Raw genomic sequence first — 107,812 nt, 5'->3', positions numbered from 1 at the left:
CGGAGCTAACGGGGGATGAGAGCCAGGCTTGGAGCTCACCTGGGGACCCCAGTGGCCATGGCCACAGACACCCCCGAACCCTGCGCACGGTGAGGTCCGTGCGAGGCTGCCCCCCGTTAGCCCAAGTCCTGGAATCCGTTACTGCTTCCCCAAAATCCTTGCAACAGGTTCTTTGTGCCGCTTCACGTGTGCGAGGGTCTGCGGGGAGGGGGCAGCGCGTTCACTCTTGTCCGTAATGGTCCCACATGGGCATGGGCAGCTCCCGGGCACCCCCTCAGCAGCTCCGTGTGAGCCTCCAGGGCTCATCCACCTCCCTCCATCCCTCCTCCCCGGCTCCTTCCTCGCAGCACGGAGGTTTGGCCACGTTTGGGGAGATCTGGCTTTTTACTGGGTTTTGAGGGGTTTTGAGTGGATCTGGCTTATTCTTGGGGCCTCTCCACCTCCTCCACCGAGGGAAGCACCAGCAGCTTTCCAGGCATCCATAATCAGGGGTGGCAAGGGGAGAGCGGACACCCAGGGCCCATTTTCTCAAAAAAGTGAAGCTGCTCCAGTCACTACTCCTGATCCAGCAAATGCTGAAGGTTGGGAAATTAAAATAATAGCTAGATCTGCTTTCAGGAGAGCGACTCCTCTGTGCAATTATAACATGTATTATCCTCCCTGTGAAAATACATTATATTGAATAAATTCCCTCTCAGAGCAGGGCTATTCATACTGCTCATTTGTTTCAGTTCAAACATTTTTAGCTCATCTCTCTGGCAGGTTCTGGTGCAGTTTTATACCTTCTCTGCAGCTTATTTATCTGCTTCCCCGTGTTGCAATAGAGGCCGGCGATAAGAATAAAACCATTACAGATTTGCGAACAGCACTTAGATTTTTCAGAGATAATTTAATCAAAGCTATTAGGAAGGCAGGAAGAAAGATTGCTCTTTATTCGGGGGGGGGGGGGGGGAGGGAAGATATAAAAAGGAGCCTTCATTCTTCTCAGAAAATGTTTTAGCCACCTGAAGTCACTCACAAGGACTTGAAAGGGTGACGGCGTCTTTGCCAGGGAAGAGATCCGTCCTGGAGTAGCAAACTTCAAAAGGTGGGTGTTTTGGCACTGCCTTGAAGGAGATACTATTAAGCAGTTTTGACCTCCCCATTTCCATCCTTTTTCTTCTTCTTCTTTTTTTTTTTTTTTTTTTTTTTTTTTTGAAGACTTTACAGAGGAGAAACACTTTTGTGATTCAGGGAACCCGCGTGAATACTTTGCCGGAACATAAATTTCCCCCAGCGATGTTGGGAACACAAGGAGAGCCTTAATCTGCTAATGAATGAGCTCTGCAAAGTGAGACCGGCTCTGCTGCCACTTCCAGAGGGATTGAATTGCAGGGAGGAAGCTGGAGGAGAGAGATTTTTAAAAGTCCTTCTGCTTTAGCACAAATAAATAATGCATCAGCACGTCTGGGGTGGCGGAGGTTGAGTCCCTCCCCTGAGGCACTGGGGAGCCCACCCGAAGTTTTCTATGCTCCCAAAACAGGAATAACATGGGATTGTAGTGACAGGACAATGGGAATGGCCTCACACTGCCAGAGAGTAGGTTTAGATTAAATGTGAGGAAGAAATTCTTCCCTGTGAGGGAGGCGAGGCTCTGGCAGAGGCTGCCCAGAGAAGCTGTGGCTGCCCCATCCCTGGAAGTGTCCAGGGACAGGTTGGACAGGGCTTGGAGCAACCTGGAATAGTGGAAGGTGTCCCTGCCCATGGCCAGGGGTGGAACAGGATGAGCTTTAATGTCCCTCCCAATTCCAACCATTCATTGATTCTGTGCTCTTTCAGATAACAATATCCCTTCAATTTAATATCATTATTTTTGACCGGCACTGGCAATTTGGAGCACAGAGTGTCTCCATCTCTCATCCTGACAAATGCATGCTGTAATTCTTTGCCCAAAATGTCACTCTGCCCTGGCAATGCCTGGCCCTCGGAACGAGAAAGATTTCCAGGGGATTAAAACCGGGCCATTACTCTCTGCTTTAAATGCATTCAAGGTTCTGAAAGCTGTATCTGCTCTCGTTCTTTTTGTACGAAAAGTTATTGACTTATCAAGGTTAAAATCCATTCCGTATGGCCCAATAAAACAGGGATATCTCCGCATCCGTGCTGTCATTTGCAGGTCCGTTTTCATGGCAACAGGGCTCTTTTCTGCACATTAAACGGTTCAGTTGTGCAAAGTTCAGACATTACATAAACACAGAGGTAACAACAACAAAAAAAAAAAATCAATGAGCTCATAGGCATGGAAAGAGGAGATAGCATTGATCGGGGCCACTGTCGATATTTGGGATCGCTGGCTCCTGCCCCGCACGCAGCCCTCCCGTGCTGGCAGCAGGGACACAAAGGGATGATGAAGGACACGGAGGGGGAAATGGCACCTTCAGCTCCCTGCCAGCCCCTGCCTGCATTTAATGTCACCAGGGCACAGCAAGGGACGCAGGGATGCCCACCCACCCCGCTGAGCTTTATCGGTGCCACTGGTGCTGTCGTCACTCCAGTGGGTCCTTCTCGTGGCTGGTTTTGGCTCACAACCCCGCTTCCCATTCCCACCAGATCCTTGGAGGTTTCCCCCAGCTCCCAGTTGTTTCCAAATGCAGCACTCCAGGGGATGGGGGTCTGAGAGGTGGCTTCAGGCAAGGACAGGACACATGGGGGACACAAACACTGCCCTGGCAGCACCACACTGAGGACACGGAGCACTGGTGGGGCACAGGGTGTTGGGGTGAGGGACTTTGATGCTGATGGGAGATGTCAAGCTTTTTGCTTCCCAGTCAGAGGGGAGAGAGAGATTCCGGCGTTAAAATGCTTGTTAGAGGAGAGACACCAACATCTGTTGGGAAAGCAAATGGAGAGTGGAGTGAGACAGCCAGGGGCAGCCAGGCGTGAAAAGGAGGAGGAGAAGGAGGAGGAAGGAAGGCAGGAGTGGGGGGCTCTCTCCAAGCTGCTGCTGTGACACAGAGGATCTGCTGCCCCTCGCCCTGTGTCCTGTGCCCTGCGTGTGGGCGCATTCCTGGATCCCAGATCTCACCAGAGTGAGAGCAGAATTTGCCCACAAAGAAAAACTGGTCTTTACAGCTCCTTGCTGGGGTCCTCGGGGCCAGAAACTCCCTGAGTGCTGGGGCCAGACTGGGACAGCTGGATCCAGGGAGCACGGAGGGCACGGAGGGCAGGTGGCTGATCCAGGCTCAGAAAGCTCCTGTTTGGGCAAGGAGCCGTGTCCAGCAGCATCCTCCCTGCTGTCCCCCGCAGGTGCCACTGCTGTGGGTGGGCACAGGGGTGGAGCTGGGCAGCATTTGGGGGCAGCTGCCTGGGGTGCTGCAGGGTCAGCAAGGTAGAAGCTCCCGTGCTCTGCGCTTGCTTCCCCCTGGTTTATTTATAGATTCAGCAAGTTATTCAGCTGAAACAAATCCCCATTCCAGCCGGGTCCCGGGGCCAGCGGTGCCTGCGTCCTCTCCCAGTGCATCAGGCAGCATTTTCTGGGGGCACTCGCAGCACCACAACACTACCCTGGCATCTGCAGGGCCAGGGGGTGGCCTGGGCAGGGTGACAGTCCCCAGGTGGCAGGTGGTGGCACAAAAGCCACCCGGAGAGCGAGCCAGGATGGACCATCCATGGTGGGGGGATCAGGGTGTGGGGAGAGGGGCTCCCTCCCAGCCCCCAACCTCCTTGACAGTGATGCCGGGAGCGAGTGCTCGCTGCCAGCCTGAGTCTATTTTTATTCCCTGCTTAAAAATATCCCAGTCCGGGTCACTGGCACATGATGGATCATCGTTCCTGTGACTCCCCTCAGGGTCTTCCCAGCTCCAACACAAGGAGCAGAGTCCAGCTTCCTGCAAGAGCCCCCCTCACCTTTCCCATCCTGTAAAAGCACCGAGGGGACACCACAGAAATATCTGCGTGCTCCTGGGGCTGGAGTGATGAACAGCAGCCCCAGCCCTGCCCCAGCATGGCCCTGTGCCAGCTCTGCATCCCGGCACTGACCGGGAGCATCCTGAGGTCACTGTGTCCTCACTCTCCACCGTCACTGCCCGAGCAGATCCTCTGCCTTTTTCTTCCCTCCTGATGGTATTTTGTGAAAAATTCAACCTATTTCACCAAAATCTTGGGTGAAAGCCCTTGTGAGTGAGGGGGGAGGGGAGCGGGAGCATAAGAAGGAGCCAATTCCAGCCTGTGGAGCATTTTCTATCCCTGTTAGTCCTGAGGCTCCGATGCCACCTGAGATAAGGTGCTGACTGACAGGTGATTTGGTTTTATCTCACTGGGGATGTTTCACATCCGGCACTGGGCCATCCCACAGCCTCTTTGTGCTGGAGTGCTCAAAACCATCACTGGGTGGAGGCAAGGCCAAGAGGTTTCAGGGAGGTCCCCAGGCTCCAGCTGCAGAGGGGACCCTCTGTGGGCACAGCAAAAGTGCCACTCCCAGGGAGGGCTCAGTGGGCACAGCTGGGTGTTGTCCTGTGGCCATCACCTCCTCCCTGCTGGTCCCCAGGGTGCCAGGGCCTCAGAGCATTCACCAGCTCCTTGAAAAAGCCTTTTGGCTCTGTGAGTGACCATTTCCTGGAAGAGGACACGATCAGGGCCAGGCCTGATGGTGCTGCTGGGCTTGTTCCTGCCCCATTCCTTGCACAAAGTGTTCCCTCCCCTACCCCGCTCCCCCAGATATTTTATTTCCCTCCCATTGCTCTCTAACCAGTTTCCTTCTGTCCCAAGATTCTTGACTGTGGTGTTTAACTGCATTTATGGAGCAGTGCTGGGATGTGCTGCCACCCTGGATCACAGGGTGGTCCCTGCCAAGGGGGGCAGCCCCAGGAAGATGAGCTAAGGGATAGAAGGCAGAGCGAGCTGGAGATTCCCAGGAGATCTCCACCTTTAACTTATTTGCTTCTTTCCCCTCCAAATCTGCTGACATTTGGAAAAGGGGAATCGTTGCAATTTGCTTGTTTCAGCAGGTTCCCCCTCTCCCCTGTGCTGCTCCCAGCTCTGCTGGGCTGTCAGCAGCCCCAGCACCATGAAGGCACCGACTGTGGTGGGAGAAGGAAGGTGAATGATCCCTGAACCATCCACAGTGGGACAGAGCAGTGCTCAGGGCACCAAGCAACGCCCAGCGGCTCCAAGCAGTGCCACATGGTGGGACCAGAACCCCTGTGCCCCCCATCAGGGCTGCCAGAAGGGCTGGCACAGCCCCTCAGCCTTTCAGCCAGGGAAGCACCCGATTCAATCCTCCTGACAGTCAGGAATTTCAAATGATTTATTAAAAATGTATAGAGCTGGGTTGTCGGTGTCTCTGCTCTGATAAGAGCGTCGTCTCCCGTGGCAGCCGCCGGGTTTGTGTTCCCCTCCCTCAGCCCGCTCCAGGGGGAAGGATCCTTCCACCTGCATATTAATTTTTGGCACATTGCTGCAGGCAAGCCCATCCAGGTTCCACGAGGTGCTACAGCTGAGCCATGACCTCTGGGAAGGCATCACTGAGTCCCCTGCCCACACCTCTGCCTGTCCCCTGGCCAGCCTGGCTGTGGCACTGTGGCCAGGACAGCACCAGGCTCAGCTCCTCCTGCACCCTCTGCCCCTTTTGGCTCCTCAGGATCTGGGGGTCCTTTCCTGATGACTCACAGCACCCAGGGAAGGTTAATGGAGACAGAGAGAGCACAAGAAACTCCATTCCCACGTGGTGTGTTCCAGAGAAGGAGAAATGGGACATCTTGGCAGCTCTGCCATCCATCCATGCCATCCCTGTCCCTGTCACCTGGCACTGGGACCTGCCCATGTCCTCAGCAGGGTGTGCCCAAGCCCATTGCCTCCACAGCAGATGATCAATTCAAATCAGGATTTTCTCCTGTTTTTTCAAAAAGTTCTTTCTCTGCAGTTCCCTGGCTTTCCCTGGAAGCCCAGCTGGCAGCATTGGGCATCCCCAGCCCTGCTTGGGCTGTGATTGTTCCATGGGACCATCCTCATCATCCTCACCATCCTCAGCTTGGGGCTGGGGTTGAGGCAGCCGGGTCTCGGTGACCGAGCCAGCACATCCGTCACCATCAGCACGGCTCTGCCTTTGTGTGACACCAGGACCGTGCAAATCAGGCTCTGTGTGCCCCCGAGCCAGGCTCTGCATGGAGCCAGCCCCAAAATCCCTCCTGGAAAAGGCACAGCACTCTTGGGCAAGAGCCTTGTTGTTTCAGGATAACGGGAGCCTGGCAGGGCTCCCGCATGAGAGCTGCCAAGCCCAGTGGATTGGCAGGACCACCCCACCTCCTGTGGCATCCTGCTCCCAGATCCCACTCCCAGAACCCTGCTCCCCATATCCATCTTCTGGAAGTCAGCTCCCAGCACCCAGCTCGCAGCACCATGTCCCCAGGAATGTGCTCCCAACATCCCACTCCCAGCATCCCTCCTCTCACAGCCCAGTCACGGCACCCCCTCTCCCAATTTTGAGGCCAGTTACGGCTCAGAAACTAGCACGGTGCCCAGGTGTACAATCCCAATTAGGCTTTGCTTAAAACCAATTAACCACCATGATAAGTTTTCCATTTTGGAGCAGGTTTCCGTGGGATGGCCGCTGTCCTGCTGGGCCGCTCAGAGCTGGGTGCCAGCAGAGCTGCCAAAGCCTGGGGCTGCCCTTGTGTGGGGGGGACACTCCTGACCCCAGCTCATCACCCCAGGGTGGCTTCCCAGCCCTGAGTCCCCGTGGATGGTGCTGAGCACCGCGATGGTCCCTGTGCCACCCCTGGGGACACGTGGGGACACCCACATTGGGCTGACGGCCGTGACGGGGTGCTGGAGGCCTTGGCTCCTGCTGCATCCCACGGCAGTGGGGATCCCATGGGAACAGGGAGGAGGTGGCAGCTCTGGATGGTGCCGGGCATCTGCGGGCTCTGGGGCCGGGGGGCCCCGCGCATGGCTGAGCTTTCCGTGTGCTGCCGGTGCCCTCCTGCCGCGGGCTTTGATCCGCACGGCCAAAGAGCAAAGGCAGCGCCTTTGTGCGCCGGGAGGCTTTGAAGTCTCCCAAAATGGGACACAGGGGGGTGACTGGCCCCTCTCTGCCCAGCCCCACTTTCACTCCCGTTTTATTTCCTTCTTCCCAATTAGGAGCCACCTCCGGCAATAAAACCTGTAAACTTTCCCTGGCTGGGGCTGGGGGCTGTGACACCTCACAGAACCCCCTGGGGGTCCCAAAATGCTCCCTCCCACCCTCTGTGGCCAAACTGACATGTTCCCCCAGCACAGTGACTTTCCCCACTCTGAGTGACAACAGGCAGGTCCTGCCCAGCGGGTGACACTAATTATCTCTGTCCTTAATTCTCATCCCATTTTTAATTTCCCATTCCAAAAGCAGGCGCAAAGAGCAGCTCTTTTCCAACCCCCTCTTTCCCTTTCGGTGGCTCCGCTGAGCCCCGGGAGGTTGAGCGGAGCCCAGTGGGGACGTGTGAGCCTGGGTTTTTTTGTGAGAAAAATGCGCATTGATCATTTCTGGGAATCAGGCTGTGTTTTTTACTCTGAAGCATCCATTATACACAGCTGCTTAATTGACGAGCGCTGCCGAGTCACCTCGGCTGCCGGAGTAAAACAGCCTAAAAGCTCCAGCGCAGAGGAAGTCCACGCTTTATAAATTGATTCAGTGGGAGAGAGAGAGAGCGAGTGAAAAAAAACATTAATTACAGATGCTTCTGTGGGCACTGTTTTATGGCAGCGAGACCAGGATGTGGGCAATTCTCCTAAATGTGCTGATTAGACAGCACTTCATGTCTGGGAGCACATTAAATGGGCTCTGTAAAGCTATTAAAGATGCAGCGCCATAAAGAATTGACAAGAGCGAGAGGCAGCGGCGCAGCCCCGGGCTCTTGCTGGGCTCCAGCTCAGCTCCTGCCTCATTCCTGCCCCGGGCTCCTTCCCAGCTCTTGCCCCGCTCCTGCCCTGGGTTCCTGCCCAGCTTCTGGAAACTCCCGCTGTCCAGAGGACAGACCCCCTGAGACCAAACAGGATGAAAGTCAGGGGGCTTTGGGTGCTGCTCTAGCTTCACCCCCAATCTTTGCCCACCCCAGGGCAGGCAGGAGCCGGGGAGGAAGGAGCCATCCTTGCCGTGGCTCCGGGATCCGATCCCGGCAGGCCGGAGTGACCCCGGCGCGGTGGGCGCGGGGCTGGCCGGGCGTGCGATGTTAACACAGCGCTAATCAATTTGTCAGGACACAGCTCACCAATTAGTGCTGCTGGGATTATTACTCATTTGCGCACTGCAGGTTTCAGGGAATTAATCAAGGGCTCACGGGTAGCCGGGACAGCCGGGGAGGGAAGGGTGATGCCAGCACCCGGCACAGCCGATGGTGCCTGGAGCTGTGCTGGAGGCATCCGGCATTTCCCTGGCACCAGGGGGATTTGGGCCTTGGAGGACACCCCAAAATAACAACCATCCCCTTCCCTGGAGCCCCACATCCCCACCCACACCCCAGTGGCGCCAGATCCTGGCTGTGGTGGGACTTGGAGCAGAAAGAACTGAGCCCAAGGCAAAATGACACTTCCCACATGATCCCAGGGAGATGACACTGAACAGTGTCACCCATCCTCGCCTGGCTTGGGCAGCAAGCGGGGGCCTGGTCCTGGCATGGCAGTGGAGGCACTGAGGGAAGTGGGTACCAGTGCCAGAGGTTTTTGGCATCAAATGGATCACCCAGGTGGGACTGTGAGCAGGAAAGGAGTCACAACGTGTGAGCAAACAGCACAGGAATTCACAACCCGGGCTGTCAAATAAAAGAGTGTGGGCTGGGCTGTTCACTGCCGGATCCCACCCTCCAGCACAGGGACATCCACCTTCTCGGGGACCCTGTCCCTGCCCTGCTCAGGGGGACACTGGATCCAGGTGCCCTGGGGGTTCCCCCGGCCCTCCCCAGCTGGGGGTGTCTGGGCTGCCCGGCTGTGGATGCTGACGGGAGCTGGGAGCTGGGAGTTGTGTGCAGTGCCAGCTCCAGCCCGCCGTCCCTCTGATGGATAATCGATCCCTGCGAGCCGGGGAGAGACACCCTGTCCAAACGCATCAGCCTTGAAATGCCAACCTCCCTAATGCGATTTTACAATCTCCTATAATCGAGTGGCAGTGAAACTTCCCTTTCCCCAGGCTCCCCTCCCATCACAGGGGACGTGGATTGTGGCTGCATCCCTCCCAAAGCTGTGCTCTCCACGGGGGTCAACTCCTCTCTGGGATGAGATGTGGCCTCAGGGTGCCCTGGGGTGCCAGGGGCAACCTTCTGGCAGCCCCCAGGGCTGACGAACCTCTGCCCCAAAATATGGCCTGCTCATGTACAGCCATCCCAAAACCACAGCTATCCCAAATCCACAGCTATCCCAAATCCACAGCCATCCTAAATCCACCTCCCTGGGGTCCCTGCAGCTGTGTGAGCACCCCTTGCCTTCCCAGCCCCCCAAAATTGCAAACAAAGCCCTGAGCAGTGCCATGGGTATTTGGGAGTCTTGTACCGCACCACAGGCTCCACAACCTCTCCCAGGGCCCAGGGGAAGGTGCAGAGCTGTCAGCGCTGAGATCCCAACACCTTTTTTTTGTGGGAACAAAGCCACAGCAGCCCCATGTAAACCCCAAAGTCAGGCTGGGGGCTGCAGGAGGGTCTGGCAGGACCATGAGGCTGAGCCTGCTGGGAACTCAAGGTTAGTGCTGGTAATTAAGGGCTGGGATTTGCATGCAGCAAATGACTCCAGCTAATTGCAGGTTTAAAAGGAAAATGATCAGAGAGAGGATTGTTTGTAAAAATTGGGGCACGCCAGAGGAAGGGAGGCGGAGGAAGGGATGCTCTGCTCGGCTCTGGAGGTCACCAGGCTGGCCGAGCCATCACCCTGCACTGCTGGGGACAGCACACCTGGGTGGCCGTGGTAGGAGCTGGCAGTGCCTCGATGGCCACAGGGTTGGACTACCAGGTCAATGAGCCCTGAGGGATGCAGAGTGACCCCCCAGCTCTAGAGCTGCTCCTGCCCCAGGCCAGGCTCCCAGACCCCCCACACGTGGGCAGAGTGTGGCATGTGGCTGCTGGGCCTCCGCCAACTTACACCCCACGCCCCAAAAAAAAAATAGTTACAAATGCCAAGGTGCTGAATTGATTCATTTAATTTTCCCTTCTCATTTGATCAAGAGCAGGGTGACATTTGGCAAAAGTTGCTGATGAGGGATTGAATGATTAATTGTCATGACAACCATTCCTGGTTAATGACAGGGATGAGATTGTGCCGGCATAAAAGCCGGAGAGTGGCCTTGAGTGCCGCGGTGCTAAATTACCAGGCATGTCACTGTTTGTGCTTTTGGTAAAACGTGGCCATGCGTTTCTAATGAGAGGTTAACTGTGTCCCCAAAGTAATTACAACTGATTGAAGAGGTAGTTAGTAATTAGAGGATTAACTGTAATGAGTCTCACCTGCAGCTGTTGCCATAGTTACAGTATTTTAGATGATCGGAGTTAAAATAGGACGAGGTGCTGGCAGAGGTGGTTCTGCCCTGTGGGGCACCCTGGGGGCTTGGGTGGGCTGGTGCCCCCCTGCACCCACCACCCCACGGGCTATCCCATGGGCTGGGCATGGAACTGCCAGGGAATCCCATCCCAAAGCCCTGGATGCTGGAGCAGAGCATCCCCCATGGCTCTGCCAGCCCTGGGCACCGGGGTGGAGCAGCAGGTGGGAGCCCCAGGGCTGGTTCTGCCAGCCAGAGATTTCCAAGGGCAGGAAAGTCACAAAAAAACCTTAAATCCTCAAATTCTGACAGCCAGGGCTGCCTCTCTCTGGGAGCTGGGAAGGGAGGAGCACAAGCAGGGACGGGGATGTCCCCAGAGCGTCGGTGGCATCCTCCAGGGTCCCTGAGCCCTGACTGCACCAAAATGCCACCTCCACTGCCCAGCCTGAGCTTGTTCCAACTCTCCTGATCCTCTGCTTTCACGGCTGACAATTTACAGGCCCATGTAAAACCTCCAAGTACAGTATCTTTAATTATTCCATCCATAAATGATAAGAGCCATTCATTTCAGGGCTCTCATTACGAATTTATACCCCTGTTTAATGTGCTCACTAGCAGCAGACATCCCACAGCTCGCAGAGAAATATTGAACAATCCTTTCTGGAAGAGCCAAGCGGATACCGCCGGAGCTATTTTGGACTCGGGAAGAGAGATGGGCAAAGCAGGGGGGATTGGGCTTTAAAATCAAGAGTGAGCCCCTCACCCCAGGAAGGTCTGGGGGCTCCAAGGGCAGGTGGCTCAAAGCTTTTCATCCAGGTGCTTCCCAAGTGGAATTCTGCTGCTGGTTTTTTTTTTTTTTTTTTTTCTTGGATATGCTGATGGTTGAAAGTGAGCTTCATTTTGATAGAAGTATAAAAATAGAGCTTCATATTTATATATATGACTGTAACTGCAGGGAGGCTTTTGCAAAGGTTTAACTTGAAATAATAATAATAAAAAAAAAAAGTGAAGTCCCAAATATTCACATTTCCAAGCAAATACCCTGAGTTGGTTTGACCTTTCAAGATTTTTTTCCTGGATTATTTTCCAATACAAAACCTGTGTGCTCCCAGGTTGGAATCAACCCCTCCCACGTCGTTTGCCTTTGGGAGCTGCCACCTCTGTTGTTTCTTTTCCACAGAGACAGGGTGGTCCAAGTGCACTTGCCTGGTTTTCAGTTTCCCAGGATTTCAAGGCATTTCCCCTGTCCTGTTGGTGATGTCCTGAGTCCCACAGGTGGGACCACGGTGATGGGGAAAAGGAGTGGGCATCATCCAGCCCCCAACACCACATCCATCAGCCACGCTGGTGTTTTCCAGCCATCAGTGGAGGAATCATGGAATCCCAGACTGGTTTGGCTGGGAAGGGACCTTAAAGCTCATCCAGTTCCACCCCCTGCCATGGGCTGGGACACCTTGCACTAGACCAGGTTGCTCCAAGCTTGTCCCCAAACTTTGGGCCAGGACATGTCTTTATGGAGACTTTCAAACCACTTCTGCAGAGCCAGGAGGGAAAACACACCATGTCTGCTGTAAATTGGCAAAAAAACCTGCAAATGTAACGTAATTAATGGGAATATTGGCCCTCAAGTCTTGGGTTTTTTTCAACAAATCTTAAATTTAGAAGCTGCCAGGGCTCCTTTAAAGAGGCATTAATTGGAGGTGCTGTAATTGCCCAGGAGGAGTAGCCTCTGTGAGAGAGAAGCTCATAATGAGCTGTCACTGCTGGGTGGCTTTGGAGTATGAACACCCAAATTAATAAACAGGGATAATTGGAAGGAATCAGGAAGCCTTGCTGGTCCCTGCAATCCCTGCTGGAGCTGGAGGTCACTGGGTACGATGATGGATGGAGGGATGGATGGATGGATGGATGGATGGGGAATGGATGGATGGAGGATGGATGGATGGATGGGGAATGGATGGATGGATGGATGGATGGATGGATGGATGGATGGATGGAGGGATGGATGGGGAAGGGATGGATGGAGGGATGGAGGGATGGAGAATGGATGGAGGGACGGATGGATGGATGGGGAATGGATGGATGGAGGATGGATGGATGGATGGGGAATGGATGGATGGATGATGGATGGATGGATGGATGGATGGATGGATGGATGGATGGATGGATGGATGGGGGATGGATGGATGGATGATGGATGAATGGATGGGTGGATGGATGGATGGGGAGCTCTCCAGGTGGGATGTTCCCTGGAGTGGATGGTGCCTGGCTGTGATCCTTGGCGGGTAGGACACAGCCCAGATGCAAAACTTGATGTTTGTGATGCTCAGTGGCTGGGATGCACAACAGGTGGGATATCCATGGGACTGGGTGCTCATTGAATGGGATGCTCATTGAATGGGATGCTCACCAGGTAGGATGGGACAGCCGGTGGGTGGGATGCCCCTGGATGAGCTTCTCTGGGTGTCATTCTCCCACATGACACATGGAATGCTCACAAGGCAGGATAGGATTCTCCCTGGACACGATGGAATGCAGCGTGCCCTGCTCACCTCCCCTTCCACCCCAGCTGCCACCCCTGCCCTTGGCTGAGCACCCAGCACCCAGAGCATCCCAGCCACGCCAGCTCCGCTTTCCTCTGAAATTAAAAATATAATTCATGGAAGCCCTTGCACTTGTGTTGGGCTTGGAAAACACCAGGCTGCCTCCCCCTCCTTTTTAATAACATCCAAACTGTGGAGCTAAACTACTTGACAGAGGCCTTTAAATATGTGCAAATATATATTTGGACTCGGTGGTTTTTTTTTGTTTTTTTTTTTTTTTTTTTCCTTTTTCCCAGAGGCTCTTCCATTAGGTAATATTTGTTGCCAACATTAATTTCATTAGATTTTCATGGCATTTTAATAGGAGCCCCGGTGGTTTTTTGCATATATTAGCATGCGGGAGGAAGGAGAGTCACCAAATTAGAGTAAAAAATCTGATGTAGAGGCAGCAAAGGGAAATTCCTGGGAGTGGGGGAGAAGGGGAGCCGTGGCATTCCAGGTCTGGCATTCCAGGTCTGGCGCTTTCCTGTCGGCTCCGGAACCTGCCAGCCTTTAATGAAGATATTTCCACCCTGATTGTCAGCGGCGCGCGGAGCCTGATTAGAGCCCGAACCCGCGTGGAAGAGCTCGCAAATTAAATACGTGTTGATTATGCAAACTCGATCCCGGGTTTATCCCTCATAAATAAGGCATGAGCCGGGCTCGGCTCTCCGAGGGCGATATTTATTGTATGCAAATCGGGCACGAGGCTGGGAGGAGAAGTAATCAACTGTTTATCAGGCGGGGACTGCCAGAAGCTTGGGAATAATCACCCGGGAAGAGCTGGGAATGGGTGGAGGAGGAGGTTGGATGGGGGCGGACAGGCGTGGCACCGGCAGGTGACCGAAATGCCCGCGGGCACCTGCCTGGCACCGAGCCCGGGGGCTGCAGGGGGAGGATTGTAAGGTGGACATGAGTATTTTGATGTCTAAAGGGATATTTTGGGGTGTATAGGGGTATTTTGGGGAGTATAGGGGTATTTTGGGGTATATAAACCGGCACCAAGCCGGGAGTCTGCAGGGAGGGATTTTAGGGTGGACGTGAATATTTTGGTGTCTAAAGGGATCTTTTTAGGGTGTACAAGAGTATTTTACTCTGCACGGGGATATTTTAATGCGTATAGGGATATTTTGGGGTGCACGGGAGTATTTCAGGGTGTACAGGAATATTTGGGGGGGTGTAGGTGTATTTTAGGGGGCATAGGGATCTTTTGGGGTGCATAGGAATATTTTGGTGTGTGTAGGAGTACTTTACTCTGCACAGGAGTATTTTGGTGGGTATAGGTGTATTTTAGGATACAAACAGGTATTTTAGAGAGCACAGGACACTTTTGGTGTGCACAGGGATATTTCGGTGTGCTATAGGTGCATTTTAGGGTGTGTAGGGGTATTTTACTCTGCACAGGGGCATTTCATCACCCACAGGTGCCTGTTCCTGTGCACAGCTGTGCCCCATTCGATGCCATGCAATTCCCAGGAGCTGGGCTCCGGGATGTCCAGCACCTCCAGAGCTCCCATGGGCTTCCAGCAGAATGAAAAATGGCATTTAAAGTTTTTAGAAAAACCAGCCCTGGCAGCCTGTGTGGTCCTGCCTGGCGGTGCCCCTTTAGGGAGCTCTGGCAAGGAACATGTGATGATGATAAATGCATCCAGGGCGGATTTTTCTTTTTTCTTTTTTCTTTTTTTTTTTTTTTTCCTTTTTTTTTCCCTTTCCCCCCACATCATTTTATAGGAAATACATGTTGGAAATGAAATTGAAATGAAAATGAATAAATATTTCATAGAATACAATTACCGTGGCTCAGGACCAAGACAACTGCGGCAGCTCCTGCTGCACACAGCGCGTTTGCAATTCAGCGGCAAAGAATTGCTCTCTGGGCTTTTAATCTGCTTTTTTGCCAACACGAATAATCCCCCAGCCCCCAGCAGGGAGGTGCCCATGGCCTGTATCCAGGCATTCCCCATCACCCCAGGGGCACCTTGGGTGCACGCTGGATTTGCCACCCCATTAAAAAAAGTCAAGTGAAATTCAGTTCTTTGCCATAAAAGTGAAAAAAAAGAGTGAAAACCCAGCAGGGGACAGCCTGGAAGGGCTCAGCCTCAATAAAAGGTGACTTGGTGACTGCCCTCTCCCTGCTGCTGCAGCTCCCGTGGAGCCAGGGACAAACATCCCGAGCACTGGGACACGGCGTGGTTTCCAGCCACCACCAGTCAATGGAGAAGAAAAAGAGCTTTTTTCCGGAGCGCAGCGGGAAGCGGAGGATTTATGGGAAACAATTTGGTGGCGAGAGTCGGGTTTGTTTGTTTGCTTTGGCGGCCGGGGCGACGTGAGAGCGACCCTGGGCTGTGACAGCAGCCGGGGCTCATCCCGAGGGATCCTGTTGGGATATCCCAACTTCTCTGGCTCCGCGGGCGCATTGGGCCAGTGCGTGCCCAAGCCAGGGCTGGCTGGCACTTCCCAGATCGCCAGGAGCATCCTCCTCCCTGACACCCAGGGGACACTCGGTGCTTCACCCGGAGGGGACGCGTTGCTCGGGAATCCTCCCCATCCTCCTCATCCCCGGCCTTCAAACCCAAGGAGAAGCGCTCAGCCCCGCACCCATTCCCCAATCCAGGCCCCCCCCGTGCTCCCGGTGGGGCTTTGATGCCGGCGGCGGCGGGAGCGCGGGGCCGCGGCGCCGCTTTGAACAGGAATTACAGGGAAAACTCAACAAAATGGCACAGCCGCGGCGGCGGCGTCGTGTTCTCCCAAAGCAGGAATAAAACAGACGCGCAGACGGTGCTTTGCAAACAATTTAATTTGCCTGATGCTTTGATATAGATGAGGATGCGGCGAGGCGGGCGCGGGGAGAGATGAAACGCGCTGTCGGAGGAGGGGGGGGCTGCGCCGTGTGAGATGTGCCGAGCACCGTGAGAGATGTGAGATGTGAAATGTGCCCGTGAGAGCTGTGAGCTGTGCCCGTGTGAGCTGTGCCCGTGTGAGATGTGCCCGTGTGAGATGTGCCCGTGTGAGATGTGCCCATGAGAGCTGTGCCCGTGAGAGCTGTGAGCTGTGAGCTGTGCCCGTGTGAGATGTGCCCGTGTGAGATGTGAAATGTGCCCGTGAGAGCTGTGCCCGTGTGAGATGTGCCCATGAGAGCTGTGCCCGTGAGAGCTGTGAGCTGTGAGCTGTGCCCGTGTGAGCTGTGCCCGTGTGAGCTGTGCCCGTGTGAGATGTGAAATGTGCCTGTGTGAGATGTGAGCTGTGCCCGTGAGAGCTGTGCCCGTGCGAGATGTGCCCATGAGAGCTGTACCCATGAGAGATGTGCCCATGAGAGCTGTGCCCGTGTGAGCTGTGCCCGTGTGAGATGTGAAATGCGCCTGTGTGAGCTGTGAGCTGTGCCCGTGAGAGCTGTGCCCGTGTGAGCTGTGCCCATGAGAGACGTGCCCGTGAGAGCTGTGAGCTGTGAGAGCTGTGCCCGTGAGAGCTGTGCCCGTGAGAGCTGTGAGATGTGCCCGTGTGAGATGTGCCCATGAGAGACGTGCCCGTGAGAGCTGTGAGCTGTGAGAGCTGTGCCCGTGAGAGCTGTGCCCTGCACGGTGTGAGAGGTGCCAGTGGTGGCCAAAAGTGCCTCTGCCATCTGTGACCTGCTGAAGTGACCACAAGCTCCCGCAGGACTGGGACTGCATCAGGAGCATCACGTGCTGCAGGGACACCACTCCAGTGCCACTCGGGGACATCCAGTGCCACTCGGGGACACCCTCTGTGGCCGGGGCGATGTGAGACTCCAGGCTGTCACAGCAGCCAGGGCTGGGGCAGGTGCAAAGACCTCATGTCCTGTTGGGATATCCAAATATCCCCAGCTCCGAGGGGACATGAGGCAGTGTCACCCAGCGCTGCCCAGTGCCCACACCGGGCTGGGTCTGTGAGAAACCTTCACTTCCCACCTCCGACCCGACCCTGCCATTGGTGCCAGGGTGACTCCAAGCTCTTGCAGGACCAGGACTGCACCGTGAGCATCTCGTGCGGGGACACAGGTGCCACCCAGGGACACCCTCGGTGCCACCCAGCCCTGTCCGACGCCCACGCCGGGCCGGGGCTGTGGGAAACCTCCACCCCCAGCAGCTAAAGAGGCGGGGCTGGGAGCGTGTGAGGAGCACGGCTGTCAGATATGGGGCACGCTGAAATATTAATGGAACTAACATTTCAATTACCTTTTATCTGTACAGGCTCAGGCTGCGGCGAGGGGGTTGGGGCGGCCCCCCCCCCGCGTGCTGTCACCCAGACATTCATGCTGTGCTGGTTCTTTTTATTGGTTTTCATCACTTTTGACATTGCCAACAATGAACCTTGAAGTAAATTTTCAGTAGTGACTGTGTCAGTGGAAAACCGTCTCCCTGTCATTTTTCTAAATTAGGCAATGATTCCAGTCCTTGGGGCTGGGGTGGGAGGGGGAGTGATGGGGCTGAGCAGCAGGGAGGGGTGGCCATGGGGAGCCTCCTCCGAGCCCCCCCAGCCCAAGCAGGACCTCAGCAGGACAGGGGACCGTCACCTCCTGCAGACACCCCTTGCCCCCCTCCTGACACTGCAAAACCTGCCCTGAGCTGCTTCCAGATGTGCCCCAGTGCCAGATGTGCCCTGAGCAGCACCCAGATGGGCCCTGAGCTCCTGATGCTGCAAAACCTGCCCTGAGCTGCTTCCAGAAGTGCCCCAGCCCCAGATGTGCCCCAGTGGCAGGGCCAGCAGTGGGGCCACGGTCCAACCACCCACCCTGGCCCTCCCAGGGCACCTGTGACCCCCTCCCCACTGTGCCAGCAGGCTCCAGCCACGGGTCACCCCCAAACCTGGCACTGCCACCCCTGTGTGACAGCCCTCAGGGGTGTAGCTGCTCCTCAATCCCGGGCTGGCTCCCTGCTCCCGGCATTTCCTTGCCTTTGCTGGTCCTGGGAGCACTCAGGGCCGCAATGCCTCCTCTCCACCCCCATCCCACACCCCTCGGTGGTGCCAGGATCATCCTTCCAGCCTGGCAGAGCTGCCTGGCACGTGGGCACACCTCACCTCTGCTCCGCCGCGGCCGCTCCTCGCCCCGGGCGGGGGGGGACTGAGCAGAACTTTAATTTTAATGTTCATTGAGCATGTAAAGGGAAAAAAAAAATCAATTTAATAACCTCTCTTCACAAACAGTGCCTGGAGGCTGCTCGGCACACGCGGCTCCGGGAACTTCACGAAGTCTTTTGTGCCGCTTTTTATCGCGGGGATTAAACGGAGCCGGGAGGGGGAGCAGCTCCGGTGTTCCCCCGTGGAGCTGGGACGGCTCCAGCCCCACATTGTCAGCCCGAGATCCTGGAGATGAAGCCAAGAGGGCGCAGAGGGGTGTGAGGGCTCATTTATGTCACCGGGAAAAACTCCTCCCTTGGCTTTTCCAAAAGGAATGCTGCCCCTCCATCACCCACTCCCCAAAAGCAGCTTCAGGGGACCCTGAGGATGGGGCAGGAGTGGGGGGCTCTGGCTGGACAGCCAGGGAAGGATTTATTGTCGAGCTCAATGTGATTCCTGGAGAAGTCATTCAGCAAATGCAGCTCGATGCAGGGCAGGAGCCCCGGTGCTGTGGTGGGAGCAGTTTGCTTCCCAAAATCCAGCCCCGGAGCCGTGATGGGGTGATGGGCACCATCCCCATCCCTGCAGCACCGTCCCCACCTGCGCAGAAACAAGTGTTTGCCATCAGCGTTTGATTACAACCTCCTTGTCTGCAAGTTTCAGCAGGGTTACAAATCCCAGTGTTATTCGAATTGCATCAATTATTCAATTCCTGCTGCTGGGAGGGTGATGGGAAGGTGGCTGGCGCTGAGCAGCACCCACCCGGCCTCCGTGGAGCGATTTCTGATTCCCATGGGGTCCCTTTGATCCTGTTAACCCGTGCCTTTGGCTCCTGTGGAATCAGCGAATTGCTGCAGAGCCGTTACAAGTTCGTATCCAAGAGGCAATTTGCAGTGGGAATGATTTGAATAAACTTTCTGTTGGCTTTAAGAGCAATTTTCCCAGCCCAGCACCTGGCATCCACCTCGGATGGTGGGGCGAGCAGGGGCGAGCGATGCCAGGGTCCTGTCCCCCCTCATCCCATCCCCATTCCAGCCCCAGGGCAGGGCGATGCTCCAGAGCTTCCCCATCACTTCCAGGGGGAAAATCCACTGCCAGCACCAGCACCGCGAGGGTCTTGGCCCCAGGGTGCCACCAGCAAAGGGACTGCCGTGGATGCCACCATCAGCTCCGCCCTGGGGAGGGGCGAAAGGTCGCTGTCATCGCCCCCGTCCTGCCCGAGGAGGTGTCACCGTGATTTATGGCACTGCCCCAGGCCCCGCCGCCACCCCTTGTCCCCGGGGTCGGCTCTGGGGACACCGGGCCTGTCCCCATGGGGGCTCTGGGGACTGCGGGTGCTGCCAGCTCTTCCCGCGGGGTGCTGGGGGCGAATGTGGGGGGAGATAAATCACATTTCTGCTGGCGCTAAAAAGGGTGCTCAGGGCTCCTCTGGGGGCTGCTGTGGGGTGAGCCCTGCAGCATTCCCGGGAGAGGAACAATCCCAGATTCCGTGCATCCCCCCTGCCTCGCTGCCTCCTCCATTCTCTAGGCTGAGATTTCCCCTAGGACTGAGGAGGAATAGGAGGGAATGCTCCGGGGAGCTGCGAGCTCCAGCGTTCACCCAAAGGACCCACCGAGGCTGAAATATCCCCTTGATGCTCCAGATTCTGCTCTGCATACCCCCCACTTCATTTTATTCTTCTGGAGGAAACCAGAGGCAGGTTTTGCCCGAGATCTCCAATATTGGTTCTTTCCCACTGGGAAATTGTATAAAATTCCAGAGAAACGACGCAGCCGGCGCCGGCAGCCACAGACTCAGAGCTGCTCAGAAATTGCCTCAGTTAAATGAAATCGAAATAAAATCAGGGACGTGGATGACATGCAAAGGTGGGTGATGGCACACGGGTCCCCCTCCACTCCCTCCCTGCTCCATTCCCATCCCACCCCGGCGTCCCGACCCTGCTCCTGCCATCCCTGGGTCGCTGCCTCCCCTCAAATGGGGGCCCAGATTTCTTTGCTTTCGGTGACTTTTTCCAGGCACGAGGATGATTAACACATCAAAAGGCTGTTTTGCTTTGCTTAACAATATTATCTGCTTAACTGCCCCGTTAATTGAATCAGGCAGCGTTTGTTTGTGCAGGGGGAGTCACCCCAACAAGTCTATTTTATTTTGATGACTTTTGTGTCCTATTAGTGGTTTTTAATGCTGGCTCTGCCTCGCAGCAGATCTGGGCAAGGAAAGCAGGATGAACGTGGAGCGGTCCCAGTGTTTTATCCATGAAATCCTGGCTCCTGGATTCTCCCCAGCACCTAAGGGCGAGGCTGGCACGAGGGGCAGGGATGGGACCCTCAGGGAGGACAGAGCCATCCCTGCTGCCCTGCAAGTGCCAGGTGAGCGCCTCAGGTGCCTCGAGTGTCCCCAGCCCCTCAGATTCAGCCCCCGTGCCAGGTGCCAACATCCTTCCTGCCTCCACAGCTGGCAGATCCCCCTCCAGGGCTGGGAGCAGGGACAGGAACAGTGTCACCCCCCGGGGATGTGGTGGTTGGGGTCCCTCAGTGGGACCACAGGGAGGGTTGGGGGTGGGGTGGGTGCCTTGCAAGCCCAGTTGGTGTTCCAGTTTCCCAGTCCTTCTGCAACCCCTCCATCTCAGGGTGGAAACCAGGAAACTCCGCCAGATTGGAAGAACGGCCCCGGGGGTCCCCCCCAAAGCACCCGCTGAGGTTCCCCCCCCCCCCCCCCGGGCGCTGCAGCGGGGCCTCTGAGACCCCCCTCGGGCCCCCCGGCTCGCTCTCCCCCTCCCCTCCCAAGGCTCCTACGCCTGAACTGCACGAAATCAGATTAAGGGCAGCAGACAAAGCCCCGCGCAGGAATAAACACCGCGGAGCGGGAAGGGCCCGGGAATGGGGTGGCTGGGCCGGGAACGGAGGCGGCTGAGCCCCCTGTCCCCCACAGGGTCCCTGTCCCACGCCGGGGACACAAGGACATCGCCCAGATGGACCGGCTGTGCCTGGAGGGTTTCCAGGCCCTCCTGGCAACAGGAGGAGATGCGGGGATGTCTCAGGGGCGATGGGGACACGGGAGGGCAGCTGGGGACGCTGTGTGGGGACAGTGACCCCGGGGCAGGGCCCAGCCAGCACGTTCAGGTGCTCACGGCTCGGCCCGGGCGCTGCAGAGCCGGGGCTTCATCCTTCCACTGCAACCGGGGCCGCCACATCCCCGCTCCCGTTTTCCTCCGGTTCCAGGACAGGCTGGGGACAGGCTGGGTAATGCTGGGAGCGGAGGAGACGGGATCGCTGGAGAATCCAGACAGCAAATAATCTGGCTCTGAAAAGAGCTGCTGATGCCTCATTAGCAACTTTGAAAAGCATCCGGTGAAAAAGCCTCTGCCCTTGTGCTGGGGGGTTTCTGCTCATTCCTCCTCTTGTCCTTGATTAATAAGGACATTTGCATGTAAATTGGCTCCTGGATCCTTCCCAGCGGTGCCGGCTCGGGTCTGGCCCCACCTGAGGCTCTCCCAGCCTGCACCCTCTGCCCTGGGAAGGTCTGTGTGCCCCCGGCACGGCCTGGCACGGCACGGCTTTGACCAGGAGGGCACATGGAGCTGGGACACGAATCTCTCCTTTGCTCTGCAGTAACCGGCTCGAGTCACCAACGCCTGCAGGGCTGGGACACGGGGCAGGGACACGGGAGGGGACAAGGGACAGGGACGCAGGGCAGGAACATGCAGCTGGGGCACAGGGCTGGGACATGGAGCTGGGACACAGGACAAGGACACAGAGCTGGGACGTGGAATGGGGACAGAACAGCGAGAGGGAGCAGGGACAGGGAGTGGGGACAGGGAGTGGGGACACAGGGTCCCCTGGGGGAGCCGCCAGCCCAGCAGTGCCCCGATTCCTGCTGCTGCTGCCCAGCCGTGTGAGCAGATCTGCTGTGGATCCTACAAAGGCTTTTCCAGTTGTTGGAACTCGCTCCTGCCCGCACTGCCCTGGGATGGCATTTTCCATGCATTTGCTGGATGCATGTGGGGAAGTGCCTCTCTGCCTGTTTGATGTCCGTTCCCACATCGTGTCCTTTTAAAAGGCAACTTTTTGTTCGTGGAAAACACAGCCAGGCTCTTCCCTCTCCTCCCTCCCAGCCTCATCAGATGCAGGACAGGACAGAGGGGACAGGCCATGTGCCACCAGCGCTGCCCATGTGCCACTGCGGCTGCCACCTTCAGAGCAGAGGTGTGAGGAGGAGGAGGAACAACCCTGACTGTGGGAAGGTAGCACAGGGAGCAAAGCTCACCCCCACTGCCATGGCAGGGAAAGGGGACAGTGGGGGCAGCCGGGGGACAGGGGTGTCACCTGCACCCTCCCATTGGGTACACCCAGACCACCATGGCAGGGAGCTGCTCCTCCAGGCTCCTGCAGAGCTGGAGGTGCCCCACACCCCCAGAAGGCACAGCCAGGCTCCATCTGCACCCCGACCCAGCCTTGGGGACCTCAACACCCACCAGGGCAAAGCCAAGCCCGCGAGGGGCCGTGGAGCCGCCAACCGTGTGACAGCAGTGCCAACAGGGACTGGAGGGAAATCAACAGGAGAAGGGCACTATTTCTAGCTGGGCACAGAGTGCCACCGCCACTGCCGTCACTGTCACCGCCTGCCAGCCCCTCGGCGATGGATGGAGGGCGCCGGCTCCAGGCGCGGCGCCGCGGGGATGGCCGGGAGCCAGCGCTGCCATCGCTGGGGTGACGCTGATTTCCCAAACACGGAGCGTAGCGAAGGACGACGCTCCCCCCGGCACGGCGAATTCCCCAGCCCCCGCTAATCAGCAGCCGGTGCTTAATTGGCACATTTCTGCCTGGCTGGGGTCTCTGCCAAGGAGGGAACCTCGGCGCTGCCGGCAGCCGTGGCCTCCCGTGCCCTCGGTGGGGACAGGGCGGGGACGGGCCGGGACGACCGGGGCCACCCACGGCGTCTTGGCTCGACCACGTCGCTCAGCCTTGGATGTTCCCGTGCCGGCGGCAGCACCGTGTGCCCCAGAGCAGCCGTCCTGTCCTGCGGCGGGGGTGCCGCCGGTGCCGCCGGCGGTGGCGCGCGCGGGGGTGACGCCGCTGGCGCGAGCCCCCGGTTGTGTCGCTCCCAAGCTGCCAGCGCGAATCAAAGGATCTGCCACGCACGCCGCAGCCCTTTCTTCTCATATCACTCACACCACTGCCACGCTGCATTGTGACAATGGGGTGTAATTAAGGTGTCAGCATATCATTTAGCCTTTTCAATATGAAACCGGGAGACAGGCTGGGAAATCTGTGGTGTTCTCTTTAATGAGGAATGTAGGGGGGAAAGAGGAGAAGTGGAGGTAGTGGCTTGGCAAGGGCGGGACAAAAGGCACCTCTGTGGTGTGGGGTTCTGGATGCAGGGCACTGGGCTGGCACGCTGCTGTGGGCAGTTGTGCTCTGCTGGGACCATCCTGTCCTGGAGGGAGAGGGGACCCTGCTAGGGCCAGGCACTGCCAAGGCCCTGGGAGCATCCCTGGGGGGCTGCAGGAGCCACCAGCACCCGGAGAAAGGGACTGGCAGTGCCATGCAGGGCATTCCAGGTGTGTCCCACCTGGAAGTCGTGCTCAGATGCCGCTCCCACCCCGTGAGGGCCTTACAGAGCTCTGTGGGACACACAACGAGCTCATGGCACGGCCGGTGACAGGGGATGGAGCCACGTGTGCCATGAGCTCACTCCGGTGCCACAGCAGCACCAGGTTTGATCAGTGATGCGCCCACCACGTTGCTGTTGGGGCCATCCCGGCCCTGTTAATATTTTTCCCAATTCCCAGCAGTTCATACACAGGGAGACCCCGGCTGCATCCCCCCAAAAGTGGCACATCCCTGTTCCTCCCGCCATCCCATGGGCACCGCAGCGCTCCGGGGCCGGCTGCAATCCAGAGGGCAGCAAGCGAGTTCAACACCATCAATAATCCCTGATGGCTACAGAAAGCGCTTTCCCGAGGAATAAATTCTTGCTGCATCAAAAGGAAGCTGCAAATCAATGCGGGAATCGCTCATTCTGAACGATGGGAACTCGTCTCGCTACAGTGGGAAGCATTATCTGGGAACGGGAGGTTGGGGGGGACACAGGGCCGGGAGCACCAGACCCCTCCAGAAAATAGGAACCGAAATTAATGATGGGCTGAAACGGCAGTGGGACGATCCATCCCGGTGTCCCTGCTCACCCTGCCGCTGTGCCAGCCCTCAGAGCATGGCTGCAAACTCCTGACCCTGCTGCCTACGGAGCAAATTCCATTCGGATTTTTTTTTTTTTTTTTTTTGCCTTGTATGATCCCTGACAACTTTTCCGTGCGGCGCATCCCACTCGGGCCGGGCTGTTCAAAGCCGCAGCGGTGGTCCCGGAGCAGCCTCCGCCTCCATCCCCGCCTTTGTCTGCGCCGGCTCCGGCTCTCAGGGCACTTTGGGAGAGATGGATGTGCGGCCCCGCCGAGGCAGACATGTTCCAGGCGAGATCCTGGGAAGAGGTTTCCTTAGCAACAATAATGAAGTGTGAGCGAGAAAAAAAAGCTCTCCCGGCTCTGCTCCCTTCTCTGGGGACTCCCAGCAGGTTTGGGGACCCCAAGAGGAGGCGTTCCAAGTGTCCGGGATGAGGCTGGAGCGGGAGTGGAGCTGCTGCAGATGCTGGCATCGGGAGAGGGGGATGTGGGTGCCAGTGCTGCCTGTGTGGAGAAGCCAAACCAGGGCACCGGTGCTGACCCTGGCACTGCCCGAGCATCCCATGGAGCAGCCACGCCTCCCAAACCTCTGAGCTGCCTCTGCTCAAGAGGATGGAGATGTGCCATGGAAGCAGCCCCTGGATCCCAGCTCCGGTGGGAAACCCTGGAATGGATGACCCCATCCCTGGCAGCACCAGGAGACACGACCTGCCCGGCAGCTCCTGCTGGGATGCTTGGGAAGCGGGATGTGCTGTCCATACTCCAGGAAACATCTGCTGGAGCAAGGGACAGGGGCAGCTATGCCAGGACAGCCCCTGCTCCATGCCCCAGGTCCAGCGGGGCCCTCCAGACCCTTCAGGGAGCTCCGGCTCCTCTGCTGCTCCAGCCTGATCCGTGCTCCAGCCTCAGCTCCACGCCCCCTCCTCCCGGCCGGCGGGGCCGGGGATGGCACTGTGCCTCGAATCACAATTACAGTAAATAAATCCTATTAGAAGGACTTTTACTACCGCATGCTCCTCATTACAATCTGCCCAAACCCCCGGCTCCTGGGATCGCCCTGGTAATGAGGCCGGGATGGATGGATGCGGGAAAATTAACGCTGCTACAAGTTAATTTGTTTTTATTAGCACGCGGCGGCTGGCAGGGGGTGGGGGGTGGGTGCCATCCCGCTGGAGCAGCGCAGGGATGAGGATCCCTCGTGGCACCTGGATCACTGTGTGTCATCGTCCCCCCAGCCACCGCCTGGCAGCTCCTGGCCTTGGGGACAGCACTGTGCCACCCCAGGGCGGGACAGGCAGATGGCAGCGAGGAACCAGCTCGCTGGATGAGGTCACATCTCATTAATAAAGGCTAATTAAGAGTAAATCATCAAAAAGAGGGGTTGGAGTTGTCTGAATAACCCACGCAGGTGCTGCTGATAATTAACTTAGGGCTGTGACAGCTCCTGTGGCACCAGGGGGGTTACCAGGAGCATCCCTGTCCCCATCCTCTGCCCCGTGGCCACCAAGTGTCCCCTCGTGCCCCCCATGGCACCGAAAGCCATTCCTGCGGGAACAGCTGGGCCTTCCTTGGGCTTGGAAAATATAGATCCCACCGTTAATAATACATACATTTATTAAAATTAAACCACCGGCAGATATTACATCCAGCGGCACTGAATTATGGATAGACCTCAGCCCAACCTTTGTTTTTAATTAAAAAGCCCCTTTCAGTAATTCCATTAAAGCAGCAGCTTATGTTTTCCTCCTCTTCCCCCCTTTCAAGCGCAATCCAGAAGCGTTCGGGTTGCGCCGATGAAACGGCTTTGAAGTTTCATGAATTGCTGATGTAATTGAATAAAAATAATATTAAGGGGAGAGAAGGGGGCGGGGGCAGAGAGACAGAGAGAGAGACTTTTCTCTAAACCTAAATCCTAATGAAATCACCTTAGCACGCCGAGCGGAGTGACAGCGAGCCGCTGGATTTGTGCATATTCCCGTAATCCTAAACCCATTAGCCAGGAGGCTCCGTGTGAACCACATGTTGCGGATTACAGCCGGGAAAAAAGCTCCCACAAAACCCCAAACCTCCCTTTAATTGCCAGGGGGAGATGCAGAGACCCCCCCCACCGAGGGTGGGAGGTGCAGCTCAGACCCCCCCCTTGCCAGCAGCTCATTAATGCTTTTTTTAGGGAATTAAGGTGGGGAGATTTCCAATTATTTAGCTGTGTACAGTCATTAAAAATAGGAATTTTTGCCCTCCCTCACCTGCTTTTGGGAGAGTGGCTGCCCCCGGGACGCTCGGCTGGAGGGGATGTTTGGGATGAGCTCTGGTGGCTGCTGATGCTTCCAGAGCCCAGGTGGGAAGGGGACCACGATCTCTGGGATTGGGAAGAGAAAGAAGCCCTCCTGTACATGGGAGAGGAACCTGCTCTAGTGGAAGGTGTCCCTGTCCATGGCACGGGGTTGGAAGGAGATGATCCTCAAGGTCCCTTCCAACCCAAACCATTCCAGGATTCCATGATCCTGTGGCAAACTCGCCTTTCCTTTCTTCTCTCTCTCCTAATTCCTTCCTTCCCAATTTAAGCTCCTCTCCAGGATAATGCAATAAAGACATGAAGCACCTAATTTTCGGTGGGGGACAACAGACACGACGGTGTATTTACCCAGTCAAACCATTATGAAATCCTACAATTAAGGCTTCAATCAGATAAATGCAATTACATAATACGATCTTATACGATATAATTAAAAACATCTGCAATCAAACCAAAGCTGATGGTACAGTAATCCTTAATCAGAAATTACCCAGCTCCAGCGGAGAGGTTCCATCCCGGAATCCGGCGGGACACGGTGGTGACAGTGCCATCCCCCACTGAGGGAGGATGATGGTGGCCGTGGGGAGCTGGAGGGACCTCTGGGCTAGCTCGTCTGGTCCCTGCCTTGCTGTGCCCCCAAATCCATGCCCACCTCCCCTGGGACACCGGCTCAGCAGGCACGGTGGCACACAGAGGTCGTGCCACAAACAAGGAAGGTGTCCCAAGCCCTGCCGGGGTCTCAGGCTGGCAGTCCCTGCCTACAAAGCGACCAGGGAGTCCCGCTGGGAATGGGAACGGACATCAACATCCACTTTTGGTTGTGCTGGCCGTGCCAGTCGCCCATCCTGCTGCCAGGCCAGGCTGCGGCTCCAGGGCGTTGTGCCCAGCCCTGGCGCGTCCCCGCAGCCGCCGGCTGGCACCAAATGAAGACAAATGGGCTGGGTGACACATCAGCATCCATTAACTGATGGCAGCGCCGTGTGGGGAACGCTGGGGATGTGCCAGCACCGGCAGGAGGGGTGGCAGCACTGGGGCCAGCACCTCACCCGGGGGTCGCAGGGGGTCAGCAGGGTCAGCCTTGGGCTTCCACACCCCCAGCTCGGCTCTGCCCAGATCTCACCCAGAGCTGTTGGCAAGAGAAGGAGCTGGGTGGGATCCAGCCCTGGCAGCACGGCCCCGCCACATCCCCATGGCTCTGAGCCCCTCACCCCTGCAGCCCCGGCTCCTGCCCTCCCTCACACCTGCCTCTCACAGGGAGTTTTTGGGGGTGCACACAAGAACCCTCCTTGCTGGTGCTGACTCATCTCTCAGGTGGCTCAGGCATCCCAAAACAGCACGTGGCATTCCCAGCACTGGAAGGGATATCCCAGCACTGGGAGGGATATCCTGCCCATGCGGTGCCTGTGCTGCAGTTGTCCAGGGGGGTCAGGAGCAGCCTCGGGATGAGGCTGGAGCACCGACCCTGCCAACCTTTTCCACCCCCTGACCTTTCCCCAGCCCCTCTCGGAAATGCCACGGAGCTCCTCGCCCGGCCAGACGAAATGTCAGGGAAGGTGGATGGAATATTTCCAGCCGCTGCGCCGGGCGCTGCGGGGGGTTTTCCCCAGCGCTGCGAGTGGCTCCAGAGGGAGCACGGGCCGTGCTCCAGCCTGTCCCCATCCTTGTCCCCATCCTCATCCCTGTGCCACCCCGGCGCGGGGCCGAGCCGCGCTCGGCTGGCTGCGAGCGTTTAAGCAGAATTGAGTGTGTGTTCAGGCACTTTCAAACACAAGTAATCTTCATCTGGGAGACGGGAAGTGAAATATGTTATTGCCGAGCACAGTAAATTACCCGTGCCAGCCCCGGCGGATAAAACATCGCCGTCGCCGGCCGGCGCAGTCACTCACCCGCGCTGGGCCGCCACCGCCCCATCAATTACACAACAAATGGCTGCTGGTCAGCCTGGACACGGGACCGGGACTTCTGTGGCCACCGTGGCACCGGGACCCGCCCCAGCACCAGGCGGGCACCCGGTGCCGGCGGATGGATTCCTCCTGGAAAGCACCAGAAGGTCAGCGGGAGCTGGGGATGGACTGGCACTTCCAGCAGCTCCTCCAAGCAGCTTGTGCCAACCGGTTCAGCTCCTGCTCCCCGGAGTGGCCCCAGCGGGGTGTCCTTGTCATCGTGGTGATGCTGCTTCGTCAGGGCTAACGAGCTGCTGTGGCAGCGGAAGCACCCGGGGAAGGCGGGAGGCGAGCGTGCAGCTCCCCCTCCTTTATTTTCCTGGGAAAGACCTTCGGAAAGCCAACCCCGAGCCCATAAAATAAATAAAATAAATTCCTGCAACTTTAACAATCATTGTGTTGGATTTGGGAGATGTTATTCCTCGTGACAGACAAGGGCAATTATCTGCTATCCGCCAGCAGTTTTAGCCTAATTTCATTACTGCTGTGCAATTCTTCCCGAGCCGCCAGTCTATCACTGTCTCCCAGAAAGGATTAGCCGGCACTTTCTTCATCTTCAAATGAATTTTAGCTGTCATGCCCTTGATGAATAGAAGAGGGAGGACGGTGAACCCACGCCGGTGAGCAGCAGCCTGGCTGTGCCACGGCGCCAGCACCGGGACCGAGCCAGAGCATCACCAGAGCTGCCTGGCTGTGCCCTGGGATTTCCTGCCATGCAGGATGAATCGGCCACGGGGTTTTCTTGGAGAGCACCCTGGAAGTAGGCAGGGTTTGAAGGTGATGCCCAGCATCCAGGAGGGATTAAAATGACAGGATCTGTAATACAAGGAAATAATGAACACACCATCCTTCCCCCTCGCCAGGAGATGCTTATCTGTCAGCTCGGGCCACTGAGGGATAGAGAAAAGCAATTTCAACTTCAGAGCTGAAACTGCAGAGGATGTTGCAGGGAGAATGTCCAGGAGATGCTGTCCCAGGAGGTTCCACCACAGTCCTGGAGCTGATGGGAGAATTGAGGCTTCATTTTCCTGGACAAGCTGGAATAAGGCACACGGATCCCGGCTCAATGTGTGCCGGGATGCCTCGTCCCCGTGGCCTCAAGCTGTGCCAGGGGAGGGTCAGGAGGACATCAGGAGGAATTTCCTCATGGAAAAGGTGGTCAGGCCTTAGCAGGGGCTGCCCAGCGAGGTTTGGAGTCCCCATCCCCGGGGAAGTGTCCAAGGAAAGCCTGGATGTGGCACTCAATGCTCTGGGCTGGTGACAAAGTGGGGATCGGGCACAGCTTGGACTCGATGCTCTTGGAGGTCTTTCCCAAGCTGAATGATCCTGGGATCCTGTGAAATAACAGAGCCCACCAGCAAGGAGAGCCCAGCTGCCCTCAGGACACCCAGAGGGGTGCAGAGCCCACCCTGGGTCCCCCCAGGACGTCACCTTGCGTAAATGGAAGCTCCGGAGCCGAGGGGCTGGCACTGCCCCAGGGCTCCGTTATTTTTGTAAACGTTCATTCCCACCCGGCACAGCATCCTGGCAGAATATTTTAGCACCTTTAATGCAATTTCCTTCTCCCTCTGAAATATCATTTTAATAGAACCCAGCCACACCGTGTACCTGCTCCCTAATAAACCTCTGCGACTTTAATGAACTAAATAGCAAATTACTTTTTTATTCAAGAATGAAATTTCATCATATTCATAATTCATATTTTATTTCAGACATCTGCTGCTGATTACATTACATTTAACTAAAATTAGATGATGCTCAGAATGTAATTAAGCCCCTGCCAAATTCTCTGGCCCACCAATACCAGCCTCGCTCAGCGGGGGCCGCTTGGAACCTAATATGTAATTAGGAGCTATTTTCTAGCTGTTTTTAAAGTCTGAAAATTAGCTGCCTTTATTAATCACACAGACAAATATAAAGCAGAGCCAACGCTTGCTGAAATTTCTAAAAAGGATTTTTTTTTAATTATACACCACATAGCGCTGAGACTCATTTTGAATGTTGATTTGTTGTGCACTGACATTTTGACAACTAGTTCTCAATTTGTCTGTCGTAGTTAGGCAACAACAAAGCAGACGGTAATACTTAACTTTCAAAACCTTCAGCGCGCTGGGAGGGGAGAGGGATGGGGGGGGACAGGGGGGACGGGCTCCCCATGAGCCCAGGGAATGGGGGAGCCCCAGAATCCCTGGGGATGGGAAGCAGAGGAGACAAGGGAGGTGCCAGATGCACAAATCGCCCTTAAAATGGCTCGGGGGATGTCCCTGCTCGCCCCGGGGGACCCCCACACCTCCCAAACCCTCCAAGTGTGTCCGAGGACATGGCACTGGCCCTGCAGGGGGTCCCAGTGTCACCTCCTGTCCCCAGGAGGGACCCCTGGAGCAGCGGGAGCCCCGGGGGTGTGAGCGGCCCCCCAGCCCCGCGGGACTGCGCGCTGACATTTCCTCTCTCTCGCTGACCCTGTTCCTGCTCTCTCCGCGATCTCCAATAATGTCACTGCCTCCTCAGCATCTACTCAGCGGAGCAGAAAGAAGGCACTGCTGACACCGAGTGCAAACAAACAATAATACCATCTGTGCCTGCCAGGGCCGGGCGGGGAGCGCCGGGGTCCGGCTCAGGGGAGGATGTGCCGGGGGAGGGAGGGCAGGAGCCCTCCGGGGCACCGAGACATTCCCCAGGGATGGGGGGAGACACCCCGGCAGCGATGCTGCCCCGGGCACTGGCTGTGAAGGACAAGGAAGATTTAAAAGGTATTTTTATTCAAAGTGTTTCCCTTTTTGTTGTCACTAAACACCGGTGCCCCCCCAGCTCTCACAGCACCCCCATGCTCTGCAATTCCTCAATCCCTCCTTCAGGCTGGAGCACAGCCTCCGCTCCCCGTCCCTGTGCTGGCTATTAGAGGCAAAGCCAGGCTCGTTAGTCTTGCTGCAGAGCTCGTAATGTGAAAAATGAAGCTCAAGAAAAATTAGCCAAATTACCAGGCTAATCCTTCAGCAGCAATCGCTGCCCTGCTGCACATCCGTCCCGCGGGGTGCCTGGGAGAGGAGGGGCTGATCCCTGGGGAGAACATGCTCCACAGGCTTCAGTTTTGCTTCCAAAGCAGCAAAACACAAGAGAGACAGAGCTGTGCCTCCTTCTGCCCCGCTCCGTGTCCCGTGGGGCAGCAGTCCCACGGCAGCAGCTGCTCCTGCGGCCCCGGGCCGAGGAGGGGCAGGGATGGTTTCCGTGTGCCCCAGGGCTCAGGAGTCACGGTGAACTCGGTGTGAGTACAGGGGTGATTCCCGTGTGGAAGGTGGGGTCAGGAACATTCCAGCCACCCCTCGGGCTATCCCGCTGGGTGTAGCAATGCCCCTGCGGAGTGTTTGATGGAGCTGGTGAAGGAGGAGTTTGGAAAGGACGGAATGGGCACTCCCCTGCTCACAGATGGATGTGAAATCTGTGCTCACTCCAGACTGGGACTGGCTCCAGCTGCTGACTTCGGCAGATCTGGTCCCTGTGGCACAGGGAAGGCAGATCCCAGCAGTGCCTGTGTCACCCTGGACCCCTCCCACAGACCCCAGTACGGGTCACCCTCCTGCCACGACACTGCCACCACCCTCCCTGCCCCGGAATGTCACCACTTCCACTCTGCCACAGAGCAGAGCACGATGAGCACTCAGGCTGGACATCAGGAGGAATTTCCTCATGGAAAGCCTGGTCAGGCCTTGGCAGGGGCTGCCCAGGGATGTTTGGAGTCCCCATCCCTGTAGGTGTCCAAGGAACGCCTGGATGTGACACTCAGTGCTCTGGGCTGGGTGGGAAAGTGGGGATTGGTCATAGGTTGGACTTGATGACCTCAGAAAGCTTTCCCAAGCTGAATGATCCTGGGATTCTGTGAATTTCCCCTCAGTTCTAGTCCCCAGCCCTCAGAGCCAACAAGGCTCAGCCCCAGACATGCTGTTTTGAAGGAAAGTTCCCTGTGCTGGATCTGGCATCTCTTTGTGCCAACATCACAAAGTCGACACATGTAAGTGGTTAAAGTCAACACGCTCCCAGATCCTCACATTGATTACACTGTATTAGAAAATGGTAAATTATTTATCAGCCTTTCTGACTTGTGATTAGTGTAAAGCAGCTCTCAGATGCAAATTGGAATTGTAATTAGACATGTAGAAAGGCAGCATCTGAGACCTGCTTTCCTGAAGCAGTGTAAAGTGCTTTTTTCCTTTTGTATCCAGAATAATTATCAAAGAACACTTTGCACATAAAAAACCCATGGATTTATTAAAACCAGAGACAGTTTTACATGGGATCAGGGAACTAAAGCTGGTCACCATGATGCTGGGAGTTTAGAGCTAGAACATCTCAGCTTCTCACACTTGATTTTTTTTATCCCTGGGCTGGAAGGGGAAGGCAAATTCCCCACCTCTGCCAATTCATTACTCAGCTTTGAGTGAAGTGATTCTTGAACACAGCTACACTTAAAAACCCACTTAAAAACCCACCCCAGACAAACAGAGTGATGATAAAACCCCCTTGGCAGGTACAGCAGAGACCACAGTCCCTCAGAGTCAGCTCATGACTCCCAGAGATTCTGGCCTCAGCCACTTCCCCTTCATTCTGTGGCACAGCTCATTAAAATTTCAGGAGTAAAAAATGCATTTACATTTCTGTAATAAGTCTAAATGCATTTAGGTTTTAGAGTTTGTCAACTGCAACTTATGGTGAGCTTTTGAGGACGTGGTTTGGGTTTCTTTCCCCTACTTAATTACACCAAAGTAAACCCAACACCAGGCAGGGTCAGGGCCATGCTGATTCAAGACTGAAGTGTGAGAGAAAAGCTTTTACAAGGAGGAATTTTAAGCCTGCCCTTGGCCTGGAGCTGCCCTCCATGAAGGTGCTGTTTGAATCAGACCTTGAACATGTGAATAAAAACCAGAGCCTGACTACAGGACTCCGCTTATCAGCCCAGGCAGAGATTATGGAAAGGAGTGAAAATCTGTAATTTCACTAAAATTGCGATTTATCTTGCATCTTAATTACCCAACACTTAATTAATAGCAGGGAAGAGTTCTATTAAAGGTTTGCTCTTCACTAGGAATGTAGTCCAGAAGAAACAGAGACCTGAGCATCAAGCCCTGAGCTGCCAAAGATGCTCTTCACCCAAAAACATCAAAGCACCGTGCACATCCACCTTGCCAGCTCCCACAGGACAGCAGGGATGAGGGAAGAGACACCACATGCATCTGAAGCAGCAAAGTGTCGTTATCCACCCTGGAATCCAGCCAAGCCCCTCTTCTCCTGCCCCTTGGGATCAGCACAGCAGTTGAGGAAGGAAATTCAAACCAGGATTTTCGAGAGCCTTGGTCAAACACCACCGGGTGGGTGCTCCCAGGTCCCCATTGCAGCCCCAAATCCCAGTGACACCAGGCCCCAAACTGGCTCCATGCCCACGTCTGGAGACCCTCAGCCACACAGGAGAGGGGAAAGAAGTTTCCAGGCATCTGGGCACACAAAGCTCCGAGGACGTGGTGCCAAGAGCTCAGGCCTGCCAGAGGCAGCAGCTCAGCTCTGGGCGAGCGCGTGCAGCACTTGGGCACTCAGAGAGGAGCAGGAGTGCAGGGTCACCCCCGGGGCCCCAATCTTGGTCTCCCAGCATTCAAATCCACAGGCACACAAGTCTTGCTTGGCTGCTTCCACGGCCAGCGGGGAGGTGTCTGCCAAGAGCAAGGCAAGAGCAGCCAGAGAGTCAGTTCAGCCACTGCAGGGAGAGGGAAAGGGCCATGGCTCCTCCAAACACAGCCCCTGGCACAGGGCCAGCACCCTCAGGGGCTGACACACATAAATGAACACTCTGAATCAGCCCTGGATCACACACTGCAACCCACAGTGCCAGGCAGTGCTGGGACACATCCCACCCATCCCTCCAGAGGCAGACCAGGGCTGGCAGTGATTCCTCTGCTCCCAGACCTGCCCCCCTCCCCAGAGCTGTGAGGAAGAGGGAGATGCCCAAGGGGCTGTACTGACCTGGTGGCAGCAGGGTGATGCCACAGCCACCCCCACCAGCCCCGGTCAGTTTGCTGTGCAGGCTGTGGGATGCTGTCACCTGGCACAGCCTGTCCAGGGAGGGGTGGCCCACTCCAAGCACATTTAAGTGGTGCTGGTTTATGTCAAAGAATTCCTAAAAGCAACCACAAAGAGAGGAGATGAGCACACAAGGAGACAGAGGCTCTTTACAGCAGTGGCAGCTCCGCCTTCCAAGCCACCCCTTCACAACCACCTCATTTCTGCAGAAATTTGGCCACCAGCACCAAGGAGCAAGGTCAGGCCAGAGTCTGAGCTCTGAGCTGCTCATGTGACCCTGACCCCATCACAACTTGCACAGTGACAGGAGTACAGCAGCTCCTGCACCTTTCAAGAAAATCCTGATCACTGCAAGCTGCCATCAGGAATTTTTTCCAGAGCTCTCCAATGCCTCCTGACTGCTTCTCCTCTGCCCTGTCACTCGAGTGCTGAGCAGGAGGCTGTGCAAGGCCCCTCGCCGGCCGTGGGAAGGGCACCGAGCCAGCAGCTCTCATTCCTGGCTGTCACCCTGCCCTGCTCTGCAATCCATCCAGCAAAGCCAAATCCAGGGACTTCTGACACGGCTGAGGCATCACTGGAGAGGTGACACACAGGGACGTCCCTTTGTTTGCTCTGTGCTGCACTTCTCCCTCCTCACGGGCAGGGCCCGGGCTGGGAGCCAAGGAGCCTCTCGGCAGCACCACGCTGGGAATCTGACACCCAGCTCAAGTGGGGTCGAGAGGGTCCTTCCCTCTGGGAGCAGCACAGCCCACCCTCCTGGCAGAGCTGTAGGAACATCCCTGCCATGCCTCCCACCCAGCCAGACCTGCTACTCCTGGAGAAAGCTGCCCCAGCAGCAAGGTCCCAACAGCCCAAGGGATGGACAACACCACACAGAAGTGGAAGTTACAGCTTCTCCCTTCCCAGCAGGGCAGGTGAGGAATTCAGAAGCAGAGGGAAGGGCTTGGCCTGTGCTTGGAGCGAGTCTGGAGCAGGGCCAGGAGCAGACACCGGCTCCCTGAGCACCACAGGACCCTCCCAGCCCTGTGCTCCCTCCCCCAGCAAGCAGCACTGAGCTCTTCCCTGCCTGCAGCTCCCGGTGAGCCAGGAGGGGCTCTGTGCACAGGGAGCAGCAGGGCAGGTGTCAGCCACATCCCCCTCCCTCAGCTCCCCCCAGGAATCCTGCCAACACCACACAGGAGGGGACACTGCAGAAAGAATCCCTCACCCCTCTCCAGAGCATTTCTGCCCAGTGTTTAAGGAACTGTGGGAAGAGCAAGGAGTGGGTGGCAGGCAGAGCTCAGCCACCACCCACTCCAGGCTGGGGAGGACACACGTCCATCCAGAGGCTCTTTATATGCCTGAGTGAGGGCACAGCACTGCCTGTGATGATCCAAGACACCTGTCATCTCCTGATCCAAAATCTGCCAGGAATCCAATGACAGCTTATGACACACTAGACTAGTTCCATGGTTCAAATACAGCGCTGGCCAGAGCTGCACATTTCAGAAACAGCCCAAAAGATGTATTTATGTATCTATGTGCTGCATCTAATCAGCTGGGCCTCTGTGGGCTCTTCAAGCACAAGACAAAACAACAAGATTCAAGACAGGAACCTGCTCACTGCAGTGCTGCTTCCCGGGTGTGGGACACAAGGATGCTTTGGCATTTTCCATGTGAGGATCTCAAAGCACAACTCAAATTATCCCCTCTCTTCCCTGTCCCCTGACACTTCTGACAGCCTGAGGATGTGGAATGAAGATGAGGAGCTGTGTGAAGCTGTGCTGTGAACAGACTGCAGACCTCCCTCAGCTGATGACCACCCCCCTGGTGCCAAGGGAGCAGGACTGTGCTATGAATCCCATGGGAGCAACCCAGAGCAAGAGCAAGGACAAGCAGAGGTCCTCATGAGAGCCAAGGGGAAGCATCCAGATGCCAACAAGGACTGGTACCAAATGGTTCCTGAGTGTCCAAGCTGGCTCCCAGGGCCAGGCCAGGTTTGCCTCAGCTGGGACACGGCCACACATCCCTCCCCCACGGTGCTGTGGAGCAGCATTACAGCACTCTCAGCACTTCTTCCACTCGGAAGCCTGTTCCTCCCCCCTCCCCAGCCTCTGCTCTTTGAGCAAAGCCAAGACAAACAGATCTTTGTGTGCACCTCGTGCATCAATGTCAGGTCAGCTCTGGGCACAGCTCTGTCTGTGGCTCTCCGGAGCCAGGATGAGCGTGGAGCACCAGGAGCTGGCTGGGAACCAGTCAGTCCATCACAAACCAGTGGCTCTGGGCTCTCCTCAATCCAGCCCTGGCAGTGACAGAGCAGTTGCTTCACAGGCAGCGACTGCCAGAGCCGTGGCACTCAATGCAAGAGAAACAAACCCTCCAGAGCCACAGGTCCCCAGAGCCCCAGGCCTGCCCCTCCCTCCCTGCACACAGCTGGGAAGAGGCACCAGCAGCAGCTTCTGTCTCCAGGCTCCAGGAAGGGCATTAAAAGCAGCACACCGGGTCCACGGTTTCACTTGAAGCTGAACATTTCCTGCTATCATTTTTTTTTCCTCAGATCTAATGTTCTTTAAATGACATTTTGATGTTCAACAGTAACAGTGGCTAAAAATACTGGTGAGCAAGCCCCTTACCTCCAGCACAGGGTAATGCTCTGGTGATGGATTTGCAGGCATCGCTTCCAGAACACTTTGGCACTCCTGAGAAATGGCATCGATGGAGTCCAGCACCGGGTTCATTATGGCAGGGAACTGGAAAGGGGGAAGGAGGGATGTCAGGTGTCTGCTTGCTACTCTTCCAATGCTACTGGGAGGAAACTGGTCCCAGTCTCTTTGAGCTGGGCAATTCCTCACTCATTCCCAGAGCAGGGCAACAGTAACCTGCTCCTGGCTGCAGAAAAGGGAGGAAGAGAAGGAAACAGGCCAGAGGAAGGAACTGCTCTTTTCATGATTGCAAATTGGTGATTTTAACTCCTGTTAAACTGGAGGAAGGGAGGAGATGAGCTGAAACCCCATTCCCAAGCAGTTGGGAGATAGGAATACAGTGGCTACAGGAGAGATGTCCCAAAAGATCCCTGTGGGACCTGCAGTCCCACATGAGGGGAGTCCCTGCATGAGGGTTTCCTCACAGAGGTTATCCCCCACATCTCCATCCCACAACCACCTGCACCTTCAGGATCTTCTCCTTTACACCAGCCACCAGGATCTTGGTGCTCCGAGGGACTTTTGTGTTGGTCAGCAAGATCCTCAGTGTGGGCACCCTGAAAGCAACAGGAGACAGAGAATCCCAGAGCGCTTTGGATGGGAAGGGACCTTAAAGCTCATCTCATTCCAACTCTGCCACGGGCAGGGAACATCTCCTGGCCTCTTTCCTTCACACTCCCCAAGGCTACAGCTTATTCTGCCTCAAAAGGCCTCTTTGAGCAGGATAAGGAGTCCCATTCATTTTACAGGACTTCAGCAGGTGTTTCAGTGCTGGCTGGGTTCAGGCTTGTTCCTCCTGCATACAAGGAACAACTGTACCAGAGCTATAAATAGGACTGTAATGTATTTACTAAAATCCATGTTTTTCAAGCAAAATTTTTCCTTTGAAATACTCTCTACAAGAGTAGCCAGTAGTGGCCATTAACTGCTAATAGAGCAATTTCATGCACTGTGAAAGATTTTAATGGAGTCAGATTATACTTCTCTGGCAGGAGGCAGAGGGAACACACAGGACCCAGATTTCTCTCTGCCAATGGGTTTTCCCACCACCAGGTAAGCACAAAGTTCCCCCTCCCCACAATGTCATTTGCTGCCAGGAGCAGATCCATTCCTGCTGCCCATAATGCCATGAAATTAATATTGATCCTTTGTGCTGTGTTCATCTAATGTCAGATAATGACCAAATGTTTTATTGTACCCATCCACCCCAACAACTGAGGCTGCCCACACCCAAAATGGGGCTGCAGAACCCTTCCCACACTCCAGCCATCTCCCATCATCCTCATACCCTCCAACACCCACCCAGAGCCTCTCTGACATGTTCCACCCACCGTGTGTGAGGGTTATTTTTAAACTCCAATATTACCTCTTTAATGGTGTGATTTTTCCTGCTTGGTATCTCAGGGCTCCACCTAAAGTAGAATACATGTATTGTCTCAGTACAGAGCGAGCTGAGATAACACAGAAGGTCTTTCATCTTCAGAACCTCACCCAGAGCCTGTGACAGTAATTGCAAGAAACACCAGCTAAATGAACCATGTTCTCCAGCAGCACGGCCCTGCCTCACCCTGCTGCCTTAATGAGAGGGTCTGGCTGGATGTGCTCAACCCAAGGCCTTTCCCTTTGCTCTCCTCTCCTCCAGGATCACATCAAATAATTTTTGAAAAGGTAAAGAGTTTGGCCAGTGTGAAACCTCTCCTGAGAAAACAGAATCCAGCAGTGATTCCCTGTGGCAGAGCCAAGCACATGGGATTCCATGGACTGAACGTGTGCACTGGTGTCAGCAGCCATCCTGCAGCACGGAATTTCATTGTCCAGAAGGAATGTCTCACTTGGCTCCTACCCTCACAGAGGCACTGTGATTAGGTCTCATTAGAAAGATTATTAACAGTCTCCAAGGACACTTTCAAAACACTGGGAAGTCTCTGCTAATTGAAACTAAATGACAGCTGTCCAACTGCATTTTCCCCTGCATTATCCCTGGGACAGGATTAGGTTGCTTTGTTCACTGCAGAATGTTTAAATATCAGTTATTTGCAGCGAGGTCTCTGCCCCGTGGCACCTGCCTGGGAGGACAGAGCTCTGGTGTTCCTGCAGCCCGTTCCCAACATTCCAGCTGGCTCCAGGCCCAGCTCACAGATGGGGCAAACTGAGACAGGGGAAGGATTCCCTGTGCTCAGGCCAAAACAGGGAGCTGAATTTGGGAGTTTCTGCCCAAGAAGCAGCAAACACACCTACCCCAGGTGCCAACAGCATTGTCCACACCCGATGGATTGCCATGGATCACCCGCTCCCCTTGGAAGGCCCAGCTGTTAATCAGTGTCAGCTCTTCTTCTGTCCACCTGGAAGGCAAGGAAGTAACTCCAACACAAACCACTCCAAACCAGTGGATAGGGAGGGTTCAGGGGCAAGATCCCAGCCCTGGCCTGGTGTAGATCAGATTTAATGGAATTCAAGTCCAGACTCATCCCCACCTCACCAAACAAGGTGTGTTACCACACACTGGAAAGGCTGAGGGAGTTGGGATTGTTCAGCCTGGAGAGGAGAAGCTTTGGGGCCACCTAATTCCAGCACCTGAAGGGACTACAAGAAAGATGGAGAGAGGCTCTTTACAAGGGCCTGGAATGACAGGACAATGGGGAATGGCTTTAAGTTGACAGAGATCAACAGGTTTAGATTGGATACTAGGGAAAAATTCTTCCCTGTGAGGGTGGTGGGGCCCTGGTTGGGCAGGGACATCTTCCACTATCCCAGGTTGCTCCAAGCCACGTCCAACCTGGCCTTGGACACTTCCAGGGATGGGGCAGCCCCAGTTTCTCTAGGCAGCCTGTGCCAGAGCCTCACCACTCTCACAGGGAGGAATTCCCAGTATCCCATCTAAGCCTGCTCTCAGTCTGAGCACAGAAACGCACCTCTGACCCTCCCTGCACACCACAAGTCCATTCAACAGGTATTCCATGCTGAGGCAGCGGCACAAATCCACATTTTGGGAAAGCCTCGCAGCATCTTGCAAGGCAAGGCAGAAATTCCAAGAGCCACCTGCTATCCAGAAACCGTTCCCCTTCACTCCTGCTTCCCTGGGCCTTGGCTGAATGTCCTTATCCATGTCCACACACATTGCATTCCACCTGCCAGGATTTAATCTGGGAGCACTCAGCAAACAGCTCACACCAGCAGCCTCAGGAACAGGAGTAAACCACTTGTTTTTAATCCTCTTTGAGAGGCTGCGATTCCTCCCGACACAGGAGCCTTTCTATCCTGCTGTTCTTTTCTTGCACAAAAAAAAAGCAAAACCCTTCTGAAGTCTGACACCCCCAGCTCTCTGCATGCCAGCTGGAAGGCAGGAATTAAGCTGGATCCATGCTGAAGCCACAGAGGGTGAGCAGGGAATGAAGACATCCTCGCTGCACCACTCAGAGCTGCCCTTTTATTTCCCAATTTGGGAGATTTGCACAAGCACAGGGGACAAAGTGCTCCCAACAAGAACCTGTTTCTGGGTCAGGCTGCAAATTCTGGTTCAGAAGCAGAACACAGAACCACCCCCCTTGCTCTCTCACTCTCAGCCCCACACAAAATCCCACACAATAGAGGTTCTGCCCCTCCAGCTTTGATTTTTAACAGCTTCAAACAGAGCTCCCTCTCACAGGGGCACAGCACTCCAGGCTTCCAAAGGGGAGCTCCAAGGGCAGAAGGAAAGAAACTCTCTTTCATCAGGTACTGATAAAAGGGAAAGACAGGCAGGAGATCAGGAGGAAATGTAGCACATGCAGAAAAGAATTCATGGGAAATGCAAAAAAAACCAAAAAAAAAAAAAAACCCAGAAAGGATCCTCGAGGACTCAAAGCAAAACCTGGAAGATGCTCAGAGCCAGAGGAAACTGCGTTTGAAAAATTTCAGTGTGTTTTATTTGGTTGAAAAAATAAAGCCTTTCCCCCCCTTTTTAGGTATGTTTATCTGACCCTAAACAAGGGAAACAGGGGGAGTTTTAAAAAGCCTGGGACAGGGCTGGGAACACTGGGTACAGACAGGAGATGGGCTCAGGGTGTCACTTGTGGTGACAGCCAAGAGAGACCAGCAGAGGTGGCAGTGCCAGAATTCGTGCAGGAAAAAGGAAAGGTGGGGCAAAGGGAGCAGAGCCATGCATCCCAGGCTGGAATTCCTTACCTGGCTGTGGATTCTCCCTCCTGCAGTGGGCAGGAGATGGCTCCACACACCATGAGCAGGGCTGCAGCCAGGCACACAGCATAGGCAGCACTGGATCCCAGCCCTGCTCCCGTGGGCAGCTCCGACCACACCACGATATCCACGCTGGGAACATCTCTGGAAAAAACAGACACACAGGGACTGACACAAGCACCCTGAATTCCACCTCCAGCCAACATTAAAAAGGCAAAGGAGGCCACTTAGGACTGATCACAGGGAAAGCTGGTTGAGAACTGGCAACATCAGCACATGCATCTGACACACTGGGGCTTCAGGAGGGCTCATTCCTGAATGGAGCAGCCTTGGCCAAGCCACTGTGCTGGAATAAAGCCCTCCTGAGCTGGATCCATGATTGGCACAGCTTGTCAGGCTGCTAGCAGGGGCACTTGGTAACTAAATACCTGAGCAGCACCATAAAGAGCCCCTTCACAGGTTGTTGCAAACAGGATTGTAAACACATTTCTGAATAAAGTGTAAACACCCCAAATCTGTAATTGCACAGCCACATCCCACTGGAGCAAGAGGCTGGTGGGGAAGATGGAACATGGACATATCCACGTCCCTTTGCTCCACTGAACACACCTGGGTTGTGTTACAGACTCCAAAATCAAGCCTAGGAGCTTTTCAGGGCTGCTGAGTGACAGCCCCAGTGCCACCCTGAGAGTGCAGGGAAACCACAACCCAGCTGCACATCCCAGTTCCTTATCCTTGGATTTCTTGGATGAGAATATGGAAGTTGGGCTCTGCTTTGGTTTCTGACACTGCCCTGAGCACCCATCCAGTCACACCGAGATCACTGACAGTGCTGGGCAAGGCTGGGAACTGGAACAGCCCCAAGTTCTCAGAGTTTTAAGCAGATTCAGCCCATAAAAAAGATCAGACTCAGTTCAGACAACAAATTCACAGTTTATTTCTGTTTTTCCAGCCTAAGCCAGGATGACAGGAGCTGCCTGCTGGAGGGAGGGGTGTGTGTGTTGTGACTGTGGCATGAACTGCTCTGGTTTCATCCCTCAGGACTAAGTGAGAGCAGAGACTCTCAGCTCACCTGCCTGAAGCACCCACCCACCACCAAAATTCTGGGGCAGGAGCAGAGCCTTACCCATACTTAGCAGAAATAGCCAGGCACATATACAGGAAGGCAAGAGTAGCAAGACTTTCTGGAGCTGAGGCCTCAGCAGCAATTCCAGCAAACTCCCTCAGTGCATCCAGCTGTTCTACACTGGGGGACTTGGACTCATCAACATCAGCTATGGAAGCAAGCAGGGGAGAGTTTAAACACTTAAAAACCAGGGAATTGTTACACTGAGAGCAGTATTTACAACAAAACCTTCTGTTACAGCAGCCAGAAACAGCTGGGGCCAATTTCAGGCTCTACCTGAGGATCTGTGATAAAATAAAAGCAAAATCTCCACCAGGCACTCTGAAATCCCAGGGTTTCCACACTTCCAACTGATTCCCTGCCTACACCTCCCAGTGCATCCATCCATAATCACTATGGAAAATATGGCAAGTCACAAACTCTTCCTTAACTATGTGGATTTTGGAAATGGCATATCCTGGGGCTCCAGGCAGTACAAGGTGCTGCAGAAATTCCCATGAGGGCTGGTGTGGGACAGACAGGCAGGAAAACAGGCCCAGGCTGGCTCCTGCCTGTGTCACAGCATTGGCCGAGCCACAACAGCACCAGAACAAGTCCCTGGAACCCAAACCAGGAGGGGACAGGGCCACGCACGGACACCTGAGCATCAGCGGGGTCACAAGGGGAATGTAAGTAACTGAGAGGTGCAGGGACAGGCCAGTGAGCGGGGTCAGAGACAGCGAGGCCCCGAAACACTGCAGGGGGGACAAATCACCCCACGGGGGTCCCTGCAGAGTCACCCCACGGGGGTTCTGCAAGGTCACCTCATGGCGGGGGTCCCAGCACGGTCACCGAACGGTACCGAGAGCCCCTCACTGCCCCGGGGCAGCGCCTCCTTCCCCCGGCCCTTGCCTGCGATCCGTCCCCGCAGGGCCCGGAGGCCGGGGGTGTCCCAGCTCCTCCGGACGCCAACACCGGGCAGGGAGACGCTCAGCCGCCCCTCAGCGCCGGGCCGCAGGCGGAGAAACGTCCGCAGGTCCAGCGCCACGGCCAGGGCCACCTGCGGGCGGAGAACGGCGGTCAGCGGGGCCGGACAGCCCTTACCGAGCCGGGCAGCCCTCGCTTTGCCCGCCGTGCCCTCACCTTGCCCAGCACCACGGCGTGCTCCCCGTGCAGGATCACCTTCCCCGGCGCCGACACCGCCAGCTCCCGCGCCCACATCGCCGCTGCCTCACGGCCCGCGCCGACTGACAGCCGCGCCCACCAATCGGGGCCGCGCCCTGCCCCTCCTCCCTGCGCTCAGCCAATAGCCGGGCTCCCTGCGAGGGCGGGACTTGCGGGCGGCCAATGGGAAGGGGGCGTTGCGGGGTGGTGCGGCGCTGGGGTGACAGCGTGGGCTGAGGGCGGGACGGCGGCGACGGCGGCCGGGAGGGATGTGGCGGCGGGCGGCGGCGGCGGCGGGACGGGGACTGCGGGGGCCGCCGGGGCGGCGGTGGCGGAGCGGGGCGGGCAGGTGAGCGTGGGAGGGCCGGGACCCTCTCTCGGCGTCGTTCCGTCCCTCACGGTGTCGTTCCGTCCCTCACGGTGTGTCCTCCCCTCGCAGTGTTCCCCCGCCCCCCCGGTGTCCCCTCACGGTTTGTGCCTCCACAGCCCCGAGCGCGCCGCTCCCGAGCGGGCCCCGAGGATCTACACGAGGACGGGAGACTCAGGTAGAGCCCGGGGGGCCCCGGGGGCCGCGGGCAGAGCGCCCCAGCCGAGCCCTGAGCGCCTCCCGCCTTTCCCAAAGGATTCTCCAGCACCTTCACCGGGGAGCGGCGGCCGAAGGGCGACCGAATCTTCGAGGCCCTCGGAGCCACGGACGAGCTGAGCTCGGCCATCGGGTAAGGACCGGCTGGAAGCATCCAAATCACATGGAAAAGCTTGTTTGTTATGATTTCTTCATTCCCAGCTAACTGCTTTGTTTTTTTTTTTCACTCTAACCAAGGCTGGCTGGTGAGTTCAGCAGTGAAAAGGGCCACACGTTTGTTGATCAACTTCATAAAGTGAGTATTAAGGACAATCTTCATCCAGTGCTATTAAAACATGGACTCCTTAATTTTAGCCACGTGCTCCCACTGACACACAGGAATTCAATACATTTAGTATTTCAATCTATAAATCTTTAAGGCTCCCTTGATTGCTCTCTAAGAGGCAAATTTCTTTAACCAAGAAGGAAGCTGGTAGATCAAATTATTAGTTATGGGCAGACAGGTACATCTCTAGGTTTATCCTAAGTCAGATCCACATTGTGAACGTGAGTTTTGTTGTAACAGAGCTCCAGGTTTGAAACTGGGACACAAACCAGCCACGAGGGCACAGCAGTGACACAGGCCCTGCCTGGGCAGCCTGTGAGTTTGGCTGATCAGCTCTGCTGAGCACAGCAATGCAAAAAGCCACGGCTGGGAGCGACAGCAGCTGTGATTTTTGTCCAGGTGCAGTGCATGCTGCAGGATGTGGGCTCCAACCTCGCCACGCCGCTCTCCTCGGCCAGGGAGGCTCACCGGAGTAAGTGCTGCCTTTCCTGGGGTGGCAGGGCTTGGGCACAGCCTGGCGTGGGTGGTGGGATGCTGGGGGATGGATTTGGTTTCTTAGGACTTGCTGATCCAGGAAAGCAAAATCAGAGTATGTGACATTCGCATCCCCTGGACAGAGAGACATAATTCTGTCTCTCAGGAGAAGCACAGAGAGAAGCAGAGAAAACAATCTTTATCTCTGCTCCTTGGTTTTCCCCATGTGGAATGTGGTGTGGAGATTGTTCACCTGAAGTGGTTGCTGGGTTGGATTCTGGTGAAGGTTGGGTTCGATGATCCAGCTGTGGCTCGGGCTCTCAGCAGAGTCACGAGTTTGTGAGTTAGTTAGACAGGTAAATAATAAGTAAGTATGTAGAATAGCATAGTATCTCTTTAAATAGTAATATAGTATAGTTTTACTAAAGCTATCCTTCAGCCTTCTGATCTGGAGCCAGGCATCAGCATTTCTTCCCTGAGTTGGGGATCACCACATTTTTTGCTGTAAGAGTTCAGCTTGTTGTCTGAGTCACTTTTTTTCAGCCGATTCTTCTTTCCCCTCTGTAGAACGGACGTCGTTCAGCGAGAGGCCTGTCCTGGAGCTGGAGCAGTGGATTGACAGTTACTCAGAGCAGCTCCCTCCCCTCAGAGCCTTCATCCTGCCCGTAGGTGCTGCCTGTGCCCATCACTTCCTTGGGGTAGCCCTGCTCCACTGCTTACCATGGGAAAACAGCCTGGGAGGCTGCTATTTCCATAGGCAAACACCAAGAGAAAAGCAGAGACAAGGAGCTGGGAGTTACACTGGCCCACCCTGCTGCACTGGGATGTCCCTCCCTTGCCTGGCCATGGCACAGGGATCAGTTCCATGTGTGTGGGAGGGGAGAGGGGCTGTCCCTGCTGGTGCAGACACTGAGTGGTGTTCCCTTGCTGTTCCAGTCTGGAGGCAGGAGCAGTGCTGCTCTCCACTTCTCCCGAGCCGTGTGCCGCAGGGCTGAGAGGTGGTGAGTGCTGTGCTGGGACCACCCTGAGGAAAGGGGATGGGGACACCCCAGTGACAGCAAACCAGGGCTGGGCTGGGCTGGGTGTGGGGCTCAAGCCAAGCTTTTGTGTGTTTAGTCCAATTCCAAGAGTGCAGGAGGCACAAAGCCAGGTTCTCTTCTTTCTTCTTCTTTCTTCCCCTTAGCTGGGTCATCCAGCCTAAACTTTTTGGGATTTGCAGCCTCATCCAGCCTGGCCTTGGACACTTCCAGGGATGAGGTATCCACAGCTTCTCTGGGCACCCTATGCCAGGGCCTCACCACCCTCACAGGGAAGAATTTCTTCCCAATATCCCATTTAACCCTGCCCTGTGGCAGTGGGAATCCATTCCCTCTGTCCTGTCACTCCAGGCCCTTGTAAATCTCTGTTCAGTGATTCCCACGGATGAGTATCCTGGGAGGAGCAGAGCAGGGGGCTTTCAAGACAAACCCAAACATTTCTGGCATCATTTACCCCTCCCAGATCCCTTCACTTCTGCAGGAGTCAAACTGGGGACCCCAGGAGAGGTTTGGGGTGGGAAGAGGCTCTAGATTTTGTGCACTCAGAGCTGGAAAATTAAACACCAGCATTTCCCTTTGCTTTTCCCAGTGTGGTCCCTTTAGTCCAAGCAGGGGAAGCAGATCCAAACGTGGCCAAGTATTTAAACAGGTAAAAAAATAAAATCCCAAACCATTGCCCTGTCCTACTGAAGCATTCCCTTAGTTCTGGGAATAAAACTGGGGGGTTTTGCTTCTCAACAAGCTTCTCTTCTGGAATAAAATCACTGGTTTTCTTGCTTTTCCCTTGCTTTCCAGGCTCAGTGATTATCTCTTTGTCCTGGCACGTTATGCTGCAATGAAGGAAGGGAAGGAAGAGAAAATCTACATAAAACCTGAGCCCTAGCTGGGAGCTGGAATGTTTTTTCCTTGATCATGGAAAACTAAATCCAGTTGACTGTTTTTGTCCATCAAGGGAGGGAGAAAGAACAAGCCTGGACTGGAAATGGGAGCTGCCAAGGATTTCCATGTGAAATAACCAGGACCTTGTTGATAAATCCTGAGAGGAACAGAATCACAGAATATCCTGAGTTGGAAGGGACCCAAACCCACCTGTTCTGTTCCCTGGGCCTGGCCCACACATCCCATTTGTGGATAGATCTGGAGTCACTGCTTCTCCCAGGTGGGAGTTGAGGCAGGAGAATTCCATAACATTTTGGAGATGCCTTCATTTCCCTGGGCAGCAGCAGGTGCTGTGGGAAGGCTCTGACAGGACTCTGAGGGATGATGAAGGGAAAACAATCAGCTCCTCCTTTGAAGTCACAGTGCTCGTATGGAGCAGCAGCTGGAGGCGTTTGGGAATTGTGTCCACAGCTCTGAAATAATAAATGTGAATTTCCTTGTACCAAAGGACCACAAACTGTCACATTTTAACACTGAGCCCTGTGTGCTTTGCTGCTCCAAGTCCCTTCCAATCCATCAGCTCTGGCTGGAGCTGAGCTGTACAGATTTACAGGAATGCACCAAGAATTCCTTGGCTCTGGCTGCCTCTTGTGCATGTGAGGAATGTCTCTGTGCTGACAATCCAGTGCATCCTCTGCCAGGAACGGGGCTCACAGGATGGAGGGGGTGAAGCAGGAAAGGCCAAATCCCCGGGTCTGTGTGCTGGGGTTGTCTCCATGTGGAGCTGTCCCTTGGAATGGTGGGACCAGCTGCCCCTCCAGCTGCAGGTACAGCTGGAGGAGCAGAGCCCAGGGTTTGGGAGCACCCAGGGCACTGAGGCTGCAGGAAAAGGGGTTGGGGTGAGGAGCAGGGCTCTGCTGGAGCTGGGTGAGAGGGGCAGCACCCCGAGGGTTCCTCCCAGGGTGTCTCTGCTGACCCTGGAACGTTGCTCCACAGAGCCCTCAGCAGAGCAGGCTGGAGAGAGCTGACACCCACATCACACACAGTTCCAGCTTTGCACTCATGTCAAAGCTGCTTCCAGCTTGGAAATACAACTGGGAAGAGCCCATGTGAAGCCTGCTGGTGTAATTTTTTCCCCCTGGGAATGCTGTGGGCTGCGAGGTGGTGATTCCCATCTGGGGCTTGTCCTGCTTTTAGTGGGGCAGCTTTTAAATCCATCCTGCCCCTTCTCCCGTACAATTATTTGAGTAGAACCAACCTTAAACTTGTTCTCCAAAGAATCTCTGGCTCTGTGTCCCTTTTTGGCCAGTAAGAATTGCCCAGGAATGAGTGAGGAGTGCCCAGCACTAACAGATCCCCTGTCTCATCACTCACCTGGGTTTGAGGCAGATATTTCATGCCTCTTGTTAATGCACATTTTTCATGGAGTAATTTTCCAAGCCTCAGCCTGGAACACATCCTGGTGACAAATGCTGTGGATTTGGATGGTCCCATCAGCTGCAGTGTCACCTCAGCCATTCCCTCTGCCTGCTCCATCCTGTTTTACGAGAGCTCTGGCTCTGAGACTGAACCTCAGGAATCAAGAGGCTTTTCAAGTTTAATTTAATAAAATCCTTTGCAATATAAATTCTTCATGAATGCTCCATAAATCAGCTTGGGGAGGGATTTATAGTATTTTCCTTTTTTTTTCCAGCTGGGGGGAAGAAATCTCACTACTGTTTTGGGACCAAAGCTGGCATTGTTTGGATTGCAAGGAGAAATAAATCAAGCTACTACACTTAACATGATGGAGAGATGAAATTTACTGGGGTGCTCCCAGCTGCCCCCTCCCTCTCTACACACAGCAGTTGTTTCTGGAGGGCTGAGGCAGAGCGAGGTGCTGGGGTGACCCTCACGTGTCACTAAGCAGGGCTTGACTTTAGGAGGGAGTTGAGACAAGGCTGCAGCTCAGCAGGGCTGGGCCAGGGCCAGAACATTCTGTTCTGAGAGTTGTCCCCAAGGTCACAGGACAGCCATGGGCTCTGGAGCTGGGGGGGCTCACCTGGGGAAAAGGAGGCTCAGGGGGGAACTTCTGTCTCTGTACAACTCCCTGGCAGGAGGGGACAGCCTGTGTTGGGGGGGGTCAGGCTCTGCTGCCAGGGAACAGGGACAGGAGGAGAGGAAACTGCATCAAGCTGTGCCAGGGGAGGGTCAGGTTGGACAGCAGGAGGAATTTCCTCATTGAAAGGGTGGGCAGGGACTGGAAGGGGCTGCCCAGTAAGGTTTGGGGTCCCCATCCCTGGAGGTGTCCAAGGAATGTGTTCCATGTGTCACTCAGTGCTCTGGGCTGGTGACAAGGTGTGGATCAAGCACAGGTTGGACTCGATGGTCTTGGAGGGCTTTTCCAACCTGGATGATCCTGGGATTCTCTGATTCCTCAGGCTCTGGTGCACCCTCCTCTCCAGGCTGGAGCAGAGGCACTGGGCAGCTGAGCTGGCCCTGCTGCCAACCCCACAAGGTCAGTCAGGCAGCAGCAGCAGAGTGACCAAAACAAAACCCAGCCTCTAAATCCAAATAAACCTCCCTTGCTCTGGGCTGGCAGTTGTTTTTCCAAGCTCTTTGTCTCTTCCCAGCCCTCCCAGCCATACAGCATAGGGATTCCAGTGCCTGCACCTCATTAATATCACGGGGGAAGGCAGATGCTTTGTCCAGGCTGCCCAGCTCCAGCGCCCAGCAACATTCCTGCCTCGCAGGGTGCCTGATCTGGGATTGCTCCGGAGCTGCCAGCACAGCCATATGTTGCTAAGGGTCGTTTATTCTTGTTTGTAAAATGTATGGCTGCTCCCAGCTTCCACACTGTCAAAACGAGAAGAACTGGCCCCAAAATCTCTTGCTGCATGATTGGATCAGATGCCTGTACATCTGTTAACGCTGTAGGAGCTGTAAAATGGAATAAGTTGGGCTATAACTCAAGCACCTCGATTACCACCACGATGTGGGAGCAGCAGAACGGCTGCTGCTCCGCCAGCGATGACACAAACATCCATTGTGCCAAGTCAGATGTAAATTTACACAAGGCAGCATTTCCTGGGCCAGGGCTCAGAAGGGAGGAGAGGGATGAGAGCCCCAACCTTGACAGGATGTGCTGCAGCCCCAGCCCGGTGAGTTTTGGGGTGCACAGCCCTGGCAGTGGGGAGCCAGCAGCTCCACTGGAGTTGCAGGAGCAGAGAGGATCACAGGTCCCTCAGCAGGGCAAGTCCTGTGGGCTCACAAGCTCCTGAAATCCCCTCTCAGCCTGGAAATGGGCAAGGAAAAACCCTCTCCTCCCTGGAGCAGCCCAGGGTAGGAACCATCAGCTCTGTGCCTGACAGGAGCAGGTTGAGCTTGTCTGTGGAGGAAGGGGCTGTCTGGGACCCTCAGCTCGCCCTGTGCTGCAGCCTGGCCCAAAGTGCCCACCCCAGTGCCCACCTCACCCCAGTGCCCCCTCCCCACCTTGGCAGGGCAGGCACAGAGAGGCAGAGCAACACAGGGAGGGCTCAAACCACCCCAGGGAAACTGTAGAGGGTCAGGATTGAAGAACTTGACCTCAGAAACAGCCACAAAAGCAGCTTGTGAGCACCAGTTCAGTGCCACTTACCCAGGTGGTGACGGTGCCAAGTGCCACGTGGTGTGACCAGTCCAGCACCTGCTGCAGGAGCTGCTGCACCTCTTGGTAAATGGGAGCAAACACAAAAGTGAGCTGCAGAGACATCAGGAAAGCAGAGAACAGCCTCCTCTCCATCCTAACCTGGAATCTGGCATGGGGCACAGGTGCAGAACAAAGGGATCAAACAGAGGGAACACCAGCCTGGGTGTGAGCCAGGGGTTTGGGACAGCCTGTAGGAGCAGGAGAGGGGCAGCAGGAGCTGCTGTTTGCTCCTGAACGTCCTGTGTTGGGACACCCAGCTCTGCTCTGTGCCAGCACTGAGCGAGCACAAGGCTCCAGGGATCTCTCCCATCCTCCAGGGATCTCTCCCATCCTCCAGGGATTCCCCCCCAGCTCTTCACCCCACAGTGCTCAGTTTTATGGTCCCACATCTCACCTCGGTGGCCCTGAGCGATGCGTGCCCAGATCCCGGCCGATGCCAGGGAAGCAGGGGCTGTGCAGGCCTGGCTGCTGCCAGCTCTGCCTTGGCAGCAGCTGCTCTGGGCTTGCTTTCTGCCGTTCCTGACAGTGCCAGATGCCTCTGTGTCAAAACAATGGCACTTGCACACTGACTGGGAGCCTCTCCCTCGCTCCCACCGTGCTCCCGCTCCCGGCAGAGCCAGAGAGCGCTGGGAATGGCCAGGGGGGCAGGAGGGCTCCAGGCAGGGATGGAGGGGCAGTGAAGGGCTCCAAAGCTGGAGTCAGAGGGAAGCTGGAGCAGCAGGCACAGCTCTCACTCCTCCAAGGAGCTTCCAGCATCAGGCCCAGGCAGAAACACACAATACTATAATATTGTTATTAACATCAAAGCCCATGTCAGCTCCAGCAGCTGCTCCTCGGGGCTGCCCCCACTCCTGCACTGGGGGATCCCACTTGGATTTCCAGCCTGTTTCCCTCTCCACCAGTGGTTCCAGTCACCATTCCCAGATGTGCCCTGAGCACTGCTGATCCCAGCACCTGCCCCTGCATCCGAGGAACACCAACACCCTCGGGAAGGACCAAAGTCCCAGCACTCTGCAGGACCAGGCAGAGCTTCTGCAAGCATGTTCTAACATGAGCAAATCCTGCTTCAAACAATGCTGCCAGGTCCCTTTGGGCTCAGCAGGCCTTGTATCCCCCCATCTGGAGCACCCAGCTCTCAGGGGCACCAGAAACCAGCCTGGCAACAGGAATTCCCATGGGAGCAGCCTGGCAGACTCACAGAATCCCACACTGGTTTAGGTTGGAAGGAACCTCAAAGCTCATCTCATTCCACCCCTGCCATGGGCAGGGACACCTTCCACTATCCCAGGTTGCTTCCAAGCTCTGTCCAGCCTGGCCTTGGACACTTCCAGGGATCCAGGGGCAGCCACAGCTGCTCTGGGCACCCTGTGCCAGAGCCTCCTCACCCTTGGAATAAAGGCCGGTGCTCTCTGAGAGGTGCCAGGGCCCCAATCCCCTGCTCTGCTCTGCCAGGAGTATCTCACCAGCACATTCCCTGCCCTAGGAAAGGACCAGGAGACACCCAACCATCTGAACTCATCCCAGCTTTATTTTCTCTGCAGGTCAGACACACAGGGATGGAACCAAGGTCTCCACAGCAGCAACTCTTGGATAGAAAAGATCCTCGTGAATCTCCCGTGGCAAAACCATCCCTGGGCAGAATTCACAGAGCAGGCAGGGACTGACACAGCCTCCCTGGGACACAGGAATCCTTCCCTGCAGCCACTGGGAATTTCCCAGACATTTATCACATTTTCCACACCAGCTCCAGCACAGGAGCAGTGTCTGTAGTGCAACATCTCCAGGTTTGGAGGGACCAAGCTAAGTCTGCAGTAAGATTTTTTTCTAAGAATTGTACTCCTGAGGAACAAAGGGAAAAGGGGAGCAAGGATTTGATCTCAGTGTTCAACAACTCATTTCACTGAATGCTCATTGTGCTCTAGTCAGACATGCTGCACTTCTAGAAAAAGGAGATTTTGGGTGATATTTAAACTCTGAGAGGTCCAAGGCAGTGCCTAAACCTCCCAACTACACAGTCACCAACTGGTTAATGCCAAAATGCTCTATGTATTAAAACAAAAAGAAAAGAAATTTACTATCATCTTTAATTTCTGTGACTCACAGCCCAGTGTCCTGAACCCTCTGGATGCAGACATTCCTGTCTGCACCAACACTTCCCATCACTCCTGTTTAATCTCACTGATTTGACAGAGAAGAAGGATCCTGACACTGCTTTCCAGATGCATTTCCAGGCATTGGTTCTAAAAAAAGGGTTATTTCTCTGAAATCCATCTGAAGCACGACAGGAGGAGGATGAAGCCAAGGCCATCTCGCTGCTCGGTGCCGAGGGTTTTCCGACCCCTTGGAAATACTGTGAAATCTTGTGGTTAAGGGGGCTCTCCCAGAGCCCAGGGTGTGGAGACCTGTGCTCTGCTGAGCTCACCTGGGCACAGGAATCCCATGGGACGGACCAGGCAGGACAGCAGGAGAGGTGGGATACGGCCAGGGAGGGGAATGAGGATCCTCAGTGCCACAGGGAGGGAAGGAGGGAGAGAAAACCCTGGGCAGAAGCCAGCAGCCTGTGCAGGAGCTTGTTTCACCAGTGAGGTGAAGGGGAGAAGGTGACTGGCTTTTAACCCTGTCCCCAAGAGGGCAATGCCATGGCTCTGCTCTGTGCCAGAATCCCAGCAGGGCCAGGACAGCCCAGAAGCAGCCCAGTCTCTCCTCTCTCCAGCCTGGGCCAGGGCAGGGCTTGCAGCAGCTCAAAGATGGGAAGCTGCAGAGACACTTTATGGGTGTCTCAGAAATGGCAGGAAGGATCCACACCTGCCCAAGTCACCCCTGCAAAAGCTGCCTGCTCCAGGCAAACACCAACTGACAGAAATAAGGCCAGAAAGAGACAAAGTGAGAGAAATAAAGAGTTTGGCAACAAAGCAAATGTGGCTCCTACACAGAGAGCCTGCCCTGGGTCCAAACAACTCTCTAAGAAAGGGCCTGCAAGCAAAGGGAAACCTCCATCCCAGAGGGATTTTGCCAGTGGAGGTTTCCAGAGGATTTGGTACATTCTCCTGGTTCCAGAGAGGAACCTGCCCCACCTGAGCACTGTGCTGGGGAGCCCGAGTGTGTGCCAGCTCCTGTCCTCTGGAAACCAAGGAAAATTAAACCTTCAGTGCTCCTGAGAAATTGAGACATGACTCTTTCTGTCCCAAGGCCTGGGTCTGGCAGGAGCCTGGCAGAGGCACAGCTGGCTGAGCCCACTCCTGCTGCTCCAGCCCTTAACCTCTGGCATTCCAAAGCCTTCCCAAGAGCCACAGGGTCCATCTGCTCCTGCTGAAGCTGCTGCTTCCCTGTGATTCCTTCTCCAAGAAACACCCAGGACCCTGCAGGAGCAGGGACACCTGGAATCCTCCTGTCCTGAGAGAGCACTGCCCATCCAGGCACTTCCAAGGCTGACACCTCCTTGTGGGCTCTGCCATGCCTCTGCCTTTGTGCAGCTCCCCAGACTCACTTCCAGCCAGCCCAGCTCCTGGGGAAGGAAAGAGCAGCACTGCCATGGCAGCAGCTGCCCAGCCTGCTGGGGGTCTCATTGTCACTAATCTGAGTGGCACTTGGAGCGTTCCTTCCGTGCTCCCCCAGGGTTTGCTTCTAAGGATGATTTCTGTGGGTGTCAAGTGAAGGGCTTAAGGTCAGGCCCATCCCCTCCTCCAGCCTAAGAAAAACCAGCCCTGAGCCCAGCAGCTCTTCCCTGGATCCCTGTGAACCTCCACCACCAGCTGCCTCTCCAGGCCTCGAGCGAGCGGTCGGCTCCCGCGGAGCTGCTCCGGGCTCCACGTGGGAAGGGCTCCCCCTTCCAGCAGCAGCTCCAAGCCCCATCCCGAGTCCAGGCCGTGCCTAGGACAGCTCGAAGCCGGTGTTCATGCTGATGGCGTAGCGCAGCTTCTCCCGCAGGATGCTCTTCTTGCTGTAGTTGGGGAGCTTGAGGAGGTTGAAACACGTGGAGGAGGTCGGGAGGCGCCCGCCCGGCTCCTTCTTGCGGATGGTGAAGAAGCCGCGCAAAACACTGCCCAGGGTGTCCCCCGTGTCCTGCAAGGGCACAGAGCTGTCACCTCCCTCTGTGCTCCTGGCACAGAGGCACGGGGCAGAGGTGCCAACACAAAACCCGGCACAGGGAACAGTGAGCTGAAGCCCAAAGCTCAGCTTCCCACCGCTCTCCAAGGAACTCTGCTTGTAACTCAGTGCCTGACATGGGCACGGTGTGCAGGGAGACAGGTGGGACACAGGGAGGTAACACAACCCTGGAGGAACACAGGGAATCCAGGCAGGAAGAGTCTGGAGCTGCTGTGGGTGTGTGCAGCCATGAGCATCCCATTGGGGTAGGGCTGCTCTTAGGTACAGAATCCTAGAAGGGTTTGGGTTGGTAGGGACCTTAAAGCTCATCCTGTTCCAACCCCCTGCCATGGGCAGGGACACCTCCCACTATCCCAGGTTGTTCCAAGTCCCATCCAGCCTGGCTTGGGACCTTCCAGGGATGGGGCAGCCACAGCTTCCCTGGGCACCCTGTGCCAGGGCCTCACCAGCCTCACAGGGATCTAATCCTAACACCTCATGTTCCCAAGTTAAGGGTTTCCAGGTCAGATGGAGGGGAGGAAGCTGGGCAGGGAATTCCTGAGCCCTGAGAGCAGGATGCCTACCTGGTCATCAGACACTTCCACACAGCGGATGGAGAAAGGAGGCTTGAGGTAGGCAAAGCCCAGAAGTGGAGGCCTGGAGCAGCTGGTGACAAACTGAGAAGTGCCACATGGTGATGATGGGAACAGAACAGCCACACAGAGACACAGTCCCAGCACTGCTGGGACTGGCACTGAGCACCCCCCAGTGTGTGTCTGACAGCCTTTGGAGAGTGCCACCTCTGCAGGGCCATTCATGGTGACACCACAGCACCCACAGAGCTCTGCTGGGCACTTCCAGGTGTCAGGAATTCTGGTGCCCCTTCAGAGAGCACCCAGGTAACTGGTGAACAGCCCTGGCCCCACCACCCCAGATCCCAGCTGGGCAGGGATGGCTCCTCACTCACCTTGAGGAACATGGCTCTCTCCTCAGGGCTGAAATCGTTGGCCAGGATGTCCCAGAGCCAGATGATGACACGGTGACTGCCATGGAAGCCCCCGTAGTACACCGTGTGTTTCCTGGGGAGAGGAAGGCTCTGACAGGCCTGCCACTGCAACAGGAGGCTGGAAGGATCACTCAGGTGGGATTGTTTGGGTTGGAAGGGACCTTAAAGCTCATCTTGTTGCATCCCCCCCCACAGGCAGGGACAAATTCCAATAGCCCAGGCTGCTCCAAGCCCTGTCCAACACCTGCCACAGGTCAGGGGTCACTGCTGACACTGAGCCCCCAGCACTTCCTGGGCACTTGATCAGAGGAAAGGGAAAAGCAGGCAGGAATTCTGCTCCCAGAACCAATGGAAGAAAGGACCCATCCCAAATTAGCCTTAAGGAACACATTCCAAAGCTCTCTTCCTATCTGCTCCTCACGTTCCAAGTAGGAGCAGCAGTTGTGGCCAAGTCACTGTCCTGCCACCTCCCAGGAGCTGTGCAAAGGAAAAGCTCAGCTCCCAGGCCAGATGAGGGATGCCCAGCAGCCCCAGCTGTCACTTACTTCAGGTCCTCGAGGTCGATCTCGGCGTTGTCCCCGGAGATGAGGCGCTGCAGCTCGGGCGCGGAGAACATGCGGATCCACTCGGGCTTGATGATGGACCTGAAGCCGCCGATGAGAGCGGCGGTCTGGCTCTTGATCTGGGTGTGCATCCGGAAATGTGCCATCAGGTGGATGTAGCTGATCCTGTGGGACAGGCAGGTGCCACGGGGGACATGGAGCTGCCAGGGGTACCCAGCACCCACCACTGAACTGTCCCTGATGTGTTTCTCCAGCTCCAGAAGGACTGGGACAGCCTGGACAGGGTTATACTTCCCCCTCCAGGCCCTGCTTGTTATTTAAGCAGATGAAGATGTTTTTCTGCCCCATTCCCGCCTGCTCATTTCTCAGAGCTCCTGCCCAGCTCAGGGACTAATTGGTTTTAATAACTCTTTGATCAACCTTGGCTGGACACAGCTCCACCTCCTTTGAACAGCTCAGCTCTCCAGGCAGACTCCTCTAGGTCTGACCAACGGCTCACTGGGCTCTGCCGCCCCATGGCTGGAGAAACACCACACCAAAACCATGAAGCAGACTCCCACCTTCCTGCAGGATGTGGGAAAGGTGAACTTTTTGTTAGAGAGAGGCTCTTCCTCTTCTCACCTCCAGGCAAAACACCTGAACTTGCTGATTCTTCTTCAGCAGCTCCCACACAGACCCCACCACAATTCCACTGCCTGGGTTTTTGGCAAGGTCACCCCAGCATCCCCAGGCAGAGCTGTTTCCAGACTGCTGTCATTCCCAACATTTCTGCTCCCTTCCAACTCCCAATTTTGGGTGCAAAAGCTTCAAATTTCTGCTGTAAATTACTAGAGCAGCATCCAGGACTTTCAACGTTTTTCCCCTGAGCTGACTTGTGACAAGCCAGAGGAAGATCCTTTCAAATGCAAACTCCCCGGCCAGAGCAGGAGAAGAGAAAAGCCTGGAAACATCAGGCTGCAAAGCACAGATCCAGGTGGGATCCAGCTTCCATTTGTCAGGAAAAAGATAACAACCCCCAGATCACCAGTTCAAACACACATTTGCTTAATAGATATTTCATTCTGCTTTTATGAGCACTGAAGGGGATAGAGAAGGAAATAAAAAAAAAAAAGGAACAAAAAGGTGGGGTTGGTTTGCAGGCTCCGGAGTTGACATTTCTGATAACGATCTAAAAGCCGGTTATCTGTGAAAACAGCCCCGGGGCTCGGTGTCTCCTCTGATTTCCTGGCTCTAAAGAACGACTGTCGAGTACATTTGAATTCAGCACTGTCTGCTCGGAACACGGTGCTTTATACAACTGCCACATGTTATCATTCTGAGGAGATCTGTCTGCTCCAAGGTGTCTTTGAGCATCTGTGCCCTCTGTGTTCACGACTGTGTGCCTGAATTGCTTTGAATCCATCTGTCTGTATCCATCACCATCATTAAATCCTGCAAAATCTCCCTGACTGGGTGCCTTTGACCTCAGAAGTGCTGTTTCAAGAAGTAAATTGTCAATTTTTATTTTGCAAATCAAATTTAATACAATTTCTGCCGATGAACTGTAACCAGCAAATTCTATTAAGATATTTATGTGCTCCTTCTCCTCCAATCTATCTCAATTCATTCCAGATGCAAGCCCAAGGAACCAGAATAAAGTATTGTGCAGTGGTGACCTTAAAAATCTAATTGCTGTACTTACTTATTTTCATTGGTAACGGGAATGGTCTTCCCTCCAGGAACAAGTTCATGGCAAACCAGCTGAGGGAAGAAATGATTGGATTGCTAATTACTGCCTGGAACCACAATGGAAGGAAATGCCATGCTAAGCTGTTACCTCCCCATAAAACATTTATTTTTACAATAAAACAGCAGGATTTAAAATTTAAGTAATAATCCTGCTTCTGCCTCGAACCAGTTTCACTTAACTATTAACAGAGTAATTGAACAGTAGGAACTGCAGCTCTCCCACCAGTGGAGCCAGCCCTTCTCCAAGGAAGCTTCCTCTGCAGTCTGATCCATCACTGCTGAACCACACACAAATCAATTCCAAGAGCCCTGGGGGACTGTCACAATCCCAGAATCCAGAGGCTGAGCAAGCTCGGAGAGCTCAGCCTGACAGCACAACCCAAAGCTGGCTGAGGCACAGGTCTCATGCAGGAGCTCCTGGAGCTCTGTCCCTCCAGCTGGGCACTCCAGGCAGGAAGGCAGAGAGCCAGGGGGGATCTCCCAGTGATCTCCTCCAGCTCAGGGCCAGTGCAGGACCCTCCAGGTGCTGCCTGCAGAGTCACCACTCCTCTTTGCCCAAGCTGAGGCAGCACAACCTCATTCCCACTTTACAGAGGCCTCTGTGCCTCAGCTCCAGGTGAATTCCAAGGTCAGACTGAAGCCCAGCACAGGGAATGAGCTCAGCTGTGACATGGATGTGGCTACAGGGACACAGAGTTCAGTCAGGGTGACCCCACCTGGCTCCTTCAGCACGACCAAAGCACTGGGGAAACAGGAGTGCCTGGGTTATTTTTAACCTCAGTGAACCACAGCCTTCAGTGTCTCATTGCTGGGCTCCATATCCTGCTCCTACCTTCATTTTTCACATGGAAGAACCCTCCAAGCTGAAACCTCAGCAATCCTGAGGCAGCAGCAGGTGTCCTCCATGGCTCCCCATGGAATCTGCAGCACAACACTGCCAGCAAAAAGCATTTTTATCTTATCTCTCCTGATTTTCCAGTTCTGCACACACAGCTTCACAGGGCTCAAGTGCAACCAAGTCTTCTTAAGGGAGTGCCAAACAGCTTTTCATTCTTTAGGCCAAGAGACCTCCTGACACACTTGGGAGTTTCCCTGACAGAAACATCTATGTGGGAAGAAAAGGAATTTCTCCCTATTCACAGACTCTTCTCTTAAGAGGGGAACATCAGTTATGCAGGGGAAGCATTAAACACTTTTCAATCCTGGAAGTAGAAGAATTAAGGGTCAGAGGGGAACCTCTTCTTGTGGAAAAAGCTGTTCTCTGCCCACAGGTAAATACTGAATCCCAAGGCTGAGTTCAGACAAGCTGAGAGGACAAAGCAGAGGTAAGGTCCAACAAATCACTGAATAAAAACCTACCTGACCCATCACATCTTCATCATAGGACAGTGTCAAGCCCAGGTCACTGATATCACCATCATAACGCTGGAGAACAACAGGGAAGAAGGAAAAAATGGGAAAAAAAAGGTCAGGGTGCAGCAACAGAACCACCAGTCACTCCCAGTTTCTAACAACAGGCAGCAATCAGGGAGGTGAATGACAGAAAAATTATTGCTCCAACCTTAATTGAAGTGAGATTTTTATAGAACTCTGAGTCCAAGGAGGGCAGTTCATCCACGGAGCTGTAGAAGACACTGTGGTGGTGCCCAAGGAGCTGACTCAAAAAGAAGGAAGCAAATGGTACATCCACAACTATTCCCTGTGGACAAGAAGAATGCACAGGTGAGGTCCTGCCACACACTTGTGGTTGTGGCATCTTTGGCTACCTGCAAGGCAGATCTTGTGATGTGGAACAAGTGCAAAGAGCCCTTTGCAAGGCACCAAAATCAGCTACAAACCTCACATCCTCTTTAAACCCATCAATTAGTAAGGCAGGTGCAAAAAGGCACCTGGGGAACTCCACGTGTTCTTTAAAAGAACTGCATTACATGGTTTGAACTGAAAGAGGGGAAACTTAGTGAGAGACATGGAAAAATCCTTCCTTGTGAGGGAAGTGAGGCCCTGGCTCAGGTTGCCCAGAGAAGCTGTGGCTGCCCCTGGATCCCTGGAAGTGTCCAAGGCCAGGCTGGACAGGGCTTGGAGCAACCTGGGATGGTGGAAGGTGTCCCTGCACATGGGAAGGGGATTGGACTAGAAAGTCCAATCAACCCAAATAATTCTATCATTTCATCCTCCTTTTTGCCTTATGTCCCTTTGAGGTATCCACAAATAGATGTTTGTAAGGTGGAACACCAAAAAACCAGGCTGGTGTCCCAGCACCACGAGGAACAATCAAGGCATGACAAGGCTTTACCTCCATGATTATTTTTAATACATGCCTGAAGAAATTCCAGCCTGTTCCATTAAGAGGATCTTTATCCAAGCCATTTTTCAAAATTCCACTCTTCAGTAACAACCCCCCCCAAGCAGGACAGGTGCCCTCAAAGTCACCATCACTGATAAGATCCCAACCTGGTGCTTCTGGCTTACCTCATACACAGCCTTCCCAAGCATCTTCCCCACAAACTCGAACAGCTGCAGGTAGTTCTCATGGATGTAGGATGTTGGGGATGGATAGAGCCTCTCATCACCACTGGTGGTCTGCACAAAGAGATAAGAGCCCAGTGAGCCAGAATGGCTTTGCCTGCACCAGGTCACCTCAGGTGGCACCCGTGTCCTACCTTGAACAGGTTCAGCGCAGGGTCAAACACCTTTTTAATGATCTCTTCCAGGAACTCTTTGAAGACCCCATCCTGATCAATACCAGCCTCATCGACCCCCAGGTCATTGACAAACTTCACCCTGATCACTCCCTTCATGGCGTTCTGGGAAAGCTGCCTGAGCTGCTCATATCCATCCTACACAGAGCAGAAAATCCAGAGGACAATCCCAGAGAGAGACACATCAAACACCCACCCAGAGATGCAGCAGAGACAGGACACAGGCCCACCACAGAAATCTCCATTTGTCATTGAGTCTTGAGCTCAAAAAACCAGCATTTTCCAAGTCAAAATTCCAGGATTGCAGCAGCCTGAGCTGAATGAGGATCCAGCATTCTCCTGGAATGTCAGTTCTGGGAGTGGGTCCCTCAGCAGCCACAGAGAAGGTAAAACACACCCCCCTGCCCTGTTTTTGTCAGGCCAGGTTGCTGCCCTGTGGGCTGGCTCGTGTCCCTCACCTCGAGCATGCGGGAGCGGCGGATGGTGATGTGGGTGACGTGAGGGGACGCCGAGCTCGTCTCCACCAGCCCCAGCTTCTCCTTCTCCTTCGTGACCATGTTCCGGAAAAGCAGCACCCTCTGCAAAAAGAAAACAAATGGACAATCCATGAGGATCCTCATCCTGCAGGGCAGCAGGGATTTGGGAGGCTCCTGACACACAGAAGTGCTGCTGGTTGTCCTGATGCCAGCTATACCCAGTGGTGCCACTGTCACCCTGTGGGTGCAGCTGCACACACAGATCAGTTCTAACTCAACACAGAGATCAAGACATTTGAAGGAAATGCACTAGGAAGGGGTGAGGACACAGATCAATCCTCTCTCAGTGACAGAAATCAAGACATTTAGAGGAAATCTATTGGGGAAGGTGAGGATGAAGCAGAAGACTTTTATTCGGCTGGCATTTCAAAAGAAGCTCCATGTCACAAAATGTTCCAGACACGTGTCTCTCCCACCCCAATGGACACCCAGGCCATTGATTCCCAGCTTCCACCCTCTACCCCCATCCCACTCACGTTCTTGTGGGGAATGACATGTGGGATGTACTGCAGGAGCAGCTGGGCTCGTTTCTTGTCCTTGTCCAGCTCCTGGAAGAGCACGCTGGGTTTGAGGTCCCTTGACAAAAGAAAGGCAGAGATTCAGAGATCCCTGAGAAATACCCAGGTGTGGGAGAGAGAGGGAACAGGCAGTGATTCCAAAGATGACTGAAGTGCTCAGTGTACACACTAGGAAGGTAAAAGAGACCAGGGACACCCAAACTCTTGGGTGCTGAGTCAGTTTTCAAAGCACCACCTAAACCTCCCACCACAACATGAGAAAAGCACAACACGAGGGGCATCCTTAACTGCAACCGCAGGCAGCAGTTCCCACCTCGATCCCACAGGCAGAATGTCAATAAGGAATCCCAAATCAGGCTCCCCAGAGGATGTGGAGCAGTGGGACAAGCCTGGAGCTGCCCAGGACCCCTGCCCCCGGCCACTCACTTGCGCAGCCAGTGATCCTCGGGAGCGAAGCGCCGCCGACAATCCCGCTCGTACAGCACCATGAGCCAGCCATGGACAGAATGGAACAGCTCCAGGGTCTCCCCTCGGGCATTCTCTGCACAAAAGGAACAAGGCAGCAAAGTCCAGGCACCCTTGGCACCAGCAGGAGCCACACCTTGATTATCCTCCCCACAGTAACAGCACTGGGGTGTTTTCCTGACCTGCACGGCCTCCGGAGGGAAGGAATTTGTGCCTCTGGGAAGAGAGATGGTCTCTTCTTTAAACAGAGCTAATCAAAGCCATCTCATTTCACATCAGAACTGGACTACGTCAGCTAATTACCAGAGAGCTGAGCTGTACCCAAATTATACCAGCAGAGAGATCCACAGCAGATTCTACAGAGACCCAAGCAAGCTGCTTTGCCTGGTCACAGCACTGCCCTGCTCTTGTCCAACACCTGGCCCAGCCTTGCTAAACCTCATCTCTGCCAAAAACTAACATGCCCATCATGTCTGTTACACAAATCCTTACTGGAAATAGGGAAGTGCTCTGGATTTGGCACAAAGTATGATCGTGGCATCTGGACATCAAAAGACTGGGACATATTCCCACATTGAAGTGCTTTTTGTGCCAAGGAATAATTAGCAGAAGCTTCAAATTCCAAAATTAATGCCATTTGTGGTTCTAACAGTAACATCAACTCAATCTACTAAAAGCACTCACCTACAATTCCATCCCAGATCATCTTAAACACGAAGGAATTCAGGAAAGAGGAGATGGTCACCAGCTCTTCCAGTTTGAATGAAATCTGCTCTTCGTAGACCTCGATGTCATCCAGAATCCTGTCAGAGCAAACAAATGCAAATGCACAAGTGTAAATTTAATTCCCTGTTGAAATTTTCATAAAGGTACATTATCCTTTAGCAGCAGCTCTTATTTCTATGACAACTGACACCCATGAGGATCTAAAAGTCATAAACAACCAAACCTTATTTATGGATTTTGACTGATAGCAGATCCTGACAGAAGATGGTATGAGAGGCTGAGGTACAAGCAAAGTCAGTGTTTCAGGCTTAAAAGGACCTTTTCCATTCCAAAGAAATTTTTTGCCTCATTCAAGAGAAGAGAACTGTCTCTGATGAGCAGCAAGGGCAATTTTCCACCCCCTTTCCCATCTTTTGTGTTGTTTCTTTTCTCCCTCCTGCTCAGTTTTGTCACCAGCTGCAAGCAGCACACGGCTGAGGGAGAAAAGTCCTTTTGAAGCTTTTTATTTCTCAGGACTCAATCCCAAAAGCTTGCTGCTTTACCCTGCCTACTTATCATAATGAAAAGACATAAAACCTTAAGTGTTTCTCTAGAACCTGAAGGAACGCAACAGCTGCATGCCACAAATCCAGGAATTCCCATCCATGAGCTACCTACGTGATGAGGTGACGGGAGCAGTCACAGAAGAGCATCAACATGGCCAGCAGCCTCTTGGATTCCTCTGTGTCGTTGTTCAAACACTCCAAAAAGAGTTTTAACCCCCCCTGTGGTCCCAGCTCACAGATGAAAGCCCACAATTTGGGCAGCAGATCATCCAGGTAAGTGAGACCTATGAAAACATAAAGTGCACCCGGTAAAGCTCATTCTGCTGCTTGTGAAAGCTCAGAGAGGTGAGACTTGAAGCTGAAAGAGCCTTTTGCAAAGCAGAAGAGGAACATCAGCATCCCATTTGGCTCCCAGGCCTGTCTGCATTAACACGAGATGGACAATCACCAGGAAAGCACAAAAAAAATATCCCTGAACTTTTAATGAGGTTTTGTTTGCACATCTTGAACCTCTTCCCTGTAATTCTTTGGCAACTTTAGAAAATAATGAATTTCTGTGATCCCACATCCACCTTAGGGATGAGAACACAACAGGGCTGCACCCATGGTCACCACAAAGTACCCAAAGCTCTAGACTCACTCTCTGCTCTGCCCACAAGACCGAAACAGTGCTGATCTCCTCTACCCCTTCCCAAGACAGGCAACTTGTTCTCAAGTATGAAAGCATTCAGTGTTTCCACCACAGCAAGATTAATATTGCCAGGCTTCCCAAAAACCCTGACTCAGGCTGAAGACTGAGAGGGAGTAAGCAAGGTTTCATGAGAGAGAAACTTGCTTTAATTTGTATTCTTGAGAGTTTGTGCTTGATCAAGTGGTGCTGAATGTTATTGATCCCATGGATGATTCAGGATGGAACAAGCCTTCCCCAGCCAGTCAATAACCTGCTGGCAGTGAAAAAAACTCCCAACAAATCAACAGAAATAAGAAAATCTCTTTTTTTTCTCTCCACTGGAAAGGATTTGAGCAGCAGGGAGGTGGCCTGACCTGTGAGGATCTGCAGGCGGATCTGGGTGAGGGTGGTCAGGGTGGTTTGGTACAGGACACAGATGCTGCAAACCTTCTGCACCTCGGCAGAGTCCACGCGCTTCCCTCCCACCGGCTTCAGGATGTTCCGGACTGAGGCTGACTTCTGGAAAGCTCTCTTGAACAGGTCTGGGGGCAGAAACACAGGAGGAATGCCAGAGGGCAGGCTTAGATGGGATTTTGGGAAGGAATCCTTCCCTGTGAGGGTGGGAAGGCCCAGGAATAGGGTGTTCAGAGAAGCTGTGGCTGCCCCTGGATCCCTGAAGTGTCCAAGACCAGGCTGGACAGGGCATGGAGCAGCCTGGGACAGTGGGAGGTGTCCCTGCCCATGGCCCCAAATCCCTTCCAACTCAAACCATCCCACAGTTCTATACATGCTCTACAGGACAAGGTGAAAAGAATGAGCCGTAAGTGCACTTCCAACCCAAACCACTCATGATGGTCCTGACTGCAGCAAATAATGACCACAGGATCCAGTGTTATGGGCAACAGCTAGAAAATATTGGATTTGCAGTTATCTTATCCCAAATCCTTTTCTGCAGGACCACCACACCTCACAGGTGCAGGATCCAGCTTCACCTTGTTTTCCACGTGGGAAGCTGAGCTCTCATCTTCCCTTGGAAGTCTTAAGTTTTGCCAAAAGCACTTCAGCTACTTGAGAAAACGATGAAAAGAAACTGCTAAATTAAGCAAATATTTTTCTAGCACCAAAGAAAGAGACTTGCCCCAGGTCACAGAAGCATTCCAAGGAGGAATTACAAATAGGAGGCATCACATCCCCACCTAAGCAGCAGCAGCTACTGCAAGTAATTATTCAATGCTTTTGGCAGAAGTGGAAAAGTCAAAGCCCTGTGAGTTTGGGAGAGAGATCCACATAAACACACACATATAGACAAAAAAAAAAAATCCAAAATCCTCCAGAACTGACTTTTCATAGGAAGGCTGTTCTGAGGGGAGATTGGCTGTGCTGGCAGCTGAGCTATCTCCTGATTTTCCAGCAGTTTCTTGCTGAGCACATCATTGAAGAGGATCCGGATCATGTGGACCCCCCAGAGGTGCTGCAGCTGCTTGGTCAGCAGGGGCATGGACTCGTTCAGCCTGGAAGACAGAGCAGGGGGACAGGTTGGAAGGCAGCTTGGAATAAAAGACCAGGCAGTGACACCGATCCATTTAGCTCATAATCCAAACTGGAATATGCACCCGCCCACGGAATAGTCTGTGCAGGACTGCCACAGTTTATTGTGCAGCTAGAATCTGGAATATCTGAGAAATTATTCTCACTGTTTATCTCAAAACATAAAACACTTTGCAACACATAAAAAAAATTAAAAAATAAAAGGAGAGGCTTCATCATCTCTCCTAGTGAGGTCCTTCCCACTCACCCATAATCCACAGTCTGTGAGAACCAGCCCAGCACAGGGTGCCAGTGGGTGAGGTTGGATTTCTTCTGGGACACGTACTTCTGGCAGTAGGAGAGCATGTGGATGAGCACCCCCACAAAATGAGCTGTCTCCTCCTCCAGCACTTGGTCATTCAGGGAGCCCAGGAACACCAGATTGCCTGGAGGAAGGAGCAGCACAGCAAGGCTTAAAGAGGAACAGATGCTGTGGGACAGGGGTTACAGGTGAAGTGAATCCTTTCCCAGTCCCAGGAGAGGATTTGTGTCAGCAGTGATCTCAGAGGCCACCCTGCAGGAAGCCATTTCCAGCACACATCAACCCCTGAGGTGACATGTCCCTTTGGCCACCTTCCCACCAACACCTTCTACAAACTACTAGAAGCTACAACCCACGGTTATGCCAGAGTCCCAACTGGTAATCTTGTTCCTTTTGCAGAAATGTGAATTTAAATGTGCAGCAGCATTTAGGGGAGGGAGATCCAAGTCTGCCACACTCCAAGACTTGCTCAGAGTGCAGGTGAAAAGCTGGCAGAGATGATGCATGACATGGATACAAGAGCTCTTCTTCCCTTTGTAAAGGTCTTAAACCTTGTCTGTAACATCCCAAAATACCCTTCAGTTATATTTTAGAGAAAATTATCAAAATAACAATTAAAAACGATGAGTTGGAAGCAGCTCTGCCCCATGGAAAAAGAAGATCTGAATCAAGACTCTTTTTCAAATCCAATAAAAGAGGTGGAGGTGCTCACCCAGCAAGCAGAGAGTGTGACTGCCCTCCAGGCACACGCAGACATCCCGGCACTGGGACTCCCGGCTCAGGAACAGGATGAATTTCCGGAAGAGATCGTGGGATTCCATCACTGCCAGGCGCTGGGAGACAGCATGGAAGGGCCAGTGAGGCTGGGAAGCAGCACATTCCCACTCCTGATCTGCCAGCAGCACTTGGCACTGGCTTTTCTTCCCAAATAAAGCAGCAAGTTGAGGCTGCTGTCCCACAGAGTGTTTGACACGGAGCTGGGCTGGGAAATAAAATCCCTGGCAGGTGAACAGGTCATGCTGGAGATGGAACCAGACCTTTGCAATGATCTGTCTGCAAGAACACAGGATTTGTCCATTTGGCACAAAACCTGCCTGTCTGCACCAAGCAGATTGAATTAGATTGGTGGGCAGCACACTTGTCACCCCCACAGTGCCTTTGCCACCCAAAAGGGTGATTTTGGCTTTGGGTCTGTCTGTGGTTATGGAAAAGGAAGAGCAAGGACATGAAAAATTCAAGCTGTGGGTCAAAAATGCCTTTATTATTTATTCATTTAGGTATTTTAGGGCAGTTCAGCCCATCATCCCACTGGTGTTAATAACTTCTGCATTAGAAATCCAGAGCATTTGCAAGGCTTTCACAACGAGAACTGAAACTGGCAAAAGAGAAATGCCAAAGCTCTCTTCCAAGAGATGATAAAATGGAGTAACAAGTGGCCTGGTGTGATAATCAGTCCTCTGAGATCACCCACTTACCTCAGGGGTGAGAGTAGCAAGGTGAGTCATTATAGCAGGCACAGACATGACATGGATCAGGAAGGACCTCAGCAGATTGTCTGAGAACTGTGCAGCAACCACAGGGCTACAGAGAGAGAGAGAGACACTTCAGAGCTCAACCCAACCTGGGAAAGCAACACAGCCTCCAACTGAGCCATCCAGATCTGGATCCTGGGAATTCCCTCAGCAAGAACCACAGACACAGGGAATGGGCTGGGTTGGAAGGGAACTTAAAGCTCAGCCCATCCCACACCCCTGCCATGGGCAGGGACACCTTCCACTATCCCAGGTTGCTCCAAGCCCTTTCCAACCTGGCTTTGAAGCATCCCAGGGAAAAGATCATTCACTCACACTTCTGTTGTCAGAGCAAGCTCACCCTGAACTGAACTGCACCCTCAAGTTTAGGCTCACACCAGTTCCTAACTTAAAGCCACTCCAATCTGAAAAAGGGTGACAGCAAAGTGAGCCATTTGCCTAAAGCAGCTTCTTTCCTCAGGGTGATATTCTCAGTGGCACAAAACCACTGAAATAATGAGAAGTCTTAAAAACAAAAAAACCACTAAAAAATCCCAAGTTTGGCTGCAAAAACCCCCCAGGCAGCTCCAGCTGGCTCACCGCAAGGCAAGGGAGAAGATGGCAGTTAAGGAACCTTTGGACAGGGAAGGTCTGGATCTTGCCAAGCCATTAGTTAGCAAAATCTGGAATGAAAAGAAGAAATCAAAATATAAAAACCCCGCAGTACTCAGAAAAACAAAATATTATTACTCCTTAAAGTCATTAAGTGAATTTAATGCAGAGAAAAAGAACATCAGAGCAGCCTAAAATCCAGTTCTTACAAGTTATTTGGCAGAACTAGAAGGGCTTCAGGTTAATAATGGCAGAAGAGAGACACTGCAATGAAATCAGACACTCTGCAGGACTTATTTCCCTAGAACCTGTGCTCACAGGCTTTAAAAATTAACAGGCAAGGCTCAGAGTTTGGTAATGCAATTCTTATTTAAAAGATTCATTATATCTGTTCCTTTTCCCAGCAGAGCAGCAAACAAACCCAACCAATACAATGTGGCAGCTGCAAAGTTTGGCAAAATTATGTAGGACTTGTCCTTGTCCATCTCATGATGGGGTGATTAAGCAGGATTTAGGTTCAGCACCAGTGAAAGAAAGGGAAGGATGGATTGGGTCTCAGGTGGGGACACTCTGCTTTACTTGAGAAACTTGAGAGATTTTTGCTTTGCCTGAGAAAAATATAATCATGCACAAATCACCAGCAGCTCATCCCTGAGACCCCAGCACAGCCCCAAAGAGCTCCTCAGGAGAGGGGCAGAGGCAGGGCTGGGGCTGGTTTGGGTGAAGCTGGGACTGTGGCAGCTCAGACTGACCTGCAGCACAGAGTAGAAGCCCTTCTGGTTCAGGTGGCCCATGATGTTGGCACAGATGTGGTTCATGGCAGGTCTCAGGGTCTCACCTTTGGGTTAAAGCACTCATGTCACTCCCACAGCACCACAGCCCCACTCTGACTCCCCCAAAGGTTTGTCACTGCCCAAGCCCTCCTGGCACAAAGTCCTTGTCCTTCTACACAAACCCATCATTCTGGCAGCATTTCACACTGTATTGTTTAGGCTTTAAGAGTCTCATTTCCTCCCACTACTTGTCTGCCTTTTCTACACCTAATTCCTACAAAACCCTAGAGTTAAGAGCACATTCCCTTATCCTCTGAACACTTCTTGTGTGGGGGTTTCTGCAATATTATAAAAATGCTGTAACAACTGTTGGTGTCCTAAGGGAAACAGCCTAATCCCAAGGGGAAGAGTCTAATCCCAAGGGAATCCTTGTTTTGGGCAAACACAGGAGCAGAATGAATCTTTGTGATAACCAAGGTGCAGAAACAGAATCCCAGAATGGTTTGGGTTGGAAAGAATGTTAAGGATCATCCCATCCCAAACCCCTGCCAAGGGCAGCGACACCTCCCACTATCCCAGGTTGCTCCAAACCCTCTCCAACCTGGCCTTGGACACTTCCAGGGATGTGGAACTTCTCTGGAACTTGTGCCAGAGCATTCAGTAAATTTTAACACCAAGTCCCAAATCAGTGGCTTAAAGATTTGGATGCACCAACCTTTTCCCCGGAGGATCTTCCAGGTGGAAGTGTCTGTGAAGGTGACCAGCATTGTGAGGTGCAAGTTCACCAGTCTGGAGTCCTGCAGGATGTCAGGCTGGGATAACAAACAGCAGAGTTAACAAATCCACTGAGCCTCGTGCCACCTGCCAAATGCAGGGAGAGAAAACACAAGGATAGTCCTTACCTTGAGCTGCTTGAGGAATTCACAGCAAAACCACAGGATGTCTTTGATCTGTTTGATCCACAGGAGGGTGAGGTCCTTGGAGAGTGCCAGTGACACGTACCACACCTGAGCAAGGGGGGATGCACAGAGGGATCGGGGTTTGTGCTACTGCTGGGCAGAGTTTGGGAACTGAACCCAGCAGTGGGACCAAGATGCTCCTCTCCCCAAATTCTCACATCACCCACCCCAGAAACCAAGTGTCCTTTAACTCCTCGGCTGCACAGAGTAAAAATATCCCAGGAATACTAAAGGACTTCCCACAGTGGAATTTCCACAGTGAAAATTCCACAGTAGAATTTTCACAGCAAAAGGGTTTCTGAAAGCTAAAAGTTACATATTAGCAAAGTAAATCCCCACACAGAGAGTTAAAAATTACCACCAAGCCCTCCCCACTCCAAACCAAACCCCCCTGCTGACCTTGGGCTCGTTCTCCACATCCATGCTGTTCAGGATACAACGGCACAGCTTTTCAAACCTCTGGGAAAATCCAAAGGTGGGATTAGTTCTAACTACAGGGAGGGCTGCTCTGGAAAAGCACAAGAACAGCTCAGCAGAGGGAAGAAGGTCTCTCTGTCTCAAATCAGCAAATGTTCCCAGCACATTCCCTACAGGAATTCTGATGGCTCCTTCCCTGGGAGCACACACGTCCTGCTGCTGTGCAGAATTCCCTCCTTGGGAACACATGGCTTTTTTTGGGTGCTGTACCTACAGAAAACTGCATTTGAGCACAAACTTCCATGGGGTAGAGATTAAAAAAATCCCTCACTGCTGCTGCTGCCATTGGAACACAGCTTTCCATCTCCCAGTCAGCCCTCACAGCTTCCTGAGATCATCATTTCAGGGCTTCACTCTGAACCCACAAGTTCAGGGCACGGTGAGAAAAGCTGCTGGGGTACAAACAGCCTTCCCTGTGCCAGCACAGATCTCTGGGAGCTGTCCCAATGTACCTGCCTGGGGAACTGGGGTGTGCCAAAATCCCCAGGCCCTGCTCAGCCTCTGCAGCTGGCACAGTCACCAGGAAGAACATCCATTAAAGGATGTCCCAAATACAGAACCACTGGTGAAAAATTCAAGGTTTCTCCTGCCTCAATCCTACAGGAGATCCCTTCAGGAAGGGCCAGGAGCCAGAGAGAACCTTGGTGAAGGCAAAATATGTTGCAAGAACCTCCAAGATCACTGAGTAAAGAATGAAACATATTTAACCTGTCCCCAAAAGCACGGCAGGATGTCAGGGCAGTGTCCTCACCTCCTTGTCCTCCTTGGGATTGAACACAAACAGCAGCTTCCTGGCAATCCTGAACACAGACAGGGCACTTCTTTTACTTGAGCCACATTCATTTGTCCCAAAGAAATCCTCCACCTCTCTCCTAGCAAAGAGGGAAAAATGAGGAGTTAAAAAGCAACCACAGAGCAAAGAATTCCTTCCCTGAAGGGCCCCACAAGGAAGATAGAGAGAGACTTTTTACAAAGGTCTGGAATGATAGGAAAAAGGGGAATGGACTCAAACTGACACATGACAGGGTTAGATGGGATATTGGGAAGAAATCCTTCCCTGTGAGGATGGAAGAAGCTGTGGCTGCCTCACCCCTGGAAATACCCAAGGCCAGGTTGGAGCTACCTGGGCTAGCGAAAAGTGGCGAGGGGTTTGGAATGAGATGAGCTTTAAAGCCCCTTCCAAGCCAGCCCATTGCATGATGCCACGAATCCCACACACCTGATCTCCCTCTGCAGGCGGCAGCGACACAGAAACCTCCTGACCAGAGCCTGGAGCTGCACTGCAGCTCTCTCCCTCTCCTTCAGCTCCCGCCGCTCCTCCCGCGCCTGCCGGGCCTTGTCCAGGAACTGGGCCCTGGAGGATTGGCTGGCACTGAACATGGCTGGAGCCCCTCAGGGAGCAAAGGATCCTCACAGCAAACGCCTGGAAAACCAGAGCAGAGTGGAAAAAACACTCAGAGAAGGGCAGTTCTTGGCTCCCTGCAGGGGAGGGGAGGATCCGACAGCAGAGGGAAAAGTGGGATAAAAAAAAAACAAAACAGTGACTGTCACGGGGCTGCAGCAGGGACACAAAAACACTGGCAGGGAATCCTTCCAGCACAGCTCACAGCCTGCTGCAGGCTGGGAGATTTTAAGTGGAAAAATAAACAAATCAGTGGTTTTGACACTGTGCTCCACCTCCCCTCTTCCAGCCTTTGCTCTTTCCTTGGTAACAGATAAGAACTCTGGGCCAGGGACAGGAGGCAAAGGGCACAAGGGACACTGATTTACTGCCACTCACCAGATAAAACACCCAGGGCCGACCAGAGCTTTATAAATAGCAACAAAGAACTCACCTGAGGGGTCACTTCTTCAAGGGAAGCGTGTGATGCTCATTTACACACGCACATGATCCCCATCCAGAGGCTTCGGGCAGCTCCTGCATGGACAAGCACATTCCCTGCGGCTCATCTGGGGACTTAGACTTTCCCTCCGCAGCTCCGAGGCCTTTGGAGCCGATTTACCTCTCGCTGCACCCGCAAGGAAAACGGTAAGTGGGAGGAGAAGCAGCACCGCGGCTCGGCGGCGCTCACCAGCACAGGCAGCTGGGGGGCAGGGACAGCTCCGTGTGTGACAGCACGGAAGGACAAAGCCACCCGGGGCGCCGGGGACCGGAGCAGGTGCCACCCCCGAGCAGGTGCCACCCACAGCCCTCCAGCTGGGCTGCGGCTCCCAGGAGCCGCCCACGGCAGGAGCAAAGCAGCCACGGAGCCCCCCGAGCCCCTCCGACAGCCGCCGCATCCCTCCCGCAGAGCCCCGCTTCCACCCCAGCCTCCGCGGGCCCAGGCTCCCACCGCGCCGCTCACCCCGCCGGGCCCCGCCGCTGCCGGCGGCCGCCCCGCAGCCCCCAGGCGCTCACCCCGGTCGCGGCGGACACCGGGCCGGGCGGGCCGGGCCGAGCGGCCCCGGAACCCCCCGGTGCCTCCCGGTTCCCCCGCCCAGGCCGCGGCCGCAGCCCCCTCCTCGCACCCGTGTCCGCGCTCCCCGTCCGGCCGCCAACCCGCCCCGCCGCTGCCGTTCCGCCGGCCCGCTCACCGGCTCGGCGCAGGGAGAAGAGTCGGCCCTGCTTCCCCGCGATACCGGGGAGGTCGGGCCGAGCCGGGCCAAACCGGGCAGGGGCAAGGCCGTGAGGCGGCAGCGCGGCGCGGCAGCGGGGGCCCGGCGGGCCATCGGACGGGTTCGGGGGCGCACCCGGGCGGCGCCGGAAGCGAGGCGAGGGGCGGAAGTTCCCCGCCCGGCGCTCCCGCTCGCTCGGTCCGAGGGGCTCGGTCCGTTCATGGTGAGGGGGAAAGGGCGGCTCGGGGCCGCGGGGGACGGGTTCTGGTCCTCGCGGGGGACGAGGGGCTGGAGGGGTGAGGAGCTGATGGGGGAGTGGGGAGGGGGGGTGTGAGGGGCTGCGGGGCTCCGGGCCTCAGCGGGGCAGGGGAAGCTGATGGGGCTCCGGCCCTCGGCGGGGGCTGAGGGGCTCTGGGTCGGGGGGCTCAGGGGGGCTTTGGGCCGTGGGAGGGGGACTGAGAGAGGCGGAGGAGCCGGGGATTGCGGGGAGCGGTCCCGCCCGGGGTGCGTGCGGGGGCCGCTGGCCTGGGGAGGGGTCGGGCTGAGGATTTGGGGGTCCGGCCCCCGAGAGCGGTGCGGGTGCTGAGGGGCGGCAGTCCCCAGGGGCGGGCTGGTCCAGCCCCGAGGCTGGAGAGAGGGGTCCCGGGGGGAGTCTGACCCCCGGGGGTCGCGGTGGTCACGGTCCGGTTTATGGCGGCCCGTGGTTTGGGGTGGGCAGGGCTGCGATTTGGGGTGGTGGTGGGATCGATCCCCTCTGGAGCCCATTGCTGCCCGAGCTGGGGTGTTCCGGTGCCGGAGGGAGCTGCAGCGTGAGCTGAGGTTGCTGCCTGTGCATCCCGGAGACGATGGGATCATCTCTAGGCCATCCCTGCCCCTCCTGCTCCCTCTCCTGCGCCACTCAACTCCGGCTCCTTTGGGAGTTTCATGACGGTGAAGCAAAAATCCTTCGGTTCGGCTCATCCCGGAGCCCTGGGAGCTGGAGGAGCAGGGATGGAGGGGGTTAATAATCCCACCCTGTCCCATCCTGAGGGAAAACAACCACGGAGGCTCCGAGCGATTAAGGATTTAGCGGCTCTGGGGGCATTTGCGGTGCTGAGCCTTCGTGTGCCTGTGCCAGTGTGAGCTCGGTGTCAGGAATGTGGCTGGAGGCCGCTGTGTCCGGCTGGATTTTGGTGCTCTGAGCAGTGTGGGAGGGCAGGGAAGAGCAGGAAAAGCTCATGTGTGCTCCAAGGGAAAAAGCCTTGAAAACCTGTGGATATTCTGCATCTTAGCACTTGGGAATCTGTTGATTTCTGCATTTGGACTCACAGGAATCATCTGCTCCACTTGTGTGTGCTGGGAATTGCCCAATTCCATCCCAGATTATTGATGGAGTAAGAGCTTTAAGCTGTGGAGTTGTGTAAGAAATGAAAGCAGTTGTTGTGGGAAAGCTTGGCTTTGCAGTGCAAAACCCGGCTCAGCATTCCCAGGGCTTTTTCCCCGGGAAAAAACCACCAGGGTCCTTCAGTTCCTGAGAGTGAAACATTGAAAGCACTTGAGAACTTCACACAGAGAGCCGCGGGAGGAGCCGAGGTGTGGAACACCCGGTGGGAGCAGGGGTGTCACACTGCCAGGGTGGGAATTGCTCCTTTGAGCTGGGAGCTGCTTCCTTGAGCTGGAAAGTCCTTCCTTGAACTGGGAGCTGCACTCTTGAAGTGGAAGCTGCTTCCTTGAGCTGAGAACTGCTTCCTTGAGCTGGAAAGTCCTTCCTTGAGCTGGGAGCTGCTGCCTTGAGCTGGGAGCTGCTCCCTTGAGCTGGAAAGTCCTTCCTTGAATTGGAAAGTCCTTCCTTGAGCTGGGAGCTCCTTCCTTGAGCTGGGAGCTCCTTCCTTGAGCTGGAAAGTCCTTCCTTGAGCTGGAAAGTCCTTCCTTTGAGCTGGGAGCTGCTCCTTTGAGCTGGGAGCTGCTCCTTTGAGTTGGGAGCTGCACTCTTGAGGTGGAAGCTGCTCCCTTGAGTTGGGAGCTGCTCCCTTAAGGTGGGAATTGCACTCTTGAAATGGGAGCTCCTTCCTTGAGCTGGGCACCCCCTTCCTTGCAGGAAGAGATGTCGGGAGAGAGCGTGGTGAGCTCAGCAGTGCCGGCGGCCGCGACGCGCACGACGTCCTTCAAGGGGAGCAGCCCCAGCTCCAAGTACGTGAAGCTGAACGTGGGGGGGGCCCTGTACTACACCACCATGCAGACCCTGACCAAGCAGGACACCATGCTCAAGGCCATGTTCAGCGGGCGCATGGAAGTGCTCACGGACAGTGAAGGTGAGGATCGGGACGTTCCCGGCGCCCTCCGCGTCCTTCCTGGGCAGGGAAAGTCACAGGGGTCGTGGGGAGGTCAGAGGAACTTCTGTTTGTAGGGTTGGAAGGATGGAGGATCTCTCCTGCAAAGGAGGGTTGGGATTGTTCAGCCTGGACAAAAGGCAGGTTTGGGGTGAGCTGATTGTGGCCTTCCAGTGCCTGAAGGAGCCACAGGAAGCACTGAGGGAGAATATTTATAAAGCCCAGGAGTGGCAGGACCAGAGGACAGGTTTGGATTAGATATTGGGAAGGAATCTTTCCCTGTGAGGATGCTGAGGCCCTGGCACAGGGTGCCCAGAGAAGCTGTGACTGCCCCTGGATCCCTGGAAGTGTCCAAGGCCAGGTTGGATGGGGCTTGGGATAGTGGGAGGTGTCCCTACCCATGGCAAGGAGTGGAATAAATAATCCTCAAGATCCCTCCCAACCCAAACCATGCTGTTTTTCCACGATTCCATGATTATACAGCTGGGAAAAATGTGGAACAAAAGACAAGGATGACCTGAGTGGTTGCCTGAACAGAAGGACACTAAGAAGTCCTGTCAGGCCCAGGTGACACCTGGAGCATCTTTTCCTTTCAGAATACTGACACTAAAGCTCTGAAGCCTATGGAAAAAGGTGTGGATAGTGATTAGGAATCCTTGAGCTGGGACTTGTGTGTCTTCTTGGAAGCTCAGAATGCCATTCCCTCTTCTTGTCTCCTTGCTTATAAATAAGATATAAAACATGCTCTGAACATAGGTATAAATTAGTTAAAAGCTGATTTTTTTTAATGAAACAATTATCTTGTGGGACTGTTGACAGCTGATTTCCCTAAAATAGAACCAGTTGCAAAATTTTCAGGAAATTTGGAATTTTTTCTCCATATTCCCACATTGTGGGTGTGCCAGAGTTTAATTGGAAGCTCAGCTTTATTTTCACTCTGATGTTTTACCCATAACAATATTTAAGGACCTTTGTCTTTAACAACAGCCTCTGCAAAGCTGAGCCTGGAGGTTCAAACCTCATTTGGGATTAGTTAATTATTATTTGAAAAATTCATTTGAATTTGCTGAAAATAGAGAAAATACAGTACAGGGTTGGACTGAGTTTTGACTGCTTTAAAATAGTCTGTTTAGAGGTTTATGATAAGCTTTCCTGAGATAAAAGGAAGTGAACTTGAAGGAAAAAATGTAAAAATACAGCCTGATTAGCTGAATATTCCTGGTTTAGCCAGAAGTCTTTATATTTAAGCTGGGGAAAACAAAGCTGTGTTGTTCCAGGTGTAATCCCAGGCCAGGATAAAGCAGGAATGTGGATGCTGTGATTTGGGGCTCTGGATCAAAGGGTCTCTGGGATACTTATCCTGGATACAGACCATGGAGGTTGCATTAAAAAAGTCAGTCTGTGGGTCAAATTTGGAAAAAAAAAAGTCAAATGGGAATCAACACTGGATCAGATTTGGGAAAACCCCTGTCAAATGGGGATCAACACCTTGACTGGGAACACTGGAGGAGTGGAAATGTTGTGAACCCTCTCCCTTTGCTAAACTTGGGGTGGATCTTCCTGTCCCTCCCTGAAGCTGCTTCACTGAATTTGATAATTCCAGATTTCCCGTGGTTGGAAATGGATTGGAAATTCCAAATTAATTTTGGAAACTCACCCTGGCGTGATCCCAGTGTGCTGGACAGGTACAGGAGGGTTGGGATATCCCATTGCCAGGGCTCAGAGGCTCTGGAAGTGCAGGTGCTGTTTGCGCCCCAAATCTGAGGATAACTGGACTTTCTCCCACTGAAACCCCAAGTTTGTTTTGCTGTGACTCCCACAGTGTGTGTGTGGGATTGTTCCATGGAACCAGTTTGTGTTTTAAGAGGAATTTGATACTTCCTGTATGTTGTAACACAGACACTCCCATTGCAGCAGTTCTTGCTTTATCTCCCCTTGCCTGGAAACTGGGACAATAGCACTGGGGCTGCTAAAGGAAACACTTTTTATCTGGAATTCTTCAAAATCCTCCTAATTGGTCACACCCAAAACCTGGCACCAAACGAGGTGTTTCTTAGGAAAAGAAGCCAGGCTTGGGGAGCAACTGGAAGGAGTTGGGTTTAACCAGTCTGGAATTTGGCACATGGGGTCCTGTTCTGTGTCTGGGATTCAGATCCCAGCTCCTCCTCCCAGCTGAACAATTCCAACCTGCTGCTTCTCAGGCTGGAGGAGAAAAGTCTGGGCTTCTCTGGCTGTGGGTGGCAGATGATTGTTTTCAGCTTAGAAATTGTTGATGAACTGTAGCAAATCAGCATATTTGGAATATTTTCTTTGGATGGTAATGGGCAGGGAGAAGGATATGAGTTTTTCAGGTGCATCCACCTGTTTCCAGTTCTCTTTTTCTCCCTGACTCCCTGCTGCTGTTGATGGGGAAGCTGCTCCTGGTCCAGCTGCTGATAAGAGAGTGGAGCCTCAGGCAGTGTCCAGTGTCAGGCTCCTGTTTCACCTGCCAGGGCTTGGTTGGAAAATACCTGGTTTTAGCTGGAGTGTTTGGATCCTGACCCTGAGAATTCCTGTAAGACAAAGATGAATTTCTGAAGGTGTGATGTGTCCACGGACAAAGGCAGTGAGGGGAGGGGGGCTCTGCCCCTCTGCCCAGGTGAGACCCCACCTGCAGAGCTGCCCCAGCCCTGGGGCCCAGCACAGGAGAGAGTCCAGAGGAGACACCAGGATGATCAGAGGGATGGAGCAGCTCTGCTGGGAGGAAAGTCTGGGATTGTTCAGCCTGGAGAAGGGAAGGCTCTGGAGTGGCCTAAGTGTGGCTTCCAGGGCCTGAAGGAGCTGACAAAAAGATGGGAAAGGACTATTTGCAAGGGCCTGGAGTGACAGGACAAGTGGGGATGGCTTCAAATTGCCAGAGGGCAGGAATAGATGGGATATTGGGAAGAAATCCACCCTGTGAGTGTGGTGAGAGGCTGGGATGGAATTCCCAGAGAAGCTGTGGCTGCCCCATCCCTGGAAGTGTCCAAGACCAGGTTGGACAGGGCTTGGAGCAACCTGGGATAGTGGAAGGTGGCTCTGCCCATGGCAGGGGGTTGGAACTGGATAAATTTTAAGTTCCCTTCCATCCCAAACCATTCCATGATTCCATACAGCCCATGGATTCCATGTCTATGTTCCTAAATGGATCACAGGATGTTTTTGGAACACTGCAATTAAAAAATAACTCTTAAAGACTTCAGCCCACTTGTTGGCTCTGCTGTGGCCGAGTGGCACCAGGGTCACTTCCCTGTGACTCATCTCCTTTGGGCTGTTTGGGGGAAGCAGAAGGGTTTTTAAAGCTCTTCTAGTGGTCACTCTGATTTTGCAACACTACTGGAAGTGTTTTCTCATCTCCACATGAAAATGAGCAACTCTGCTTCAGTTTCACCATCTGTAAACATGAAGTTGCAGCAGATTTTTGCATCCTACGAGGAATCACAGAGGAGTTTGGGGATGGTAATTCTGCTCTCAGCTGGCCCTTTACCTTCCTGTGTGCTCCAGTGAGCTTGGGAAGTAGCTGCATTTGTGGAATATGGATGTCCTGGCTTATTACCATGGCTTGTGCTTCCTCTTTATCACAGAATCCCAGAATGGTTTGGGTCGGAAAGGACTTTAAAGTTCACTTTGTTCCACCCCTACCATGGGCAGACACACCTTCCACTAAATCTCCCACTAAAATGGGATTTCTTGCTTTCCATACTCTGCACTGCCAAATGGGCTTTTTTCTGCTCTAGTTGGATTAGCCATTAGTCTGGATCAGTCCTTAGTTCCATCATTTCTTTCTCTAGTTTGTTGTTCCAGCCTGTAAAATCACACTTGGAGCACACTTTGTGTTGTCTGTGGACAGCAGGAGTGAGCTGCTGCAGAGTGTCTCCTTTTCCCTCAGAAAGGGCCACGTTCCCTTTCCAGATTGAACCAAATGTTCAGACTTTTCCTCGTAATTCCATTCATGCAGAGCACACAGGGGCTGCTTTAACCTACTTTCCTTATTTGTCCAAAATATGACTCCTTCCCCACAAGTGTTTCCTCGCTGCATTCCTGAGCCTCAGCCTGTGAGAGTGGCCATCTGTTCACTCAGGGAAACTCCAGCCTCGGCACTGCCTGACTTTTCCAGGCTCCAGCCTGATCCCAGCAGCCAGAGTTGAAATGTGGATCTTGCACCCACAGCTTTGGTTTGTAGCTCTTTTCTTCCCTGGAGGAGAGAAGGCTCCAGGGAGACCTTGGAGCACTTTGCAGTGCCTAAAGGAGAGCTGGAAGAGGAACTCTGGACAAAGACATGGAGAGACAAGACAAGAGGGAATGGCTTCCCACTGTCAGAGGCAGGGTTAGATGGGATATTGAGAAGAAATTATTCCATGTGAGAGTGCTGAAGCCCTGGCACAGGGTGCCCAGAGAGGCTGTGGCTGCCCCATCCCTGGAAATGCCCAAGGCCAGGTGGGCAGGGGTTTGGAGCAACCTGGGATAGTGGGAGGTGTCCCTGCTCATGGCAGGGGTGGGACTGGATGGGCTTTAAGTTCCCTTCCAACCCAAACCATTCCAGGATTCTCCTCCCACCATGGTCCTCCGCTCCAGCTGTGCTGCACTCTCTGCTCACATTCCCCGTTCCATCCTCACACTCCCAGTTCCATCATGTCCTTCACCAGTTTGCTCTGCCAAAGCTTTTTGCCACATTCATCTCAGCTTGTCCTCACTGTGGCCTTCCTGTGTCCCCAGGCTGGATCCTGATCGACCGCTGTGGGAAGCACTTTGGGACAATCCTGAACTACCTGCGGGACGGGGCCGTGCCGCTCCCGGAGAGCCGCCGGGAGATCGAGGAGCTGCTGGCTGAGGCCAAGTACTACCTGGTGCAGGGGCTGGTGGATGAATGCCAGGCAGCCCTGCAGGTGGGCACGGGGCTCAGGGGGCAGCTGGGGGTGGGCAGCAGCATCTGGGCAGAGCAGGATTTTCTCCTGGTCTCCATGTGTTGATTTTGGAGGCTTGGATGGAAATGGGAATCGTTCGTGTTGCCATCTGCTGGAGTCTGGTTACATCTAGGAAAATCAGCTTCTTCCCAGAGCTGCTGGGAGTCCTGTTGTGTTATTTATTATGCTCTGAGGTTCCCATCTTGGGTTGGATGCCACTGTCACTGATGTCCTGTCTGAGAGAAGCCCCATTCCAGATCCTGCTGTTTAACTGGGCACAGGACATTCAGTGGTGGAGAGCAGGAATAGACACCTCAGGTGCTCCCAGAAGAATGGTGCCTGGCCAGCCACAGCCCAGAAACCACCACAGGGACAGACTGGACACTGATCCCTCAGCAGAGATCATTCCCAGGAAGTGTGGGTGTGCCCTGGGATCTCTTGTCACTCAGCTGCTGTTTGGTTCTTGCTCCCACAGAACAAGGATGCGTACGAGCCCTTCTGCAAGGTCCCGGTGATCACCTCCTCCAAGGAGGAGCAGAAGCTGATTGCAACCTCCAACAAGGTGAGAGAGACTGGAACGTGCCATGGGGAGAGCTGGGAGTGCCCAGCCTGGAGAGGAGAAGGCTTTGGGGAAACCCTAGAGCTCCTTCCAGTGCCTAAAGGGGCTCCAAGAGAACTGGAATGCTGGACAAGGGATGGAGTGACAGGATAAAGGTGATGCCTTTAAGCTGAAGGGTAGGGTTAGATGGGATATTAGGAAAAAATTCTTCCCTATGAGGGTGGTGAGGCCCTGGCTCAGGTTGCCCAGAGAAGCTGTGGCTGCCCCTGGATCCCTGGAAGTGTCCAAGGCCCGGCTGGACAGGGCTTGGAGCAACCTGGGGTAGTAGAAGGTGTCCCTGCACATAGCAGGGGGTCCTGATAAGACAGAGGGAAGATAAGAATAGATGAGGATCCAGTCCCAGAAGGGATCAGGAGGGATTGCAGTCCCATTGCCAACCTGTGCATCACAGGTTTGCAGCAAAGCAGTAACAACACTGAAATCCCACTGGGAATTTGTCATTGCAGCTTCTCTGTGGGGCCTTGGGCTGAGCTGAGGTTCCAGCTCTGGCTGTGCTCCCTGGAACTCATCTGTGCTTTGTTTCTTACAGCCAGCAGTGAAGCTGCTCTATAACAGAAGCAACAACAAATATTCCTACACCAGGTAAGTGACTTCAGCTGGAATGGTTGGAAGTTTTTCATAGACTAAAATCCACTATAAAAGTTTCCTTTTTCTTCCCCAAGACCCGATGACAGATTGGTGTTGGCAGGCTCTCCATTTTTTCCCAATTAATTTCAAACTGGAGTCAGAAGGGAGTCTGCTGCCATCCATGGAAGGCTGAGCCTGTGCTATTTCTGTGCCAGAGGAGTTCCTCTAATCCTTAGGTGCAGCTGGCAGAGGCTCCTGGCCAAGTGCTGTCTGCATTCCCATGGACTGCAGCGTGGTAGTTGAACACAGGGAGCTCAGTGAGTGGTGAAATCATCAAACTGGGGGCCTTGTCCTCTTTCCCTTATTCCCTTATAAGTTTCATGACGTAACAGTGCCCATCCAGGGTGCTGAGCTCAGGAATGGTTTGATTTGGCTGATAGGATTTTGCACCTGGGTGAAATGGCCTTGGACAGTTGTTCACAGGGCTGTTGCTGTTGTATTGCTGCTGCTTCAGGTTTTCCTGCCTGTAGTAGTATGTGGCAAGCACATTTCTCTCTCTCTCAGGATTTTTTATTGAGGTGCACAGAGAGAAATGTGCTTGCCACGGTAGTGAAATAATAAGAATTAATTTCTGTGGTGTGCCCCATCCCTGGAAGTGTCCACGGCCAGGTTGGATGGGGCTTGGAGCAACCTGGGCTAGTGGAAGGTGTCCCTGCCCATGTCACAGGGTGGCACTGGGTGGGCTTTAAGGTCCCTCCAACCCAAACCATCCTGGGATTCTGTGACACAGCAATCTGGGATCTCAAGGCTGTCAGTGCTCACCACTCCCACTCTTTCCATGTGCTCTGTAAATTCCTGCTGCTGCCTCCATTCCCACAGCAACTCCGATGACAACATGCTGAAGAACATTGAGCTCTTTGACAAGCTGTCCCTGAGGTTCAACGGGAGGGTGCTCTTCATCAAGGATGTCATTGGGGATGAGATCTGCTGCTGGTCCTTCTATGGGCAGGGCCGCAAGATCGCCGAAGTCTGCTGCACCTCCATCGTTTATGCCACCGAGAAGAAGCAGACCAAGGTACAGGAAAACTGGGAATGCTCCAGCCTGGCACCCTGACAGCTGAGCAGGCTGGCACTTTGTCATTGTTCAGCACCTCTGGAGGATAATCAGTGCATTGAGAGTGGGGCAGCAGCTGGAGCTCATCCTGGGGGTACAGCAGGAGCTGCCTGCACTGGGCAGTTGGGGTATTCCATAAAGCCCTGGGGTATTCCATAATGCATCATGGTATCCATAATGTTCAGTCCAGCTCTATCTTCAGACAAACTTGTGCATTTAACTACATTTGGGTTTGGGAGTTGCAAGTAGATGACCTAGGGATGGAACTAAATTATCTTCAAGGTGCCTCCCAACCCAAACCATTCCCTGGCTGTACACCCCCATGTAAGGAGGGATTCAGCAATGGCACACCTTCCCTGTATTCTTCCCTTTCCCAGGAGAGATCTACCCAGTTCTGGTAAAAACCCAACTTGTTGTTGGACTCAAAAGCTGAAAGCAAAAAAAAATGGAGTAGAAAGGACTGTGCCTGAAAGGATTTCTGTGGCTGGGGTGCAGTTAAGGAATTGTAACACCGGGTGTCAGGAATCCAAACCGAGGTGCCTGCAGTGAGTGACCTTCTCTTTCCCTGCCTGCCAGGTGGAGTTCCCAGAAGCCCGAATTTACGAGGAGACCCTGAACATTCTTCTGTACGAATCCCAGGATGGGAGGGGGCCGGACAATGCCCTCCTGGAAGCCACAGGAGGGGCTGCAGGGCGCTCCCACCACCTGGAGGAGGATGAGGAGCGGGAGCGCATCGAGCGCGTGCGGAGGATCCACATCAAGCGCCCGGATGACAGGGCCCACCTGCACCAGTGAGCCTGGGGACCCCCACAGTTCTGGGCAAGGGGCTGCCCTGCAGCAGGACCAGGCAGTGCAACTCCTGTCCAGCACAGTCTGTAAATTGGGATTTGTAACAAACTCTAGGTTATTTGGGGTATTTAAATGCGGTAGTTGTAGGGCGAGGATCAATGAGGTTACTGGGCAGCCTGGAAGGGCCTGTTGAGCAGCTGGAGAAATGCCCAGAATTTTTAGCACTCTTGTCATTGCTGTTTAATGCTGGAGAGGAGGAGGATTGGCTTCCTGTGGCTTTGGTAATGATCCTGCACTTTAAAACCAAAACAACAAACAAAAGGTCAGCCAGCCACCCTCCTTCCCTCCAGGCACTCCCTGACCCTCCTGGGCTGGGGGGGAAGGCAGGGACCTGGACCCAGGGCTGCTGCACAGCTCCATGGCTCCTGGGAGAGAGCTTGGGAGTGCCTTGGGTGACTCCCCAAAGAACAAATGGCACAGGCTGATGAGATTCCTGGAGTTCTGGGGGCAGAGGGATTCCTCAGAGCAGTGGGAGGGAGCAGGGACTGCGCCCTCAGGTTCCCCAGAGCTCTCAGGATCTGCTCCTCCAAGGGTTCAGTGGAGCTTCTGCAGCATTGAGCTGGGGACACCCATCCCTGTTTTATCCCTACAGTTCAAGGTTAAAATTCCTCCCAAAGGAGGAGAATCAGGAGCAAATTGTCCATGGTTGCTTTCCCTAGGAGTGGTGTTGGTACTGGTCAGTGCTTAGAGCTTCTGCCTGAGCCTGGATCTCAGCTGGGGGGTTGGTTTCCAGCAGCTCCTGGGTACCAGGAGTCACAGCAGGTTCAATCCCCCCATGTTGGACGGTGCTGGTGGGGGGCAGCAGCCCTGGTTCCCTTCTGGAGCTGATCCAGGAGTGTTGCCTTGCTCTGAGTGAGGGGAAACAGAAGCAGGCAGTGACCCAGAGGCAGATATTCCCTGTTTGACTTCATCCTGAGGCTGTTCCAAATCCTCCCAGCCATGGCACCTGTTTGTGGAAGGGCAGAACCTGGAGAAGGCCACTGCACTGTGGTTTTCTACGAGTGCTTTTCCCTTGTCAATGAATATTTTATCTACCTCCTTGTCTCCTGTTGCCTGTTGTGGAGTCAAGTGACAGCAGCGGTGGGAGGTGGGGTGTCATTCCATAGGGCTGGCAGCAGAGCCACAGCTGTGACAGTTCAGGTCACCAGTCCTGGGAGGCAGAGAAACCTGAGGTAGGAAGTGTTAAATTGGCACTGCAGCAGCACCCATGGGTGACACCAGAGCACTCTGCCCTGGGCTGGAGTTTCTTTTGACCCTTTCTCTGGAATATTTAGCCCTGGCTTTAACAGCCACGCTCCTCTGGAGCAGCGGCTCTGTGTTCCTGCTCCAAGGATCCCTGCTCCTGGCTCAGGGCTGCTAAGGACATGGGAACAGTGTAAAAACCAAAGGTGCTGCAGCAGCACCAGCCCCCTTTTTCTGTTCCACAGAGCTCCTTGGTAGAGGCTGAAACACACCAGGAAGTGGCTGTACAGTTTTGGATCATCAATTAAAGCTCAAAGATTTCCAATTTAATCTGAGGCCGTTTTTCTAGTAACCAAAGACTTCTCCACATTGCAGGCAGCTGCTGGCTGTGGCAGGTGGGGGTGTTGTACCTGTCTCCTCTCCTCTTTCTCCTCCAGTTTCTGATTGTTCACTGAGAGCTCCACAGTCTCCTTGGGGTTCAGCAGCTTCAGCTCTGTCCTGACACCTCAGGGCTTCCAGTTTGAGTTTTACTTAAACCTGTTTGCAGCACCCTCTAGGGCTGGAGCAGTGCAGAGGGGGAAGGAGCCAGTGCCTCTCCCCTCAGGGCTGGGATGAGCTGAGGGCGAGGCAGGGAAGTCCTGGATTGCTGTTTCTCCAGCACTGTGTACTTTGACACTTACTGGTGATTGCTGGGCTGTTCTGGCCATCTCAGCATCTGGAGCAGCCCTGCTGCCCTTGGGGGTGGAGGCTGTGTCTCAGCAGAGGGTGACCAGGGACCAGCACCAGTCCTGCAGCAAGCCCTGCTCACTCCAGCTGGGAGCTGCTCTCCAGCAGGCTCGGGGCAGCTCATCCCCAGCTGTGCTGACCTGCAGACCCCAGACCAAATCCAGTCCTGTGGGGCAGAGCAGCTTCAGCCCCAGGAGGTGACAGCAGTACTAAGCACCTGACAGGTCACAGCTACGTGATTAACTTCTCTGTAAATAGATCCTTAACTGGCTTCAGGCTTTTCCCTTTCAGGTTATGCAAACTAAGTTCTTAAAAACCAGGGAAGGGCTGTTTTTAATCTTTGTACAGCGCTTTGTAGAGCTGTTGGTTTAGCAAAGTCACTCCAGGAGAGTTAAAAGTTTCAATTTCAGTTTTGTTACTGCATTTGTGGGCAGACTCTGCCTTAACTCACTCCTGAGCTCACCCTCGGGGAGCTGGAGTGGTGCAGCCAAGCTGTGCTGTCCTGGGGCCTGTCCTTTACCTGCTGCCCCTGTCCTTGCTCTGGGCACACCCTGGTCATGCCCTTGCACAAATGCTCTCAGCCCTGAGCCTCGTTACTCTAAGTGGTTTTACTCTGAGCTCTCAGGTGCAGCTGGGGCTCAGGGCAGGAGTCCTGGGCACAAGCAGCTCTTCAGATTATCCTTCCCTGCCTCCCAGGGCCAGGGAGAGCAGAGCTGGCTGCTTCCATCCTCCAGCACCAGCAGTGACAGCACAGCCCAGGGGAGCTGAGCAAAGTCCCCCTGGGGAAGGGATTTTGTCCCCTCCCAGCTCCTGACATGGGTGGGGATGCACAAGGAGGGGACAGGGACCAGCCCTGGTGCCCCTTTCCCACCTCTCTCCCTGTAGCACCAAAGCAGCTGCTCCTGCACTTCCCCAAGGCAGGTTTGGATCCCCTGAGCAGCACCTGGGCAAGGCTCCAAGCTCCCATCCTACCTTAGAGCAAAGCATAGGTAGAACCTTTCAGTCTTAATGGAATTGTTTCATGGACAACAGCAAATTCCTGTTCTGTACAATCATTCCCACCTGTCCAGACGTCTGCACAGAACAAGCTTCAGCTGGATTTCAGTGTATGGTTGATGTTTGCAATATGTACTTTTGTTTTGTTTTGGTTTTTTTTAATATAACACAATAAATTAGAAGATATTTCATATTTACATGCGTGTCACTTTATTACTCACTTGGAGCTCGATGGCCTCATGGGCTGTGTGGCTGGAGGAACTTTTGGGATGAAATACCAGATCTCCATCCTAATTAATGTCAGTTTGACCTCCCAGCCCTGCCTGTGGGAGAGGCCCCAGCTGTTGGGATTCTCTCTGGTCAGTCTGCCTTGACAAAAGTTGGTTTTAGACCGGGGTTAACACTGCTCTGCACTTCTTGCAGTGCTCCTGAGTAGTGACTCAAAGTACAGCTAGAGAAGCCTTTTGACTTCTGTCCTGATCCTTCCTGACCTCTCAGAGATGGAGGCTTTACCTTGGAAGTTTGGGCATAAATGTCCCTGTGATCACGTAACAAGCATCTCCTTCCAGGAACGTTACAGCAACATCAGGGATTTTATTTATCTATAGTTGAATAATTTTAAGCTATAAAAAAATGAGCCTAAAAGATGCAAACAAACTCTCAAATCACAGCAGCCCTGTGGCATCAGAGATTCCAGGGGAGATGTGAGGGCTGGTCTCATCCTGCAGGCTCCTTTCTGTTCCCAGCCATGGGAACAGGGGCTGGTTCTCATCAAGACTTTCTCGGGGTTGACACCTGGGAGGAGAAGAGGAAGGAGCCATTAAATCAGGAATCCTCAAGATGCCTGGAAGAGAGGTGGTGGTGGAGTTTCTGTTTGCCCATTGGTACATAGAGACAATTCCCTCCATCTTGTCTGCAGGATGGAGAACTCCACTTGGAATTCTTCTTGGAGCTTCAGCTCCTCAGAAGACCTGCTTGGGTGACAAGAAATGCCTTCCCTCCATGCCCCAACCCATTTCAGGCGTAACTTGGTTGAGGGAGGCAGCAAGAGTTAGAAAACATCCCCTGAGGCCTCATTTTGCTGGTGCACATTGAGTTTGGGTCAGACTCAATTCTCTAAGTGCCCACACCAGTAACCAGCCTTGCTCCCCCATCCCTGGGCCAATTCCTGCACAATCCCTGGAGCTGCAGCTCCCAGCACTGTCGTGGATCACCTCGTGCAGGTGACACTGACGGCGTGGTCACCTCCTGCTTTGGGAGGGGTCCCAGTCCCTCCTGGGCTCCCAGGAAGGGGGGGCTGTGCTCTGTGCAGGTGGAGATCCAAAGGAGGAAGCACCAGGTGCCTCCCTGGGCTCAGCTGAGGCCTTACCACTGTGAGCTGCCCAGTTTTGTCCTTGAAGACCTGAGGCTCTGGCCCCACGGTGAACACCATGGTCCCCTCCTTCCCGGAGCCGACGCGGAACCGGAGGCTGGAAGCACAGAATGCCCCTGGAGAGCTCTCCCCACAAGAGGCTTTGCTCTAAACCCCCTTTATTTCTGTTCCCTGGGCAAATCTCGTTAGAGCAGCAGATCAGAGCCTCCAGCTTAGGTGAATTTCCTAAACAATTGCATTATCCCAGCGAGCCCAAGGGGTTGATGAATGGAGCAAAGCTGCCCAGCCTGGGCTTTTGAGTGTTCCTGGTGCAATTAAGCACTGGAAGCTAAGCAGATCTGACCTGGAGAAAAGCACTGAGCACACCAAATCTAATTAGAGCTGAAACGCAAAGGCCAGGCTGAAAAGCTGGAGCAGAAGTGCAGGTTTCACCTGCCAGCTCCAATTCCCAGAGAGGTTGGAGACACGGACTGCATCCACCTGCCAGGAGCTCGGGGCTGGGACTGGGAGGAATCACATTTTGGGCCTCCTCAATCCTTCTGGGAGAGGAGCATTTGTCCTGAGGTGACCCACAGCTTCCCAGCTGGCTTTCCTGAAGCTAATGGGATCCCCTGTGGTACCACCTGACCTCATGCCCAGGTCACATCAGAAAAACTGAAAATAAAAAGTGGGTTTAAAGTACAATCACCTAGAAATAAGTTGGGTTTAGGCAGGTGGGGCATGGGCAGCTGTCAGAGCACAGCAGCATTCCTAGCAAAGTACAAGGACTCATTAGCCTGGGAAAAAGGTTGGAATGATTTTTTAACACATTTTCTCTCAGTACATCCCATTTCATCTCCCTGTGCCTCTGGAAGTCACAAAAACAGAGATGCTGCTGCACCAGACCTGTCCAGCTTTGGGCACTGTCTGCTGGAATGATGTTAACAGTCTTGACCTAGTCCAGGCCTAAAAGGTTTTCCCATAAAATTGAGCCTGTCCAGTGCTACCCATCCACCTTCCTGCCTTCCTTACCTTCCCTTCACCACTTTAACAAGGCTTTGCTTGTTGGCCAATATGCAGAGCTTGGTCACTGTCTCAAAGATGTGCTCACACTGCAGTATCACATCTCCCTGGAAACAAAAAAAGAGGGATAAAGTCACCTGGCATCACCCCAGCACGTGATGGTGCAGAGAAACTCCTTTGGGATGCCAGAGCAGTGACTACCAAACAGAAGTGACCAATTTAAACACCCTCTCCAGGGATTATTTAGGATTTATTTGGTCTAAAAAAAGGCAGAAGCATGTCCAGAGAAGGGGATGGAAATGGGAAGGGTGTGGAGAATCAGCCAGAGCAGGAGGGGCTGAGGGAGCTCAGCCTGGAGAAAAGGAGGCTCAGGGGGAATCTTCTCATTCTCCACCACTCCCTGGCAGGTTGGGATTCCACGTGAAAGTTTTCATGTTGAGACAGCAAGGATGTAAAGGCCTGGCTGATTAGACACTGAATAAACATCAGGAATTGTGTCCTCCCAGGAGTTTATAGGATGGTATTGGAAGCATCAGCCCCATGACCTCACTTTAACCACCATCCCAATTTCCTACCTTCTGCTTGTTGTCCTCGGGAACATGAATGACCACGATCCCATCACTCAGGTTACTGGTCGAGATCCCTTCAAAAGAACCCCAAAATTAGAGGGAAAACCTACCAAACCCAGCTCCACACCACCCTCAGCTCCTTCCCCCAGGAGAAGCAACTCCAGCCCCATGTGGTTACAGGGGAAATCACATTCCTGAAGGAGGGCTCTATCCTTCCTAAGACTGAAGAATATTCCCATTCTTAGAGCAAAACATACAAAGCCCCTACTTTGATTAATTAATCTGAATTTTCAAAATATCTTCTGAAGGTCCCTTTATGTCACCCATTGTCCATAGCAGAATTCCAGCAGTGGTGATTTAAACCCCTGCATGAGCTGTTTGCCTCAAACTTTTCCCTGGTGCCTTGGTTTTGGGAACAGAAGAGGGGGAATGATCCATTCTACCCCTGAAGTGTAGTTCCAACAGTGCCAGGATTAAAATATGTCCATAAAGCAGAGAAGGAAAGGTTTGGGTTATTTTTTCTCCCTTCTATGTCAGTAGAAAGTGATGTCTGCCTACATTTAAACATTTCAAGGAACTTTTACTCATAAAATCATCCTTCAAGGCTTTGCCCAGCCTCCAGGAAAAGAGGGACAGATCATTCAAATATCTTTGCAAGACAAAGTCTCAGAATGTCATCCTTCCTAAGGGATGCCTGGCAGGACAGGAAACCCCACAACAACTCATAGAATCATCATGGAACGGTTTGGGTTGGAAGGAACGTTTAGGATCATCCCATTCCACCTGTCCCAGTGGTCCAGGTTGCTCCTGGACCATCCAGCCTTGGACAATGACTCCCACTGGTACCTTTCAGTGTGGAATACTCGATTTTCTGTTTGATCTTGGCCATCTCCACCACGTAGGCCGAACTCTGGGTCAGCACCAGGAGCCGCTCCCGCGCCTTGAACCCGTTCCTGTCATATTTTATCACGGGGGTCACATACTGAAAACAACGAGTTGGAATCAGCATTTCCACTACTGCAAGCTCCTGCTCCAGGGGTTTGGATTTTCCTGACTGGAAGCAGCTCAGAGAGGAGCAGTTCTGCCCGTGGAGCTGCAGGTCCCAGCTCACAAGGATCTCGATTCCCTACACTGGGAAATTCAGGAGGCAGAACCCTGGGAATGATGGGGTCCCTGTGCCCTCTATGCCATAACCATGGGAAGTGCAGGGACACTCCAGCTCTGCTCCTGCCCTGGACAGGGCTAGGAATGTTCTTTTTCATTAAATAAATTTTAATTAGGTGTATTTTGAGACCTATCTCAAATTTAAAAGCAAGGAAATGGGGGCTCTGCTACTCTTCATTGGTCCCTGTGTGAGCAACCAGCTCCAGGACTCCAGTGAAGGGAATTCCAAGAGTTCTGTCCTTCCCTTACCTTGATGTTCTCCCCACGGATGAGCTGCAGCACTTTGGGGTTTAGGTCATTCTCTTCTGAGGAGCAAACCAGAAAGAGAAACTGGGTGTGGGTGCCAGAGCCACAGCCACAGCCAGACACTCCTCACCCCCCAGCAAACTCCAGAGAGCTGCTTTAGCTGTCTTCATCCCAACTGGCTTTTCCCCCTTGGAATGCTCCCTCCCAAACTGAGGGTGGTCACCTCCAGCTGCTCCCAACCCCATTTTGGTGACTTTTCCTGCCTGACAAGTAAATTCACACTGAGAGTTTCTGCCTGTTCTTGAGTCTGCTGTTGGTTCAGACCCTGGTCCATCCCAGCCCCCAGGGAATTCTGCTCAGGTTTAGGGCTTTCTGTCCCAGAGGGATCCCAGTACCCCCAGTTTGAGAACAATCCAGCAGTGATGTCACATCACTCAATGTGACAGGGAGGAACTCCAATGGCAGGTGATGCTGCCTCTGCCAGGAGGGAATTTCTCTTGGAAAAGAGTCTGTTTGGTCAGGCAGGAATTTACAGAGCCAGGAGCACGTGGTTGAGGGCTCCAGGGGTTTGCTGAACTCACTCAGGCGGGTCTCCAGGAAGGGCTGGCTGAGGCTCTCCAGGTACCCCTCCTTTTTCCCACTGAACACAGCGCTGGTCACCACCTTCTGCTGCAGCTGATGGGAGAAGGAACAGCCTTTACCCTCAGAATTCCACCACTGGGAACATCAGCAGGGACAATGCAAACACTGCTACTCCACAGCATCCTTCTGCTCACACATTGCCCACCCGACTCATGGAATCTTGGAATTGTGCTGCTTTTCTTCTGGCAGCTTTGGGTTATTCCCATGTCACCCCAAATGAAGAGGCAGCAGGGAAAATCCTACAGATTTTTTATATTTATGGCTCTTTTCCAATTATATGGAGAGCAGATTTTATGCCATAAATTAAGCTCCATCTGTCTGCTCTCTCCATTATGAGGGACAGTGGAGGAAATCCCTGGCTCCGGGAGTTTGCTCTCCTGTGATGAGAAGTTTGCTCTTATCCCTGAGGAACTGATTGGAGCAGCAGGATCAGAGGTGCTGCCTGTGTCCCAGGTGATCCTTAGGGATCACACCTGTTTGAACTCCCACATTTGCATTCCAGGGGTTGCTTACCTGCACTTTCCTCTCGGCAGTGAGCCCTCGGCAGTATTTCCTCACCAGGTTCCTCGTGCAGATTTTCTGGAGCATCTCAGATGTCTGCATTAAAAAACCCAGGAAAAAAATAAAGTAGGGAAGTTGTACAAACAGCTCTGCCTGTGCCACGAGCCTAGAACCCCATGGGATTAATTATGTCTTTGTTAGGGCTTGTGAGTTCACTCTTCTGTCAGTACATTTTCCCTTTTTATTGCTTAAACCAACAGGGAGCTTCCTCATTTCTCCTGGAAATGACCAACCACTGTGCTATTCCTCCCATTCCCACTCAAACACAGCAGATCTTGGGGTTTTCCAAAGGCTCTGAACAGAGGATGAGCCAGCAGCAGATCATTTTCTCCCACCTGGAATGTGCACACACATGGCCACCAAACAGGGCCCCCTTCCACCTCTCCCAAAGCCTCTAGAACCCCTCACCTCTTCCAGGATGGAGGGAGGCTGGAGCCAGCTCTTGTCCAAGACATTTTTTGGGAGGTGGTCTCGGAGCTTCATCAGGTAGTGGTACTGTGAAAGCCTCACAAAGTCCCTGTTCTCTGGGCAAAGGGGTTTCTTCCGATTGATGAAGCCGTTTATGAACCTACAGGAAATATCCCATGACCTCCAGAAATCCATGGAAATGAGGGGAGGGACAGATGAACACAAAAGCCTAAGGATCACTGGTGTTAACACTGAGGGTCAGCCATGGAAATCTCAAGCTTTAAAATATTCTAAATATCAAACTTGGTGTTTACCAAGTTCTGTTGGCCAAACCACAACGCTTTGGAGTTCAGAAGGAATCAGCTCAGGAGCTGGGTTTAGGGCAGTGGGGAGGGAGGATGAAGAGAATGGAGGGGCATGAAAAAAATGACGAGGAAATTTTTCCCTGTGATGATGGTGAGGCCCTGGCACAGGTTCCCAGAGAAGCTGTGGTTGCCCCTGGATCCCTGGAAGTGTCCAAGGCCAGGTTGGACAGGGCTTGGAGCAGCCTGGGCTAGTGGAAGGTGTCCCCTTGGCAGGGGGTGGGACTGGATGGGCTTGAAGATCCCTTCCAACCCAACCCATTCTGGGATGCTGTGGTTGGGCAATATGGTTGGGACAGTTACTTCCTGATGGTCTGCACTGCCCACGTCCTCTTCTTGGCCGCCCTCCGTGCCAGGGCTCCTCTCCAGCAGGCCTCCAGCTTGATTGCTGCAAGAGGGAATCAGAGCTGGGCCTTGGCCTTCACATTCACCCAGCAGAAGTTAAAACTGGTTGTTTTGCAGCTCTAAAAAACCAGCTGGTGGGAACAGCGAGTTTGGAACGTTTTCTTCTCCGTGGTGGATCAAGTTCCACCCGTGCTGTGGGGCTCAGCATCAAGGCCAGGCCTTGTCCCTGCTCTGCCTCCTGCTGTCCCTGCCCACAGCCCAGAAAGCTGCTCTGAGCCTGCACTTTACATCAGCCTGCTGTGATAAGAGGGTTTTTTTCTCCCAGCAGCCGAGGATCAACCCCCAGGTACCCCAGAATGTCCCCAGTGTGTGACAGAAGGCGCTGCTGCTGCTCACAGCTGCTCCCACAGCTGAGGCCAAGAGCAGCTCGTGGTGTGAGGGTCCAAGCAGAACTAAAGGAACCTCTGGAAAAGCTCTGGGAATGCTCTGGGTGCGGCTGCCACCTCCTCTGACCCCAACAGCACCAAGTTCTGCCCACGGCACCACAGATTTGGGACCTCCCAAGGCTCCAGCCCCTGTGGAAAGCCCAGCCCCAAAAGAACCCCCCATTGCAGAGCCCGTACCTGCTTTCCTCTTCTTCTCGTACGCTCTTTTCCCGAGGAATCCTTTATATTTGGCCTGGAGTCTTGAAACTGGAAAGAAGGCAGAGACATCACTGGCACCTGCAGGGTCAGGGTGGTGAGGAGCCGAGTTCCTGCCCTCCATGGCACAGGGGACAGAGGGGCCACAACGCCAACGGGACCAGAAGCAGCCCCCGTAGGCAGCACGCCCTTCAGTTATGCTTTTCAAGGAACAGGCACCCCTGGGATGAGACAGAAGAGATCCCAATCCCAAGGGAAAGGCTCTTGGTGCATCAGGGCATGGACAGGGAGGTACTCATAGGACTGAGGAGCTCCAAAGAAGTCACGTAACCATGACTCAAGCAGGGATTTCCCCCCAGCCTGGAGCAACTTCACTGAGTTTTCCATGGATTCTGAGAGCTATGCAGACCAGGGCTGGGAGAGACCTTAAAGCCCATCCCATTCCACCCCCTCCCATGGGTTGGGACACCTTCCACCATCCCAGGTTGCTCCAAGTCCCACCCAAGCCAGAGCCAGGAAGGCCCCAGACCAAGGGAACTGGAACCTTACTCAGCAGGTGCTTTCTGTACTCAAAGGCATCTTCTGTGGCAAACAGGGTCTTTGGGAAACGGATGAATATTTTGGTTCTGAAAAAGAGACCAGGAGCAGATTATCCATGGTGAGCCATCCTTCCAGCTGCCCTGAGCAGGCTCAGAGCCCCCCAGACAGCTGTAATGCCACCCAAGCCTGAGCTGTCTCGGGCTGCCCAGGGAAGCAGCAGAAGCTGGAGCCCTAACCCACAGCTGGAAGAAATGAGGCTGGATTCAAGCTCCCATGGAAACAGGTAAAAATAATGAGGAAATTTGTGCATCTGGGGGTTTTATCTCTCTCCTTGCTCCTGTCACAGACAGGACAGAGGACCCAGGACAGCAAACACTGAGCAGCCAGAGCAAGGAATTTACCTTCCTAATTTGTACTCCTCAGGCTTGTAACCAATGTGTTTGATGAGTCTCTCCACACCCTCTGCTGCTGGCCCATGCCAGTGTGGCCAGGTAGCTGGACAGAGAGATTTGTACCTGAAACATCAGCAGCACATCAATGCAAATGACCTGAAATTTGAGGAGCCCCTTCCTGAAACTACCCCTGAAATTCCCTCTGCTTTACTCAAGACAGAAGATGCCAACACAGATCAAACTGATGCAGACAGGACACAGGCAAAGGATATTTCTGAAGCGCAAGGGGTTCTGCTGACAACTCTCACTACTGGGGTTGGAGTTTTGCTTGCTCTGCAGCCCTCAGGGGGCAGGATTACCTGGCCAGAGGGGAAGCAGCTCCCTCACCTTTGCAGGAAGAGCTCGTACTTGCGCCGGTACGCGAAGCCGGCCCGTCTCACCCGCAGGTGCTCCATCAGCCCCAGGTACTTCACCTGGTGTCGGATCAGGAAATCATCAAACTTCCCTGCAGCAAGAGCACACCTCCACAGGTCAGCTCTGTCTGGGGAAGCTCACCCACGTGCCCATGTGTTGGGGGACATCAGGAAGGAAACAAATCCCCAATTACCCACGGGGACAAATTTGCTGCCAGCTTAACCAGGCTGTTTAAACACAAACACATATCCACAACATACACACACTGCACCCTGCTCCAAAGAAATCCCTCTGTCCATTCCTTGCACTCAGCAGAGCCTTCAGCCCCAGCCTCACCAGGCTCCTTGTTCTCATTGGGTTTGATGCAGCGGATGTACGAGGGCTCCTTGGACATCAGGATCTCAATCAGACTTGTCAGACTGTTCTTGAACTGGGTTGCAACCTAAGACAGCATCAAAAGGACCTCCTGAGCTCTGGGACTCTTCCCTGCAGGAAGGGAAATTGACTCCCTGCATCCAGCCTAAGCCTGGAAGCAGAAGCTGATGGAGCATTGGTAGCCTGGAGTTTTTGGAGCTTTGGAGTTGTGGCAGAGCTGAGCTGGAGCATTTGAGCCCTGGCCATGCAGCTGGACACACCAGGCACCCCTTCAGAGCCCCCTGCTCCTTGGGGGATGTGCTATGGGATGTCACTTTGCTGGCTGCTGTCTCAGCAGCACCACTGTTCCTCTGCCAGGGGGCTCTCAGGGGTGGATGGCAGCAAAAAACATCCACCAAGTGCAGGAGTCCCAGAATCCCACAATTTATAGGGTGGGAAGGGACCTCTGGAGATCACCCAGTCCAGCCTCCTACCAAGGCAGGGTCACTCAAAGCAGGTGACACAGGAATGTGTCCAGGGGGGTTTGGAATGACTCCAGGCCCTCCCTGTGCAGCTGTCCCAGGGCTCTGCCACCCTCCATGGAAAGCTCTTCCTCAGGCTGAGGCAGAACTTGTTGTGGTTTAGCTTATGTTGTGTTTTAATTTATGACCATGAGGACTGAGGAAGGGATCAGTGATTAAACCAAGGCCTGGGGAGCTGAGTTGATATTCAGAATTAAGAATAAAGACAGAACTCACAGTCTCTGGTCTCCTCCTGTTGTCCAGTTCTGACAGGAGGAAACAATCCCTGATGATGCTGTTCTTGGAGTTGCACAGCACCTAAATCAGGAGGAGATAAAAGTTGTCCTATTGAGCAGCCCTTCTACTCCTCCTGGGAGCAGCACAGCCCTGAGAACGTGCACAGAGATGCCTAAAGATCAGTGCTAAAGAGAAAAGGATGTTTTTGTTTGCTACAGAGAGTAAATAAATCTTCTGCACCAAGCAGGTGATATAAAAGAACAGCATCCCTTTTTTTGTGCTTACCTCCTTCAGGTTTCTGTACAGCAGATCATTATTCTTCTCCAGAAACCCTGAAAAGAAAAATTGAATTAAAAGGAAATAAAAAAAGAAAACCAGAACATTCACATCCTCAAAATTCTCACTGCAGCCACATTTAAGACTTCCAGGTCTGCCTGCAGAGGGCAGGTATTTTATAATTCCTCTTCCCATCAGGTCACCATCACCCACAGCAGTTCAGGAGCTCAGGAGCTCCAGCCTGGCTGCTCTCACTCACCCACAGCACAGTAGGTGACCTCTCCTGCGTAGTGGAGGAGGCGGAAATCCACCCAGTCGATGGATTTCCGCGTCTTCTGATCCGCCAGCTTGCGCCTGCCGGGGGAAAACCCAACAAAACACCAGGAGAAAGAGCAGCAAAGAGATTCCCTCAGCTTGGGGACAGCCACGGCTGGGGGACAGCTGGAAATGTGGTGTTTGATCCTATTGATGGGGCTCTGACTGTGGAGTAATGGCCCTTGAGCAAAACATCATCTCTCCCTGCTGGCAGCTCCCACAAACTCCTCAGGATAGCTGGGATCTACTCATTGCCATTTGGCAGTGATCACCCGTTCCAGAAATATTAAGATTTCCTCCCATAACAACAATTTAAATACATTTCTACTGCTTATGTGGGGGGAAAAAACCACCAGCTCCCTCAACCCCAAAGTGAACCCAGGGGGGAAAGGATTTCAGACATTTTGCCCTAGAGCAAGAACCCAAATACAAAGGAGGAATCCAAGTGTTTGAGAATAGCAGGAACATTTTAGAAAGCAAGGATTCCTGGAGGGGAAAAAAAAAAAGAACCAAACAAGAAAAAAAAAAAAAAGAGCAACTTCACAGTTGAAGTTTCAGCTTTGTAAGCAGTCACAAACAGCAGAGCTGAGTGTCACAACAGCACGTTCGTGTATCAAAGCTCCTTCCAAGAGCAGATCCCGTGGAAGTAGCTCCAGCACTTCTATTTAAAGCTTTTAATCAGGCAGAACAGCATTACGGCACATTGTGGTGACAAGGAAGTTGGCTACAAATTTTCCACTTGGCTGTGGTGGAGTTCAGAGCTGCAGGAACAGTGACAGCTCAGCACTGTGACTCTCAATTGATGACTTGTCACAGCCCTTCAGCAGCTTCTGCAGGGAAGTGCCAGCACAGCCCCGGCGCCAACGCGCTCAGCTGCCACCAAAATGGGATCCAAACCCCCTCCAAATGGAGTATGAACCAAAATGTCACTCATCTGGGGGAGAGGAGCACGAGCATTTTCTCTCCTCTTCGTACTCCAAGCTCACACAGAACAAGATGGGTGTAAATATTTACATATCTCCCCTCAGTCTCAGGCATTTGGCTCCTTGTCACAACATTTTCAGCTTTCCCTGGAGTCCCTGGGGACCAAAGCCATCTATGGCCAAAGCTATTTAACCTTCCTGGGCTAAAATCCTGGGCCCAATGCCAGGAGCCCCTAACTTTGGTGTGGAATGACAGACTCAAAGCTCAGCATCAGAGCAGTGAAGAGACAGAGCCCTGCTCACACCTCCCAGCACCCTGGATCCACCAGCGGAGATTTCCCACATCAGACACTGGGTGGGCTCTTGGATTCCCTTGGGGACAAGGCAGAGATTGTTCCCTCCCCAGCCCTGGCATGGATATGGGATGGGAAGGGTCTGGGATAGGATACAGAGGGTAAATGCATACGTCACGAAGTGGGCATGATCTCCTACTTTCTCTTCCAGCTTTTCCAAGAAGCTCAAATCAGTCGCTTCCCCAGGCCGTAAACACTCCTCATCCTGGAACAGCAGGCACTGGATCAGAGCTGCTCTGAGCTCACATTCCCTCCTCAACAACATTTAGGACAACTTTGTCCCACAAACCCAAAGCTCCGTTGCAGGGGAAGCAGAACATCCCCCACCTTTAACTCTCCCCAAAGCCTCTCATCCTCTGGGTGTTTGCTACAGGAATCAGTGTTTATGTTCTGGGTAACACAGACCCATCCCATAATTAGAGGGGAAAATGTGATTAAGAACCATTAGAGCAAAGGCACCAGCCTGCATTTTAATTTAGCACAAACTCTGTTCTTACCAGGATGGAGATTATTCCTTTGTGCTTCTGCTCAACCAAGTCACAGATTATTTTGTTGTTAAAATACGGGATTGGTTCCCACTGGAAAAGGGAAAAAGGAAGAACAGTTTTAGATGAAGGCCTTTTCTTTGCAATTTTTAAAGTTCTTTGGAACTTAAATAAGATACAGTCTCAGATCCCAGTGCAATGAGTGGTGTGAATTAGGATCCACTGAGGGAAAAGGTGACAGCACAGTGATCCATGATCCTACTCCAGAGTTCTCCTCCTTCCAGCAGCCCACATCATCCTCTTGTTCTCTACATAAATCCTCTCCATCTTCCCATGTTTTACACTGCTGGAATTCCTTATTCTCCAGGGACATTGTCACTGCTGAGCATCTGAGTTTTGGGGAAGGTCCTACTTCTTCCTTAAATGATGTCAATTAAATCTGGGCTAAATTGCACTTCAAAAGGGCTACAGAAAGAGACCCCTGCAAATCCTACACTTCCCATGGGAACAATAACAATCTAAAAAAGCAGGATGACTTTGGTGATCAAAAGCATTCAGTGTAATGGCAGTTCAAAGGGAAAAGGAGGGGGAAATATCATTTACCTCAATGCCTTCCAGTTCATATTCCTCCTGCTCTGCCTTCAGGGTCATCTCAATCAGCAGCTGCTGCAGCTTCTCATTGCAGTAATTAATGCAGAACTGCTCAAAACTTCAGGGAGGTTAAATGAGCAGCAGGTTTGATGTGTTCCAGGGGCAGTTTTGCTTCTTCCCCCATGGACTAAACCAGCCATTCCCATATAGAGACCAAACCCCCATTTCCACAGGGATCAAATTTCCCATTTTTACACGGACCAAACCCCCATTCCCACACAAAAAAGCCCAACTCTTGTTCCCACACTGTTACACCACAGCCCAAGGCAAAGCTTTTCCTGGGGTCCAGCAAACCCCTGCACCCAGGTTCTAGTGCCCTGTACCTTACCCTGCTGGGCTGAGGGCACAGTCAAAAATTCATGCAGGAATGTCCTGTAGCCCCAGGTCACCCCAAATCCCAGGAACAGCCCGTACCTGTTTGTGTCCAGCACTTCAAAGCCATAAATATCCAGCAGGCCAATAACTGTTTTCTGAGTCGAGTCCTGTCAAAAACACCCCTGCTCTGCCATTGCTCCTTCCCTGCAGGTGGCTGCTCTCACCTGAATTTCAAACTTTCTCTTTCAGAGAAATCTCAGTGGAGAAGCCACTTTAAGGCAGGTAATGAACTGCTAAAACTGTTTAACAGGGAGCAGCTAAGGGGTTTTCCAGCTCAGGGCAGGGGGATGTCCCAGCAGCAATTATCCAACATCCCAGATACTTGGTGATGAGGGTTGTGGGGCCTTTCTGGAGAAACTGCTCAGCATTTTAGGAGTAGTCAGGACCCCAGACAAGAAACCAACCTTGTTGGCAAGAGAGCCATTGATTTTGTTGACCAGCCAAGTGAAAGTCCTTCCATAAATTGCCTTTGCCATGGCGTCCCGGGCGTAGAACGCCAGATCCACATTCAGTGGGCTGAGCACCTGGAAATAAAGATATCCCAGAGAGGATGAACACCACGGGGGATCAGAGCAAACTTCTGCACAGCCAGGTCACATCTGTGGCCTGGAGAAGCAGCCACATTGTCCTACAGCACAGCACAGCCACCCCTGAACTGCAGCTGTTCCTGCAGGGCGTTAGAATGGGATCATCTTTAAGGTCCTTTCCAAGCCAAACCACTCTGGAATTCCCTGATTTTCCCTACAGCTTTATTTTCCACCAGTGTTCCTTCAGCCTGGTGTATCCCCACCTGCCAGCAGGTTTGGGGCACTACGTTTTGGTGAGTATTAATTTAGACAAAGTGGGAAAATATTCTGACCTCATTTTGCTTCTATATTATTAAAATAAAAATATAGAATGTTCAAAGAGTGGTTTTTACCAGTGTTTTTCTCTGTTTGTGCAGCCCAGTTTCCCAGGAAGCACCGTGGACTGGGTAAGGGGAAATTGTTTGGCTCAAATACAATTCCCTGTTCCAGCTTTTGAACAGCTCCTGCCTTGCTCAGCAATAAACCTCCAATATATTTTAGTTTAATGTCTCAGGCTGGAAGAAGGGGATGTGGAGGAAAGGGACAGTCAGAGGGATCTGGTTTACACTCAGAACTGGCTCCTCACCCACCCCCCAAGCTGGGGGTCTCCCAGATTAATCTGGGACTACAGAGAACTCCCTCGTACCTCCTCAGATCTGGCTTCGATCTTCCTGTGGGTGAGAGCTTCCTGCAGGATGGACAGGTGAGCACCCAGGAGCTGCAGGGAGAGAAATATCTGCACTCAGAGCACAGCCACAGGTCCCTGTTTAAACAAGCAGCACTGTGTGATCAGCAGGGCACAAACCCCAGCCACCCCCATCTTGGAGCCACAGGAAATAAGGAAACTTCAGGGAGAAAACTCGAGGTGATTTACAACAAGAGCTGGGCATATTTAGAGTTGCCCTTGTGCTTTTGGGAGTAAGTATTTTGTACCAATAAGAAAACCCCAGCAAGGTTCAGGTTTTCCTCCTAGCACTGGGATTTCTGAGGCACCTTGGAAATCCACTTGATCTGGGAGCCGTCGCGGATGATGGCGTGGCCATTGCTGTCCTCCTCAAACTGGATGTTCCCAAGGTGCAGGACACTGGCAACGATTCCAAAGAGATGCTGATAATGGGAGATATTCCATTAGAACATGGCTTCTCACAGCCCTGTGGGGTGCTGCTGATCTTTCCTGCCATTAATTAACAGAATTTTGGCCGGGCTGAAGGAAGTGAAGCAGAGGATCCAGTACCACCCCTGGCATCGTGCTCTTCACCACCCGCTCCCTCAATCCCAAGAATCATGAATCCCAGAGTGGTTTGGGGTGGAAAGGAACTTAGAGATCATTTAGTTCCACCCCTGCCAGAGCAGGGACACCTTCCACTAGCCCAGGTTGCTCCAAGCCCCATCCATCCATGGACAATTCCAGGGACGGGGCAGCCACAGCTTCTCTGGGCAACCTCTGCCAGGGACCCAATTTCTTCCCAATATCGAATCCAAACCTACTCTGTGGCAGTGGGAAGCCATTCCCCTTTGTCCTGCCACTCCAGGCCCTTGTCCAATGTCCCTCTCCATGTTTCTTGTCAGCCCCTTCAGGTCCTGACCACCCAAAGTGTGTCCTGTTCCATCACTTCAGGAAAAGAGCAGTGCCCTCCTCTCTGAAATCCCTTTGCTCAGTCCCTTTTAACAAGCAGTACCTCGATATCTTTTTCAGTGAAGTCAATGATGGAAAAAGCTTTCCGGACTATTTTCCAGTCATTCTTGTCATTGATAGAAAACACTTTGGCACATCGACCCTAAGCAGCAAAAGAAAGATGAATTCATACAATTAATCGGTAAAGAACTTTTATTGGCAGCAAACACAGATACTTCTGGGCACACTGCTTTAATTTCTAGTTGTCTCAGTGAGTTTTTTTCACTGTTATTAATCCTGAGCACAGCTCCTTTGATCAAATCTCTCAGTTTATACTGGAAACCCCAAATAAATCAAACCCTTGAGTGTGGAGAGCATCACCATAAATTGGCTGAAGCTGTGCAGAGCTTGATCTTCCAGCCATCCTTTATTTTTAGGGTAAGAATACCTTCTGCCCAAGCTGCATTTTCCATCCCTACAGTTCCTGATGGAGCCACAGAGCAGCTCCAGCTCCCACTGACCTGGATGAGGTACGTGTATTTCTGGGGGTTGCGCTCCAGCCCGAGCCAGCAGAGCAGATCCTTGTCTCCCCCCTCCAGCAGCTGGTAGAAAATATGGAAATTCCTCTCTCCGTGGTTTTGGTGGACAACTCGGGATTTCTCAATCAGGTAGCTGAGGATGTGCCCTCCCACTGGAGCACCCTGGCAGAGCAAAGCAGATCAACACCAAAAATATAAATATAAATAATACATTCTATAAATAATATAAATAAATATAATCTATAAAGTAAAATATAACATATAAATAAAAATATAATATAAATTATCTAAATAAATAATATAAATAAATATAAATAATCCCCTGTGATTGTTTCTTTACTCCCAGGAATGAGGAACAGGCTCAGGAAAAGTCAAATTCTGCTCTCATTTATCTGCCACCTTTTGTTTAAGAGTGTCCAGCAACAGTACAAGGATTTGCTGTCCTGTAAAAGTAACCTGAGCTTTAAAACTCTCTATCAGCTTTCCGTGGAGCACTTGCCAGGATTGCCAGCAAGGCTGGAAGTTTCCAGGATGGATAACCAGTGACCTCACCTGCAAAATGCAAGGTCTGCACAAGCAGGGTCAGAAATGTGCAGGGTAAGAATGAATAAATCCTGGGCTGCCTGCTCAGCACCCAGGAGGTTTCTCAGACACAGCTCCTTTTCCCAGTGCTCCACTGACTTTGTTCTCACCTTAAAATCAAACTGGATATCCATGTACTTCCCAAATCTGCTGGAGTTGTCGTTGCGCAGGGTTTTTGCATTCCCAAAAGCCTGAGGGTAAGCAGAGGGGTAAAGTCACTTCTCACCTCACTGGGACCAAGTAACCAAGACTTGCTGCTTCAGCCAAGTCCCATTGGATTTAGTGGGATTACAGAAATACAAACTAATGCATTTCCATAGCTTTAAAGTGGAATTCAGCTAAACCAATTACTGATTTTTCTTATCTAACCTATAACTGAGGCCCCAAGGAACTGCTGAACGGTGCAGTTTTCTTGTATTTTCTTGTATTTCTTCCAGCCATCCTCAAATCAAACCCCCAGATTTAAATTTTCGAACGTTAAATGATACTAAATCCCAAATACTCTTTCAGAGGCTGTGCCAATATTGGCCATTCTTGCTCAGGGCTGCAGATTTGCAGGGAATCCTCGAGCAGTGAGGCCACCAACTCCAACCCCTGTGCATTTTGGGCCTTCCTTTGGTTTCTCACCTCGAGGACGGGGTTGGAGAGCAGGAGCCGGTCCCGGACAGTCTGGAGCTGCTCGGTGGTGGGACAGGTGACTGCGTAGTACTGCAGGATCTTCTTGGATGCCTCTGTCTTGCCAGCCCCACTCTCGCCAGAGATGAGGATGAAGTGGTTGTTGTACTCATTGCACATCACCCTGTAGGCGTTGTCAGCTATGGCATAGCTGGGGCAGGCACAGGAGGCATTTGGAGGGGAAAGATCCATCAGGAATGGCACGGGAGGAGAAATAGCAAAGGTTTCCAAGAGTTTTTACTCCTGGTTTAATTTTACAAGTGTTGGACAGGCTCATAGAATCCCAAAATGGGTTGGAAGGGATCGTAGGGATCATCTCATTCTAGGCAGGGACACCCACTGCGAAAGTTGGGCTCAAAACCTGAGCCTGGCTCAAGGCCTGACAGTAAAAACCAGGCCTAGTGACTGTGGACACCCCCCGTGGTGGCAGTACAGCATTTCAGGGAAATCCCAAATTAGGAATACCCACAGAGATGCCATGGGAACACTCACAGGTGTGGGGGCAGCTCGAAGAAGTTCACGCCCCGATAAAGCTGCATCTGAGACACTGTGTAAATGTCCAGCTCCTGGTAGGGGTTCACAGACACGAGGAGAGAACCAATGTAGGTCTGCAGGGAGAGAGAGCCCAGTGGGACACCTGCTCCACCCCAAAATCCCAAAGGAGGAGCCAAGGGACACCTGCTCCACCCCAAAATCCCAAAGGGGGAGCCAAGGGACACCTGCTCCACCCCAAAATCCCAAAGGAGGAGCCAAGGGACACCTGCTCCACCCCAAAATCCCAAAGGAGGAGCCAAGGGATACCTGCTCCACCCCAAAATCCCAAAGGAAGAGCCAAGTACCTCAGGACATTATCCACAAACAAATGCCAAAGCTGGTACAGAGCTTGTTATGGGAGAATCAGACCAACCAAGCAGAACTCTTCCCAAACTGATACCAGACTTCTTCCAAAATCCCTTTGTTACGAGCAAAGCTGAACCATGAGAGCAAGCTCAGAGCCTGACAATTTAAATGCAAGGATTTGGGATCCCTTGGGGCTTCCAGGACCCTTTTCCTACTAAAGTTAACACAACACAAAATAAAATCCTCAGCCCTTCCCAGACAAACCTTGTCCTGCCTTCCTTCAATCACAGTGTTCCCTTTTCCATTCCCTTCCTATTTACTGCACATCCTTTAAAGTTTTACAAGGCAACTCAGAGCCAGCTGAGATTTATTTTCATGAGTTCAAGTAGGTAAATTACTCCTGGGTGATTGCTCTGCTGGGCACTACCAACACCTTGTTAGATACACAGAGGATACTCAGCTCTTCCTCCTGGACCTGACCAGCAAGGCCACCTCAGGGACATTTCAGCAGCCACAAGGCCACCTCAGGGACATTTCAGCAGCCACAAGGCCACCTCAGGGACACTTACATAGATGAGGTTCTCCTGGTAGCGCTTCCGAAGGTTGTTGAGGAAAGCAGCCTCGCTGGTGTGGGAATCCAGAAGGACAAAGTCCTGCACCCCGACCTTGTCCCGGGCTATCAGAGCCCCTTCCATGTTGGCGTCGCCGTTCTCGTCCACCTCTTCCTTCTGCAACACAAAGGTTGTGGGGTGCAGGGGCAGGAGGGGGCAGAGAGGGCCCAAACATCAGCCTTGCACAAGTAATTCCAAGAGATCTCTATTCCAGCTTGTCCAAGGATGGCAATTCCATCCAAGCTCTTCCCAGTCCAGACGTCCCAGACTCGCTGCTGTGAGCAGGAAGGAAGATCCCAGTTTCCATAAAAACTGAGACAAACCCAGCCCTGGAGATGTAGTCAGGATCTGAACACTCAATAACTCAGTCTAGCCAGAATTTTCCAGGCACAAAGTTGGAATAAACTGTGGAAGGCACCAGAAAAAACCTTTGTACAGATCTAGGCATGAAAATGGAGAAACCCTGGAAAAGGCTGCAAGGGGTTTGACTTGTAGGCAAAAAAGATTAATCCCACAGCACCATTCTGCACAAGAATGTTATTCCCAGTGCTTCCCAGCAGCAGCTCCAAGTCAGCTTTCAGTGCTGGCAGCAGATGTCCCCACACGCCAGCGAGAGGCACGGCCACTGCTGATAAAACTGATCAGAGAGGACCTGGGGACAGTTAAACCCTGCCCAGCATCCTCCATCCCTCTCCAAAGGCTGAGAGGGGCAAAAAAGGCTGTCCCTGACACAACCAAATCCTCTTGCATCCTCCAGTTCTGATTCTTTATGGCAGAAATTGACTTTATCTGAGAAATTCTCACTGCTGAGGGTCAAGCTCGATTCCCAGGCTATAAAAAGAAACTGTGCTTTTTATTTACTTCAACCAAGCTGCTAATTTCACGCTAGCAAATTAAAAAAAAAAACAGTCTTGTCTACACAATTCATACGGATTTGTCTACATCACACATATTTTGTGGTAATTCTGTGCTAAAGTTGGGTTTTCAGGTGTTTTTACAGACACCAGGATTACCTAGTTCAGAGACAAACTCCTATCCTAAGGCATAAAATGGACAGAAATGAATTCAGTACAGATGGAGCAGCTTACCTTGGAGTAAATTGCCTTGGAGTGAGCTCCGTTGGAGGGTTCCAGGCTTGGACAATCAGGGGAGGAACTGCTGAGCAGCCAGAGCAGCTCCAGGCTGTGCTCACCAGTCCAGCACCTTTGCTGCTCTCCTCCTGCCCTTGGGGACATTGGCTTGTCCCATTTTGCTGCTCCACTGCTCAAGGGGACGTTGTGGTTGTGTGTAAGGTTTTCACCAAGCACTAAAAGGACGGCGATGCTCTGTTTGTGTAGGGCCACGTCGGGTTCTACCCCCCATTTTTTTTTTTTTTTTTAGTTTAATTTTGATTTTTCTAAAGCAGAAGCTTTGCAGATTGGAAATAGGCACAAAATTGAATGTTCCTGCTGAGTTCTGGCAAGCCCTGGCTCTGGAGGGAGGATTTTGGGGAGTTCAGTGGATTTGGGAGCAGGGGTGCATAAAATGAAGAGCAAGGGACCCAGCCACACAATATCCTTAATGACTGTGGCAAACTCAGAAAAAAATCAGTTCTTAAACAGGAATTTTAGGGTTATTCTCATTTTAGTCCAGCCTGTTCTTTGCATTTGTCTCTTTAAGTGTGGGCTGAGTTTTGAGATTTATGCCCAGCAGCAGCAGGACCACAACACTCCAGAGAGAAAGATCTCCTGAAAGCAGGATATTTAAATAAAAAAAATAAATAAATCAGACCTGCACTCACTTCACACACAAGGAATGGCTTTTTTTGCTTTGCTGACTGTCCCTAGCCTCAGGATACAGAATTCCTCATTTTTCCTTAGCCTGGGCATGACCTGATTGTGATCACTTCTCTTTTCTCTCAGAAAGTTCCCTAGTTTTTCCTTTTACTATTAATATCTTTTTTCCCCCCTCCCCTGCACGCGACCACTCTCATCCATTTGTTGTGCCTGTCCTCAGGTTCCATTAGTTTGGAAGACAAAATAAAGGATGATTTTTGCTTCTCAAACCAACACCTGGACAGATCCCACTGCCAATTCAGGGAGGAACATGGAAGGGGGAGAGAGAAATAATAATAATAATAATAATAATAATAATAATAATAATAATAATAATAATAATAATAATAATAATACCTTCTTATTAGTTTTATTTTTATTATTTTGCTTCTGACAGAGCTCTCAGGAAAACCCACTTTTCCTTTCTCTCCCAGCTGGGAAGCAGGAAGGGATTAGCCTGACTCCCCCTCAGCATCTGCCTGCTCAGGTTTCCTTAACCCACTTCTCTCACGTGTATGTTAATGAGTAAATGACACTGCTCCCCACCAGACAAAACTCCTGAGCTCTTTTCTGGGCTATTTTCTGCCCAGATTTTGTCGGTATCTTGCTGGTGCTGAAAATTTTATGATCCCAACACCCTTTAGTGCCCTGTCCCCACCCATTTCTGGAAGCCACTGCAAGTTTTGTTGCTTCCCTGAATAAGAGATGCCCCAGGACTCATCAGTGCACGTGACCCCAGCCAAGACACTGCTCTTTTAAAGGATTATTTCCCTTCCCTCATCACTCAGGGGCCAGGAGATTTCTTTCTCTCCTAAAGACACGAGCTTTATCAGAAAACCTCTCCCTCACTACAATGAAGGGTTTTGCTTTTCCCACAGGGATTTGTCTGTCAACAGGGAAACTGCAAGGAACTCTGTGGGATCACAGCACAAATTCCTGAACTCTGCAGCTCCTGAGAAAGAGTCAGACAGAACAGGCCAGATTTTTGGCAAAGTTTGTGCCAGTTTGAAGCAAGATCTGTCAAGAAAACAACTTTAAAAAACAGAAAGAAACTTTGCAAAATTATTACTTATCTTCACCAGAGGATCAAAATTTAATTTTTCAATTGATGCCCCATTG

General features: G+C 53.1%; 5 protein-coding genes across 13 annotated transcripts; 2 read left to right on the top strand and 3 right to left on the bottom strand.

Annotated features, from left to right (window-relative positions):
* Positions 1-30,483: 30,483 nt before the first annotated feature.
* MVK (mevalonate kinase) lies at positions 30,484-43,820 on the bottom strand. Its single transcript, XM_053994113.1, has 10 exons — positions 43,716-43,820; positions 43,485-43,632; positions 42,594-42,741; positions 41,456-41,611; positions 39,530-39,633; positions 38,658-38,703; positions 37,758-37,848; positions 37,223-37,339; positions 34,554-34,707; positions 30,484-34,243 (listed from the first exon to the last, which is right to left on the bottom strand). The coding sequence occupies exons 1-10, from the start codon at positions 43,791-43,793 to the stop codon at positions 34,092-34,094; spliced, it is 1,194 nt and encodes a 397-aa protein (XP_053850088.1). The 5' UTR covers positions 43,794-43,820; the 3' UTR covers positions 30,484-34,091.
* A 185-nt stretch (positions 43,821-44,005) lies between these two features.
* MMAB (metabolism of cobalamin associated B) lies at positions 44,006-48,816 on the top strand. Of its 4 annotated transcripts, none has more exons than XM_053994255.1 (10): positions 44,006-44,085; positions 44,223-44,281; positions 44,359-44,452; positions 44,557-44,614; positions 44,885-44,959; positions 45,044-45,116; positions 45,686-45,783; positions 46,055-46,119; positions 46,745-46,804; positions 46,951-48,816. In XM_053994255.1, the coding sequence occupies exons 1-10, from the start codon at positions 44,006-44,008 to the stop codon at positions 47,036-47,038; spliced, it is 750 nt and encodes a 249-aa protein (XP_053850230.1). In that variant the 3' UTR covers positions 47,039-48,816. The 4 variants fall into 4 exon arrangements, with proteins under 4 accessions (XP_053850230.1, XP_053850233.1, XP_053850232.1 ...); XM_053994258.1 differs by lacking the exon at positions 46,951-48,816 and adding an exon at positions 46,302-46,375; XM_053994257.1 differs by lacking the exon at positions 44,885-44,959.
* Positions 48,817-52,211: 3,395 nt separating this feature from the next.
* UBE3B (ubiquitin protein ligase E3B) lies at positions 52,212-73,093 on the bottom strand. Of its 4 annotated transcripts, none has more exons than XM_053993658.1 (28): positions 72,999-73,093; positions 72,260-72,342; positions 71,644-71,847; positions 71,176-71,296; positions 70,347-70,406; positions 69,891-69,995; positions 69,704-69,800; positions 68,968-69,053; positions 68,204-68,286; positions 67,568-67,673; positions 66,805-66,925; positions 66,039-66,216; positions 65,585-65,754; positions 64,618-64,785; positions 63,686-63,857; positions 62,987-63,105; positions 62,264-62,378; positions 61,796-61,895; positions 61,242-61,361; positions 60,745-60,921; positions 60,554-60,664; positions 59,646-59,783; positions 59,444-59,509; positions 58,038-58,096; positions 56,339-56,521; positions 55,755-55,866; positions 55,372-55,464; positions 52,212-54,763 (listed from the first exon to the last, which is right to left on the bottom strand). In XM_053993658.1, exons 3-28 carry the CDS (start codon positions 71,802-71,804, stop codon positions 54,572-54,574), a joined length of 3,213 nt encoding a protein of 1,070 aa, XP_053849633.1. In that variant the 5' UTR covers positions 71,805-71,847; positions 72,260-72,342; positions 72,999-73,093; the 3' UTR covers positions 52,212-54,571. The 4 variants fall into 4 exon arrangements, with proteins under 4 accessions (XP_053849633.1, XP_053849632.1, XP_053849631.1 ...); XM_053993657.1 differs by lacking the exon at positions 72,999-73,093 and adding an exon at positions 72,823-72,937; XM_053993656.1 differs by lacking the exon at positions 72,999-73,093 and having other exon boundaries at positions 72,260-72,391.
* KCTD10 (potassium channel tetramerization domain containing 10) lies at positions 72,373-86,500 on the top strand. Of its 3 annotated transcripts, none has more exons than XM_053993661.1 (8): positions 72,373-72,453; positions 75,097-75,310; positions 80,063-80,232; positions 80,726-80,812; positions 81,399-81,451; positions 82,316-82,511; positions 83,127-83,341; positions 84,827-86,500. In XM_053993661.1, exons 2-8 carry the CDS (start codon positions 75,103-75,105, stop codon positions 84,837-84,839), a joined length of 942 nt encoding a protein of 313 aa, XP_053849636.1. In that variant the 5' UTR covers positions 72,373-72,453; positions 75,097-75,102; the 3' UTR covers positions 84,840-86,500. The 3 variants fall into 3 exon arrangements, with proteins under 3 accessions (XP_053849636.1, XP_053849637.1, XP_053849635.1); XM_053993662.1 differs by lacking the exon at positions 72,373-72,453 and adding an exon at positions 73,131-73,231; XM_053993660.1 differs by lacking the exon at positions 72,373-72,453 and adding an exon at positions 73,145-73,242.
* Positions 86,501-86,898: 398 nt separating this feature from the next.
* MYO1H (myosin IH) lies at positions 86,899-106,129 on the bottom strand. The gene is made up of 32 exons (XM_053993857.1): positions 105,968-106,129; positions 104,838-104,996; positions 103,921-104,036; positions 103,381-103,579; positions 102,864-102,944; positions 102,154-102,333; positions 101,697-101,795; positions 101,011-101,124; positions 100,664-100,735; positions 99,856-99,975; positions 99,491-99,558; positions 99,029-99,134; positions 98,438-98,518; positions 98,054-98,145; positions 96,609-96,703; positions 96,359-96,405; positions 96,074-96,154; positions 95,298-95,403; positions 94,935-95,052; positions 94,557-94,670; positions 94,165-94,241; positions 93,598-93,666; positions 92,933-93,017; positions 92,268-92,427; positions 91,812-91,895; positions 91,238-91,331; positions 90,660-90,715; positions 90,093-90,228; positions 89,253-89,320; positions 88,687-88,784; positions 87,673-87,772; positions 86,899-87,098 (listed from the first exon to the last, which is right to left on the bottom strand). The coding sequence occupies exons 1-32, from the start codon at positions 106,112-106,114 to the stop codon at positions 87,075-87,077; spliced, it is 3,246 nt and encodes a 1,081-aa protein (XP_053849832.1). The 5' UTR covers positions 106,115-106,129; the 3' UTR covers positions 86,899-87,074.
* Positions 106,130-107,812: the final 1,683 nt, after the last annotated feature.

Source organism: Vidua macroura, chromosome 18 (assembly GCF_024509145.1).
Source record: "Vidua macroura isolate BioBank_ID:100142 chromosome 18, ASM2450914v1, whole genome shotgun sequence".
Classification (NCBI taxonomy): domain Eukaryota; kingdom Metazoa; phylum Chordata; class Aves; order Passeriformes; family Viduidae; genus Vidua; species Vidua macroura.
This window is presented reverse-complemented; position numbering and strand designations above follow the sequence as displayed.

Coding starts and splice junctions, on each gene's coding strand:
- KCTD10 (XM_053993660.1), top strand. Junction 75,311..80,062: donor AGTGCTCACGGACAGTGAAG/GTGAGGATCGGG, acceptor CTGTGTCCCCAG/GCTGGATCCTGATCGACCGC. Junction 82,512..83,126: donor CCGAGAAGAAGCAGACCAAG/GTACAGGAAAAC, acceptor CCTGCCTGCCAG/GTGGAGTTCCCAGAAGCCCG.
- UBE3B (XM_053993658.1), bottom strand. CDS start 71,804: ATGTTCAGTGCCAGCCAATCCTCCAGGGCCCAGTTCCTGGACAAGGCC. Junction 69,801..69,890: donor AATTCCTCAAGCAGCTCAAG/GTAAGGACTATC, acceptor TTGTTATCCCAG/CCTGACATCCTGCAGGACTC. Junction 66,926..67,567: donor TTGCTACTCTCACCCCTGAG/GTAAGTGGGTGA, acceptor GCTGTCTCCCAG/CGCCTGGCAGTGATGGAATC.
- MVK (XM_053994113.1), bottom strand. CDS start 43,793: ATGTGGGCGCGGGAGCTGGCGGTGTCGGCGCCGGGGAAGGTGATCCTG. Junction 43,633..43,715: donor ACGCCGTGGTGCTGGGCAAG/GTGAGGGCACGG, acceptor CTCCGCCCGCAG/GTGGCCCTGGCCGTGGCGCT. Junction 41,612..42,593: donor GCTATTTCTGCTAAGTATGG/GTAAGGCTCTGC, acceptor TGTTTTTTCCAG/AGATGTTCCCAGCGTGGATA.
- MMAB (XM_053994255.1), top strand. CDS start 44,006: ATGTGGCGGCGGGCGGCGGCGGCGGCGGGACGGGGACTGCGGGGGCCG. Junction 45,784..46,054: donor TCAGAGCCTTCATCCTGCCC/GTAGGTGCTGCC, acceptor TTGCTGTTCCAG/TCTGGAGGCAGGAGCAGTGC. Junction 46,120..46,744: donor TGCCGCAGGGCTGAGAGGTG/GTGAGTGCTGTG, acceptor TGCTTTTCCCAG/TGTGGTCCCTTTAGTCCAAG.
- MYO1H (XM_053993857.1), bottom strand. CDS start 106,114: ATGTCCCCAAGGGCAGGAGGAGAGCAGCAAAGGTGCTGGACTGGTGAG. Junction 103,580..103,920: donor TTCGAGCTGCCCCCACACCT/GTGAGTGTTCCC, acceptor TGCCTGCCCCAG/CTATGCCATAGCTGACAACG. Junction 100,736..101,010: donor AGATCAAGTGGATTTCCAAG/GTGCCTCAGAAA, acceptor CTCTCCCTGCAG/CTCCTGGGTGCTCACCTGTC.